Below are 116,368 nucleotides of genomic sequence, written 5' to 3' on the forward strand. Positions count from 1 at the left end.
CTGGGAAATGGTCCCAGTGTTTCAGATTGTACATCTGATCATAAATATTTATATTAAACGATCATAAGGACTTCGCTGCTTTGGGGAAAAGAACTGTGAGAAAGAATAAGTAAAAAGCACACAGCAAAACTTCAGTTAGTTATAGACAAATGTTTTTACATTTAGAAATTTAGATTTTAATCCTATAGTATTCCAGACAGTCACACCTCCCTTAACCCACTGCAGCATGTTCAAAGAGTGTCAGTGCTGGAACAGATTTATCAGTTGGTACTGAATACTGGAGAACGTACTAGTTAAATAGACTACTGTGTTAAGCCTGTTTTCCATTTAGTATCTGAACAATGAATGAATGAAAGAGTGAAGACAGCATGGATAAATGAAGATATTTATTTCTCAGCTCTTTACACATTCGTACATATTACATCTTTGTTTTTATACAGCTCGTTCTCTACAAAAGTTAAGCATGATCAGACACCAATTGCTCTTTACATCTACAAATATAAATAATTTTACAGTTAGTACTGTACATTACTCACCAAAAACTGGTATATAACTGACTGATCTCAGAGAAACCTCTTGTAAACATTAGCCGTTTCAAGTTAAACCCTTAGAGCCGACCTGCCCTGGCTGCAAAATCAAAATGGAACAAAATATAGAGATAATTAGCTGTACATTATATTACTCTGAATTTCATCCTCTGTGTTTTCTACATGCTTAGAATAAGGCTTTTTAAATCTGAGCAGTCTGCAGCATCACCACAAGTACTTTCCCTCAAGAGTCCACTACTGAAAGATTTCACAAGGAAATGCAAATGACCCCAGCGATTGCAAGTGTTTCTTATGAAGTGTCAGAGTGGCGGCTTATTTTCGAGCAGGCTGAGCTCGTGTTATAGGCATCGCCTTTAATGCGTAAGATGGACGGATCCTCCAACATCCGATTTGATCATACAAAATCCGCTTGTGGTGTCAGATCACTCATCTCACGTAGTCTGTGGCTAAATATACTTTGTAAGCCCTTTTGTGTAAGTTGTATAGTAATCTATTACCACAGAATCTTCTCCTCTGACCACACCACTCACAGAAAGGCAGCTGAGCGTTAATGCGATGCTGCAGTGGCCACTGCCAGGCACACTAAACTGTTTTAGGCTCAGTAAATACCTGCAGCTGTGACTGGTTTTGGAAAATGATCTGCTTTTTGGCAGTTTGGCACAACTAAAGCCAAGGGGCTCGAGAACAGACAGACCAAAAAAGGATTAGTTTCCAGCAAATACAAAAACAGATCACATTCAGTTTGGAATTTCAGGAAGAACGAAATGAACTGTATGTCCGTTCATCAAGACGAAGATCGAAGAGAAACTAAAACTAAAAATGTCCTCAAATCACTTGATTTTGTCTCGTCTGTGCCAAATCACTTTACTGTAGGGAGACGTTCATAAGGCCTACAAAAGCTCATCATGACATCTGACATAAACCTACATAACCTTTTTTATAAACGCAGGTTGCCTCCTAGTGGCTTCCTCTATCATAAAGTCTGCTTTTGAGAACTTTTATGAAAGCTGACAGAACACTTTTGTCAGGTGACATTGTTTTCTGACATGACATAGCACATCATAACAACACAAGACAACTCACAATGACAAAATCCTGATGCTGTCTTAGCTTAAATCTTACAAGTGGTAAAATAAACCAAGCTTTACCTAAATGCTCACTTTTTCCCACCAGCCTGACTTTGCAAGCTTATTTTCAGCATTATATCACGGTGACAAAGTCTATATCATTTCACCTCAGAAAGTGTCATGGCAACCTAATCTCAGAAAAAAAATTACTCACATATTCTCTCAACTTGACATCAAAACAACCTTCATGACAAATGACACCTACTGGAAAAAAGCCTTTATAAATGTTTATGTCAGTTGTCATAGAAGACTTACGTAGGTGCCATGTAGCCTTGTGAACATTGACCAACAGTAAGGCATTACTGGATTAAATAATCAAATTTTCAAATATTTGAATACTGGTGTGTCTGCCTTTCCCTTAAACCTTCCCTGCTTTAGTAGTCCCAAGGATGTCAGAAATAAAAACAAGCAACAGACCACTGACATTAACTCATGAATGCAGTGGGCTCAGCCGCTTAGAGTTTTCATTAAACAACTAATATTGCTTTGCACCATCCTCTTATGATCATCAATGCATTTTTGTCTAAACTCATTTTAGGTTGGATCTTTTCTTGATAAAAAGAAAAAAAAAAGTAAAAGTTCCCAGGCTCATTTAAATTGATTTAAGCGCCAAGTATTTACAGATGCAGCCAACAGCACGACAACAACTGACTGATCTAAATTATTAATGGAAAAGAACATAGTGTTTGCATATTTCAATCATTGGTCACATATCACTAAATTGTTTCTGGTCACTTGACCCTTTACAAACCAGCATGTTTAATGTGGTTGTGAATTTTCTCCAAGCCTGCTACTGAATAGTGATCTTATTTTTACCTTAATATCAGGCCAATGTTGAAATTCTGCTCATTTATCTATTAAATAGGCCTCTGAAGTGGCTCCCTACTGATGCCACAGTCATGATAATTAGCCTTTGCCCTCTCAGAAATCAGCAATGACTAACATTGGGGAGAAAACTGGGTTAAACAAAATCCATATAATACTCTACGCTCATTCAGTTGTGCCTAAGCAGATATCCCTGACATTGGTCATACATGTAGTGGACTACATTTATGGATTTATAAAATAAAAATAAAAAACAAGAGGTATATAGAAAGCCATTGCTTATGCGTGCGCACAATTTTACAGACATACCAGCAGTGTGGGGTGGGCAAGAAGCAACATTTGCTTACAAATAGCAGGAGAGAAGTAAAAAGTCCTGCTTCCTTTTACTCCCTACCTTAAATCGCTGGCATCACACTCTAAAATCTCACTCACAAACATTTAGCCTAGCTTAATGCAAACAAAGAATTAAGCGTCTGAAAACAGCATCTATCATGACATCAGAATTATCTGAATGCTTTCATCTGTGCTTCTGCATAGATCATTGGCTCTGAGCAGACTTCACTGAAGAGTGTGCAAGCTTGTGTCCATTACTATTAAAAATCGTGTCAGCAGTGGGCATAACAGTGCCCACCACAAAGAAACCTTTTCCCCAACTTGCACCAAAAAATAGATCAGCTGAAACACAGTGACTGAATAACCAGTCCTAACCAGGAGCACTTAAAAAGCTGTGTGTCCACTGTTCATTAATATGCCTTAAGACCAAGGCAGACACTGTGCCTTGAGTCCTTCATTCCTTTTGCTTGTCCTTGTTTTTGTCCAGAATCCACGTCCTCACCGCCGCCTGTGGGTGTGTGTACCTCATAGAGGTCAACTTCAGTGATCCCCATTACTAATAGCAACCGCCTCAGGGGTGGCTGTAGCGGCTGGGATCCGGGGCATCTTCTTTACTGGGCTGGGTATATGCTGCAGGACGAGAGAAACGCAAAAAAAAAAAAAAAAACTGGTAACTCGGGGATTCACACATGCAGTTGTATGCAAAAAATTATATATATATATATATATATATATATATATATATATATATATATATATATATATATATATATATATATATATATAATCACCTTTTGTTGAAATTCTAAGTGAAAATAAGCCAACACAGGATGCTGCTAAATATGAACTTTTTTTTCCTAAGTATTTATATGCAATTTAAATATTTTTAAAATAGATTAAAAAGAATAAAAAAAAATTTTTAATAAATTTTGCACAGGATACATTGTAGGTTTTTCCACTAACATGTTCAATTCAGTAAATAAACAGAAACTATGCATTAAAACATGTAAAAGTTAGTCCCCTGTAGAGGATGTGACACTTATTTCCCTTAGAAAATCGTTGTACAGTAATGGCTGGGGGACATGGTAAAAAATCTATATATTTTAAACTGATCCAATATAAATTATTTTTGATATTTAGTATATACATATATACACACACACATACATTTCCTTATGCTCAATTTGAACAGTAAAAAAAAAAGACCAGACATAGTAAACTAATTAGTATTTTTTTTTTTAATTATTTGACAAATAAGATAAATCTGTAAGAAAACAATTACTTTCCTTGTTCCTTTCCTGTTAAATTAGCATAGATTATTTAATAATTTCATCAACAAATGTGGATTGTGTATTACTGTCATCAAAAAAGTCTGAGTTCTATAATTATGGTTTTCTATTACACAGTACATTGCTTTTGATTGTCATACTTCAGCTGTGGTGACAGAATCAACCAGTCCTGCCTCCAGCTGGCTGTCCTCGTCCATGGAACGCCTGGCATAGTACCTACGATGTTTCTCATCCACACGAGTTAAATACCATGTTCCTGGAAAGAGCTCGTCCACTGGACCCTGGGGGATGTAACTTGCTGTCGGAGTGAAAGAAATGTATACATATGTATATGTCATAAAGTGTCATGTATATGTCATTATGGGTAGAAATCAGCAGCTTCAAACTACATTTCTAGCTTGGTGCCTGTAAAACAGTATAAAGTACTATTTTGGTTAATTTTACTTGGAAAGGTGGGGTCATTTCATTTTACCACAAGACATCTGTAATGTTCATGACCGATTCAGATGGTAAAGGAAATCACATTATAAATTATTGAGCTGGGAGTAGCTGCTCGATTTACATATGGCCATCACACTAAAAATGTTACAAACATAAAATGTTTGGCTGCTCTTAAGTATAAAAGTCCAGACATTTAATTTAATCAGAATTATTTGCCATAAGCATCAATTTAACTGTCTTAAGTGAATGCAGTGTCAGTGTTTAATCTGGGACACCTGAAATACAAGTAAGTGCTTCTTCTAGTACCTCTTAAAAAAAGTAGAACAGTTTATGATAAAAATATTTACTAACAAGGCATTTTGCACAAGTTTACCAAAATCTGGAATTAATTTTATAGAAGGTTAAAAATGCTAGAATCTTTATTGATGTCAAATTACTGACATGGCAGATTCAGATGTGAATAAAATCACTGGATAACAGTTGCCCATGTAAAACTATGCCCTTCCCAATATACCTTCTTGAAAAAGCACGTATCTCAGAAACGGTAACTGTAAGAGGAAAAGAATAAGTTCTCAACCTCTCTCTTTGTGCAATTCAAAAACGTCAAAGGTTTGCTTTGCAGAATGTGTACTGCTATAAAATGTGCAGAGTGTGAATAACTAAATAGGCTAAAAATGTTATAAACTTTTCCAGTAACAGAGACAAAATCCAAAGTCTAATGCAGAGAGTTCAGTGAGACATACCCAAGTGATGGGTCTCTTCTCTCAGCTTCATGTTGTCAGCAAAGATAGCAGGTGGAACCTTCTTTCTGGAGTCCAGCCGAGCCTGCAGATCTGACAGACTGGAAACGAGTTTATCCAGTACAGAGCCTAAAAACACACAAAATGTGCAGCTAAAATAATGTACATCACTTTAACCAAGAGGTAAAGTAATGAGTGCTGCATATGCATATGAACGCTCACCAGGTGTAGCATCCTGAGTAATTCTGATAGAATAGAGTGTCGCAGCAAAGCCCGAGCCGTATGAGAACACTCCGATTCTCTGTCCAGCCAGCTGCTGAGGGGTATGTCTGTAAAAACACGGTGATAAGAAACACTGAAAATCATGTTAAAAACCTATGAAATCGTTAAATTATAAATTACACAGTTTTCAGGAAAGAAGCAGAGACCACAACACATACTGTGCTAGAACCGATGCCAGACAGCCATACACAGACGGGGTGTACATGTTGCCGTTCTGGTTGGAAATGAGAAGGGAAGCCTTGGTTTTCTGCTCAAACATCTCTGCACTGGCTTTCATGAAGGCCTTCTCCACATCCCGATCAAAATAGGTATCCTCAATTTTTACGTCCCTGAAAAAAAAGTACACAAAATTATTAACAAACGATCAAACAGGAAAAAAATAAATGACGTGAAAAGACATACTATGGCACAGTGGGTAACAATTCACTTGATCCTTGTTACATAACCGTGCCGTAAACTTGTCATGGCAGTGTCCTATGCTGTCTTGAGTTGTCATGACAGATTTTATCCAGCAAAATAAAACTATCATGTCGCCTTGTCATGTTAAGTTAATTGTCATGACAGATAACGATAATAAGCTAATAAGTCTTGACAGCAAACATTACAGCGTATATTATGACAATTACCTGTTATAGTAATATGACAGGTTTCTATCTTATCAATGTTAAGTACAATAAATGTGGTATTAATTTAGGACATCACAACACACAACATGTGTAAAAGTTCTGTTACACTAATTTGTGGGAATACTTGTTTCTTGCTATGGTAATCATTAAATAAACATCCCTTTTTAAACTACTGGTAAATGATTATTTATTGTCAATGTAGGATGTGACCATAGTAACAGTTACCCATTATGAGCCTTAACTTACATCCATCACGTGAGCTCACTGTATCATGCCGGACTCACTATCTAATGATGTGAGGGCAAAAACTGTGATTTACAGAAAAAGATTTCCCCCAGTACTGTATAAAAGTTGATGCATGATGCTGTATATTTGTTATAAACTTGCCAAACAGCAAAAGAGTCTCCTAATTCTTCAGTAATAAGTTATCCTTGTTAACAGATAGATACTGACCTAAATGCTTCCAGACCACTGAATGGACTACTTTCTGTGTTGGGGTTGGGATGAGACAAGAAATCGTTGAGCAGGAGACGAGCCAGAGACTTCTGGACCAGTTTACAGTAGGGAGAGTGGAAGACCATGTAGCCAAATTCATGCAGACCGAAACGTCTCTCAAGGCCCTCTGAAATAAAATACAGATAAAAAAATACAAAAATACTTAACAGATCACTGCACAAGCTGCATTCCCTTCCGTTCAAGTGCTCCTCTAGTAGCCATAAAATGAACTATTACACATTAGGAAGACCCCCAGGGTGTGCAGGAACAGGCCTAAGCCCACTTTATGTACATAATAGAGTTGGTCAGGACATTAAATGTCATAATACAGCATCGTGAGGGCTTCAGTGTGCTCAAAATGCAAGGAAAACTGTCAAACTGCTCCATTAGTGAATCAACATGCTGGTATGACTACGCACCTCTTTGCCATTGCGCTTGAAGTTTGTTGCGGTAGACTGAGTAGCATCTGTCTAAAGCACTGAGGTAGCACTGGATGGAAAGCTTGCCATCCACCACAGGGTACTCAGACACCATGTCAGGCTTATAAAAGTCATAGGCATGCTGCATATGGGTGCCTCGGAGACCTACAACAGAAAAACAGGCATAATTACAAATTACAGAAAAAAAAACGTTCCTAACATTAAACAGTCAGATAGACTTAAAAAGTGTATCACCATGTCAAGTCAAAGTGAAATATCTGAGGTTCAGATAATCTCTCTCTATGGCTATGCAACATCATATATCACTAAAACCATAAAACATCTGGTTATTAAGTAAGAATATGTGCAGTTTTAGTGTGAATATTATGTAATACAAATAAATATGCATCTATGCAGGGACAAATGTATAAGAATAGAGATAACATTGTTGTGCAAGGAGAGAATTTCTTGAATAACAGTGGATGACACTTTAAATGCCCTTGATTTTGCGCAACAGTCCAAGTGAAAAATACTCCGTATGAGCTCAGGCAGTTCAGACAACGCAAATATAAGTAAATCCAGTTCAAACTGCTTTGTTTGCAGATCTACACTTCAGCTTAGTGCAGTTTTCTAAACAAATCTGAGTTTTGAGACACCTTCAGGTTTAAGCGCTCGCAGTGGTATGTTATCAGTGTTTAGGAGAAAACAAAGTAGTAAGTCACAGCAATGTGCTGACTTTGACTTTAGTTATTTTGTAAGCTCAGTAGTTGTGCAAGTGTGTCAAAGTTCATGACAACTGTTTGTAAGGTCACATACCTCGATCAAATGCCAGAGGGGCATTGGGCCCTACTAACATGGCCACTGCTCCGGCCCCACCAGTAGGCCTGGCACTGCCTGTGGCATACACAGCGATGTCTCCAGCCACGACCAGAGCATAGCGACCTGCAGCAGACAACCAATAACAGACATGCTTAGAATAAACACCATAAATACATCAAATACCGAGAAAAGGTCACAGGATTGTTCAACGATGCAAACAGCATTGGATGTGAAGCGAAACACAGAACTAAGCGACTAAGTGACTCTGCAAGTGCCCCCTCAGTGTAAAATGGTAATCAATTTCATCCAGTTATACCTGCCAGCCCTGCTTTTATAAATTAATCATATCGAGCTGCACCAATCACGCTTGTGTTTATGGATGATTCCGATTTTTTTTTCCTTTTTCTTTTAAAGCTACAAAGACAACAAAAAATGTCTTTGGTGTCGTTCCTGTTTAGACATCTTTTTCCATTAGACTTGCAATTACTGATCCTAAACAGCTAACATGCTGTAAAGGTACAGGAACAGAATTCAAATACAATTCTCATGTACTCATCTGACTACTTACATAATAAAATCACACCACAATATAAAGTAAACATGGGACAGTTCATCTTAACAAAGCGAGTGAATAATGTTTGACAAGTTAAAGCATTTGAGGAACATCGTGGAACGTTTTCAATGAACTGATCGGGCTTAAATAATAGATTGTCTGCTATAACGAGGTCAGATGTTTCATGTGGAAAAGGTAAAAAAAATGGTTTCTGATGACCTTGTACCTACTTGCACACCACCACATCCAATAATAATCAATTTCATCCAGTTAAATTTGCTTTTATAAATTAATCATACTGAGCTGCACCGATCAAGTTTATGGATAATTCAGGTTTCTTTTTCTTTTATACAAAAAGCTAACAAGACAACAAACATCATTATTTTTTGGTAAAATCGATACTTCCTGCTTGAATAACTTATTCAATGAAGATGTTACATTATTTACAATTACTGTCCCCAAACATCTAAAACCTTTGGAAATATACAACAACATAATAAAATCACACCACAAGATAAAAAAGTAAACATGGGAAAGTTCATCTTGACAATGTGAACGAATGTTTGACAAGTTAAAGAATCTGAAGAACAACATGAATGGTTTTCAAAAAAATGAATTGTGCTTAGACTGACTGATGATTATCTGCTACAATGAGATTAGATGGTTAAAAGGTCAAAAAGCTGGTTTCTGATTAACTTTTACTTACTTGTACACCACCACATCAGTCCATCTAATAATAATTTTTATATTTTTATACCTTTTATTAATGAATCATATTAAGCTGCACCAACTGAAAAAAATGACAAATCTTTGGTGAAATTGAAAGTTTCTGCTTGAACCACTTTTCCCACTGCAGACGTTATATTACAATTACTGTTCCAAAGAGCTGAGATTTTTTTGAAAAGGTACAGCAACAGAATTTAAATGCAATTCACACGTACTTGTCTAGATCACATTATTTTCATGATAAAATCACACCAAAAGATAAAAAATAGAAATGGGAAAGTTCATCTTGACAAAGCCAGTGAATAATGTTTCACAAGTTTCTGTGAAATTTGCAGAACAATGTGGACAGTTTTCGATTAATTAATTGGGTTTAGATAGAAATTCAAGAAAGTTGCTATGGGGTTGCTATGGTATCCCAGCTTGTTGTTAGGGCATTGCTTTGTGTTTACTAAGTTTTTGCTAAATTGTTGATAGGGTTCTGCTATAATATCCCAGGAACAATAAGCTTTTTCAAGTCTTAATAAACCTGCCAATATTCAACCACAAGCCAGGAGCAAGTACTAGTGAACTCTCATCTTGGTCAATTCCAGTCTTGACTAAAATCACTTACCATCCCAGGAGCTGGACTCCACCCAGTTGACGGCATTGAAAAGGGCAGCAGTGCCTCCATAACACGCATTAGTTGTGTCGATACCCTCCACGTCTGTATTTCCTGACTCCTCAAAGAGCTGCATTAGTACCGTCTTCACAGACTTCGACTTGTCAATGATGGTTTCTGTGCCCACCTCTAGTCTCCCGACACTGTCATATGACAGGCAGTTTCTCTCCATAAGTCGCTGTACCACGGTCAGGCAGAGAGAATTAATGTCCTCACGGTCTGAGCAAAAGCCCATTCGTGCCTGGCCAAGCCCGATGGTGTATTTTCCAATCCCGACGCCATCAAACTCCTCCAGTTCTGCCTGGTCTACATACTGAGAGGGAAAGTAGACCTCCATAGCGATGATGCCCACGTCTTTGGGCCAAGTGGCCACATAGCTTGCAGGAAGAGACCCAGGCATTGTGAATGGACTGTGGAACAAAAATAAACACTGATTAATTATTCCTGCTTAAAAGTTACAACATGACATGACATCAGTAGCAGCAAAGGCAAAAACATCCACAAGTGGCAAAACCTGTCCCAAAAGACTTCAATCAGAACGGCGGAGCTGTACTTGAATTTCCGAACACTCTGTGAGGGAAGACACATGCCCAGGCCTGCAGTACTCTTGTCTGCTATAATGAGATTAGATGTTTAATGGGCTAAAGGTCAAAAAGCTGTTCTCTGATGACCTTTTACCTACTTGCACACCACCACATTAATCCATCCGAAACTTGGACAGAGCCGGATCAATTTTAGTGAAAATTAAACAATGAAAAAATAGAGAAAGAAAACTTACCAAGCATCTAGCACCTACCTTGTCAACAGCAAATAACATAATGTTTAAACCCCTAAAAAGCAGCAACACTAGTTTACTTGTCTACCAGTTACAAAATAACAAGACGTTACTTAAACCTAACATGAATTAGTAACTAATTTGTAATGGATAAAATTTAACTGAGGAAAAAAATCATCACAAAACATAACTGGTGTTATTTAAAAGTGCCATATCAAATGTTTACTCGAGAATATGGAACCAAATAAATGGAACCAGACATTTCAGAACAAGTTTAAAAGATCATCTATTTCCTAAAAACTTACAAAATCCTTTGCATCAGCAGTTTCACCTCTACTTTCACCAAAGCAGCTGTGTGGTCTGTATGTGTCGCTGGCTTACTGCGAGTTTGTCCCGGTTAGGGTCATTAGCTGACCTTCCCGAGCTGTGTGACCGACCATCCCCTCCCCTAATTGGCTTACAGTAACCTGGCTAAGCTAACGGACTCTTATAGCCTCACTAATGAACACAGTGAAAAGCCCATTTCAAGCTTAATAATGTAATCCATATTTGTTAGCTTGTCGGGAATTGACCATTTAAGCGATGCACATTATGATATTTAAACACTCGTTGTCGTAATCCTATAAGCCAGCGTCTAACGTGAACTTTCCGTTCCACCTTAAATAATGCTGCAGTTACATTCTAGTGCTGGAGTCGCCACAGTGTGTCCGCTGCACCATTTAAGGTGGAACGGAATGTTCGAACAAGCCACCAACTACAGCTTGGTCGTGAACCTGATGTAGCTCTGCGTTGATACGATCTCATTAAGTACTAATAACATTTACTTAACTACGATTTAAAAGTGTCTATTGTTATTTATTAATAACGCTACGCTTTAGCGACCAGTTCACGCACAAATTCCCGTCTTATCTCATTAGCTTTTAGCTAGCTAGCTAGCTTAACATAGCTGTTTACTTCATTATGCTTGCGAAACATCCCAGAAAACAAAAAATCTGAATGTGTCAGAGCAGGACTCGTGCCAATTTAGTGATTTTCCTCCTCTGTTGATTTTTCACTCAAATTTCTGAGCGGTTTGTTAATGTTTATGAAAAAACACAGATAAGCTTCACATCAGCATTCCCACATACCAAACCGTTAAACTGTTCATAATATCATGTCTTAAACGGTTACGAGCTTTAGGTTGACCTATTAATCGCTAGCTGCTCAATGTTTTCCGTTCCACCTTACCTAGTACACCAGTTTGAACGTAAACGCTGCACCATGTAAGGTGGAACGGGGAAATTCGAAAAAGAAGCTGGCGAATAAGCAGCCGCCTTCGGCTTGGTTAAACGGTTTAGCTACACCGCAGCTACTTACATTTGTGGCTTACGATACACTGCCCAAAATCTGGGAAAGCGAAGTGAGAGGAGCCGGTCTGTCAGAGATCCGGAGCTTTACCAGCTCGTTAGCCTCAGCACGAGGGCTAGGAATGCTAGGAGAGCAGGACTAACGGGCGGACCAGAATTCCCTCCGCTTCACTATTCCACCCCTGCGTTTTCTGTCCAAAACCGAGCACAGCCGATCGTATCTCCACCCTTACCTTACAATCATATAGCAGAAGATTACTCCGGGAGTGAGGAGAGAAGCCGCTGCCCCTTCCCGCAAATCATAAGGTCAGACAGTCAGAGCGCGGTCGGAGCACAATGCTGACGGACTCACTTCCGTAGAGCACTTAGGTTCAACGCGTTTCTCTCAAAGGAGATGCGCTCTAGCGCGTCAGGATATGGTATAACAGCAACTGTGGCTTCCTTTGAACACTTTGAACAGTTACTTTTCTCTTTTGTTTTTTTTTTACTCTTTTCGTGCTGATGTGTTTCTAGACTTGAAAAGCAAGACTGTTAAAGAAGTTCAGGTAGCTGGACTGTCAGCTAGGTTATTTCTCTCTCTCTCTCTCTCTCTCTCTCTCTCTCTCTCTCTCTCTCTCTCTCTCTCTCTCTCTCTCTCTCTCTCTCTCTCTCTCTCAGCCAATATTTGGGTTAATGGTGTGAACCTGAGTTATTTTCCTTGCCCAGTGGTCGGGTCATTGCTCCTCTCACCACTAACTTCATTTAACTAGTTAGTTAGCTTCACCTTTTTGTGCAGACGTAAGTTTAAATTTCTAACATTAGCAGCAAAGGACAAAACGGAAACTTGGAAGTGTCACAGATTTAATGCGTGTTTCTCATTGATTTTGATGAATTATTGTTGGGGAACATGCTGTCTGATAATACTAACGCTGTTTGGTTTAACTGCCGCCGGTTTTCAGTCGCCTTCAGTGAATCAGGGTCTGTGCTTGTGCACCATCAGCAAGCGGTAAGTTAGCTAAACTAAGCTGGTTAGCTAACGTTACAGTAAACCTAGGCTTTGTCCTAATGTCCTACAGCCTGGCCCAATTCGTAGTTAGTATAGAAAGCCGCCTGTTTTAACTCTTACTGTCGTCCTGCTTGGCCCGAGCGTCCAGCTAGCAAAGCTGTCAAATTCATGTTCAGCTGCTGTCTAGAAACTAAGCTAACTAAGCTAAGCTAACACTCTCGATCACTTACTGTAGGAATGGTTATTCACAATAAAAGAAAAAAAAACGTCATTTTAAAACATTTTACAACATTAAAACTAATTTGATTAGATGTCATTTAAAAAGTTTTATTTACACTGTAGATGTTTTGTTTTGTGAGGAATCAGTGGTCCCATGTGCTCCAAATGCCACATTCAGCTAGAAATTGAATGATATACATTATATATATATATATATATATATATATATATATATATATATATATATATATATATATATATATATTAGCCATTGATTTGATATGATATTCATATCTATGTACAAATGGGTTAATGGGTTGACTGCTAACAACGGTAGCTATGCATATATAATGTGGAGCTGACCCTTCCTGTGCACTTTTCTTAGCCTGTCTGGACTACGAAGCCTGTTGAGCAGCTTTATATAATTACTCAGTCATTATTGTGCTGCCATTTCTTCACTGCTTCTAAAACATTGTGCACTCAAAGTTAGGTCAATATTTGTAATTTTAGGACTAGTCTGTAGCTCAGTTTAATTGACAATGCTAATAAATGCATGAAACAGATGTTAAGATGTCTTATAAAGAAGCCACACCAGCCAATTTTTATTGCAACTGCAATATTTAGGAGCCTAAAAGTTTATTTTGCTAGCACTTGATACTACAGCATAGTGAAAATGAACTGTTTGATGCCATGGGCTGCTAATATTTATTCTTCTTGGGTGTTGTCTTATTGTTCTTTATATTCAAATTTGTTTTTCTCTAAACATTGTGTCTGCTGTTACAGACTAATATTTTAACACTACAGCAAATGAAATACTTAGTAACAGTACTGTAATCTATGAATTATTAGTAAGTATAATACATTTAATTGCTTGTGCCTGTGGCAAAAACTAGTGCTTACTAGTTTGACAACTTAAAAGTACTGCCTGTTCATAAACAATAATTTGTTAAGCAGATATGATTAAATAAATATCACTCACCTGTGCAGAAAGTATAACACGTAATCACTGGGCTTACTGTAACCTAATGACACCGTTGCTGGCGTGGAAAGAGTGCAGGTGAAACGCATTGCTTACTCTATGCTTATATACAGCGCGTTGGATGTACCTGAGGGATCTACAGTAGCTTCACTGAACGCCTTTTCAGCGTCCAATCAGCGCATAGGAGCGGGTTCTGAAGTTTCTGTGTGCCCCGCCCCCTCCGAATCCCTGGCCAATCAGAAAGCGAGCTGCCGAGCCGTGCTGCCAGTGGTTCAATGGTGTGAGTGAATGACGGCGTATGGGGAGAGAGCGCCGACCAATCAGCGAGGACGTCTGACGGCTGGCCATGTTGTGCGAATCCGCGAGGAAGCGCAGGGCCGTCACCATGACAACGTGAGGCTGGCTGTCCAAACGCAGCAAAGTAAGATGCAGCAAATACATCTAAAAAAATACTAAAATCCAAATACTAAAAATGCAAAAACTCGATCAGAAATACCGCCTGTCTCAGAACAGAGCTGAGGTGCTATACAGCCAAGTTTAACTCTTAAATAGGCACGAATCGATTGGTTTTTAAATAGATTATTTGGTCTTAAATAACACAAATGAATAGAAACAGAACTACATATCTTAATTTCTCAGGATATATTAAAAGTACAGCATTTAAAAACAATATTTTCTGCGGTGAAGCAAAATCTTGATTCGTTTTTTTGCTTTTTTAATTTCAAAACATGTTGGATGCAGTTATCGGTCTTTTGAAATCAAAATTTAGACAAAGTCAATGTAACCTTTATTAATTACACCCCATCAGGTTCAGATGAATCATTAATATCATTAGTGCCCTATCCTGCCTCGTTGCTGAGTTAAAACTGCAGTTGGGTTCTTTAATCCTTTATTAAAGTTGGCGGATGAATTGATTGTACCATCCTGTATAATGACATAGCCTGTCCGGGGTGTTTCTTGCCCTAACCCCAGATGACCGCTGGGATAGGCTCCAGTACCCCCCCGCGACCCTGAGGGAGAACCAAAAAGAAACTCTCTCACACTCACACATTTACTCTGAATCACTCCTTATTATGTGCCATTGCTTTATGCTAATCACATAACCTTCAAGCAACTAGTTACATGTTGCGAGTTGCCTTCAACTTCCTTTTTAGCTGCCCAATGAACCATCCTGATCTGATGGAGTCAATCATTTAAAAGTAGGTAATTTGAGAAAAGATTCCAGAAAACGTAATTTGACTGGGACCTTTTGCATTAAACTGAAAATGTTGTCATTTTCAGTCTTGGATTCTGCTTTGTTTGTGTCCATAAAACAGGCCTCACAGGTCTAATCTGGCACATGTACCCATGTAAAATGTAGATGTATTTTTACTGAAAAAGAGTTGATCCTTGGATTCCAGGCATTTTGGCATGATCAGTTGACTCCAGAGCTTTGAACAAGTTTCACACAATGACTTGTGCATATAAGGCTTGTCCCAAATGGCACCCTAACAGGCCCGGACACTTTCTGATACCTATAGTTAGTTGCTCTTTTGTCTTTTGTTTCCGACAAATCTTAGCAATGTATGAGTATTACTACAATACCAGCAGAGGGCAAATACACTTGCTGGCCACTTTATTAGGTACACTAGTTGCTAGTAAAAGGTTGGGTCCTCTTTTGCCTTCAGAACTGCCTTAATTCTTTATGGCATACTTTCAACAAGGTGTTGGAAACATTCCTCAGAGATTTTGGTTGGTTATTTGAGTTACTGTTGCCTTTCTATCATCTTGAACCAGCCTGTCCATTCTCCTCTGACCTCTCACATCAACAAGTCATTTTCATCCACACAACTGTTGCTCACTGGATATTTTCTCTTTTTCGGACCGTTCTCTGTAAACCCTAGAGATGGTTGTGCGTTAAAATACCAGTAGTTCAGCAGTTTCTGAAATACTCAGACCAGCCTGTCTGGCACCAACAACCACGCCATGTTCAAAGTCACTTAAATCACCTTTCTTCCCCGTTCTGATGCTTGGTCTGCACTTCAGCAAGTTGTCTTGACCACCTCTACATGCCTAAATGCATTGAGTTGTGGCCATGTGATTGGCTGATCAGCTATGCTGTGTATGTGTACCTAATAAAGTGGCCGGTGAGTGTATAACAAACAGGATTGTTAAATAAAAATAATCTATAAATTACATACATGAATTTGTGTATATGTCACAGAAATTATTAGGCTTCTTGGAAGGGTTGAAAGGCCTGAGGGCTCCCTTCTACTACAGAGCACCATATAAAACCTTTATAACAATAGTGAAGCAATTTTTGCTTTACTATCATAGAAAAAAATCTGTGCTTATGCACCGAACAGCAGTTCAGAGTACCCAGCCTTCTTAGAGTCCTTGGGAAGGATACTTGAAAGTGCTCCTCCTGGAGACTCTGTTGTCCTACTGGGGGACTTCAACGCTTACCTGGGCAATGACAGTGTGACCTGGAGGGGTGTAATTGGGAGGAATGGCCTCTCTGATCTGAACCCGAGTGGTGTTCAGTTTTTGGACTTCTGTGCAAACCACAGTTTGTTCATCACGAACACCATGTCTGAACACAAGGATATCCATAAGTGCACATGGCACCAGGACACCCTAGGCCGCAGTTCAATGATTGACTTTGTAGTCGTGTCATCGGACTTGCGGCCATGTGTTTTGGACACTCAGGTAAAGAGAGGAGCTGAGCTGTCAACTGATCACCACCTGGTGGTGAGTTGGATCAGGTGGTGGGGAAGATGCCAGTCAGACTGGGCAAACCCAAACGTATAGTGAGGGTTTGCTGGGAACGTCTGGCAGAAGAACCTGTCAGATTGATCTTCAACTCACACCTCCGTCAGAACTTTGACCAGATATCGGGGGAGGTGGGGGACATTGACTCAGAATGGGCCATGTTCTGCTCCTCCATTGTTGAAGCGGCTGACTGTAGCTGTGGCCGCAAGGTAGTTGGTGCCTGTTGGGGCGGTAACCCTCGAACCCGGTGGTGGACACCCCAGGTGAGAGATGCCGTCAAGCTGAAGAAGGAGTCCTACCAGGCATGGTTGGCCTGTGGGACACCAGAGGCAGCTGGCAGGTATCGACAGGCCAAGCGATCTGCGGCTTCAGTCGTCGCCAAGGCAAAAACTCGGGTGGGGGAGGAGTTTGGTGAGGCCTTGGAAAGTGACTTTAAGTCGGCTCCGAAAAGATTCTGGCAAACCGTCAGGCGACTCAGAAGGGGAAAGCAGTGTGCCACTAGCACTGTATATAGTGGTGATGGTGTGCTGCTGACTTCGACTGAAGACGTCATTGGGCAGTGGAAGGAATACTTTGAGGACCTTCTCAATCCCACCAACACATTCTCCAGTGAGGAGACAGAGTCTGGAGACACAGGAATAGGCTCATCCATTACTGAGGCCGAAGTCATTAAGGTAGTTAAAAAGCTCCTTGGTGGCAGGGCTCCAGGGGTGGATGAGAACCGTCCCGAGTTCCTCAAGGCTCTGGATGTTGTGGGGCTGTCTTGGCTGACACGCCTTTTCAACATTGCGTGGACATCGGGGGTGGTGCCACTGGATTGGCAGACTGGGGTGGTGGTGCCTCTTTTTAAAAAAGGGGACCGGAGGGTGTGTTCCATCTATATGGGAATCACACTCCTCAGCCTCCCTGGTAAGGTCTATGCAGGGGTACTGGAGAAGAGAGTCTGGCTTATAGTCGAACCTCGGATTCAGGAGGAGCAGTGCGGGTTCCACCCTGGTCGTGGAACACTGGACCAACTCCTCACCCTCTCCAGGATTCTGGAGGGTTCATGGGAGTTTGCCCAACCAGTCCACATGTGCTTTGTGGATCTGGAGAAGGCATTCGACTGTGTTCCCCGGGGTATTCTGTGGGAGGTGCTTCGGGAGTACGGGGGACATGGCTCTTTGCTATGTCCGGTTTGGTGACCTCAAGGTCACATCGCTGCTGTTTGCAGATGATGTGGTCCTATTGGGGACATCAGGCCATGAACCTCAGCTTTCGCTGGATCGGTTTGCAGCCGAGTGTGAAGCGGCCGGGATGAGAATCAGTACCTCTAAATCCGAGACCATGGTTCTCAGGCGGAAAAGGGTGGAGAGCCCTCTTTGGGTCAGGGATGAGCTCTTGCCTCAAGTGTAGGAGTTTAAGTATCGGGCTCTTGTTCATGAGTGATGGTACAAGGGAGCGGGAGACTGACAGGTGGATTGGTGCTGGGTCAGCAGTGATGCGGGCTCTTTACCGGTCTGTTGTGGTAAAGAAAGAGCTGAGCCACAAGGCAAAGCTCTCGATTTACCAGTCGATCTACGTTCCTACCCTCATCTATGGTCATGAGCTATGGGTAATGACCGAAAGAATAAGATCGCGAATACAAGCGGCCGAAATGAGTTTCCTCCGCAGGGTGTCTGGACTCTCCCTTAGAGATAGGCTGAGAAGTTCGGTTATCCGGGAGGGACTCGGAGTAGAGCCGCTGCTTCTTCATGTCGAGAGGAGCCAGTTGAGGTGGTTCGGGAATCTGGTTAGGATGCCTCCTGGACGCCTCCCTCGTGAGGTGTCATAGGCAAGTCCACCAGGGAGGAGACCCCGGGGAAGACCCAGGACATGCTGGCGTGACTATATTGCCCAGCTTGCAGAAGTGGCTGGGGAAAGGGAGGTCTGGGCCTCATTGCTTAAGGTGCTGCCCCCGTGACCCGAACCCCGGAGAAGCGGATGATGGATGGATGGATATCATAGAAAAATGGATTTTTAAGCTAAAAGGTGAGCCACAGACTTATGGATCAAAGGACTGATAGTCCAGACATAGGTTATGTAGTAATCTAAAATGGCTCTTTATTTAATGAATGGATGGAACTGAATGGAGAGCTGTCCTCCCTGATTGTCCTCCCATGCCTGAGCAGGTCACTTCCAGTGGCACACTTTTTTTTTTTTTTTTTTTTAATAGTGGAATTTTTACCTTTTTTATTTGCATTATTTGGTTCCGTCCTTACACTTTACTTGGGCCCATTTTTGATACAGGACTAAATTAAATTTTTTTTGTATTACACTATAGTGCAATTTTTCCTCTACTTTTTCCTGATCTTCCAGCTTAACATGTTATGAAGAAGGGAGCCTTCTGAACTGAGCTAATAACTGGAGCTATCTTTGTTTTAGTTATTATAATCCTGATAAAAATGGCCTTTTCGCCGCTGTAGGTTAATCAGTGCAGTGCTTAAACAACCCTATCTCCAGATTTCCAGCTGCACCCAGAGTTTTGAAAGAGACATTAACTCAGTTAGTGTAGATTGTCTGACTTTTGCACTTGTAAGCGTATAGGATTTGCCCTTGATCAGGAGTTTAGTGTCCACAAGAGAGTGCTGTACAGCATTTTTCAAAAGCTTTCTGAAAGTAGAAGCACAGCAAGCTCTGGCACCAGTTTTTTAACTTCTTGTATAATTAATTTGTCCAGATATAGACTGTAATTTTGTCATTTAGAGTGGTTTGCTGTGAAATGGTTAATTATAGAGAGGTTTAAAGACTTTTTCCTTACTAAGAGGTCATTAGATTTCTTTACAGTGGCACTGACTAAAACCAGGGGCAGCAGAGTCTTCAATGCATTTATAGCCATTTTATTCATTCAAAGAACCTGCACAATGCTGAAAATGCTAAGATACTGGTAAACCTGCACAAACATAGAAACAAATACATTTTTCTTTGGGTGATTTTTACCTTCTAACACCCTACATATAGATTTTTAAAGTACATTTTAGACCAAAAACTCTTTAAAAAGATCAAGAAGTTTGGTTCCCATCACCAAGTGGGAATAGTTCACAGTGGCGGCAAGTCTTCTAGGACGATGCATTTCAAACCAAACAACTCTCAAGGACTTTTACATCAAACATTTATGCAGAAATGGTGATAAATCAGCCGATTTCCCCTCAACTCCGCTGTTGATTGCTTTGTCAGCGAGTTAAGATACTGTACATAAACTGTAGTAGAAATGCACAACAACCTGCCGAAGGGATAAGACTATGAAATAACGTGAGAATACAAGAGGAGTGAGACCATTTTCCCGTTTTTTATTTACTAAAGACGAACACCAAAATAAGTCAAATTTGTTATAAAATGCTTCAATTGGGGTAAAAACTTTAATAATTAAAACATTTCAATATACTTAAGATTAAAAGAAACAGCTTAAGCCAATTTTTTCATTTTTTTCTTAACCCAGAGATTTCATGAGTTTATTTGCACAATAAAAAGGTGCTAATATAAGTTAGCCCTTAAGCCCTGGAAATCTTTGAAAAAGAGAGATAAAAAAAAAAAAAAAAAAAACAAAAAAAACAAATAAACAATCAAAAAGAATATATATTTATATATATATATATAATTATATATTGAGAAAGTGAACTTTGGTAGAGGAAACTCTATAGGACACCTGAGGTAGTAGAGACTGGAATAAAACAGCAATAGACTTATTTAACCAAAGAAAAAAAAAACAATACAAAAACAAGGAGGAGGCAGAGGAGGAGAAGGAGGAACAATAGTAAGAGAGGGGGAGGTTGGATTGGAGAGTACCAAGTTACAAGAAACAGCATTATTTCACACACTTTCAGTCCAGCTCTGATCCAAAAAAGGGCATACAAATACAATGAAAAGCATAAAATAAAATATAGAACAGGAAGAAAACTGAAGTTTCGAAGTTCGAATTACAGGCATGACATTTAAGTAATACTGATTAGCCTTTATGAATTTGACAAACTGATTTTTTCCAGTATATAAAAAAAGACAAAGAGTGCATAACTTTAAAGCTTTTATAAAGACATTGAAAAGAAAGATAAAAGTCAAATCCAAAGCAGGAACAAAAATATGTATTTGTGGGAAAAAAAAAGTGTGGTATAAAAATACAGGAGTCAAGTAAAATAAATTTAGCTACCAAAAAAATTCATATATATTTACATCTCAACTCTTCAAGCTTGATCAGCTTGTATTCCACACGAAAATATGACTCGCATTAAATAAAAATTTCATTTCTTTCTTAAAAATAATCTTTAAATTGTCACAAATTTTTGACGTCACTTCACTCGAACTGAGTCAAGGGAGTTCTGACATTAGCACTGTAATGCATATTTTGCAAATGTTTTGGATTTTTAAAAATGATCATCCTTTGACTACAACTAGAACACCAACACTTGAAGAGTTATAGATCATACGATTAACATGCTCAACATTTCTACTCAAAAAGAAAGGAGCAGATTTACTTACAAATAACAACATTTATGAGAAGGAAAGGCATAAGCTCAGTAATATCCCTCCACCAAAATGTTCAACAGCTTTCAAATTCATTACAAAGAAAAAGAACACCATGAGATGGAACCAGAAATGTTCAGGTGGACATTGATCCTTTCAAAACACGTACTGAAGATTTTCTTTAAGAACAACTGAATTAAATAAAACCAAAAACATAATCAGATAATTAGCATGATGACTGAACAAGCACCAAGAACACAGCTGATGAGGAAAAAAATAGACATTTCTTAATAATATGACAGCTTTAGCTGAAGGCTCATACTGATAATGTCCAACAGAAAAGGCAAAAGAAAACAAACTGCAAAACAACTTTTCTTTAAAGTAACGTCACGAGTTAAGAGATCAGTGAGGATGTTCAACTGGGACGTCGTTTTGAAACTTTCCTTTAAAGCCTTTATGACCGCTTTAAGAGAGAGCCCAAAACTGAGTCGAAGTTAAACGCAGAAAGCTAATGAATGTATCCTTAACTCTTCAATATGTAAAAATTATACATTTATACATGGGATTTCCATTGAGATTTGGAGAAAATAAAAACACTTAGACAAATACCGGCATTAAAAGCATTCACATTCAGCATCATGCTAGCTGAACTAGCCAAGTTTCAAAATTACCTTTCCCTGAAACCCGTTCATGGTGTTGTACATTGTATGGAAAAACATGATGGCCCAACAGTAAAATGCACAAATACGAAGTCACTTAAATGTGAAAGAAAAAAAACAAAACAAAAAAACAAACATCAGTTAATAACAGACAACATTACTTTGAACCTTTACTTTAAACTCTTGTTCTCATACATCTGGAATCTTAAACCAACTGAAATGACTCTGCTTATAAAAAGTTTGACCCTAAAAGCTCTTCAGCACCTTTTTATGATGGAAATGATCAACATAAAAGTGCAAGAAGAGGAGTTCATCGCCTAGCACAGGGACTCGCCTCGACAGAAACAGAATATAATGAACATGGCATTGTCGTATTGGGACATGGCACTGTCGTAAAGGCACTCGCAGGGAAGAGGAGGCTTACGGTGGGCTGTTCTTGCATTATGTGCTGAGGTTACAGCAGTAAGGACCCCACTGTGAGAGGGGATGTGTGTGGCTGAGCTAGTGCTAGTGCTGAGGAGATAACAGCAGTGAGGGGGTACAGGCCACACAGGCCCTTCAGTAGTAATAGTAATAATAGTAGTATTACGTTGGGGTGGTTGCTCAGGGCTACCAGTTGAGGCGGAAGATGGGGTGTTTGAGCAGCTCCCTGGATGGGGGCCGGTCAGCAGGCTGTAGTTCCAGGCAGCGCAGGGTGACGTCCCTCAGGCCTGGGGACAGCTGCGGGGGAATGGTGGGTGCTGTGGTGGCACTGGCAATCTGAGGGTGAGCATAATATCTATGTTACTACATAGGCAATTTGACAGGGAATAACCCTAGTAATACCAAAAGAAAGTTTCATTCAAGAAAATCATTTCTCTCTCATAGCTCGGTGAACCAAGCGGAGAAATTCTGTCTGACATTGCAGACTGTAACTTGTAAGTAAAAGAGAAAATATTTTATGATTTGAATTTGATGTTTTGGTTGTACATCCAGATCTATCAATGTAACAAATATAGACAGGAACCGTAAACACAGTTCAAATCAAATGCAAATATAATTCATTACATAATTGTGATTTTTACTTTTACGTTAAAATAGTAAAGCAAAATGACTGCAGTAGACTGTTAAAAAGTTTTGAGAATTATTATATTGTAGGAATAAACATACTTTGTTTTAGAAAACTTTTCAGGTTTCCTTATCTTCACAACACATTGAAAGCTTATCATGGTTCCTGCTCATTTTAAGATATCATTTCCCAAGACATTTATAGGACAAAATCCATCACTTAAGTTATATGCAAAAGTCTTAACACCCCAAGTGAAGTCATTTCACTTGGGGTGTTAAGACTTTTGCATATAACTTAAGTGATGGATTTTGTCCTATAAATGTCTTGTTGGTTTTGTTGATAAAAGTTGACACACCCATTTAAATGCAACATTTTTCTGCTGACTAATGTTTCAGTCACATTGAGTGCAATGTACTAAGATTAATGCCATATTGAGGTAGTTCCAGGTATTTCCATGACTGAAAAACTAGTCTGTCATTTTCCAGGTTCCCCAGGATGTGCAGGAACCCTCTTTATATTTGTCAGAGCCTCACAATACCCTCCGTTGTGATGGAGCATAAAATCCAAGATGTAGAAAGGAAGCATAATGTACAAATATGTGTGTCTGCCATGTTACTGACCTTGAAGATGAGGGCCAGGTGGTTGGAGTGTTTTTCAGCATTCCAAGGGGGCTTTGCACAAGACATCTCAATGATGGCACAGCCCACACTCCAAACGTCACAGCTACGGCCATACTGCTGCCCTCTCAGCACCTGCAGGCGCACAACACTCCGTTACCATGCAGCCTACACCATCAGCAAAGATCCACTAATTCATAATCTTGGCATTGAGTGGGATATTGAAATTTGGAAAATGTTGTTACTGCCCAACTTCAAGGAACTTTTTTTTTTTTTTGCCTTCTCTGTTGAAAGCAAAATGGTAGCTTCAAAATCACCACAGCCTCAGCCTCACAGGCCACTGCAATTAGAGTCTTTTCATTCATCTCCTTCAAGAACTTCCAAAGATCAAACTTCTAAGAATGTGTTTATTATTTAGCGCTTGCACAGAGAAGAAAAGGAGAAAAGGGGGGCTGTTCAGCATGAAGAGGCTTCAGTAATGAAGCTCAGTGCCAGGGAGGAGGCAAGTCTTGCTGAACTGCCTCCTAATTAAACAAGGTTTGGGCCCACAATGATAACAAGGCATTAAGGGGCCAGCCCATTGTGACTGCCTCAAAAGGATTACAATTTTCTTTCATTTGGAGTTAGTGAGAGATCCAAATCCACTTTGGCCAGTTTCTCTGGCGACCCACGTGACTCTGAATGCCACACAGAGTGGTCACTGGACTTGGCCACAGCTTTGTTGGAGGCCATTGACATTTAAATGCCCGGAGTTAAAAGGCAAGGCAAGGACTGCACCTCTGTGGGCACTCTCTTCACAAAAGCAAATTAACCAAGACGAAATAACATTGTATACAGAGGTTTGGTCTGAATTGAGATAAGCGAGTTAATTTGTAGAAGGCAGGGGTTTTGAGTTGGTGGCCTTGCATTAATGAAGCATGCTGGTGCTTCGATATGCCCGTTTTGTCACTTGGTCTTACTTCGGGGGCCATGAAGGCGATGGTTCCCAGGAGCTGGCCCTGGAACTCGCCTGCACCCGTGCCCTTGGAGGCTAGCCTGGCCGCTGCGCCAAAGTCAGCTATCCGCAGCCTCTGGCCTGTGCTGTCAATCAACAGGTTGGCACCTAATTAAAGAGAGAAAAAGCCATCAAAATATATAAAAAAAAAAAGCCACTGGAAGTGTGTACTAGGAAGGATTAACAAGCTACCATTTAAGTACTACCCAAAAAGGTTACTGAATTAATAAGTTCCATGAAATTGTATTTTATTCTTTAGCAGATGCTTTAATCTAAAGCAATGCTTTTTTATTTGTATTTTTTTGCAGCTAAGCTACAAGAGCTTCAATGCAGAAAGAGGATTATTAATTTCACAAAGCAAGATCTCAATCAATTTGTAAAAAGGGTAATTTAAGCCTAACATTAAGATGATAGAATGATTAGGAGATATTTGGCTCACTGAGAAATCATGTCCCCCAGAATTGAGGTATAACCCCAAGGGTTATGCACAGATGCAAACAGTATATGCAAAGGAAGACTGAAAGAAAAGTTGTACCATCTATACTTCTTTTTCACATCTTTATAACACCTCCTTCTAAACTACAGACAGAGGACCAGGATTGAAAAGTAAGGAAGGTTTGGGGGATTCTTGCTATGTCTAATCCTCTGTCTTAGAAGGTGTTGTAGAAATGTTTGTACATTAAAAGGGAAATTCCAGAAATGTTTAAGAATTACTACATATATTGTTAAGCTGAGCTATTCAGAGTGGTTGTGTGTGAAAAGTTTTTGTAAACTGGAGCATAAGAGCCAGAATTGTTCATAGTGGTGGTGATAGAAATAAAGACGTCCATAAGCTTTTAATACCTTAAAAGGTCTGCTCACAGAAAGCTGTTATATGAAGTGGTTACATACACGCTGCCAGATATCTGAACTAAAAACAATGTGTGGAGTTCTCCTTTAACAGAGCTTTCATGCGGAAGTGTGTGGTTCACCTTTGATGTCACGATGGATGATCTGGTTCTCATGGAGGTAGGCCAGGCCTCTGAGTAGCTGCTCTGTGTAGTTGATAATCACGCCTTCCTTGAAGGCCCCATACTTGTTCAGGAGATGAGATACGGAGCCACCTGGGAGGAAACAGAGGAAGGTGATTGTTTTAGACCGTGATGGAAGGTTCCAGAGCTGGCACAGAAGAGATTCCATAATAAAAACATCAAAGAATTTCAAGAAAACTGTGAGGGCTGCCAGGCTCTGCCAAAGAGGAAACTGAGGGAAAAAAAATTGATCTTTTACTTAACAAAATGTGTTTTACCTGCCATCCACTCCACAAACAGGTTGTAATTGTTCTTCTCGCACGTTGCACCCAGCATGCGGATGATGTTGGGGTGGTTGAGATGACCCATCATCCGGATCTCCTCCCGCAAAGCTTCCACCACCTCCTCCTGCTCTGAGGAGGTATTCCGCACATATGTCACCTAGGAGGCCACAACACAGGAAGTCAATGCAAGAGCCTATATATTCTTCTGCTGAGCAAAATTCCTAAGCTGGACATGAGGAGAGTTTACATGTGACAACCTGAATGTTGCGTTTCAACTGCATTAATTTTGGAATGTTTTTTTTCCTAATGGTAAAACATTATTACTGTCCATATTGCACTACTGTGCAAGTACTTGCATCATAGTCTAGGCAATGGTGAATTTGGGCTTAGGGGTTGGTAATGAAATACTGTAACACAATAAATAAATGACACTATGCTTTTCTGAGCATGGTGTACATTGTCAGTACTTGACAACTTCATCTTTCATTCCAAAGACGGCATGCTTTATTAGCTGACCTGTTTAATTAGATTTATTGTAGCACAGAACATAAAGCAAAAATAATTGTACTTCTAGTTTTTGGTAGAATTTTTTTTTTTAAATTGTGGCACATTTCTTAAGGAAGTATCAGCCAAAACAGATATGACTGTGCCATCATTGTGCATCTGTAATAGAGTTGCCCCTTGCCCCATTTCTTGAGCCACTTCCTTGTATCACATCTAAGGATGAGCTCCAAATTCAATTGAAAAAAAGAAATTCCTTTTAACAAAGCCAATACAGTGTGAAATAAATACCCAACATCTATATAGTACCAGGCAAGTGTTTTAGGCATTTATGCAAATTGTTCACATTCATCATCTCATTTGTAAGGTGTTTTTGCGAATATAACTTTAGAAAAAACATAAATACAGTAATAATTAACAAAAATAATTTTTTTTCAAAAGAATAGTTGAGCTGGTATAGAATAGAGATGTGAGCTGGTGTGAAAATGAGGTTCCAGATTTTTCCATGATGCCCTTTGCAGTCACACAGATTTGGCCAAATGCACCACTAGCACACGATTTAATTTAAAGAAGGACTGATTTGTCAAACTAGGTATTGGATGGTAACTACAAATAATACTGGACTTTCTTGAGAAAAGGTTTGAAAATGGTTACACACACAGACACAATCCCCACCCACCCACCCTCTCTAAAATACATTAAAACCACTACTTACTGTATTGACACTATTTGAATTTATTTTAATTTTAGTGTTTTGAAAACAGTTAAACAGCTTTGTTAGTATTATATTCTCAGGTACCTAAAGGTATTGTAAATATTATTTAACTTGCATTTTCCCTGTCATTCTGCTAAAGGTGAATGGTCTCATCACCTTTTTCAATCATGGTATTTACATATCTCTCATCACGAGCATTTACCCACACACCTGTTTGACAGCCATCAGTGTTCCAGTGCCAACATCCTGTGCCTGGTAGCAGGAGGAGAATGCTCCCAGGCCGATTTGCTGACCTTTTAGCCACTCCAGACCCTCACGGTAGGGTTGTTTCGCTTTGGTATGACCAGGTAGTGTCTCCGGGGTCTAAGAGGATGGATAGGTAATGTTAACGATGATCCGGAAGCACATGTATCTCTACCTAAAACAGAATACAGCTCTAAACTTGCATTCAAACTTTCTACCAACTGTAGTCACAGAATCAAACTACGTCATTCTACAATGATGTAAGGATAAATTAGAAATATCCTCTGTGCACTCACATCCACCTGAATAATGATGACGTCTTCTCCCTTGTCCACCTGCAGCTGTGGTATGATGGGTAGAGCATCTTGAGACTCAGACATTGCCATGACTACGGCCAGTGCCTCCTCCTCCTCAGCTTCCATCTTCTCCTTGCACTTCTGGTTCTGAGTCATGTCTTCATTGTAGGTGTCATCACTGGAGCCAGCCTGCTCAGGAGACAGCACAGCCACCTCTGACTGGAAGGTCACGGTGCTGTCCGCTGCTGGCATGGAAGCTTCCAGAAGATCCTCCATGCTGGAGTTGAGCTCGGCTGAGGCGTCTAGGCCGCGGAACTTCTCTTCCACGGGTGTGAAGACTGCATCATCACTGGGGATGAACACCGAAGCAGGACTGTCTGCTGACTGGTGGTCCTGAAGCTCAAGCTTCATATTGCTCTTGGCTCCAAAGCACGGTGCTTTAGTGCCGTCAGAAGAGGTGGAAGGAGAGGGTCTAGAGGGTCTGGGGCGGTGGATCTGAGTGGATGGCAGTGGCCTGGCTTGGGGGAACACGGGTGAAGGTAACTTTTCTAGGTCTTTACTGGATCCACTAGCTCCCTTTTGTATAGGGAACTTGCGCTGGGCACCAGGGGAAGATTGTGTGAACTTGCTAAGAATGAAACTTTGTGGCCGGGCTTTGGGGTTGTCTGGTGGAAAAGCTGGGGCGTGGGACGTGGAAGGAGAGGGCAAGGTGGGTGCTTGACTGGAGGAGGGTGAATTAAGACACTGGCTCATGGGTCTAGAGCGGAGCTGGACTGGTGGCTTTGGTTGGTCAGCATGGCTGGTGGTAGTAGCCATAGCTGCTAGCCTCTCTGCGATTTCATCTGCAGGTTTGGCACTGGCCACACCTACTCGCCCCATCTTACCAGGCTGCTGCAGCCCAAATGTGGGCGAGTTCCTTTCTGTGGAAATGGGGGAGTTGTGAGGCGCTGAAGGTTCCAGAAAGGCCTCGCAGTGCTGGTGCTGGCTAGAAGCCATATGCACATCCTCCAGGCCTAGGTGGATAGCTTCCAGAATGTCCATCTCCTCTGCAATGGCCAGCAGACGACGACGCATACGGGCATAGTGGGTGGAGCTGGTGACACTCAGCATGTCTAGCAATTTGACAAAGATGTGAGGCACACGGGCTACCATTCTGGCAGCGCTTAGGAACACACGACGAGAGAGCTTCCCCACCATGGAGTGAGAGTTATCGATGGACTGCAGCGCAAAGCTCAGCAGAGGCAGCAGCTTCTGGTACCTGGAATATATATATGAAATCTTAAGCAGGGTGACATCATATGGGTCAGCAAGCATTAAAAACAACTGCAAGTAAAACTTCAAGTAAACAGTAAAATTCAATATCACCAATGGTACTGGTTTCTGGAGTACCTCTATATTTTTCTGTTTTCCCTGCTCTAACATCAGCTAATTACCTAGCCTTTCCATAGTGGAAGTCAGTATGTCACAACAAGAAAAACACTTTAGTGTGCAATTCAGCAGGACCAGGCCTAAAAAGCAATCCAATCCAATGCCCAAAATCACATAGTGCAAACAAGTTTTGAACCTACATTACATAAGAGCAAAATTTCTGTGAAACACTAAATTCCACAACCAAAAAAGGAAAACAAACAAACAAACAAACAAACAAACAAACAAACAACAACAAACTAAAAGTGACCTGTGCAAAAGCACCAGCTCATTAATATTTTAGGGTTATTTTTTTTATTTAATTTTTTAAACAATATATCAAACTTAGCAAATAAATGTGAAAATGCTATAAATTAGTTCCTTGGAGAGGATGTGTTTACTTATTTTCACTTAGAAAATCAACAGAATCTGTCATTTGACCAGGAATGTTGTTTAACAAGACTTCAATCTTCTGCAATCAGTTCACTTCTATTTTTTTAGTAGGTTTTCATAACACGCAGAGGCCCCAGCAATAACAGATTTCTTTGTGATTTGTGCTCACATTGTAACAGGGCACCTTACTGCTGTATCCATCACAACAGACAGATGTTGATATTTAGATGGGGAAGTCCTGTACCTCTCCACCTGATTGTGGGGCTGTCCACAGTCTGATGCTGAGACAATATGAGGGTAGAATTCGGCTGGGAACTCCAGCAGCAGTCTGTCGATTAGACAGAGGCGGCCCAGCAGAGCCTGCCAGTTATTGGCCTCTGTCTGTGAGCCCAGGATACAATTCAGCACATAGTCCACCCCACCTATACCAATGGATCCTGAACAAACACAGAGGAAAAAAAAAATTAAATAATGACTCGCCATTAAATTCTTAGAACAAAACATGGGGGGGGGGGTCGGGGGAGATCAAAATGAGCAAAGATTGCGTACACAATAGGACTAAGCACCTTAATATAGCTCATAGAAACTGCAATTTTATGTATGTTAGTCAACATTTTAGTTTACTAACCATCATAACTACATAAATCACACATTTGGGAACCATAAAACCAATACATTATAGAAATTACTATATAAAATGTCTGCAGCATTTAAAAGGTAGTATGTATTTGTATGTTGTAAGGACATAAGTAATATGTGTTGTGCAAAGCATAACCCACTCTAGAATTATGTAATTACAGAAATCAGTTCATTAGTTATTGAGGACATATTTTAATACCTGCTTTAAGAATCTCTCTGCCAACAGCCAGCTCTCCTATCTGCCCTTTACAGAGCTCCAGTAGCGTGGACACAGATAGCTGGCTGGTGCGACTGTAAACATATAAAGAATCTTTATTTAGTTTCATCATGCAAAACTGAGAAGATTGTTTACATTTATGAACACATGGTGAATATAATTCTTTTAAATACATGCCAATGAATTTCAGTGAGCAATTGCAAAGACTTGCCACTAGGTGGCAGGAGTTTACTTTTAGTGAAGCCTGCAAATGCTCTAAACCGGGGAAGGACCACTGTGTCTGCAGGTTTTTGTTGCAACAAAGCACTTGATCAGGTGTTAAAACGCTGAGATTGACTGATTAAACAAGAGAAATCAGGTGTGAGCTGTTTGTTTGGAATGAAGACCTGCAGCCACATTGGCCCTTCGCATACAAGATTAGACACCCTGCTCTAAATTGACACAGCTTTCATTGAGGGTGCACCACCTGTTGGCATCAGCACATTTGACCAAGATGGTCTCCACAACAGGCCGGAGCAGCTGCTGCAGGCGACTGCGCTCCGACAGAGAGTGGCATGGCGTGTAGACAAGCATGGCCCGCAGGGTTTTCTGTACAGATACACAGAATAAGAAAATGCTTCACTATACACAAAAATCTGTTCTTAATATGTTTTACAATCAAGACTGACATGTGAAACTATGACATGGACATTAAACAAGCCCATGCTTTTATATACACTGAAATTAGTAAAGGAGCTGCTGGTGAAATAGTGATTGTTGCCATATGTAGTTAGTTATATAGAAACAGTTTGGTCAAAAAAAGCTAGTGTTACAAACAATGAAAAGCATCATGCAAACAGGGGCATGCTAATTGGTGGCCATTAGCCTCCATTTGTTTTTAGCCAAGGTAGCATGTTTGGTCGCACTATTCCTTTTACCTGGAGTTGACAGTCACATAAAGAACTATTAAATAAGCCTAGTTGTGTCTGTTTGAATGATGTATGTATGTAATGCAGGGTCACAGGACCAAACAGACAGCCATGAACTTTTGACCTTGCTTGACTATTCTTGTGACAACAAAGATGCAGGGATATGCAGCAAGAACTCAACACGTTAACAGAGTAATATAGTCTATGTGAGTGTGAGAAACAGTTCACCCTGACCCTAACTCCCAGAGAAAACTGGGGAGTGGTGACTGATAGTGCATTGCACTGGAACGCTGCCCAGCACTGATAGGCTCTGATTCTCCTTCTCACTCCAACTCCACAAACACACTTTGCCGCCTACACCTTCCCCAGGCTATGAAAGATGAAGAAAAAAAGAGGAAAAAAAAAAAAGGACGGACGAACACTCACTGCTCAGCAAAAAAACTAAGTAGATATCCAAACACAGTTAACAGCCTAACAATACTTTCCAGTACGTTAAGTCCGCAGACAGTGTTTTCACCCAATACAAACACGACCATTACAAAGAAAAATGGTCTTCATGGAATGATAAAGCTTCCCTAAAGCACAGATTTGACACAAATGCTGCTGGCCTTCCCTTGAACACAAGTGCAAATGGTATTTTTAGTCTACAGACTCGATTCTCCTCTTTGTCAGAAGAACACGGCAAAATCTGACTGCGCTAAATATGCTGGAAAACCCCCAAGAGGACAGAACTTTTCTTGTTTTCATAAAATGCTGCTTGCTGGAGCAAAGAGCCTCAGGGAAATGTCAAACTCCCAGAAGTCTGCCATGAAAACAGCCACCAAGAGCTATTGTTCCTTACAAGAAGCAGAAATAGGTTAAGAGTGGTAAAAAGAAACCTTTTCTTTCAGCCCCAGCCTGAAGATCCCTGCAGCTTTTCAGACTTCCTGATTTGAAGTGAACTTTAAAACTAGCCGACGTGGTTTGTTGTCCTATCGAACTTTGGCACGGCTCTGATAACCTCAATGAAAGCCAACGAAAGGAAAACCAAACTATAAATGTTATACTCAAGGAGCTCCCAAAAAATTCTGCGATTAGCAAAAATAAACTCTAAGCCCTAGTGCGCCATCAAAGAAAAATCTAAGAAAACCATGAACCTCAAGAGGATATTTTGGGTGTTTATTTTTCAATAAAATCACAGTATTGCTTTTGTTTGTCTGGGAAGCATTAGATGAAAGAGAAAATAATAAAAAAATAATAATAAGTAAGCAAGGAAGCAAGCAAATATATAAAACAAGTGAATAAGTAGCAAGTAGCCTAAAGTAAGTAAGTAGCCTAAAAGTAGCAATCACTCACTGATGCTACACAAAAGCTTTATAATCTAAGTCATCCTAACCTGACCTGGACTTCTCAGACATCCCATAACATTCGAGCATATGAGCTGGCCTGGAGTTGTGCAACTTCCTGCTATTGTTGTATTTATGGTCACGAGAATAAATAAGCTGCCATACTTGTGACCAATTCATGTGATGATGCAGTGGTGAAATGCATGTGATGCAGGGTAGTGATCGTGTGAAGGCTTCACATGCATCTGAAAAAGGGGCTGAATGAGCGCTCTAAGCTAATGGTATAAAGTCCAAGAAAGCACTGAAAGTGAGCAAAATATAAAAGGTAAGGCAAAGACTGATCCGCTTAGATGAACGACTGTAATAAACCTGTAATATCATACTTTAAATTACTTTTATAATACATGATACACATCATAAAACCTTCAATGGCTTCACCCTTAAGGACCCACTGTTGAATCTCTTTAATTAAAATGTGCAATAGGTCAATTACTGATAATATCCACTGAGAAAAGCTTTTTGTGATGCAGTTTACCATGATGACAACACAATTTCATCATGTTTTCCACTCCTACTAAGTGTCAAGCCAAGTTGTTATTGTCACTACTTGTTCAGCGCTAGCAATGCTACTGTGCACCTGATGTAGTACTGACCAAGACCAAGTACTGGTCTCTGACACCTGACTGTAGATTATTAGAATATGCGCTGTGTACCTTGTTGAAATACTCAATTACTGCTCTTATTTATTTTTCCTGACTTGAAAGCATGTGGCATTAGAAAATGACTCATCAAGATTGTCTCTTGTATGGACCATAATGGGGTATAATTAGAAATACTCGGGACGGTGTCTTACCAATGCAGCCACGTAGACTTTGTAGACAGGGTCTGCACAGACCATGGAGAGCACACTGCAGCAGGATTCGACCACAACATCCCCTGAAATCTCACTTCCTGCTGCTCCAAGTCCCACCCCTGCTCCAGCACCTCCGCTTGCCATTGAGCGCTCGCCATTGGCCAGCAGCAGAGCGCCACTCACATCATGTGATAGCCGTCTCAAGGCCATCTCTCTGATATTCCAGTTACGGGAGAAGAGACACCCCACCAGCTCCATACCAAACACCTGAGTAGGGAGGTTGTTATACAAACATGAATTTTACCATGACCACTTTTACCAGAGGAGGTTCTATTACTGAGGGAACCTCTGGGTTAGTCAATTACAGAAGTTCATTGGACTAGAATTACAGATCTTGAGTAATCACTTCAATTATATGAGTTCCACAGGTAAAATCAATCCAGCTTGAATAGATAAAGTGAAATTGAGAAAATGTATTAAAAAAAGAACAAAAATAAAAGAAGCAAACAATGGTTGTACATGCTACAATAGTGTAAATTCTCAATGTGAGGACCGTTCTTGACAGAGACATGCTAAAATACCCATCACACCAAGATAAAACTGTTATTCACCATAATAATGGGAATAACTGAAATTATATGTCAGCATCACAAATGTAAAAACCAAATGCCTTTTAAAGCTACGTTATTCTCTTAAATGCCTCTTAGATCTCCTAAGGTGAATCAATTCTCAACTCTCAGCTCACCTTGATCCAAGGCTCAGCCAGCTCTTTGTATGACTGAGGGATCTGCTGCACTCCATAGTGGGGCAGGGAGAAATCTCCCTCCTGGGCCATTCTCTGGCTTTCAGCATGGGGGGATGAGGAAGCGGTGGATGAAGTTATCTGGCTTTGGGAGCGACTTGTGGAGCTCTCCACTGTAGATGCTGGTTCATGACTGGATATAAAGACATAAAAGTTTTACTGCACACTGTGATTGGTTTAAAACAGGAATTTTTCAGTTGCAAAACTGAAAAAATGTTAAAATAGGCTATCACAGTACGCATAGTACATCAAGCAAGAAAAACAACAGTTTCTAGGTGGTGTAGATTCTACAGGACGTAGAGAAAGGGAAAAAAAAAAAAAAAAAAAAAAAAAAAATCTAACACTACAGCTAGTATAACAGTTCTCTTACTTCACCTATTAAATACATGAAGGAAACAGGAATAAAAATTTTGTTCTGAAAATGGATCCTGCTCACGCTATCAAAATCTCTAATCATTGACTAGAACATCATTGGAAAAATATATTTTAATAGATTGGGACAGTTTCTTAAATAAACTATAAAGCCAAATGATGCCAAGTACCATGATGTTTAATATATCAAAAACTGTAACTGGTCAAAAGAACTACTAACTAACCAAAAGCACTCATGGATGTAGGATCAGTATAACAGCACCTGTTGAGTTTCACCTATATCTTTATAGCTGAACATGCTAGAAGTGAAAATATGACTTACAAACAAAGACTGGACAAATGTTGCTACAAGGTCATTCAATCAAGAAGGTTTGAAATTAACATTTAGTAATATACTGTACAAAGAAACTGCTGCTGTTAAATTATCAAATACTCCACAAATATTACCCAGGCAACCCAACCTGCCTGAGCATGCTATTAAGAGATGAAAAGTGCCATCTGGAGATTAAATTTATTCAGCAAAATTAGACTAATTGCTGTTTCCAGGAGAAAAACAACAGGGTTTGGTTTCAGGCCTTTTTGTGTGGGGAGAATCCCACATCGGAGGGGTATTCATGTCTTGGGGGGTAGAAATCACTGTGAACCCAGCTAGCTCCTAGCATTTCAGGCCTGGACAGACACACAAAACACAGGGGGTGCCAGCCTGTCTAGCTCACCTAACCACTGAGAGAAGATCTAGCACACTGAATTCCAACTTGATGGCCCAACACACAGCATCTAAACATCTCCCACATTCTCCAAACTCATCACCCTCTTACAAATCAAAGCAAATCCAAAAGTATTCTTTAAAATAAAAAAAAAATTAAATTTGGAAATTGTTTTGGTGGTTTTTTTTTTTGGTCCTCCTCCCACCACATATATTTCACTATGGACCCCCAAGACAACCCTGATTTGACCCCTTAAACCACAAGGATCTGTATTTGGATCGACACTTGAATGAACTGTTCTTAGAAGTACCCTGAAAATAAAGACGCAATGCCTCATTTACGTGAATGACATGTGCAAGATGCATCCAATCAGGAACCTTTATTTTCAAGTGTACATAACTCAAATTAGTATAATAAGAGCTACCAAATAATTTAGATGTTACTGAATAACAAGTTTGTAGTTCAAGGCATTCAGAGTTGATGCCTCCTTTGATTCTCAAAGACAAATCAAATCAAATCAAATCAATTTACCATCTGATCCTTCGTAGTGGTATATTATTTACTGAACACAGGGCACATTCACATTTCAACGAAGGTTTTAGTGCCACTTCTGCCTGCCGGCTGAATTAAGCTAGTGTTAGTGGTCTAGAGGTCTAATTTGGGCCTGTTGACAGTAGCATTCTTGAGCTCCCACTGTGGTCTGGGCTGTTGGGTCATATTAGGCCTGATGTGAACGGCCTGGCACAATGCTCCAGCCCACAGTGGCAGAGGGGGCTATCAAAGCCTTCCGTTTGCTTGTTTTTCCACAGGCCCCTTTTTCTTCCTGTGTCTACGCTTAGCTGTCTGCTGCAGCTCTGAAGGCATAGGAGGCTTCTGCCTCGTTTCCTGAACCACATCTGATTGTCTTATCTCTGAGCTTCACCTCGTACTGCGCAAGCCCTTTCACCCCAGCCATGTGCAGGTGCTTCCTCCAGCACAGATTGGAAACACTGCAGTCCGTGACAGCACCACAAACTGAACAATAGCTTGTATTCCTGGTACACCCTTTCGAAGAGGTTATATTATTAGGAAATTACCCATAATCCACAACTGTTATTGTTCAGGGGAATCTATGGCACCCAGTAAGAATCGTCTCCCTTGAAAACAAATTAATTTGCAGGACAGCTTAAACAAAGGCTTACACTTTTAAAGAAAAAAAAAAAAAACACAACAAAAAAAACAACACCACATGTTGAGTGTTTTTACCTATAAAAGTCATGGGACTTCCACTTCGCCCTACACAGAGGACAGATTAAGGGTTCATGGTTTCTTCGACATTCTTCTGCCCCTGAAAAAAGGAAAGGAAAAAAAAAAAAAAAAAAAAAGAGATGGGCTTAATTATACATCAGTCGTCCAGGAGGAGATGACTCCTGAGAGGCTGTCAGTGGACATCCAGCCTGGGAATAGAACAACCATTTAGACAGCCTTTTAAAAATAAGGCCAAGCCTTGGCTAAACCGATCTAGTTTTTGATGAGCTGTGCCTACTGTAGTGAAGTTGTCTGGAATGAGATGACAAGAGGGACAGACTCCGTTAACTGTGAGGAGTCAGGGATGGATACAAGAAGTCTTTAAAACATTAGAATTTTCTAGAAATACATAAATAAAAATAATAAATCATTAAGCTCTTATTAATCGTGGTTTGATGTAAAATGCTCCATTTCTCTACAATGAAGCATTTAAGATCAAACCACCCCAAATGACTATTTACATATCAACTACTGAATTAATTGATTTTCCCAAAATTGTGTATATCTTTTCAAACCTCACGATTTAAGAGAATGAGAAGTCACATATGAGAAGTCGTTGCAGAAATATCAGATGATTCTAGACTTTAGCCATTTAATATCATAAATGTTGTTTAAGATCATTTACAAAAGATGCATATAATTGTAATGCTCTCTGTAATGTTCCATTTTCTTTAATTCAACAGACAAGTTCTCATGTCATTTATGATTTGTCATACAGTTTTGTTTCCATACACTAAAGCATTTTGACATAAAGTATTATAACGTATTATTATTATTGTTATTATTATTAATAATAATAATATTATTACAAATGAATGATTATGTATTACAGTAGTAGCAGCATTTGTTCTTGTACAAACTACACCAATCAGACATATTTACTTGCACCTTTGCATCACTTTGCCTGCAGATTGTATTTAGTCTAGTGGTGTCAAAGTTATACATTCTAACTAACACATGCTTCAAATCATCAGCTAATTATCATATCCCCCTTAAATAGAATCAGAAGGGGTGAAGCAAGGCTGATATGGAACTGAACATTATGCATCTTCATGATTAGTGTTGGTGAACCGCAGTTAAGTCATAGTGGGCATTCTGCATGGGTTTACATCTGCTGGTACTCACATATGGACATGCAGTGATGGTGCAGCTTATTCCTGCATCCTTCCTCACACACAGTTAGACTCTCCTCATCCAGCATGTCCAGCAGACAGATTGGACACATCTGCTCTTCCTCATCCTTCATACTGCACATGGGATATACACACACACAGAGCAGTACTTTAAGACACTAGGCTTTTTCTTCTAAAAGTGTATCTCAGACTGCTGGCTGTGATTTGGCCTAGATGCTTATCGGGATGATTGAGAGAATTTCACTACAACGGAAAGTGTGTTGTGCCAGGCTACAGGGGATGTCTATAGCCACTAAACTGAAAAGCCTCCAGTTCAGTTTCCAATTTTTGAGACAATGCACATATTATTCCCCTAGACCTTCAGCTACACAGAGAAGGCCTGCACATTGCTGTAAGCTCAACAGAGACCCGAAGTCTACATTAAACAGATATCATAAGAAGACCTCAACAAAAACTGCCAATAAATTAAGACTTGATGTGTCACATATAGCCAGTATTTCCACATGAATGCATGGCTATGATAATTACACTTCCTTTAAACATCACAAAAGATCACACATTTTGTTAGATTCCTTTCTATCTAATTAGACCAAATCTAGGCAATAAATGGCATGTATGGTATGAAAAGAGAGAACTTCTGAAACTTTCTATAGTAATAACACAACAGAAAAAGAAAAAAAGTTGCATGTCTCAGAACATTCAGCACCTGCCAAAGAACATTAAACTCAGGAAATGCATCTCCACCCATCATCACTGCTCTGCGCTGGCAAGCCCGAGTACTGACCTGCTCTCGTTGCTGGATGGTGAGGAGCTGGAGGTGCAATTAGTGTGGGAGTTGGACATGCGGGAAACAAACTTCTGGATGGTGTTGCGAGAGGGGGCTTTGATCCGTGAGCTTCGCCGATTGTGGTACTTCTGAAACAAGCTCTCCACCTGAAAATGGACATCAAGGTGTAAACTCAACTACTACTGTGAGACGGCCTTGTTTTTTTGGTAACTTTAAATGTGGGCATTTGGCTTGATATAACAGTATTATACATTTTACCTCAAAGTTTTTGAGGGTCTTTCTCCAGAGCAGTGGGTCTGAGGACTCCAGCTGGAAGACCCTCAACATGACGAAAAGAACATGGATGCAGAAGGCCCCTCGACCACAGCTGCAGGTCTGACAAGCAAAAGCACACAGTTAAACTTTATCCACTTTTCAGTCCATGTAGACCCTTCTGATAATTTTGGAACAGACAAAAAGTAGAAATATTGACCTAGGCTACGTTTTACATAGCAGGTAAAAGTGGCCCAAATCTGATTCTCACCAAATCCAATTTCTTTCTTTGTTTTTTTACACCATCTTTTAAATGTGATCTGTATGCGACATCAGTCTGAACAGATCACGCTCTCAAACTGACCCGCAGGCACAAAAGAACAATATTTTTTGTGGCTCATCCAGAGGTAAACATGAACACTAGTCACTCCCAGTTTCTTCTCCACAGGACCGATTATGAAGTTCCAGTCGTTGACAGCTGGACTCATCACCCACAGTGTGTTCAAGTTCACCATAAAAAGGGGACGTTATTCAGCCACTTCTTTGGTTCGTGTCCTCGGATTCTTTAAACTGTTCTCTGAGCTGCAGCCTCGGGCTCCTCCAGCCGCGCTTGGCCGTTTCATCCGAAACCTCTTCAAACACGGAGCAGCTCTGATGAGTCTCCTCTCATTTTTTTCAGTACAGAAACATCAGACTAAATATTTAATAGTCTCAGCAGCGCAAAATGATGACGAATGCCGAGTTGCACTGACGTAAAAGTCGCATGAATTCCGATCTGGCTGTCCAAGTTGCATTGCCGCAGATCGGATATGGATCGGATTTCAGTACAACATATGAAAGTGTCTCAAATCGGACTTGAAAATGTCAGATTCAATGCAGTTTTTGCTGCTCCCACAGCTAGACAGATGACACATCTGTGTCACATATCGGATTTGTACCACTTTTACCTGCTGTGTAAATGTAACAATATATTAGTATTATCCTGTTTTTGTTCGGACTCAAATTCCAGTGCTGAGGTACGGAAGGTCGAATTGCCTGGTTAAGGGCCTAGATTTTCACACTCCCTCTCAGCTCAACTGTTTTTTTTTTTTTTTTTTTTTTTTTTTTTTTAAAAACGTTATCTAAAAAAGGACAGAGGGGTGTTACACAGTTAAAACATAGGTAAAATAATGGCTATACTGAAACCTAAATTTTAGTATGTACTTCTGTCCAATTTTAAAAGATAACCGTATGTTACATAAGGCCAGAAACCAAACAAGCAAGTCTATTTGTGATTACTTCGAAACAAAACATGGTTTGAGACAAGTATGTAATTACTTAGGCATGCAGTTTGCACAATGCTATTAGCAGCTATAAGCCAGGGGTCTCAAACGCAACTGATGAAGTGAATCATGGGTGTTTAAGCAGGAAAATCAAAGTGTGTTGAAATCTGGCCCTCCAGGATTAGAGTTTGAGACACCTATTATAGGCCAAGATTAATTGGTAGCTGCATTACCATCATAGCTTCAGTGCAAAACTAGTGAGGCAAACTTTGAAAATGTCTAGGCTGACTTACTAAATTTGACTACATAAACGGGGAAAAATGGGCAAGTCTGATTTTTGCCCAGACAACACTTTAAGCTTAAGCTTTTCACTATTCATATGCTGAAGCTTACCTGAGGACCAATAAACACACGATATTTGTTGTCAGGACTATCCCCTCCAATCAAGAAAGAATTGGGTCCTATTTGCTGGAGCAGGTATAGACGGGCCCTCATGACTTTATTGACCCTGCGATTTGTCTCTTCTGGGCTGTAAGGTGAAAAGCCATCTGGTGATGGAGCTCGACGAGGGGGTGTTACCCTGCCGCTCTGGAACTACAAAAGCCAAAAAGCATCTGCGTAAGCAACAAGCCATCATAACACATTCATTGACCACTTTTGAAAGTGTTTTTTGTTTGTTTCCATTTAATTCCTCTGAAATACTTCCAAGATGCGAATTCACTGCATAACCCTTAGGGGTCATGACTGAGATCTTCCATGTTCTGACCAAACACATATTTATTAGTGGATTTGTTCTTCATTCTGTAACTGATGAGTGTGTGTCTGTGTTTACACAGATTTATATAAAGAGAATTCTTCGGTAGAAATTCTTGTTTTCATACCACAAAAGACATAAAAAAAGTCTAGACAACATTGTTTTTTGTTTATTGTCTTAGACCGTTTGAAAATGCCTGCTGCTCTATGCACAGCATTAACATTTCACAATGCATGGAACACATTTTTATTTATCATGAGGTTTTCGTATGACAGGTGAAATACAAAAAAACAGTAGTCATCTGAGCAGTCAAGTTTTTTGTAAAAAAAAAAAAAAAAAAAAGGTAACAGTGTGGAAGTGAAGCTCACAGGGACTGGGGATGCCCTCTTCCTGCGGACACCCGGAGACTCTGGTTTGCTGCCCATTTTGGCAGATGAGGAGGTGGAGGAGGCAGAGGACGAGGAGGGTCCAGGGGAAGGACTGCGGCGGCCCCTGCTCAGAGAGGAAGAGGAGCTCATGATGTCGCTGCCAGCTTCAACACCCTGCCGACCAGCCTCACTTCCATCCGGCCGAAGGGGGATGGGCTTTACCACCTTACAGAAGACACACACACACACACACACACACACACACACACACACACACACACACACACACACACACACACACACACACACAAGTTCTAATCTTGGGACTTCTACTTTGCTTCTAACTTGTTTTTTAATGATGACAGCAAAGCCAGAGCAATCATTATTTGATATGTCTTATCAAATGGCAATTAACCTGGAATGATTTGGGTCTGATACTGGGTCTGAATCAGCCTTTCACATACACTCTTAAGATAGCTGCATGACCCAACCTGCTTGGTACTGCTTTTGATTCAAAACATGATCTCAAAATGTCTTAAAGTTACAGCCACATATACACAAAACGATCAACACAGAAATTAAAAAGTGAATCTGATCTGGGCTGGCATGATTTGGTGCTTTGTTGTGGTACCCTAGGTAGTCTAGAGGGGTATTTTTTTATTATATAATTAATATTTTACCTGCCATGGACATTTTACCATATCCACAATCACCAAGTGATGGGAAAACTAAGGTCTCATGTTTCAGAGAACCATTGAGTGGCCTATTCATTTATTGTAGTGAAGTTTAAAGGTGTGGAAGTAGTATGACACATGAGCTGAATAAACTCACATGAAATCAAGTTGCATTTTTTTTTTTACTGTTCAGTACACTGTCCAACTAACTGAACTTTATTTATGCCAGAGGTCTTCAAATCCAAAATCCCTCGAATCCAATTTCCAGTCCAGGATTTTGTAATCAAAAAGACAGGTATAAACACTAGATGGCCAATGAGTTACACCAACAAATCAGTTGACTTCATGATACAGGACTAGACTAACAGTGACTTCATGATACAGGACTAGAAACTGGATTTAAAGTCTGTATTTTAAGATCTGCTGCATGTTACGTAATCAGAATGCTTGGTGGCTTAGTGATTTAATTATCTAATCAACTGCAAAGATCATTGTTAAGTGACAATGTCCCCCACCACCCTCACCGTCAGCAGCTCCACCCCTTTCTAAATGCCAAATTTAACTCCTAATAGTGACATTACGAGTGCATGAGTGAGTGCGATTGCTCACCACAGGGCCTCTCCTGTTCCTCCTCTCCAGCCACTCGTGTTTCCAGGTGGGCATACAGGTGGCCTTGAGCTTCTCGCGGATCATTCTCTCCTCTGGCCGATCCTCCATTTTCTGCAGTCCACGCAGCGTCTCCTTACTTTCCATGTCACGACTAGATCCAGAAAAACATAGCAGATATTTTTACCACACAAATAAAGATGAAAGCTGCTTTTTCATCATATACTGAAGACTTATCAAATCTCTCTTTAGAGACTACAGAATATTAGCTCACTCATTCAAACTTACAATGCATCGAAATTGCATTCAAAATGAAAACCAGCACTCTGAGGATACGGAGGATTCAAACATATTCACTTCATCTTGAATTTGAGTGATTTTCATTCAAAAGCTGAACTGTGCCGAAGATCGCATCACCATGAGAGACTGGTGAGGAGCCGAGTAAGCGAAGGGAGCTCTCTCTTCCCCGTCAGGGTCTAAGGCAGTTGGAAAGCTTCAGAACAAACAGTCCGCCTCGTAGCAGAGGATGTTATGATAAGGAGCCCCAACAGTCTGAGCCCCGAACGTTTACAGTACATCATCCAAACGCGCCCTGACAGCACAGTCCCCCCACCACACACACACACGCCGTGCGACAGCTTTGTGAATGAACCCTTTTAGGAACCAACACTCAGAGTGCTTTTAAAAAGACAACAGACCAAAAAAAATGCCCCAGAAACCCCTAACACTCTGGCCAGTCCAGCAGTGAAAGTGCCGAAGCCAGGGCGGCTTTTTCCACTGGCTCAAACCGGGTAAGGACAGATCTGTGGGACAGTGCGGTTAGTGTTTCTGCAACTTTGGCTAGCCAAACTTCACACATCCCTCGACGCTTGTCCTAAAACAGAAAGTGCTGTATCACTTTCAAACGCAAGCATGGGGGAAAAAAAAAAACCTATATCAATGGTTTTAGAAAAAGCATTAAGGGTTCATGCTGGATGATCCTGCAGATCACTTCTGAATGGTAGAAAATCATCTAAGAAACCACTGGGGAAAGTAATGCACGACCCATTAGCATTTAAAATAACATTTATGTGGAAACTACATGACCTGTTCGGGGGAACTGATGATAAAAATCAAAATTGCAGGTTTTAACTCTCATTAAATCAATTATGTCTGAGTTGCTGGTGGTGGGAAAACCCCTGGCCAGCCCGCCATATCTGAAAGAGCAGAGGCATAATATGAGAAAGACAGGGAGACACAGAAAATAAAGAAAGAGACATCACTACCCATTTGGCTCCAACTGCCCATGTGTTCGGGCATACAGGGGAAGACCAGCCATGGCTATCATCTATTCTTAATTAAGCACAGAATTAATTATGTGCACACCTCTGGGTGATTTCAGTTATTCAAATAAAGTGGTGCGCAAGAGTAACAAACCAAAGAACAGGAAAAGCCATACTTCCTCCACTCAGCCCAGCCACGTTTGAAGTGAAGTTGAGAAGCATCGAGTAGGAAGTGAGCTGAAGTTTAGATAACTGCAAAAACATCTAGCATTTTGCAGAAACCAGATTTTCTCTTTTATTTATTTGTTTGTTTGCTTTCAATTTTTAACGGCTCACCCAACAGCCATTACTCAAAGTTAGGTGCCGCACACAGCTGTTCACTGACTTAATCTCCCAATATGTGAACTCACGCAAAAACAAACTTAAGTTTTCCCTGGAAATTAATCTTTACTTGAATAAATACTTGAAAAGCACTTGTCCCTTTCATCAGTCTGTCTGATTGGTCTGTAGAAGGCACCTCATACTTAAACACAGTGTGGAACTGTTTTCAGGGACTATGAGAGATTTCAAACTGCCCCAAATAGCACCTTTCACTTGCAGTGTGTGGAGTTAACCGCAGTACATGCAAGTGGAAGCAAACACAGTGGAGAAGCACAGAACACTCTCGCTCCCACACGTTCCCCAGAGTCCGACTCAGGTACAATGAAACCCGATAGCAGGAGTTTACCATCTTTACTCTGAAAGAAAAAGTCGGTGGTGACCAGCCCTTGCCTCTCGGATAACAGCTATCTCACAGTGCCATGGGCCAGGAACAAAGGGGCATTGTGAGAATGCAGGTGGGACGTGGAAGGGCCGGCGGCTGGGAATCCATTTCAAACCTCCAAGTAAGCAGAGACTGCAGCACGCACACACACACACACACATGCACACACCCCAACACATACATGCGCGCTTTAACGGCCTATACTATCGCAAGCACACACACACACACACACACACACACACACAAGCTATTTATTTTTCAGAAGATAGGACAATCTACTTGCCTAAGAAAGAGGAAAAATGAAAAAAAAAAATTAATCTGACAAAAAAATACTTAAAGCTTCTTCATCTTTTTGCAAGAGTAAAGAAAATCTCTACTCTTTTCAGATTTGTAAAAAATACACAGATCTTTCTACCCATCTGTCCACTGTGAGAAGACAACTCAACTCAATGTGTCTGAAAAGATGCGGTCAAGCTTATTATTGAGAAAAGAAAACAGGGGAAAACTGCAAATCAACCAAAGGAGCTGCTGGTGTTCTTAGAACAATGAACAGACCACCCCAGAGTCCAGACCTCCAAACTGCTGAATGTGTCATGAGAAGTGACCGATAACATATAGCCCTAACCTTAATGTAAGTAACCAAATATAAATGATTTTACTCTTTTTTTAAAACTCAGTTAAACAACTGTACAAAAACAAGCGTGCGCACACACACACACACACACACACACACACACACACACACACACACACACACACACACAGCCTGTTGGCTGCATACACCCTTTCTCATGGCCCACACCGCTCCCAGCGCTCAGGTTACGGTTCACACAATCAGAGTCTCTCTGCTGGAGGGGACAGTGGAGTCACTCCATTCTTAGAAAGACTTAACAGTCCCACATATTATACCCTCAGCCCTTTAAAAAAAGATCCGAAACCTAGACAAAAACACTCAAAGGCAAAATGAAAACTAAAAAATAACATACAAAAATACATCAACAAACAAACAAACAAACAAACAAACAAACAAACAAACAAACAAACAGGCCACTGTGAAAAGCACAGCCCCCTATTGAAAAAGCCACAGGCACATAAGCAACTCGCCAAGACAAGAAATTGGGCAAGATGAAGACAATAGGTGTGTTGTGACATCTTAGCCAACACCAATTTACGTCAATGAAAGATCTTTCTTACTATGAGGAAGCCTACTAGGATTATAAATTCTAATTGGTAAACATGCACTTGGCCTGCTTTGATTAGGGAAACACTGCATGTAGCTGTCTATGCTAAAGAGAAAAGTTAGCACATGCATGCAAAGTCTACACACATTTCAAGATATTCTCAATAAGATACAACAGGTGACAGTTGGTAGACATTGAGGTCCTGGATATTTATCAGTATCGCCACTGATATCCTGGGCTCTAGGGATGGCATTACAAGTTTTACCTTTTCTAATAGCAACAATGATAAAGATATTAAAATCTGTAGTGGCAGATACTGATGCAACAGATGCCTCATGTCAGGAATCATTTTTGTGAATATGATGGTTTTACATTGGTAAGACCAATTTCCAAACTAACAGTTGAGAGCGGACAGTCATATCACTGTTTAACTAAAACTACTGACCACATTACACTGTAACTGACTGATGAAAATGGTTATCTAGAATTTTATTTCCCTGAAATCAATACTGTTACCGTGTTCACAGTCGTCAAAGCCTAATGCTCAATTAGTTGATCATCAATTTGTCTTAATAATCTGACATTTATTCCTACCCAACCTTTTAATACATATGCCAGGATACAAACTCTGGCCTGTAAATAGTCATTTAATAATAATAATTAAAAAAAACAAACTTAACCTAAAAAATGGTTTCATGAATTTAATAGCTGTGTAGCCATGTCGAGAAACATGGAGCACTTTTAAAACATTTACTTTAGCACCCTATAAAAGTTGAAGTCTGGTACTATATAAAATAACACTAACAAGTTATACTACTGTTATTAACTAAATAACCAATTAAGAATTGACCACAAACCACTAAAATAAATAAATAAAGGAAGAAGGCAGTAAATGAAAATGATCTAAAAACAGCTCTTAAAATTAAGCCTGCAATATTTGCTTTTGCATAAATAGGGCCTTTAGTAATGCCTCATCTGAACGTAGCAACAGTTCAGTCTGCACCACAAAAGAGCAATCAGGTGAGGGACCAGAACCGCTGAACCAACAGAGCCATGGGCAAGCAACTCTGCGGCGGATGTCAGAGTCACCCCAAGCCTAATAAGCCTCTCAGAGACATAAAGGCCTCCTTTCAGTTCCCCAGCCGCCTCCAAGAGATGAGGTTGACACAGCAAAATTGAGTCTATTTGGCTTATGCAACGAAGACCAGGGGCCTATCAAATGCTCAGAACAAATGCCCTGCATAAACCACTGGACGTCACAAGTTGTGGCATGACAGGGCTCTTAATCTAGAAAGAAGGGCTCCAATCAAGAAAATATATGCTGCTGACATTTCTAACTTTGGTGTGCAGGGTAGAAAAAAAATTGATTATGGGCCATTAGAGTTATTAGACCGTGCAGACAGGGTTAGCAAATCATTCAGACGCCATGTACAAGCCCCTTGAAACTTGCAAGATTAGCACTGGTGAGCTGCAGTTGATTAAAACCAATGATAAAATATCTAGAAACATGTACATCACACTTATTATATAATTACATGAACAGTTATTAAAAGCTCACTGCAATTTCTTCCCACGGTTGTCAGCTCTCACAGTCATATGTTTACATTGCAACAAGTAGGCAAGTGCACGTAAATAAAAGAAAGTTGGAAATGTGTCTCAATAAACATGATGGGTCTTATAAAAACAAAAAAAGTATCAAACTTCTGCAAAACCTTCTAGAGGGCAGCAGACAAATGTGCAATTTCTGATGAAATTTGAATATTTTGGACAAAATAAATCATACGGAAGCATTTTCCAACAACCTTTGATGCCTTGGAGTGAATATTAAGTGAATTCATGAACGGTCAAAAAACGGACACCAAGGTAAGACTATAGCCTTACGTTTTTTGGCCAATTTGGCTCAATATCAAATGTGCAATGCTGTTAGTTGGTAGCTACCAGGTAGTTATAGCTAAAAAGCAAGATAGGTCAGCAAATTGGTCATTTCACACTAAGTTGCACATAATGAACAAAAAAGAGAAATAAATGGTTAATTAATGGTTGCATATGTATGGCAATCAACTAAAATCTCATGATCTTGAAAAGCTTATTTATGCATATGGAGAAAATATAGACAAAACTCCGGCTTCAAATATGACTGCTACTACCATTTCGAACTATGCAGTATACTTTTGTCCTTTAATATTATGCCATCCAAAACCTCAAAAGTCAGATTGACTTTACTTGCCATGATTTGAGGCATGTGATTTATGCATGCCGTCTGCATGATGCTATAAAGTGGCTACATTTGTCCATTTCTTGTTATTTACATAAGCCTCTCAACTTCAGTTCAAACTTCAGTTGCAAAACATGTCTCACCAAACTACATTTGATGTAAGGGAAAAACTAAATTTGATTTCTGGTCTTTAATGTATTGTGGCTCATATGCAATAAGTATTAAAATGGAGGGAGTCAGTACTGCAGAAGGGCTGATGTGGAAGCGGAATTCTTCTGGACTCTGTGATGTTATCTGCCGTATCAAGCACCCCCCTCCACACATTTCTCCCTCCCTGCAAGGGTGGATCTTGTGAGAAGGGGAATTTACTCCTCTAAAACACAAGCCAGGCCTTATCAAGAAAGCACCAACCTTTTTAAAATGGCTGGAAAAGTCAACAAAAACAGGGTCAGAGAGCGAGAGGAGCAGAACGAGCTTCTTTTGGGTCCAAAAAGTGGATTAAGAAAAATGAACTCTTAATTCCTGCTATAATATAAATTCAAAACATCAGTAAGGGTTTGGCTGTTCAGAGGTCAGGGTGTGCACAATGTGCACTTCCTCACCCCACCCCCTACTAAGAAAGTTTTGGGGAACTGAGAGAGGCACTTGACATCCTGCAGCATGCATGTGCATATCACACTCTGTGCACTGTCCAAAACAACAAAAGGAGTGGTTTTCGTCTTCCGCTGGCCATTGCTAAATGGCAGCGCGAGCTGGGGCTCTTCCAGCTAGTTTTGAAAGACGCATGTTTGTCAGTTGCCGGTTTTTGAAACCGTACACCACTTGCCCTGCCAATGGGTATAAAAGGCACGGTAAAATAAGTAGGACAAGCATGGTTGAGGGCTTCAGTATAAATGTCCACTGAAACAGTTAAGTAAATCAAGTTTCTTTGCCTTTTAGCACTGTGGTGGCATTGGAGACTGGAAATGCTTCACGCCACTCCATTAGATTACAATCAAAAGGGAAACTAGGTGTAATGAGAACTAACACGCACAAAAGACCACTACTGGCACAGGCGCTTCCATATGACCCCATAATGTGAACCTAATTTAAGGTCAACAAGCCCCCCCTACCCATAACCCATAAGTCAAATATGCAGGTGCAGGAGCAGTTTTAGAACATGCTTAGGATTGCACAACTTAGGTTACTGTACACCTGAGTGCTCTCTTGGATTGAAATAAACAGAATTAAAACTACCAGGCGAGGCCTATATAATTAGCAAGCTACGTTTCAAAACTATAATCAAGAAAGTACTTCGATCCCAAGTAACATATTGAAAGAGAACATTTAATTCCATTAACATAATTATTTTAAGTTGTACAGCACTTACCAGCACACAAAAACAGGGAGGCTTGTACAGACTTCTTCTGCCATTTGTGCGAGTCACCATGTGATGTGCGCTTAAAGCGATGGCAACAGCTTCTCAGAAGCATCAAAGCCTAACAGCTGTATATGCCTTATGAAGTGATAGCAGGATACCAAGAAAATGTGACTTGTGTGCCTAAGGAAAATGACCTTTTTACAGACCTTATTTTTAACCGTGCTCATGCACTTTCCATCCAGCTCTCACTATACTCTACGCCATGTCTACACAATAATAATAATAATAATAATAATAATAATAATAATAATAATCTTTATTTGTATAGCACCTTTCATACATACATGCAACTCAAAGTGCTTTACAGAATAAATAAAAAGAAAACAAAGATAAGCAAAACACATTAAAAGAAATAAAGATAGAAGGAAACAAAATAAAATAATGAAATAAACTGAAAAAGAAAATGAAAGAGATAGAACAGACAAAAGTTTCTTAACTAAAAGCAGATGGACAAAGTACCATAGTGATGCATGTTGTGACTGCAAAATGCTCTGCGATATATTAAAACACTGATGTAATGAGGTGAAAAGATTGGCCTGCAGAATTTTGACCAAAATTATTTACAGTTGGATAATGTGAACTCTGATTCATCAAAATTCATCCTGGACGTCTGGTGTTCAGGATGTGAGACGTATAAAAAGAGCTCATCTGCATACTAAGCTCCTGTGATAATATTGGTCAATCATGGACAATTGCCATAACGCTCTAACAATAATTAATGCAGCCCTATAGCAATATAGGAGTTACTACAGGAGTTCTACACTGTGTGCACAATTATTAGGCAAGTGAGTATTTTGACCATATTATATATCATTTTTAGGCATATTTTCTAACTCCAAGCTGGATAAACTTGAATGCTTAATGGATTTAAGCATAGCAGGTGATGTGTATCTGTGTAATTAGGGAGGGTGTGGCCTAAGGAGGTTAACACCCTATATCAAGGTGTGCATAATTATTAGGCAGCTTTTTTCTTTAGGCAAAATGGGCCAAAAAGAGAGATTGAACTGACTCTGAAAAGTTAAAAATGACCAAAAGTCTCTCTGAGGGATGCAGAACTCTTGAAATTGCTAAGATATTGGGGCGTGATCACAGAACCATCAAACGTTTTGTTGCAAATAGTCAACAGGGTTGCAAGAAACATGCTGAGAAAAAAAAAAAAAAAAAAAAAAAACGCAAAATAACTGCCAAGGATTTGAGAAGATTCAAGCATTAAGCTACCAGGAACCCATTATCTTCCAGTTCTGTCATATTCCAGAACTGCAACCTACCTGGAGTACCAAGAGGTACAAGATGTTCAGCGCTCAGAGACATGGCCAAGGTAAGGAAAGCTGAAACCCGACCACCACTGAACAAAACACATAAGCTGAAGTGTCTAGACTGGTCCAAGAAGAATCTGAAGACAGATTTTTCAAAGGTTTTATGGACTGATGAAATGAGAGTGACTCTTGACGGACCAGATGAATGGGCCTGTGGCTGGATCAGTAACGGGACAGAGCTCCACTTCGAGTCAGATGCCAGCAAGGTGGAGGTGGGGTACTGGTGTGAGCTGGTATTATTAAAGATGAGCTGGTTGGACCTTTTAGGGTTGAAGATGGGCTCAAAATCAACTCCCAAGCCTACTGCCAGTTTTCAGAAGACACTTTCTTTAAGCAGTGGTACAGGAAGAATCTGCATCTTTCCAAAAGAATGATTTTTATGCAGGACAATGCTCCATCACATGCATCCAAGTACTCCTCTGCATGGCCAGCCAGTAAAGGCATTAAAGATGAAAAACTTATGACATGGCCCCTTCCTCACCTGACCTGAACCCAACTGAGAACTTGTGGGCAATTCTTAAACGGGAGATTTACGGTGAAGGAAAACAGGACACCTCTCTGAACAGTGTCTGGGAGGCTGTGGTTGCTGCTGCACAAAAAGTTGATCGTCAACAGATCAAGAAACTGACAGACTCCATGAATGGAAGGCTTATCACTGTTATTGAAAAGAAGGATGGCTATATTGGTCACTAATTTTTTTTTTTTATTTCTCAGAAATATTCATTGGACAGCTTTGAGTCGTTTGTTTATAATTCTCACTTGAACAGATGAAAATAAAGTGAGATGGGAAAATGTGCGTTTTTCATTTAGCTGCGTAATAATTCTGCACCATTATAGTTGCCCAATAAATGTGCACATATAGATATTTTCCTAAGAAAGCTAATGCTTCACTTTATTTTTCTTAAACATTCATGTTTGAGGTTTATTAACATTTTGGATTAACTGAGAGCACTGTAGTTATTAATAAGTCATTAATAAAAATAATCCTCAAAAATAAGACTTGCCTAATAGTTGTGCACAGAGTGTAGTTACTGTAACATTATTCAATAGTGTTTATACCAGCAACTCCTTTCAAAAGGTAGAGCCAAACAGAATGCTTCCCTGGGTTACTGTCTAAACAGCGTGAACTCTTTTGCACATTTTGATTAAATTAAATTTGTTAGTGCAAATTTAAAAATATTTCAGGTCACAATTTTCTACAGTAACTTACTCCTTATAGTTAGCATACACAGGGCAGGCTAGGCTGTGGTTTTAGGCGACCTTGTGGCTCAAATCACATTTATAAGATTAAAAAAAAAAGTTTTCACTGTGATCGGTCTGTTTTGGTAAGTCAGATAACAAGGCCTACCCACAGCCAAGCATGGGTACTCTGTATACAAGCCCATCCCTGGTCTGCATGTTCCAACTCATACAACCCACCCCTACCTCAACCTTTAAAAAAAAAAAAAAAAAAAAAAAAAGACAAACTCAAACCAGAGTCCAAGACACATTAACACTGATGTTATTCTAACTCTGTTTTAATTACTCAACCTCGTGCCAGCAGGGTTAGATTAATTGCTCCAGTGAAGGTACACTTTTGGATGGACCCTGACTCTGAGCTTTAAAAAGGCCTGCACATGATCATAGTACACTCCAAATGGCTTTTATTTTTGGCTTTTATATTTGGAGGTAATCCGAATCACCTCTCTTATTATAAATTATGTCTCTATTTAGACATGGCAAAGGCCAAAAAACTGCTCACTGCATGCTTTTGTTCAAAGAGAACCAGTCACATGTGCAGAACATGTCTGGACAACTGTTTTTCCCAAAAACGATATACATGCAATTTAAGCAAAATCGAAGCAAGAGCACCGAGGTTCCCTAGGACAGGGTAGTCTAGTTTGGTCCTAGAGGTGGGTCACTAGGCTTGCACAAAACACTGTTAAATAGGCACTACAGCTAAAATAAAAACTTTTAATAAATACTTTATCATTACTACATCAGTCATAAACATGCCTACTAGGATTTATTGAATGCTGTGAGTATCCTGACCAATCACAGTTCCATACGAGTTTCTGTGGGTGTTCGAATAAATCCTGGCAATCACATGACCCAAGAAACACATTTTGGTTATAAATACTGCAGATCTTTAACCCTACCAGGGAGTATGCATGGTATATTGCCAATCGTCGCAATTGCAATATGACATTGTCAATATACAGTGGAGTTTAACTAAAACACCCCTGCTCTAGGTTCTCGCTCTCTATTCATCAGGCATTTCATTCCAAGCAGGAAAATAACCAACTAATAAAATTGCTTTACCTCCCTTAATAAGTTGCATACAATACATGTTATTCTTTATTGTGATATTGGCCGTTGCAACACTGACATTGTAGAATTGTACAATACACAAGTGAGACCTCTAAACGATAAAGAGGCTGTTTATATCTTGCATCAACATGTTTTGAAGTTCCAATTTTATCTGACTGCATGAAAAAAACAGGTGTAAACACACTCTGGATGCAGGGTTATCCAATTACAATCGGATCAATCTAACCACATTTCAAGTGGTCAAGAGACATTTTTACCACACGTAAATGGAACGCATTTTCTTCATTCACATACAACTAGGTCTCAACTTCTCTACAATGTCTAAAACGTCTTCTGGACAGCTGTAGTACTGACCACTGCAGTCACAGCAGCTGCAAGACAAAGCCTTCTCCTCCACCAATGCAGATGATTTATTGCTCGTTTGAAGTTATGCTTTCAGGCAGGCTGTAACACACAGGCAATACCAGGTGAGAAAGCATGCTTACAAGGGATGTAACCATTTACAACATTCATTGGTAATTTGATTTGATATGATCCAGTGGTGTCTTCAATACGTTTTGATACTGCAAAAAGTAAAGAGTGGCTGAAAATGTGCCTTAAAGCAATACACTAGGGCTTCTATTAATTTCTTAGTTTAGTTTATTAGATCAATCAATATTATAAATGAGGCTGAAAGATTAATTATTTCAATAACAAAACCACAATTTGAAAGAGTGTTGTAATTTTTATTTTGCATTATTAACAATTTCATTAACATTTCAGTTTTAAGAGTAACTATTTAGCCTATGAAAAGTTCAAACAAGTGCATCACTTCATCTGATTCTTAAGCACAAATGTACAAATATATTTTGTGTGGTGAATGTTTGATACCATGCAGACCACCAATACAGGCTTAGGGCCTATTTTGTACATGTACAAATCATATTAGATATTAATCATTCACCTAAATCATTCAGCCACAATTATAAAAGTACATTATGAAATGTGAAACAAAAGTTGTGCTTTATAGTGGCCTGATCTCTAGCCACATGCTAATATGTTATCCCCAAGCTAACATCCTACCCACAAGCTAACCTGATAGTCATAAAAATGACCATACTATACGATGCACGGTAATCCAATGTAATATATTGTAGTGTTACATCCCTAATGTTTACAGCAGGTTACTGGAAGACAGCATGTGTGTCAATGTGTTTCACTTAAAAGCAAAATCAGTTCTCATCTGATCACACTGGTGACACATTTTAGTGAAAAATGTAAGTGGATTCTGGCCAAAGGTAATCCAGACCCAGACATGAAAATAGTAAAATAAAATCTAAACAGCCTCTAAATGCTGTAGTATGTGCTGCAAGACCCCAACTAACTATGAATGTGAGGCCTAATTAGTGTTGGGATGTACCCAACAAATTCAGATAATCCAAGAAAGCATAAATGCAGACCCATTTTTAACCAGGTCTCATTGAGGATTTATTAAATTATTTCCAACATATTGGAAGTTGTATCGTGATTACAATTAGTAGCAATATAATCTTAATACAGGCTTTTGTCCATGGCCAAGAGTCATAAATCACAAAGTTTCCAAAAGCAAGTTTCCCACCAATTCGGACTTTCAGCAGCTGGCCCGTCATTGTAAGTCTGTATGTGTTGATGGCATGTGCAGGTGTATGGAGTGAGAATGGGAGCTGGGCATGCATGCTGCACTGCCCACTGCTCCAGTTCTGGTATGTGGCTGGAATGCGGAGAAATTCCTTCTGCCCGCCCGGCCGCTGTTCATAGCACACAGACCCCCAACAGGCCAGCACGACCCCCACTATCTCCACACCGGCCCCTCGCTCAGCAGGGGCAGCTCCACTAACCTCTCTTCCAGAAGCCCTCACAACCCAACACACACTTTCCACTCTTCCCCACACAATTGAATAATACCTTTAAACAAACCACTGCTGTCAAGAACTGCACATTTGTCTTTTCTGTCCTAATGCTTATGGTTCTGTACTTACTGCCTGCTGTACTTGCATGTGCTTTATAGTTTTTAAATGTACTTATTGACTTTTGCACTGATTTCCGAGTATCGATAAGCCCTTACAAGGCCAAGGCCCACCGGCAGTTTTATTACACACTTCTTTAACCTAAGAATAGCACTATCAGTTTGGATTAAAGTCCCTATATAGTTACCCAAAAATAAAGCCAGAGATTTTAAGTGGTTAAAAAAAAAAAAAAAAAAAAAAAAAAAAAAAAAAAAAAAAAAAAAAAACACGTATCTATACCAATACCCTTTCGAAATTTTTTCAATATCTTCTTTGTAATTACCAAACAAAAATAAACCAGAAATGAGTGTGAAGTGCTGAAATAGGTACATTTACAGCATATTTACCGTCTGTAATAAAAAGCAGCCTGAAGAAATGCTGACATTAATAACAGGCTTACAGGACACTACTTACCCAGCCAATCAGCTGTCTAGATTTTAGGTGGGACAGGCATGCTTATTAGCTCACAGATGCCAAGATGGTCTACTTAGGTATTAAAATTCATTACAGAATGACAAATGTATAGTGTATTGGCAACTACTATACTGGCTACGATAAGTTGTTCAGTTATTTGCATAAAATGTTACTCAACAGCAGGATGGGAAATCTGGTAAGTGACTTTAGTACTATTGCTTTACCCACTTGCCTACAGTGAACGCTGAATGTAGTACCATGTTTTGAAGAAACTGTATTTCCTTCCTCTCTCAATACATGCTTATTCTCTCAAAGGACTCATTACAACACTGATGAGAAGGAATGGAAAATGTTTGGCCTGACTTGACAGAGCCAACTATCACCGCAAAACAAAATGAAAAGTATGGTTACAGACTGAAGTATATACCTAGAGTAGTGCTCCTGACTGTTCCCTTATACTCCACCCAGAGTGCTACTCTACCTCCCCCTACAACGCATACACTCTCTCACACACACACACACACACACACACACACACACACACACACACACACACACACACACACACACACACACACACAGCTCCAGTGTCAGGGCAATTGAGCCGACAGAGCTGATGAGCAGGCAGTCCATTAATGGCCCGCTAGCCAGAGCATTGGAAGTGGAGCATGGCCTCTGAAGGGGGTTTTGGGGGGAGCATGGCAGGCATACTGAGCTTTAGGAAGAAGGGGGGAGGGGAGCACATGTACACATGCACAGAAAAGCAACAATATCCAAATCCTCGGACATGCATCAAAGGCCGTTTAATCATAGACTGCACAGATAATCTAAAGATTAACTAGATTTTGGTTGCCTGAAAGTGCGGAACTGCTTACTGTACCAAAGAGCCATGGAATGCAACGTACAAGACCAGGTCTATGGTTTCTTTCCAGATGCCAGCATGTTTAAACAAAAACCAACCTGGACTAAAAGAACTTAATTACAACAAACTCAAGCTACAGGCACATTCTAGATATATATTCATTTGAATCCTGTAGAGGAACCCACTGATGAACATCATCTATAGCTTCCAATACTTTTGCCTTTGCTCTGACTACTGGGGTAAAGACCTTGAGCAAGGCAGTTAACCCCAGGATGCTTCAAGGTTGCTGACACATGGCATCCATGGCCCTTAAGGTCAGCATAGAGGTCTTAAAAAAGAATAAGTCTGTTTAATGAGTCTACCATGAGTAGATAAGAAGGGAGGCCTGTGCTGGTAACAGATTTCTCTTATTTGAGTAACTGTGAGGAAAATAACCCTGATAAATGGTTAAACCAGGTTGGTGGGGGTGGTGGGGGACTTAATTCGTGTTGGTTTCTTGTCTGGTAATTTTGCAACTGTCCCTTCCACTGAAGCAGACACAGGAGCAAGCATGGTGATAGTGTGTGACTGAAATAACAGGACATAACACCACAGTTCAGTAAAAGTTTTGGTTGTAGTATTAAGTCATCTTTGGCCACAAATCTGGTCCTGGACAGTTTGTGGCTGTTCATTTAGCCTGAAACCATCTCCTCTGTAGCCACTTTGCCGGAGACAATTTCAAACAGCTAAATTCACATGACGTAGAAAGCTGACTGGGGTCAGCATTAAGGTAAAATATTGCTATCTAACTAGTACAGCTGGGACCAAACAGCCTCTTTTTAGTGTGCTCACTGTCTCGCTTTAAGAAAACAAGCCTTAACACACATCAAGGTCATAAAAAGACACGACTTCCTTTTCCATGATACCTGAGCTACTGACATCAAATCAAAGAAGACCAATAACACATGACCTGTTAACCATTCACTTTACCCAGAATTAGGTGTACAGTCAAGTCCTTAAATGGAAATCTAACAGAGATCATGAAGTACCAGCTTAATAAATACTCTGCTCATAAAAACACTAGTTAAACTGTACAAGATGGTCAAAAAACATCAGCAGTAACAGACATGGATGAAAAGCCACAAGGGCAAGCTGCTCATGGTTAACATCCTAGCCACAACTCCCAAAGGCCCAGCGCTTCTGAGAACCATACTGAGCAGTCTGTGTGCTTTCTTGCTAATTGGTGTTGACATATGTTCACACTACCACACCACTCAGGAAACGGTGTGTTTAAGTCAAAAACAACAGCAATAATTACTTAAGCTCCAGGTAACGTTTCAGCTGGCAGAACAAAGTGGAGCCTTAGTGAAATATGTTGGTCTGAATGATGCTAATAATGGGTTGTGGTGGAAGTGGTTTGGGAACATATGAGGGAGAATTTATAGGCTGTGGTGAATGAGCATGCTTTGTGTCTCAAATAGAGCACTTCTGCAGCATACTAACCACTTTAAGTGTATGTAGTATGTTCACACTAGGAACTGCAGCCACATGTAACATACTTCTAACCCCCACACGATAAAGGGGAGCATTTAACAGCTTCAAACTGTCAATTTCAAATTAATCATGTGCCTTTAGCTTTTGACAACCATTTGTACTTCTTAGTGCCAGATAGTTTGAAATGTGCATCTAAGGATTTCTGAAGGCAACAATGATAACTGGATATTTCATGCTCTAGCCTAATTAATTGCTAGCCCAGGCACAATTTAACATTTACAGCAAAACAGTGTTTGATTTGAGACAATGCCATCATAAAACTATTTAGAAGTACATTGTATAACGTGTAGAGAAGGACTAAGTGCACAATGTCATATCTGAGACAGACTGGTGGTCTTTCTCTGGTTTTAACATCAGTATTTTCACTGTGTTTTGAGCTGACTCGTAAGCCAAACATACCACCTCAATTCCTCAAAAAAAAAAGAGTAAATAAAGTTCATCTGCTGATTCTTAGCATATTGTTGACATCAGTACAGTAGGATTTAGTACAGGGCAGTGTGTCAAATGTTGAATAAAACCATTACATTTATAATTTTTACTGGCATTTCTTTTAAATGTGATGCCATTTGTTCTGGGTTTTTATTTTTTGGTTCCAACTCATCAAACCCACCCATAACAATATGGGTTATCAAACCCATCCATCACCCACCCATACAAATATGTAGACAATATATCAGCCAGCACTTTTTACCTCAGAAAAAGAAAGAGTCAGCGATAGAGAAACAGAAAGAAAGAGATAGAGATAGAGATATAAAGAGAGAGACTCATGAGAGAATCTGGGCCAACTCTGCAGAGAATCACATGCATGGCCTCCCACAGAATCCAAGGGAAAGCAGCGATACATAGATAGAGAAAGAAAGACACTGAGAAAGAGAAACAGTACAAATGTAGTTAACAGCCAAGTGACCCCCTCCCTAGATTTAAAAGACAAACTTAGATGTTCAGACATACACCAGATAAATTTGGCTATGGCTTAGATATTTTTACTGGTACCACTTTTGTACTCAAAGCAGTGCTCAGAAAGCCTCTCTGCAAGATACTGAAGAGAAAACTGCTACAAGACAAAATATTTTAGGCCCCCCCCTCCCCTCAGGAAGTCATCTGAAGTAAAAATACACTAGCTTGCACAGCAAATATAGTGCTGCAACTGAAAAACCTACATGCACTGGAACAATGTCCAGTAGATGTGAAAATGTTACACAGATTGTTGTTTAGGGTTAAATTCCACTTGGTTTTCCTTGTTTTGCATACAATAACATTCCTCTGTGCGATGCAAGGACTGCTTTGCTAACCAATAAATACTAATGAAGAAGAGTTATTGTCTTAATGATAGCAAGAGAAACAGTGGGATAAACAAGAGGGCAAAGAAGAACACTGGAAAGATCATATGGAGAACAACAAAACAGCAAGGCTGCTGGACAGCAGATAAAGCCAAAGCGTACACACTGAGGTTAACGTCTAAAAGCCTTGGCCTACAGCTGAAGTATATTTGGTTCTTTTTTTACTTGGCACAGAGGACACATGCACACTACTGAAAGGAATGAAGCCAAAAGCCCTGAAAGACATCACAGAAACACAGATAAGTCTCCTTGCCAATCCATCTCATTCAGAGAGGCACTAGGTGCTCATCCTGATCAACTGTTGCATCACAAAATTCAAGAGAGAAGAAAGGTTCATTAAGTCTTAAAATGGTGCTTTCAAGCAGACAGTGCCAATGACTCAAAAAAGAAAAATTCAATTTAGACCAAACTTGACCTCCAAGATGGAGGTCAAAAAGGAAAACAACTGCAGGACACTGTCCAGGGGGAAGCACAGAGCCAGGCCAAAGCAGCTGCCCAGATGAACACTCTGAGGCAGAAAAGGCGTGGCTAAGTAAACATTTCCAAATCTTTTCCAAAAACAGATTGGACTGCAGCTAATGGGCAGCGGGAAGAAGCTTGAGGAGCTGCAGGGCAGCCGAGGAATTCTTGGCCATTTTCTTTGCTGGGTCTCTCTGAGCTGGGGCCCAATATTTTTGACCTCCTCATTATGACAGCAGCACTCCAGCTTTACAACAGGAGGCCTTGTGCTGCAGTCATCTGCTCTTAAAGTGGCAGTCTACGTGCTACAAAAAGGGTAGGTGATGTGACCTGATGATCCGATTCATTATAATGATAATGTATGCCACAATAAGGCTTTTGGAGCGTACTGTAGACATCATTAGAATGCTTAACAACTCCATGCATCATTAAAGGGCCCACATCATTGAAAGCCACCTTTTTTACACTTTTTCTTAAATAAAGGAGTTGGGTGGAATATGCACACATTGTTAACAACTTCAAAACATACTCCGCTGAGCTAATATATGAAAGCAAAGGCGCAACAGCTTACATTAATTCACCTACTCAGCCTACTGCAGTTTAGGTCCATCCATTAAAACTAAAGTTATGAGGAGTTTAGGGATAGACTGTTTTTCCTTTTTGTTTTTTTTTTTTATATAAATGTAGCACAATACAGGGCAGCCCACCAGAGCAGAGGTCAATTACATTAAAATAAGTTTTATCTAGTGCATCAACAAAAAACAGCTAAGATCTAAGATCTACGAGATCTATGAGATATATAACTATATTCTAATCCTGATGATGCAGAGGGTCCAAGACAACATAATGAACACACTTTAACTGAATAAACTTCGTGAAATGTTTAATTCATTATGATTTTTTTAAAAGATGTGCCACTGCATTACTCAAGAAAACTCAGAAAAAAGTATCCTGATATGTATTGCAATAGTAGATTTTTATTATAATGCTCACTCTTAAGCTACAAGTACAACGTGCATGTGCTAATCAATCGGCAATCATTTCCAATCTACAAGCCTGCTTCTCCATAGAGAATTCACATTACCCATGGACCATCCCTGGAGCTGCAGATGACAGAAGATCAATGCTGATTTCTCATGCTGTTACAACTTACAGTTTGTCAACTGCTCTCAGACAATGCTGTGAGGGGAAATTTGGGAGAACTATTGATCTCGTTTTTAATAGGGTAGATTCGCTCAAATCACCCCTCAGGGGTTGAACAGTAACCACAAAAACATGTTTGGCACAGAGAAGCCTATGATGGTGTTTTTTTCCTGTCACGTGAGGCCAGCACACGAGAAAACATCTTGTTATTAAGTGACTTGTTCTGTTTTGTCTAAATACCACATTAGTTCCACTTCTTAAAAGTATTACATTGGACACGCTTTCACTCTGATGAACACTGGGCTTGTCCAAGTTCGGTTCATAGTACTCAAGAAATAAAATGTCTTTCATGTGAACTGCCTTCCCACTTTACATAATACACTGCTAGAGTTGTAAATAAATCTATGAATGTATGTGTATGTAGGAGTTTAATTATAAGCCAGTTTATGCACCCCACTGTGTAATAACAATGGTGCTCTATTTGGGCCATCTTGGTTTGGTCTGTTGCCTACAGTATAGCAACAGCAGTCAAATCACCCAATTTCTACATGTCTCATTGGAGAAGGAGGCTAAAAAAAGTAGAATAAAAGTCAGTTAAACATTGGTCTGTCTAAACTAGAGACAATGAACTCCTTGAATAGAACTTGAAGTCCTGGACTTTCTCTAGAAATGCCTAACTAGGAACTTTGGGCTGATAATTGATATGCTTTATTTAGGTACCAGCTGTTGCATGTCACATATTAACATTTATAAAAACTAGACTTTGATACCTAGATCCACCTGTATTACAAAGAAACAACATTTATTTCTTACATGCACCAATATGGGAATTGCGTGCTGGTACCGATATTCAACATTTTTCATGGACATATCTGCCGATGCCGATACTGACACAGATACAAGAACATTTATGAAATGTAAAACTTGAGATTAGATCCACCAGGAGTAGCATTACAGAGAAATACAAAATATGTCCTTTAGAGTTGCAGAAGCATCTTTTAGAATAGTAGCCCAGTGTCCAATTTTCACAGTACAATAAATATTATCAATTATCAGATTGAAATTTGTCAAACCTAAACTTCTGTCTGATCCAAATATCTCCCGATATGATACTGATATAACTGTGCATTCTTAATTAACAGTTCAATTAAACTACAAGCAATTACAAAATCCACACCGTTAACCAGATCCAGAATCAAAACCCTTCTCTGATCTCTAATCATCAACTCTGAAACAAAATCCTCCTTCACACCCTGCAGAGCCAGAAGCTGCTTTGTATCTTCTGAAAACAACTTTTCATGCACTGACTTTAACCAGTCTCTTATCTTCAGACATCAGTGAAGCATGCAGTTTCTGATGTGGCTTATTTTCAGAACAGGGCCAGTCTTCAATGTGCACGGCCATGTCATGTGTATGTGCTGAGGGCATCTAGCAAAGGCCCCTCCACAAGACATGTTGTTTTAACTAGTAATCTGGGTCTGATTAGTCAGGGACCCGTGTGTTTACATTTCACATGTAATCTCTAGCTTGCCTCGTCCTGCTGCTAACTAAACAGAAACTGGGAGGAGGGGGGACCCCTGTGCCTGCCGACAAGGCCTAATGGGTATGGAAATATCCGGGCTTTTGTTGCTACCGTCCAGGCATGAGCGTTCAGCTAACCCCAGGCTTTAAACAGGCAGTTTCTGGTGACCGTGAAGAGGCCTCGACTGGTTAGACAAAACAGGACGGCTCTCAGGAGCCCCGAACACTCTGCAGAGTGAGGACAAATATCTTTTCACACCAACACCAGATACGTTTACAGGGCTAGACAGCTAGACTGAGATGGAGTACTAAGCTGAGAAACCTGCTCATTTGATAAAGTTGAGGAAAGCAACAACCTAAACCATTTTATTCATCTATTACTCCAACCATGAGTATCTGTTGCCAATTAGAGGAAGAAAAAGACCAAAAGGATTGCCAAGCAAGCATAACCAAAATGCATAATCAATTCATTGTTTCTCTGAGACATTGTGTTAGTCATGAGTCTTAGTCAAAGTTCAAACAGTGATATGACAAAAAAACTCTTGTGCCATAAAATTTTGCATGAAGCAGCTTTAGCTGAGAGTTTTATCTGGCCTTAAAAGGACAGAGATTGCAAAAAAAAGTCAATAAAGGAAACTAAAAACTAAGCTACAAAAACAACTGAATAGACTAGAATGTCTTGTGTGGTCACAAACAGCAACACAGTCTGCCTATTCAGTCCACAGCAGTTTAGCTCCGCCCATCCATACTGACCTTATAAGCAGTGTTTCAGCTCTGAGTGCCTCTTGAATGAGACAACATACAGCAACCAGTCAGAAAGGAACTCAGTTATAATTCAACTTAAACATAAGAAAACAACAAAAAACAAGTTTCATTCAAAAGGATGACAATGAGGTTGGAAACGATCAATCATGTAAAAAATTATATGAATTTCAAAATTATAAGTGGACCTACAATGAAATACCGACCCTGAATCACACACCAATTACCGCAAACAGTATCAGGCTTTACATAACAAGATGGAGAGAGATAAAGGGCGGCTTTTGACCCCCATGCGAAGGATTCAAATTTCAGGGCATTCTTGTCCTTGCCTGCCTAGCAACAGAATACTTCAGACACCAGCAACCCCAAACACCAGCTCATGATAAACATTAGCCTGTATATGGAACTTTGACTTTGCATGGAAGGTGAGTGGACATACTGAAAGACAGAAGCAAGATGTCCATCATATCAAAACCATATTAAAAATAGTTTGAAAATACAAGCAGCCATTACATTGGAAGCATTTCACACAGACTGGACCAACAGAAATGGGACATGCAATGTCCTTTTTAAATGGAAAATACTTTTTTGAAAAAAACTACTTTAAATAAGTATATAATTATAGTATATAAACAAATATATAATTAAATATATAAGCATTAGCATTATCCCAACATAAAAGTTCACTGAGAGGTAACAGGAACCTTTGGCAAATAGCTAAAACTTTGCCTCCACCAAATTACTGTTTTATTTCTAAGAGCCAAAGTGTCACATGTCACACCAAAATGTCACTGCCTCACTCTACACTAGACACAAGCCTCCAAACACATTTAAGAGACGTCTGGTGTGCGCATGTTCTCTCCTTATTTTATCTTCTGCCAGGGCGTATCTGTCATGACGGCTTCCAATAAAACCCCTGAGACTTCATAAAGCTCTCTGACATTCTTCTTACCGTATCGGTTTCTGAAGGGGAGGTTTCCCATGGGAACAGGAGCAACCTACAGCACATTTGAGTGCCAAGTGTAAGGCAGGCAGCCTGCATCCTCCTTTTTCGTACCTCAGCACTGAAGTCATTCTGACTCCAGATGTGGGGCCGCAGCTAATTTGAGGGCAACTCCAAGAAGGTCAGTTTTATGAAGTCAAGCCTGTCAAAAACTCTTTTACAGGCATGGTGGTGGTGAGTCATATGTAGCGCTCTCATCATGTGCAAAGACACAACAGACAGGTTCCAAAGGCTTTACCGAAACTAAGATCTGAGTGAATTAAGCTATTTGCCAAGACCACAGTCCAGACCACACACACAGTACATTTCAACATATAGCTGAATAAAATAAGCCAAACAAAGAGTGTGACCAAACATGCTAATGTTGTTAAGAATGAATAGAGGCTAGCAGAGGGTAAACAAGTACCATGTGCTTTTATCCCCCTTGGTGGCTCTACAACTTCTGGGAGCTGTGCAATCCACATCAATTACCACAGACCTAGCAAACAACTGACAATTTTTGAAGTTTAATTAACACATCTTGACCCAAACTGACAATTTTTTTTCCATTTATTCTATTCAAGCAAACAGCCTACATTTGTTTTCACACTACAGGGCAATAATAGAGTATTCACGTTGACTAGATGAAAGACCAGTGATATTTTCTTTTCCAGGGTAGGTATCTTACCCTGCATCTGACCGTCTACCAAATCAGATTGTCAGAACTCATGCCACATCCGCTGGAAATGCAAACAAATTAATTACGTTTCTGTGGGCTGGGAACACCCAGCGGAGCCACACCAACTCAATCCACTTTAAAAGGAAACTTTAGGCCTGCTGCTAGCTCTGCAGCTGTTTCACAACTTGTAGGCCTTCCATTGCTAAATAATCAGCTGATAGTGGTTAGGAAATTCAGCCACATATGAAAACACAGCAACTGACTTGCTTTGCAATGATCTAGGAACTCAGCATAAAGTATGGACATAGCTTTGGAAATGTTTTCTTACAGCACCAACCACAATGTCTGAACTCAAGGGCCCATGTCATGCACCAATCCATTAGCAGTGCTCTAATAAGGAACTGATAAACAGCAATGAATACAGAAATATACAGTAGAGTCTAATGATGCATAAAAGAGACAGTCAGATACCAACAGTCTTTTAAAGAATGTGCAAATTTGTTCAATTATACAGTTCTAGAAAACTGTATAGTCCATAAATACGACCAAGACATATCGATGGACCAATATGGGAATTATGGACTGATACTCAGATATCCAATATTTTGCCAAAAAATACAGTCGAAACGCTTGCAAATGTTTGGGCATCCCAGTCATAATTACATGTTTTGTCGATTTTCTAAGTAAAATTAAGTCAACGTGAGTTAATTTTAATATTTCATCATAATTACTGCTTATTTTTTGAATTTAACATACTGGAAACAAAAAACATTAAAATGTAACCTATGCAAAAACTACAGCACAGTTAATCAATTATGCTTTCTGATATTTTAAACAACTAAATTAAAAAAAAATTGAAATTGTGCACTAATAATATAATGTTAACTCATTTTACATAGAAAATCAACAAAAAGTAATCTGCTCAGATAAGTTTCGCATACAACTGTACAACCATATCTGTTGAAGTCAAAGCTAAAGCAGACACAGATAATTGTAGAAATGAAACAGATTAACATTAAGGTGAAATGTGGCACTTGTTAAGCTCTTAAATGTAGACATTCTATCATGTTGGCCCAGAATTGCCGACACGGTCTGCTCTTCCAGAGTACAAAAAGTGTTTCATAAAATATCAGTCAGATCTAATGATCAGTCCCATGATGAACAATTATCAGCAGACACTGACATAAGTCCAACACAATCAGGCATCCCTACCAAGAAACAGTACCACATGTCCATTTAACAAGGTTAGTACCAGCGCCATTACCAATCCTGCATATCGGATCAGTGCATCACTTCAACAAACTGAGGTGAGTCCCCCTTTTGTGTCCATTTTCAAACTGCTGTACTTTGAAATCACCAGTCAAGAGGTGTTTCGACTAAACTGTCGCAGACGTTTCCTGCCAACTTTGTTTAAGTGAAATTCGCCCTGCGTGGCCAAATGACCCCTGTCCCTCCACAAGAAAAGTCCCTACAGTGATCAAGGGGGAAGCCTTCAAAGGGAAACAAAAGCGATCCAGACCTCTGAATAATTTAGGCTCTTTAAAACTGTGGCAACCCGATGAGGCGTTTGAAAGGCCGACTTCTTTTGATCTCTCCTCAAGTAGACACCAGCAATGGTGTTCGGGCAGATGAGCTCGCTCGCATTACGAATGCAGGAGAACATCTGTTCCTGGAAGCTTTTCAACACCTGTCTAGAAGAAAGCTTGTACCGGTGACATGTGTTGAGGAGAGGTTGAGGGGGATAGATGGCCATGTACAGACACAAAAGAGCCTGATGCGCCTCTTCTCACCTGAGGGGACGCGACAGTAAGTGAATCAAGGCTCTGACGCAAAAAGAAGTGCTCTGACTCAGGTTCCCTTTACTGCTCTAACATGCAAGTGTGAGTAAACAGAACAGGGCTAAGAAAACAATTTGCCTGCTTAAATGACACAAATGCTCATACCTAGCAGAACAGCCATCGTCTGAGTAAGAGCGTGGCAGAAAATGACTGATGACATGCAGTTCCTAAAGTCTTTTTAACAGATACTTGATTTTGCACATCCTTATTTGACTCTCTTGGGTGAAGTAAACCACAGAAACAGAGGCACTGTGGTATTAGAAATTCACAAAAGTAGGCAGGATGAGCTCCTGCTGGAATTCTACCTAGACTCAGAGGTGCCTTACCTTAACCTACTTTCCTGGACAAATGAGTCCTAGAGACTGAGCTTTCCTCAGTAATTGTTTAATGTGTTGTACTGAATATGAGGCTAACAGCAAAACCATGCAACTCACACTACAGCAAACTCGCAGCTCACAAGCCACACTACCCAAAAATAAAAAGGCAAGTGTCATGCACCCCAGCCGATACCATCTTTCTCTCATGACTTTACTTACAGATCTCTGCACTCCACTTCAACAATGTTTAACATGGGCTTATCCTTTTAAGGAAAAGCTAGTGGGGGGTCATAATTTAGACAACCTGGAGTAAACAAGTTCCTAAGAGTGAAAATAAGGTGCCTGTCTCTTGTTTCCTGTTGCACTGAAGTGGATAACTAACCGTGTCATACTTCAGCATAACTAACTCCAAAGCTTCTCTAGAAGAAATGACAGATGTACATAAACGAGACGGAAAGTTCCAGCAATGCACTTTCTAACTGTCGTTAAGTTAACACTGTCATGTAATCATGTTTAGAAACTAAATACACACAAAAACAAAAGGAAGACAGATTAATCTCACACTCACAGTGGTGAAAATAAATGAAAAAAGCTGCATTTTTAAAAACACTTCGACTTAAAAGGACCACATCAGGCAAGGTGTACAACAGCCAGTTACTCTAGTATATTTCAATACTGCACTGCCTGCCAAATCATTGCTTATACAAAATCAAAGCTGCATAATATATTCAATTACAGCTTATTAACATGCAAAAGACGGATCCACCAATGCTTGGAAGATCCTGTCTTAATATTAGGAAAGAAATATTAGAAATATTTAAGCATTTACTCCAGTTGCACACTCATTAATGATGATTTGCTGTCGTGAAAGCAAATAAATAATAATAAATAAATTAAAAAAAAAAAAACAAACCTATAACACAGGTTTCCTTTAACTCAGCACTTCTCAAAGAGATCCAAAACCTGTAGACATGGTGATGCCCCTGAGAACACAATATACTTCTGATGAAGAGATCAAACAAGACTGAAAATAAAAAGGAGAGAAAACGGCAAATGTGCGGCGAACCTCAGGGCTCAATGCTGAAGCCACGCAGGCTTTCAACACGTACAGCCGTCTCACTTCCTTCAGAGTCTCAAATCGCAACAAAAGCATTTTAATGACACCAACTATAAAACTGAACTTTCACAAGAAGTGAGAAGCTGATACTCAGAAAAACGCAGCGGACTGGCCATCCCTGCCCATGTGGGCTATGGAGCACTCGCTCACAAGCTTCCTGCTGCTAATGGCCAGCACACATGACAGACACCTTCAAACGGCTCTTCCGTTTCATTCAATAAGGACCATCAACGTTTAACCAGGAGCGAAAAACGAGGTTACAAAGCACTAGAAACAAGCTATGAATTCAATATAACTCATAAACAAAGTTTCTAAAAGTATCAAAGTGCAATGCAAGTCCTCCAAATAAGTTAATCCCTGCAACGGAGACCAGAGAAACGACTGTGATGGTGAAAAACGACCCTAATTAAGAGCGAACCTTACCTATGCTGGCTAGCATTCACTTCCATTGAAGTTCCGGTAACCCCATTATCAGCGCTGAGTTGGTCGCTGCCGCTTTTAAACGAACTTTTCAACAATTCCTGAGCAGCAATGGCCAAACTACTGCTCGCCTTGTCAGTGAGAGGGTGTTCAGTCAGTGAGCTGCTGTGCTGGACGCGGTGACTCTGCTGCAGTAAAGCAGCCTGGACCGCTCCGGGAGAGGAAACGGAGGAGAAGTGGAGTTGCGCCGCCGCGGGGGCTGCCCCGGTCTCGGGTGCCAGCAGCAGCGACTCGGCTACGTCCAGATCCACACTCCTCACTTTCCGCAGCTCTCTACGTCTCCATTGCGAACTCTCCGCCGCATTTCGCTTCGCCTTGCCGGGACCGCTCGGCAGACCGGGCACGCTGGAGCTTCCCCGCAGTGCGTCTCCCCCGTCTGCGCCGCCGTTTGAGTCCAACGGTCCTGACGACGAGGTCCGGCTCCCCGCCGTCGCCATTTTCTGTGCTGAATTCTGCCACTTAATAGGTTTGTGTGGAAGAGGGAGTGGAGGGAGGGGGGCAGGAAGGGAAGAGGGGAGGAGCGAAGGCACCCCGCTCTGTTTACATAGTGACGGGATGTTCGATTCAGCTTCACGAACCGATTCGTCCGGATTGTCCGTTTCAGTAAGTCGAACTTCGTTCAAGTTTTCGGAAGCTCGATTCAGTTTACCGAACCGATTCTCTCGAGTCGCGCGATTTTGTGAATCAAACGTTGGCCTAGTGTTGGAAAGTTCACTTAACACTGATACTATCAAACTGTTTCGGTAAATCAAGCGATATTCTTGCGATGTGGAGTTAGATTGGATTTAGACATCAGATTATACCGAACTGTGCGTTTTATATAATAGAACATCTGATTCAGCCGTTTCCTGTTCGAAACCGAATGAGTTTCACTGTACATAAATCATTTTACGGTTAATATTACGGGCATTAGAAATTGAAAGAAGCAATGAACAGTAGTGAAAAGAACACAAAAGCGTGCAAATGTGCAAATACAAATGTGAATGCTATGCTTCCATAAAAAAGTTCTTAATTCAGTTTGATTGAATCGGTTCGACTGATTTAGTGAAAAGATTCGGTTAAAAAAAAGATTCATTTGTGGTCAGACCTCGCCGTGCGAACACGTGGAGCGTTCAGCCGTTCACTGAGTCGAGTGGTCAGCAGTAGCCTACTGCCTAAATTAACTAAATTCTTCTGCTACGATTGTTGCTGTTTAGGTCTATATACGCCACAAATTTAGGTTGTTACTGTGAACTCAAACATTTAGGCATTTCCATGAGTATTTTCACGCTTCCATAATTTATTCTTACAATACTGATTTTTTACGTATGGTTACCGTGGCTGCTTGAGAGTCCAAAACAGCATAGAAGAAATGCTTTTAAACTTTGTTCAGTTGGCCGAAATGCAAGAGAGCCATTCTGTAAAACAAATGGAAGTAAAACCTTCAAAGATCTGCTAAAATGACTCTGATGTAATTCAAAGGGGAATGCCACCAAATTTCTGCATAAGTCAGTAACTGAGCTAAAGCCAAAGTCATTTAACTTGTTGAGTAAAAATCGTTCACAATGGTGGCAGTGCATCTGAATGTATATGAAAGCTACTGCAGGAAAAAAATATGAATTTAAAAAAAAATCTTGTTGGCCTTATCAGACACAAAACACTCTCAGAGATAATATATTCATTTCTGTAATATATAGTCATAATAAGATAATACAGTCATTTCTGAGAGGCAGCTTTTAGAGACAATGAACTTATCTAGACGCCTGGTTCCTCTCACCATCATTGTAAGTAATTCTGATTCTGTAAATCTAGAACAGTACATTTAACAGAAATTTTGAAAAATTCTGTTAATCTCTTTCATCATTAATTCTCCCCCCTTTTTTCCTGTGACCTTTGGTTTTTGTAAAAGTGGCTGGGGATCATTCGTAAATGCAGAGTAGGCTATTAAAAATTAAAAACGACCATTTCTTCTGTGTTGGAAATTACAGAAGAACAACACTGTAATAACTAATGCTTTCAAATCTAAATAACAACATCAGAGTTCATTTCCTTTTCCCCTAATACTGTGTGTGCCGGTAGTGGACGTGTGTCAACGCACGGTTCAGTGTGTACCCTTTTTCTGGAACAGCCGTTGGCCTGGGCAGAGTGTCAGCTTTGTGAACCTGCAAATTATGTGTTCTTCTGAATAAATCTGTCTTTTGTGTTGTATCTGTCTTCCACGTTGCATAATGTCCTGTAATGCCCCATAAACAAATGAGAAAATGGTCTTTTTCATTGCCTCTGAAACTAAAACACATTATACAAAAGAAAGTAAAAGAGAAGGACAGTTTCAGTTTATCATTCTCAACTGTTATTGAAGGGAAAAATCTTGATATCACACAATAATAATTATGTTTGCAAAATTATGTGTTTATATTTCCACCAATGTCACCAAAGGCGCTTAGAGGGGTTTGATGTGAAATGCTGTATTCTAAAGAAATCTACTGAGCCACAGTTGTTCACAGTAGTGGTGATAGGAACCAGACGTCAAGCAAAGTTGTACCTCCAAAAACATTTTTAAAGATTTACATTATATAAAAATGTAAACCCAAAGGTTCACTGACTGTTTTGCATAGTAAATAAAATGGTTCTACTGCTGGCAAAGTTCGAAAGAGCTGCATTGAAGCTTTAGGTAGAGGGTGGCCAGCAAAACAATTTCCTGTCAACGTGGATCCAATCTATCACTGAGCACTATTCTTAGCCAGTAGGGCTTCCTCTGCAGCTCCTGCATTTCCTGCTCACGTGGAACTCTCCACAAACTATTTGCGCTCTCTCTTCTGTCATTTCAGCTCTGCTCAGCAGAGTTCACTTCAGAGTCCAGATATTTTCTGAAAAGAAAAGGCAGAAAAAACTTAAATTTGAGCAGTAAAGTGCATTCAAATAGGATATTCAGCACAATTTGCTGATGTGTTTTGTGGATGGAAAAACCTAGTCTGATATATTCACTACAAATGCTTAGATGATTTGTTGTACAGTGTATGCATCACTGTTACAGTCTTTCAGCTTTAAACTGTACTGTGTTTTAAGTTCTGCTTGCACATGTACTCATCTTTTTCTGCAGCACATAGATAGATAGACAGAAATAGCACTCTGTTGGAAGTGAAACTGCAGACTTTGTGGACTTTCTGTAGCAGAGGTGCAGAGGTGGGCAGTAACTAGTTCCATTTACTCAGTTGCATATACTTAAGTACCAATTTAGGACGCGTTGGTGCTTTTCTGAGCATTTTTCAAGTGATGCCTTTACTTATGCTCAAGTAGGCCTGTGTTTATGTGAGAATGACTCTGCTTTTTATTTAGTTGCAATTTAGTCATTTACGTTTAGTTTTTCATTTTATTCATTTAAAGCTGAGCAGACCTGGGCCTCTGTGCTGACCTATCACTTTGGAGCTTTAGCATTTTATTTTGGACCAAAGAGATTCCAAAAAGATGCTGGATGTATTAAGAACGTCCATGTCTTCAGTGTCTTCTGAGGTTTCATATGTAAAAATGATGATGGTAAAATAGCGGTACATCTATCTTCTATGGGGACTGTTTTTCCTTACAGTTCCTTGCGCATACCCCTCAACCATGAACATATTTTTAAAAAATTACATTTTAGGCTCAAAACTATCATAAAAGTGTTTCAGACATCAGGCAGCTTATTTGTAACCATTTTGTGTACTGAATTTCTGTGAGGTAGCAGTGAGAGGCATTCAGTTCTTTGGATGTCTGGTTCCCATCACCATATGATTATGCAGAAATGTTTAAAATGGGTGAAATTCCCCTTTAAGTTTGTTTTAGTAGCTACTTTTGTTTCTTCTTGAGTTATTACTTCATTGAAGGAACTGCATGGTACTTGAGAACGGTCTTAGCTCTACCCACCTCTGTTCCACAATAACAAATGACTGAGCCTCAAACAAAGGCCTATGCTTGGCTGCCATGGTGACCTTTAGTGTTGATCACTCTTAATATAGAAAAGAGCCTCCTGGAGAGCTGCAGGTACCAAAGCAGCTTATGTTCACGTCCGTCTCCTTTCTTTGTGTAAGAGATGTTCAAAGCTGTATCGTCTTACAGTAACTGTAGCACTTGCGTCTTACACGTTTGGAAATGACCAATGATCAGTTCTTGTGAAATCAAGTGTTTCAAAGAACGAACAGTAAAATCTAGATGACCGTCTCTGAAAGTGGAAGCCTATAATTACAACATACAAGAAGCATGGCTGGGAACCTGCAGTTTGAATTCTCTAACCATATTAAGTCTGTTTACTGTTACACATATAGCTCAGAACGATGTTTGGTGTGGACAGAGCATGGAGCTGAAGTCATTTTTACTTAGTTTACATTTAATTAGCCTCATTAGCTTCTTAGTGAAGCAGATAATGGCCTGAAACTGCTTTGTATTGCAACATCTGGACAGACGCTAGACACTATTTTATTCACAGACATTGTTATAATTGAACAGCCATAGGCCACATTTAGATGACCCCACGAGATGAACTGTTTTTGTTACTGGGCCCTTAAGACTGATATATGTAAATGACCCCTGCTCTGATTGGGTGCCCTGAATTGTGCTTTGTTCAAAATGCATTCCAGGCTGAAATACACCTAATTACTTCAGCATAATTGAGAGGGGCTAAACTGCTGTAAGCTGAATAGAGGGATCAGGGATGTATGTAAATGTGTTGTTTTTTTTGTGACATCACAGAAACAAAGAACCATTTTTGGCAACTTAACCCTCAAATAAGGACCATATAGACTGTGAATTATACGGTATGTTTCAAAATATAAACAGTGTTGAAATACTACATGAAAAGATTTAAGATTATTTTAAAACCTATGAAGCCTACGCACCTGATCAAGCCATGTCCTGATTTATGCGTAGTAGTAGGATTATATTTCAATTCAAGCTCTTGTTGTTTTTTTAACACAATAAGCTGCAGCATTATTCTGTAATTAGTGAACCAGATAATAATGAACTGCAACTACTTTCTATTACAACAACTGGACAAATGTTTTACTTTATTCACAGTTTGTTGCAAATCGGTTTAACATTTTTACCAATTTCCTATAAAATAGGAGATACATTTTTTGTTTTGTTATTTTTTTTGTATAGCTGTTCAATTTTCATTTGATTAGTCTAATTGTGATGTTATTGAAATCGTAGATAATTAACTGAACTGCTTTGTACTACAACATCTGGACAAATATCTTTATTCCTATTACTGCTTTCACATGTTTGCATGCGTTCTATTTTCAACACATGTTGTTGTAACACAGTTAATTTTTAAAACTATTGATTTTATTTTTTCATTACACAAATCTTCCATTGTCTTCCTCTGTGTCTTACAAGGGACTGACCCTTTTGTTTTCTTTCTATCAGCAATATGAAGCTCCTGTCAGCTTTCTAAATCCGTCCCACAACTGTTGCTGAACTTTTGCATAGAGCTCCTGCAGATCATGCCACTCATTCCATTTGATTTGACATTGATTTCACACTGCTGAAGTGTCTGGCAGGCCCACGAATGCCTTTAACCCCTGCATGTCACACGCTTCATTTGCATCATGGACTCGTGATGATTTGTCCATGACAGAGCTCCGCTCTGCCCTGATTCCCTCAGGATTTCCAGCCCCACGCTGCAGCCCGAGAGGCAGCTCCCGCTGGGCTGATTAAGCCTTTGCATGCAGCCCCAGCATCCGTCCACGGGGCTGCTGTAGCTGGGACTGCGGCCCAGAATGTGTCACAGGCAGGAGGGGGTGCAGCTTTTGTTCCGGGAGCCTCCCCAACACCACCACCACCCCCTAAGGAGACTACTAGGTGCATACCTTCAGAAGTGGCATTCCAGAGCTCAAGGGTTCGTGCGGAGTAGATTTCACATCCACAGCATGCACAACCAACCCCAGCCATGCAGGCTTACATACAGTCATGCATAAGAACGCTCCTGGTCAGATTCCATCTTATGTCGATTTTTCTACATGAGAATAAGTGAACACAACTTCCACAGAAAACACACTTCTGCACATTTTCATGCATAATTATTTGCTAAATTTGACATTTTGGAAAAAAATCTTTAACATACAATAAAAATAAAACATAACATGTAACATGTAGCTTGTGTGAAAGTTGTGTTAAACTCAGCAAAAAAGTAGGCGTTGTCCTCTGTACAGGATGTGTAATTATTTTTACTTAGAAAAACAACAAAGTTTGACCAGTGGTGTTCAAACTTTTGCATACATCAATCCGCACATGCTCACCTGGCATGATCTATTAATTTGGTTGACAATATTTTATCATTATCCTGATAAATGACTTCTTTAAACACTTTTCTGAGTAGATCATGCACTGAAAAAAGTTGTTTAAAGGTTGCTTTATACAGGTGACTGCTCTAGGGGTGCTTTACAGAGAGGTGACAAAGATTAAGAGTAATAGAAGAAATCAAATACAACAACGTGAGGGTGAACAAATGTATAAATAAATGAAAGTTCTGAGTATTCATTTATTTAACATGAAGCAATAACAGAAATCAAATAAAAATGAAGTACAAAATGAGAGGTAGAATTTTAATCAAACACTAAAGGTGTTTCTTAAAGGAGCTCTGAGCTTGACTCAATAACAGATGTATTGAGTTACACAGTGTAGAAGCAGAATAGCAGAGTGAGTCTTTCCATGTTCTCTGGATTTTATTGAAGGTATTTGCAGAAGACCAGTAAATGCAGATCTAAGATCACATGCTGGAGCATAAACAGCCAGACATTCTGTGAGGTATGCATTTGCTTTAGGGCAGGTAGAGTTTTAAAAATAGTTAAAGAACTTTAAAACATGTCCTAAAGATACAGTCAGCCAGTGAAGTTCCTTCAAAGGGGGAGTAATATGAGCTGTTTTGTTTTTGTTTTGGATTGTAAAGGATGTATTGTTTTCTTAGAAAACTCAGTAAAAAGACCATAATGCTAATTAACTCTGTTTGTAACTAATACATGTACAGGTTTCTCTGCATTGCTCTGAGATAGAAAAAGGCCAAACTTTACTTCTCACTTTCACATAACATCACTCTGCCACTGTGATGACAAATGATGCCCCACAACTTTTGTTTAAACAAGAAATTTAATTAAAATAACATTTAAACAATATTTGTATATTGTTTTCTACATACAATGTGAGAAAATGATTCTATATTTTAGAAAATCACAGATTTTAGTAACTTTGTCAGCGGTGTTAAAGTCAGTGGTGTTACAGCTTTATAGATGTTGTTCAATGTAACAGACTGTTTTACACTTGAAGTACACATCAACACTGTATGTGGTATAATGATCCACAAGAAAATGATGTTTTCACCAGCTACTGAGGCCTTTCTTTGGAAATAACAGCAAAACTAATGTGATTTCTTTTTTACTTTGGTAATATGTATCATAATCTAATGCAGAAACTATTATATATATATATATATATATATATATATATATATATATATATATATATAGTTGCACCCCTAGAATCTTCAGTTCTACCACAGTTAACAACTGCATGCATCCCAAAGCAAGCCACAAAGTGTTATTGGTGAGTAGTGCTCTATGAAGCACCACAAGCTCCTTGAGTGCAGAGTGGTCAGGTTCAGCCTAAAATATGCTTAAAACCTGCCTACCAGAAGCCCAATATATCTGAGGTCCAATTGCAAAGGAACAGGCTGCTTTAAGTTGCACTTTTCTGTGTTAAATAACCCATGTATTATGGGAAAACTGTATTATGAGAAAACTGTGATCTTGGCAGCTCTGCCAGTGTGCCAACATTTCCGCCTTGTGGAGAATCTACAGCCTGCTAAATGTGAGTGAGTGAGTGAGTGAGTGAGTGAGTGAGTGAGTGAGTGAGTGAGTGAGTGAGTGAGTGAGTGAGTGAGTGAATAAGCTAGAAAGTTAGTTAGTTGGTTACTTAGTTAATTAGTTACAGACCAGGTCCACCAGGTGAGTTCGATCCCCGATGATGCTACAGCAATCCATGGCCAAGAGTCCAAGAGAGCACAAATGGCCTCACTATTTTTTAGTTAGGAAGAATGCTTAAACCCTTCAATCATTGTACCTGTAGTTTGTCAGGATTTTTAAATGTGGCACTGCTGTGCAATTCACCTAAAAGCCATCTAAATAGCATGATGTTCAATGTGTATCATGAAAATGGCTTCAGATACCATAATAAGTTATATTTCTCTGTATCACCCACCCTTACTTCAACCCTTTTGCATGACGCATGTGGTCACAGTCATCATTTAGTTGTCAGTTTTGCACATGGTGTCAGATTAGTCTTTAAACCGCTGCATTTTTATGCCCAGCTTTTAAAGCACTTTTGTGGGCACTCTTTTTCATTTTGAAAGCTGCTGATGAGGAGAAACCAAAAACCAAGATGCCAAACTTATCATTCCACAGTGCATTGGTATGTCGGTTTTGAAAGGAGATTAACTCATGTAAATTGCACTGAAGTCATTTTAGAATTATAAGGGAGCAAAACAGTTTAGAGAACAATGTTGTTGGCTGTTTCCCCTGGGCTCAAATGTACTCTGCACTGTAGCACTTCATTTAACGCGGCTTTGATTTTACTGTGTGATTTTACTGCCCCACTCCCCTATATAGGTCTGGGCCAAAGTCCTGTGGAGACATGGCAGTGGGAGCATATTATCAAGTTTCATCTACTATTTTTAGTGTCCTCGTATTAAAAAAGTCCAATGCTGAGCTCACTGTATTAGTACAGAGGGTGGATAATTAGATATAGTTAATGGTGCTGGGACTCCTCTGATCCTTGTCTGGTGTTGTATTTGAGGGGGGGGGGGGGGGGGGGGGGGTGGATTGTTTTGAGTTCTCTCCAGGAACTTAGATCATGTAAAACATGTACAGCTATACAGCTCTGCAGCCAGCCAAAGCACTGACTCTGCTGTCCTGCCACAGGTCCTTTAATAGTTCAATTTATCATAATCCCTCAGATTTAAAGGGTCCATATCATGGAAAAATGATGTTCCCTTTTTTTACAAAGAGTTTAATGTAATTTATAAATATTGTTTAAGTTTTAAACCATCCATATATGAAAATTAAACTGTGAAAACAGCTCATTTTGAATTGCCTTTGGGGTTATAAGGAGTGTTTCAGCCTGGATATAAGTGATACATTATATTGAGCAGCCATTCAGAGCAGAGATTGTTCACATATGGTGGCAAAATTTCTGTTACTATTTCTGTGAATAGTTAAGCCAGTAAAAGATTAAAGCTAAATATGATACATTTCTTAGTATTTAAGCATGATTGCTTTTTATTTCCATTTACTTTCATTTCCATCTATTACAGTTTCATAACAGCAAAAAGTAAAAGGGCCCAAAGCAAAAGTTTGGGCGAATACCCATTATCACCTCACCTTTCTATCTAACCTATTGGTAACTAGGAAAGATGCCTTCTCTAGATAGACAAAGCACTTCTTGTAAGTCGCGCTGGATAAATCATCTGGTAAATGCTGAAAATGAATGTAGACCACTGTGGATTTTGAGGTATGTTTAGGATCATTATCCTGCTACAGAAGCCATTCTCTTTTTATTCTCTTTTCATTTTCATGTTCACTGGCTGCAACACAAGCCCAAAGCATGATCGATTCAGCCATGTGCTTACCAGGGAGGCGAGGTGTTCTTTTCATGAAATTCTACACCCTTTTTTCTCCAACATACCTTTGCTTGTTGCAGCCAGAAAGTTCTATTTTCAACTTCATCAGTCCACAGTACCTGTTTCCAAAATGCATCAGGCTTGTTTAGATGTTTCTTTGCAAATTGAATTTTGTGGTAAGGATGCAGGATGCAGGAAAGGTTTTCTTTTGATGACTCTTCCATAATGGTCATATTTATGCTGGCGCTGCCGCAAAGTAGAGCAGTGCACCACCATTCCAGAGTCTGCTCTATCTCTCTGAAGGTCTTTAGCAGGGAAAGAGGAGTTTAGATTTGCGTTTTAGCCATCCTATAAGCAATTCTTTTTAAAAAAGTATTTTAAACCTCAACTTCACCTTCACTGTTCCTGTTAACTCCCATTTCTTAATTGCGTTTTAAAAAACAGCTACCTGAAAACACTTTCTCATAGCCTTCTTCTGCTCTGTGAGCAGCATTTTTTGATATCCAATTGCTAGGCAGTTTAGAGGAACCCCAAACTACAGCCCTAAAAAGCGAATTCAAATCTGAGACCTCGGTAAAAGTTATCTGAGAGCTCAAATTTTTGCATGATGCTCCAAAACTGTACAAAACAAAAACAATAAACTAATCTGGCTTAAAATGTTGCAAAAAAGTTTAGTTCATTTTCTGAACTATTCACAATAGCAGAAATTTTGACTAGGGTACCCAAACTTTTGCATGCCACTGTTTATCAGTCTGAAAGGTACAGTGATGAAAGCAGCCTGTTTCATTCTAAGGGATACAGAGAGGTTGGAAATGGTCATGTAAAAATGAATGATGACTGTTTGGTACATAAACCCACACAAACATCTTAACCTCAGATGAAAAAGTGCTGTGCAGAAAGTCAGAGACCACCCTTTCATTTATTTAATTTCCTCTTCCTCTCCATGCAACCTTGACAGTTACACAAAGCAATTCAGAAACAAGAAAAGCTGCCTGCAGCATTCAAGTACTGCACTAGATGTTATTAGCAGCTCATATTAATCATTAAGTATCTTGTCTTTGTACTGTTTTTAAAAACATGTATAAAATTCTGACCCAAAAGGATTTGCAAGTTACTGCTTTCTTATTTTATTTCCATTTAACCTACGGACCAAACTTTTTTGTAATTGTGTTTATTTACAGCAATTTTATCATCTTTGTATCTGTTTTTTTCTGTCTACATATCTGTCATTTATTACCTGGGGTTCTTCACTATATATTAGATTTTTGTTCTGTTTAAGCACAAGCAGCCTTTCAAAATGAATATTTAAGTAGTCACTATGGTTGTAGTCTGCATGCCTTGCTCCTTCTGTCCTAATAGTACTGCAAGGTTATCAAGGAATCTCAGTCAGCTCTCCAGTAATAAGTTTCATTCATTGGATCCCAGAGGAATCTGAGCTCTGTAGTAAAATTAGGGGACATCAAGAGAGGAGAAACTAACTCTAGCCATGTAAATCACAATTGCCGCAGACTATGAAAGAACACTGATATAAGCAACTGTTAAAACAGCTGATAACATTAGCTGGCTATTCAATGCAGCTGGTTACAGAAACTTCATCATTTAGGGAACTAACAAGATGAAAAAGTTCCATTAGTCTGTTAGGATATGAGGCATAGGGGGGGTGTCGCCTTTATACCTGCCCAGTAAACCATCTTTTGTCATACTTTCTTGTCTACTGACATGGATATAGCTCGTTCGAAAGTCTGTGATGTGTTTTCATTGTCTGTTTCATGCAGGTTGCTTCTCAAAATTGTAATTATTGCAGCTAAGTGTCAAGTGAGTTGCAATCCAGGATGCTTTGCATTTGCTTTGCGGTTTAATTGCATGTACATTTCAAGTTGTCCAGTCTTGCAGCTGTTTCTACACTAAAGAACACATCTATGGATGGAGCATAGATAGGTCACTTGAAAATGGACTGAAATACCTGTCAAGATAAGGAATTTTTGTGGTTTTGCTTATGTCTTATTACAGTTAATTACAGTTATTACAGTGTTTTGCATGTATGAATATAATAAGAACAGGTGAGTGCAGGCTCAGCAACTGAGCTATATTGCAAATATGCCGCCACCACTAGCTATAACGTGGCCCGAAGCCTCCACAAAAATACCATTCCTATAGACTGACTTGGCTTGATGTTGCATTCCCTGATTTTTGTGCACTGTATCTAACAGCCTGTAACATTGTGACAGATACATTTCATGGGTATGTAGAGTTGAAAGGTCTAGGCTTTCCCACCAACGCGGTTCAGAGTGTACCATTGTAAGACTGTTTGTATTTGAGAGGAGAGGAGGAGAGACTGAGAGACAGACAAAGTGAATGGGGAAGAGTTAAAATTTACAGCAGGCTGAGGATCTTATTTAACCCCTAAAACCTGATTTACCTTTAACCTCTTAAATGTCCAGGACCCTCCGGAGGGTCCAGGCTTTTAATCCTCAGGCCCATAACTTAAGTATAACTCAACCAGTTTGCTTTGTTTTCCATGGTATTTCTGAATAATAGGCCTTAGGATGTAATAAGCTTGATATTTAAGGCATTAAGCATTGACATAATTATTAATGGGAGGAGATCTAATGTGAGGCTCCAAAGAGACAGATAGCTAAAGAAACTTAAAGGAATGGTTTGGCAAGAAATCAAATTTACACAATAATCCACTTAAACTCAGACACGCTTGGTGTCCAAATTTTGCTGTAGCACTGGAGCTCAAGGCTAATGTTGCTAACAAACCCAAGAAGTCAACAGTCACCCAAATCTTTTCAGTAAATGCATCCACAAAAAGTTCAACTCGGTCGAAACCACATCCAGCTCTTCAATAAGGTCAAAGACTTGTCAAAATGAGCAAATGTTAGATAGATAGATAGATAGATAGATAGATAGATAGATAGATAGATAGATAGATAGATAGATAACAGTATGTTATACACTTTTAAACCAATGAAGAACAAATGAAGAAAGTAAACACATGAAGATGAAGAGAAAAAATCTCAATCTTGACCTTCAGGCATGGAGCTATTCTAAACGTCGAGGCTTCTTCTTATAAGCAGACGAAACCTAGCTTTCGAGATGGATGGAGTCTAAACCCCTAACCAAGTAAACATTTAGTTACTTCATTGAAATAATGACTCAAGTGGTAATAAATTTATCCTAGCAAACAACAACTTGAGTGGGAGTTAAAATACACACAGCCAAAAACTTCTCAAGTGCTGTTTCCCTACAGAACTGCAGGAGAACAGCATCTGTCAGCATAGGAACTGAAGTTTGTTCTTCACTGTTTGGACCCTTTTGGTCTAAAATAAAATAGTAAAGCTCAATAGTGAGTGACATGAGCAGTTGCAGCCCAGGTGCTTAACCAACACAACAGCAATGAATTCAACCCAAAAAAGTATTTTGGTGATTTCCAGTGAAGTTACTCTTACAAATGTTCATGTACAGTAAAGATAAAAGGCATCTCAAGCACAGGTAAAGTGTCCTTCACAACAATCTATGAGCATGTTTCAGATAAATTACTAGGAGAAAACCTATATATAACACTTTTGGCTGACCCAACCCACTTGAACTGCATTGTACCTCAAAATATAATCATTAAAATATTTCAAAAATCGGATTATTTTTACATTAATTTGGAAATTTATTTCACACCACATGCCTGCAACATCTTTTTTTCATCAGTCATCCTTTACAGGTAATGAAAAATGTATGCTTTATCTCACTCTGTTACACATTCACCCCTCTGGAATGTCTGAAAGTCACATATTTAGCAGGCTTTCAGTAATTTTCTATGATACTGTGATTATCATTGACTAATGAGGTCACTTTGGAAGTAACTATGTTACCCAAATATAATGTACCATGTAACTTACTTATTTATCTATTTATTTTTATTTAGTTGTCTGTTTATTTACTTATTTTATTTGTTTTTTCTCTCTTTTTTTTTATTATTATTATTTTTTTTTCTATTTATTTATTTACTTAATTATCATTATTATGATTTATAATTATTATTATTTTTTTTTTTTTTTTCTCTCTCCTCCCTTCTTCTCTTTCTTTCCTGTCCTCTTTTTTATTGCCTGTCAGGCCTGGCCAAACAAATAAAATAAAAACTTTAACAAGAATAGGCTTTAGTAACCTATAGAGCTTTTTCTTGTGAAAACAAATATGTTTGGTACATCAGTACATTCGGATTACCATTCCGATTGCAAAAATGGCCAGACATGACAGGTTTAAAAAAAAAAAAATATATATATATATATATATATATATATATATATATATAATGTACCATAAATTCTACATTATAAAATACATTTTAAGCAATTTAACAGAATATCTTCATATTGTTAGCACATTTTCATATTATTATCTTCTTATGTGACTAACTAAAACCTAGTGAAAAAACAAATATTGTTTCTAAGACAGCTTGACACATTTGTTGAATGGATAAATGATGTATTCTTAGATTTAATGTTGCAACATAATGAAAAAATAAGGCTTAATTTTATAATAATATAATATTAAAGTTATAAGAGCTAAATGGCACCACAGTTATGGAATCACCCATTTACTAACTGAATATTAATGACTTAAATGGATAGATTGGAGTGAAAGACAGATTCCTTTCCTCACAAATATACTGGAGAAGGCACTCAGATCCCTCAAAATTTGACTCAGAAATAGTTTGACTAAGGCAGAGTCTGGTTCATTATACAGGACCTAAACATATCTCTGAGGCAAGAGTGTGTCTCAAAGAGCAGTAGCTAGTAGTAGAGCAGGGTGGGGTTGACTATTCACTGACATATCATCACATCTCCAGCTTGTCTTTTAGAAAGTTTTAAAATGGAGCATGAACGCTGTGTGTTATCTCAATTGCCTCTCCACACTGAACAATGTATTAAATGTTTATGTTTTATGTTTGTGAATAATTAAAACTACCAACTATGAGGGCTTTGTGTAGCACAACAGGTACTAGTTTTCCACTAACTGAAATCTTAGCTAACCAGTTGCATTAGTCTCTCATTTAACTTCTATGCTTCAGTGTTATTATTTGCCACCATAACTACCTACTACCTACAAAATAGTATATAACACTCCATACAAATGTATGAACTTCAGTCAAACTTATAATTATGTTCATTCAGACAGAGTTGCAGACTTTTTAAAGTTGAAATCTTGAACAGGTCAATAAATAGTACATAAATATTTCCTGTCTATTCAGTGATTGATTTCCTTTGTTTTAGCTGCAGCTGCCATGAACTGCTAAAGTGAACTGTGGTTAACTTGTTGCGAACAATGCTAATGGAAATTAGCGCCATAAAGGCTTAATTGCGTTAAACATTGCTATGTCTGACTGACACATGGCTTACCTGTGTTCAGAGACCTAAACAGTGCCCGAATTCATATTCACTACTGATTCACTACATATGGAACCAGTGAGTGAATCGAGACACAGCCCAAGTCTCCAGCCTGCTTATGTAGACGTCCTTCTCTTTAAAGCAGTCTGTATTGTCTAGTCGCAGCCCTTGGCAAGCAGATAAAAGTCAAAGAACTGTAGGTTTCTCTAAAATGGGTTTGTCATAATCGGAGACTGCAGGTTTTCATTTTCTATAACATTCATAAAGTCAAATATTTATATCAAAACAAACTGTAACTCTGCTGTGGAAAGGAATGCACTGCCAAGCTTTTGTCATGAGAGATTTTGTGCTGAATCAGGGAAAACGACCCACTGAAACATAGTCAAACACACAGTCTCAGCAATATTTACCCAGAGAGCTTTATCACATTTCCTTCAGGAAAACAAACTGCCCCAGCCTATTTTCATGTTTAGCTTTCAGGGGGAAAAAAAAGGTTTTTTTGAATCTTTTTTTTTGTGTGTGTGTGAACTCATGAGAGACTTCAGACATAACTGTACACATTTCTAGTTCTCCATGCATATTGAGATTCTAAAGTATGATGTGGTAATCCTGCGAAATTTCCGGGAGTTAGAGCAAGCAGTAAAGTTTATTTAATTTTCTGTAACATCTTAGATGATAGGTTTAGATTTTAAGTTCATATTTACATTAACTTTATGTTTAGTTCACATTAATGTTCCTTCTTATCTAACATAATGAAATCAAAGGTCATACGATGTCTGGCTTTAAATGCATCGTCCTTCACATAGACTGTCCAGTTGTGGGCGCGACTCCAGCCCTTTTGCGGACCTTCAGGAGCACAGCACCACCCTTTTCTCCCACACACAGATTCAATCACATTCCCTCACGTCACACTTTTCCTTTCATTGATTGGGAACAATAAAATCTCTCCACAAAGCTGTTTCCTGTCTCTGTCCAAACATGGAAAACTGGCCCTTTCTCTCCCAATACACATGGAAGGACTTTATTATTTTCCTTAAATAATAATAGGCCTCCATATTGGTGAAGAATATGTTTCTTTGAATATTTCCTGTTGACACAAGAATACCTGCTGTATGTCAGAACACAAGAGAATGATTGAAATGTTGTGAAATCAACAACAGAATGTTAATGAGATGAAATGTATCCCAGGTGGATAATGGAAAACAAGTAAAGGTGGAATTCCACAGATTTTTCAACATTTCAGCATAACTCAATAATAGAAAGAAATATTTTTTCCTCAAAGACTCAAACTTCTTTGGTTTTATTTAAAGTGTTCTTTAGGGGTGCCAATAATTTTGCTCCACAAGAATACACCAAATAATAAACAACATCCTTGTATAAATGATGTCTATTAGATTCATGATAAGCAATTTCTCCAAAGGTTTACGTGGAATATTAGAATCATTCTATGTATTGTTTTTTTTGTATGATTTAAGTTTTTTGCCCAGTTTCTTGAGGGGTGCTAACAACTCTGGAGCTCTGGTTCCTATCACCACCACTGTGAACAATTCTGACTTGGTACATTTCTCTAGAACCCAGCATTTCCCTCATGCAAACATTTTGAAAAATGGATGGAATTACGTTTTGATGGAAAACAGAACCTGGTATATGGTACTTGGTACTACCACAAACTATCTGATATGACGCCTACGAGTGGAACCTCTACAGTTAGTGACCTTGGAGACTTTCTTAAATGTAACAGTGAGTTCAGAGGAAAATACTGTTTAACATTTATGGATTTGAACAGTAGGGGCAATAAGTACTCATCAGTGCATGGAATGTCATCATCGACTCTGAAGCCACTTGATTTCGTCCTGTATTTGTTCCTCAACAAAATTCTTTGATAGAAAGTTTATAAAAAACCCTTCACAATAAAAATGGTTACTCGTTCTGCATCCAGAAAACTGTCTGGCAGGGAGGACATGCAGAGTTTGTTGATGGAAAAAGACAGAGAATCTCTCTTTCTCTCTCTTTCTCTCTCTCTGTCTCTCTCTGAGTATCTATCTGTCTCACTCTAGACAGACAGTATCCTCTTCAGCCAGGTCAAACATAACAATGGGGCAGAGAAGAGTCAAATCAGCACAAAAGCAAACATGGAAAAAAAAAACTTCTGCTGATGTGACACACATGGAGCAGCATGTCAAAACATGGAAAAACTGTCCTTTAAACATAAACCTGACTTTCCCCAGTCTACTCAGGCACAGTGCTGTTAGAGACCACCTTTGAGTACAAGTTTTTCAGGAGATGTTTCTGAGGAGATTACATTTAAGATAATCCACTTGCATAAGGAGAAAGAAAGTCGGGAAAAGAAGAGAAAAAAACTGGAGTTTACAAAACTGGAGTACAAAAATGATTAAAAGGCAAAGAGAAAATGCAACTCTGAACAGCCATCCAAGACCTGGTAGACCACCAACACTGCCCCCATCAGATAAACAGTACTTAAAGCTTTCATCTTTGAGAGGAGAAAACTAAGTTCCACTCTTGCTTCAGATCTGAAATCAATTCACAGGTGTTTCTGTATATATTTCTACTGTGAGAAGATGTGTGAAAAGGATGCATAACTGTCAAGAAGACCTTACTAAGAAAAGGAAATATGTAAATCAAACAAAGAAGCTGAGAAGAAGAGAGAAGCAGAAAACGTGACCAACTTCTAAAACTGAACTTTAGAGGTTTGAAGAAATATCTATTATAATAAATTACAATACATTTCTTTGAAAAACTGAAAGCAAATCTCCCGAACAAAATGAAAGCTGTAATAAAGTCACATTTAGTTAAGCTTGTACATAATATTTTCTCTTTTTTTGCTTGTACTCAATGGCCATTTTGACTGGAAATAAAATAAATGAACTGTGTAAAATAAATAAAATAAATATAGCCCTCAAACTTGCAGAGCACTGTTCATCAGCTGCACTACAGGTGAGGGCATAAATGAACCTGCACTACAGGTGACTGCACTATAAATGAATGCATGATAAAAAAATCATTTTATGATGTAAAATCCATTTTATTAACATATAAGACACTGAAGCTTCAGTTGACATATTTTTCCTCTCCTAAATGAAGCACACGAGAGTCGAATAAACGTCCTGTTTTCAACACTGTACAGACCAGTCCTATTTCAACGTTTCTCCCTCCTTGACCTTGGCCTTCAAGCTGTGGCTTGTCTGAAATTTTCCAGCACACCTACACGCTAAATGAAGTTTAAAAGGCATGCATTTCAAAACAAAACCAGCCCTGCTTATCAAGATGCTAAAAAAACCACAGCACAGCTGCACTCAGAGGTGCACTCACGCCCATCAGCAAACACTAATGCAACTAAACAGGACTGAGGAAACAGATGAAGAACTGAGAATTCATTTATATGCATAATTGTTGGCCACTAAAAGCTATGCTAATATTTATCTTGATTGTTTTGGTTTAAATGTCACTATTAAAAATGGAAATGACAAAATTAAGATTTCAGATTGACAGTTCACAAGAATATGTTTAAAAATGAAAAATAATGTGCATTTTTTATGTCTTCAAGAATTTATTCAATGTATTGTGTTGATATGTATTTCATACCTTCAATAAATGTGGTATAAATTAAAATAGAATATAGAATAATTCATTTTCCACCATGAAAATGTCATGTGGTGCGACCACCTATTAATTGTATGTTTATTGTACACAGTATTGTGGTTAAAAGTTGTTCACCACTACTGGAAAAGCTTATAATCTAGTCTTTTTACGTCGACACCAATATCAACCTTTGCACACACCTTTTTCAATTAAAATGAATATTTTTGTAATAATAAGCAGACACTATATTCCCAAACGCATTCACTCACCCATCCAAATCATTGAATTCAAGTGTTGCCACAGGTGTATTAAGTCAAGCACCTAGGCCTGCAGACTGCTTCAACAAACATTTGTGAAAGAATGGGTCACTCTCAGGAGCTCAGTGAATTCCAGTGTGGTACCGTGATCGGACGCCACCTGTACAACAAGCCCAGTCGTAAAATTTCCTCACTACTAAATATTCCACTGGCCCTGCAATGGACTGGCGACCTGTCCAGGGTGTATCCTGCCTTCCGCCCGAAGACTGCTGGGATAGGCTCCGGCACCGCCCCCCCCCCGACCCTGATGGAGAAGCGGCTAAGAAAATGGATGGATGGATGAATGGATAAATATTCCACTGTCAGTGGTATTATAACAAAGTGGGAATGCCAGCAAAGTGGGAACGACAGCAACTCAGCCAGGAAGTGGACGGCCATGTAAAATGATAGAGCAGGGTCAGCATACGCTGAGGGGCATAGTGCGCAGAGGTCACCAACTTTCTGCAGAGCCAATCACTACAGACCTCCAAACTTCATGTGGCCTTCAGATTAGCTCAAGAACAGTTCAGAGGGCTTTATGGAATGGGTTTCCATGGCCGAGCAACTGCATCCAAGCCTTACATCACCAAGTGCAATACAAAGCGTCAAATGCAGTGCTGTAAAGCACCGCCACTGGACTCTAGAGCAGTGGAGACTCAGTGTTCTCTGGAGTGACGAATCACGCTTCTCCATCTGACAATCCGACAGACGAGTCTGGTTTTGGCGGTTGCCAGGAGAACGGTACTTGTCTGACTGCATTGTGCCAAGTGTAAAGTTTGGTGGAGGGGGGATTATGGTATGGGGTTGTTTTTCAGGAGTTGGGCTCGGCCCCTTAGTTCCAGTGAAAGGTACTCTTAATGCTTCAGCAGACCAAGAGATTTTGGATGATTTCATACTCCCAACTTTGTGGGAGCAGTATGGGGATGGATCCTTCCTCTTCCAACATGACTACGCTCCAGTGCACAAAACAAGGTCCATAAAGATATGGATGAGCGAGTTTGGTGTAGAAGAACTTGAGTGGGCTGCACAGAGTCCTGACCTCAACCAGATAGAACACCTTTGGGATAAATTAGAGCAGAGACTGCAAGCCAGGCCTTCTCGATCAACATCAGTGTCTGACCTCACAAATGTGCTTCTGGAAGAATGGTCAAAAATTCCCATAAACACACTCCTAAACCTTGTGGAAAGCCTTCCGAGAAGAGTTGAAGCTGTTATAGCTGCAAAGGGTGGGCCGACATCATATTAAAACCTATGGATTAAGAATGGGATCTCACTCAATTTAATATGCGTGTGAAGACAGACAAGCGAATACTTTTGGAAATATAGTGTATTTTTATATCTTCCTGGGGTCACACTGCCTGACCTAGTACACTGAACCAACCCAACCACACCTCAAACATTTTTCAAAACTTTTTCAATATTTGCAACCTTGGCTTTGCACCATGAAGACTTGAAGTGACAATACTTTGGACACTCTTTCTTAAAAGAATTTCAGAATAAAAGTCCTTTGTTGTTTGCTTGTGTGACATTTGCGGAAGTCCGAATGTACAGACAAAAGTGTTTCAATTCAGAGCTCAGTTTGTTTAAAAAAGCTCTATATTTTGGCATGTTGGGATTTAAAAGGTTTTAAACATAAAATAATGCAAAACTATTAAAAATGATGTCAAAAAACAGACTAATTTCTTTGTAATATTTTCTTGTTCCGTATACATGGTTGGGCAGACATTCTCAGACTTTATGAGCCATAAGTGTGCTAAATTAACTTTATTTTTCAATTTTATTTATTCACTTTGTAGAACAATGTAATATGTGTCTTGAATTGATTGATGTTATTCATTATTTATTTGATAGGACAAAAATGTATAAAACAATGCAAACCATTTTCACAAATCACTCCAGTAACTTAATACTAATTCATGTTGAACTGTCTTCCATCATAAGCCTTAAGATGTGGGTTAACATATTAGCAAAAATGAGCAAAAAGAGCAAATGTTTTTTGTCCCGTATTCCAGTGTTTTTACAACCCCAATTCCAATGAAGTTGGGACGTTGTGTAAAACATAAATAAAAACAGAATACAATGATTTGCAAATCCTTTTCAACCTATATTCAATTGAATACACTACAAAGACAAGATATTTAATGTTCAAACGGATAAACTTTATTGTACTTTTGCAAATATTTTAATATGGTGCCTGCAACCCGTTCTAAAGAAGTTGGGACAGGGGTATGAAAAAACTGGGAAAGTTCAGGAATGCTCAAAAAACACCTGTTTGGAACATTCCACAGGTGAACAGGTTAATTGGAAACTGGCTAATTGGTGAGTGTCATGATTGGGTATAAAGGGAGCATCCCTGAAAGGCTCAGGCGTTCACAAGCAGGGATGGGGTGAGGTTCACCACTTTGTGAACAACTGCGTGAGCAAACAGTCCAACAGTTTAAGAACAACGTTTCAATGTGTTCAATTGCAAGGAATTTAAGGATTTCATCATCTACAGTCCATAATATCAAAAAATTCAGAGAATCTGGAGAAATCTCTGCAAGTAAGCAGCAAGGCAGAAAACCATCATTGAATGCCCGTGACCTTCGATCCCTCAGGTGGCACTGCATTAAAAACCGACATCATTCTGTAACGGATATTACCACATGGGCTCAGGAACACTTCAGAAAACCACTGTCAGTGACCAAGGTTCGTCACTCCATCTACAAGTGCAAGTTAAAACTCTGCCATGCCAAGCAAAAGCCATATATCAACAATAGCCAGAAACACCACTGGCTTCTCTGGGCCCGAGCTCATTTGAGATGGACTCAAGCAAAGTGTAAAAGTGTCCTGTGGTCTAACGAGTCTTCAAGCAATGTCTTTTTCAGGGACATCCCTGCTTATTTCAGCAAGACAATGCCAAGCCACATTCTGCACGTGTTACAACAGCGTGGCTTCGTAGTAAAAGAGTGCGGGTACTGGACTGGCCTGCCTGCAGTCCAGACCTGTCTCCCACTGAAAATGTGTGGTGCATTATGAAGCACAAAATATGACAACGGAGACCCCGGACTGTTGAGCAACTGAAGTTGTACATCAAGCAATGATTAGTGTCCTCAGTTCCCAAACGCTTATTATTATATAAAAGGAAAGGTGATGTAACACAGTGGTAAACATGCCCCTGTCCCAACTTATTTGGAACGTGTTGCAGGCATTAAATTCAAAATGAGTGAATATTTGCAAAAAACAATAAAGTTTATCCATTTGAACATTAAATATCTTGTCTTTGTAGTGTATTCAACTGAATATGTCCCAACTTCATCGGAATTGGGGTTGTAGAAGGTTTCCATTAGTGAACTTTTAAACTGTAATGCAATATGCTCAACATTTCAGACAACAACATAAATTGCAAGAAGGCTTAAAGAAACGTTCTTTTTTCTTAGGTGCACGAATGAAGACAAAGGATTGTATTTTCTCTTGGTTTTCAGCAAGGTGTATGGGCTTTGGAATAAGGCCATGCTGAAAGATGAGAGAAGTGCAGGGTCGTCTCAAAGGATCAGTCTTGTTTGTGTGTGCGTGTCGGTTCCTCAGCTCCTCATCTCTCATCCCTGCAAGCGTGTGCGGCTGCCAAGAGATGAAAAACAATCTTCCTTTTTGATCCCCTTCCAAGGACAATAACTGGAAAGTATAAGATGCAATTAGCAGGACAATAATCAGGTTAGTGCATGTATATTTGGGCCATTTTGGTCAATGATTAGCATTGTCATTGCTTGATGTTGCATTGAGGCTAATATTTCAAAAGATTAACTGAGTCATGCTTTATTATTGCCTATTCCAGAAGTTGATTGGGCTTAGAACTAATTGGCAGTCAAAGCCTATTACAGGCCTACAAGTAATATACTGTTATAGTCAGTATATAAAGCATCTCAGGCTAGGCAGGCTGATGTAGGATCAGGTTTTGTAACTAACCTCGCCATTAAAAGGGAAATGCCACCAATTTTTTGTTTAATTTATGTATAATTCAGTGAGGTATAAACAAAATCATTTAGAGTGGTTTGTTGTGAAATAAAGCATGGTACAGGAACCATGGGCTGCAATGTCTACAACACATATATAGCTAATTGATGCTATCCAGAATCCCCAGTGAGCCTACACATGTTCTCAGTTTTTTAAATAAAGATGATGATGGTAAAGTGGACTATTTTGCCTTACAACACCTTGCATGTATCTCTCTGCCATGATACTAGAGTGCACATATCTGGACACATTAGCGGTCCATTGTATTCTCAGTGTGTGAATTTGACCAATAGGCAAACACAGCTGGACCCAGAACAAAGCATAATGACTACAACCAGGAAAGTTTAATAATGAAGACTAAGTAGTGAGAGATAGAGAAAAATTCCAAAAAGCATAAGGGAAGGGGGGTTGTATGATAAAAACACAACAGAAAGTTACTTAAGCAAGATGCAAAGAAATGAAGAAATGAAAGTAAATTGTGATGGGAAAGAGGTCACAGTAACTGTAGAGGACTGGTCTTGACAAACATGCAAGGCTGAATTTAGTTTCCAGTCTAGCCCTGCTGTTGTTGGTTGATGGTTGGTAAAGTGTAGTGGATAACACCTTTGCCCTCCATGCTGCAGACTGGGGTTCAATCCTCTGCCTGGCAAAGCAATATATACCAATAAGAGTATCTGGGAAGGGCTCCTTATGCTACTACCTTCACCTATCTGAGAAAATGTAAAGTACAAGTCACTCTGGATAATACTGCCTGGCAAGATACCATAATTGTAGAACATTATAGGTTAAATCAAAGCAACCTAGGGAACTGTTTAGTCCTCTAACTCACTGTTAAAACCTCAGATTTCTCCTGAAGTTTCTGCATTCACTTTCATAAGTTTCTGACAGTTAGGAATTTTCCTGTTTGCGTGTCATTAAATGCTTTGCATGGGACAAGCTACTTCAAAATCTGCTTGATGGTGTGCTGATGTAACTAAGCTGCGACATATATATATTTTCTAGGGTATCTTGGGAAATGATAGAAGGGGAGGAGGTGATAGCAAAATACATCAGCATATGATGAAATGTGATCCACTATTATATGTCCGATCAAACACCCCCTTTTCAGTATACCCCATTATACCCTGCACTGACTGCAAAAAAAATATACAAACCAAACAAACAACACAAAAAAATACTAATAGGTACTACATAACGGTGCTTTGTATCAATGACAGTTTGTGTCCTTGTTATGAGTGAAGCACAATGTTTTCTGGCACTGTTTTGTTTTGTGACAATTTGACCTTTAAGGGAAAATCAGGCCTTAGGGTCTTAAAGAGCACACAGAGCTTGTTGACATAAAAAGACGCTGAATCTCTCTGTCTCTCGTCAAGTTTGTTGGCCAAGACGTGTAGTAAAGTGTTGATCTCTGAGAGTAAATGTGGAATGGGTTAATGAAAGAGCACTGGTTCACATCCCCTCCCACCTGGGTCAGGCTGAAACACTGTGCCTGGTACAGCATAGTGCCTTCATCCTTCAAAACAATGACTAATCTACACCCCCCGGGACGGCCCGACACACACTGCCTCCAAGGAGGGCCCCGTTGCCAAAACAGCTAGGCTGAGCATACATGTCTGACTGTGTTTTCAAGGACTTTTGATTGGTACATACAGTAGAACACCTCATTACTCCATTTCACTTGACACTGTTAGAGAAGAGAGAATTTGAGGAGTAAGTAATCCCATTTTTATTGAGGTGATCAGTATTCTTCAGACTGGCAGTCATATAAAGGCTATAAAGTTGCCCAGTTCACAGATATGTGATGGGTCATGACAGACAGTTTTTCAAGTTAACTGCCAGATAGATTTGACCAATTAAATGTTTTCATTCAGAAAAGTAGCTGAACTTTAAGCACTAACATAAAAATAGGATTAGCTATAAAAGGATTAATTTCGTCAAGGGCCGGCTTGGATTGCTCAGCAGAAAGTAGGGTTTTCATCATACAACTGAAGGTTTTTCAGGGGCACAGCCAGAACGAACGGCAATTCTTGCTTGGACAATTAATAGGATTTAATCACAGCAGTAGGGTAGAGGCTAAGGCCTCAGACACATGCTTCCAGACAGAAACTATGTTCTTCTGGTCCGACTGATTAGTCTACCAACTAATCTTATCCTACTGGTGCACAAAGCTTTTTTTTTTCTCCCACCAACAATGGCTGAACGTTAGTAGGATTTCAGATCCACTGCCGTCTTGGCCATGACATCATTGTTTATGCAATGAAAGGTGCTCAAAATGCAACTGTAGGAAATCCAGGAAATGCTATAGCAAATACTGCTAATGTGAAGAAGCTGATATGACCCAGATCAGGTGGAGCTGGTCAAATAGTACAGTTTCCCCACTCACCACAAATGTACTCAATCAGTCTGGACATGTTTAGTGTCCAATGTTTGCTTTTTCAACTTTGTACTGGAGCTAATTAGGTGTTATTAAAAAGAGACAATCCATTGTTTAGTTAAAAACCAGAAAGGAAGGGCCTCTCAGGGCCTTCTAGGCCTTTACACAAGGCATAATGATTTCTGGGAACTAACAAATACATGTCTGTCATTTTTAGTTCATTTTTATTTAATAGAATCATGCTTGTATTGAAACTCTGCAATGATTACAGTACTACTCTTCCACTGTTAAGTTCTGGATGGGAACAAAAGGATAACATTCTTCAATACTGAACAGAAAATTGGACATTCAAGAATTATATTGAGGTAGACGTAGCTAGGCATGCTCTCCTATTGATTAGGACATCAAGATCTGAAGCGAAGTCTCAGTGGGACCGATTTCATAAGGAAACAGGTCACTCTGGGCCTGTGAGTACCAGCAGCGGCTTAGCAACAACAAATTATTAGAAATTAGCATTATAGCAGATGTGAGTTTTTAGCTAATGTTTTGACCTGGTTTTGACATTCATGGCTCAAATTAAAGGCCTAGTTCTAACGGTCATAGGTCACCACAACTAAAATCAGTAGTAGCCACTTAATGCTATATTGTGTCTATAGTTTTACCCCATTTCCTTTGCTGTTTAGTTACATTAGCCTTTTAGCTCCACTCATTTATGGAAATGTTATCAGCTTCAGAAAACAAATATATATTGGCTGATCAGCTAGACCCATTTTTTATACATGATGTTACACTTGAATAATAGTGCTGCCAGATTCATCTTCATTGATCTCAGGACACAAATGTATGTTTGTGTATTAAATAATTACCAACAGCATGTTTCTGTATAATTTTTCCACAGATAAAGGTGAAAGGCTATAGCAGTGGAATGTGGGAACATGGAATTTCTGCAGGCTATAAAAACCTTGGGCATGTTTCTGATAACAGAGAACACTCAATAGTGAGTTTTCCAGATTTTTAATAAATTCCTTTTGTGTATCATTCTTTGCATTTTCCTAGAGCCAAGGGTAACACAGAGAATCTAAATGGCCTTTGGGTAATGACCATTATTTAAATTTACGCTGTAATTGAAAAGTTTTCGATAACAAACAAATGTTGTCACAGATACATGAATAAAATGAATCTAACATGATGCTTATATTCTGTAGGAGGATAGAAGTTACAATGTTTTTACATGAGAGTCACAATATATTTTAATGCAAATCTCTCTCTCTCTCTCTCTCTCTCTCTCTCTCTCTCTCTCACCTTTTGCTCAAATGTTGGTTTTTTCTTTCTTTTTACAATGTCAGTTTTTTCTGGCCAAGTATTATGTTTTATGAGATCATCCATCATTTATTCTCAAAAGCAGCCTTTTCTTACTATGTATGCATTTAGCAAACAATAAGCCTTCAGTATGACTCTCAGGGTTATAATATCTGTCAAACCACAGAATGTCAGCTGGCTAATAATCTTGTTATTGATCACTGGTGATGACACTTTAATCCATGCACTGCTTTTCTGGTGGAACCTTTTTACTCAGCTCTTTTCTTCCTTCATAAACAAGAATGCATCTTTACCTCATCCTCTTTCATGCTGAATGTTTTTCAGCAATGCATTCTGGGTTTGCTTTTTGTCCAGGCATGTGTATGTCTCGGTGCATTTTGAGATAAAACATGTGCGTGACTGGGTGTTGTTGCTTTTGTTAAGTGGCACTAGAGTGATCTTAGGATACCCACATTCGCCTTAAGCCATTCCTCTCCACTAAAATCCTCACAGTGAGTGAGTCGCAACAGCTCTTTTTACATCTATAGAGTTACTGCAGACAGAAAGGACAAGAAGGGGACACCAGACTGCAGTGATGAGTGTTTGATGAATGCTGGTCGTCTTGTAGGATCCTCCTCACTCAAAAGAAGATTATCCATCGCTATCTGCAGTGCGACATATGGTGAATGTGCAACGTGTCTTCACAAATGTGCTTCGAACTGCGGAAGACCCTCATTTCCTGCAGAGTGCAGAGCAAAGTCATATCATTTCCTGAGAAAGCAGAGCAAACATTGATCTGATTGTTTACAGTTAAAAGTCTCTTTTTCCCTTTTGTACTGTTATTCAGCACGACATGATGCAACACGACGCACAAGTCTCCATAAAAAGTAATATGATCATCTCTGGGAAGCTGCCAAGGATGGCACCAATATTTAAAGTGATGGTTCAGTTAAAAATCTAATTTGCGCAATTTTCCCCTTCAGTCTAGACATGTTTGGTAGATGAAGTTTGCATCTTTACGCTGTGAATTAGTGCCAGGATCTCAAAATATTTAACACCAATCTTTTACAGTAAAACACTCTATTCAGAATTTTATTGTGAAATCAAATCTGTAATATCCCCTATATATCACCTATCACCTGTAACTATAACCCATCCGTGAAGTGAAACACCACATACACACTAGTGAATAGACACACACACACTAGGGGGCAGTGAGCACACTTGCCCGGAGCGGTGGGCAGCCCTATGCACAGCGCCTGCGGAGCAATTGGGGGTTAGGTGGGGGTCAGTCATGTGCTGTCGGCCCTGGGGATTGAACCGGCAACCTTCCGGTCACAGGGCCAGTTACCTAACCTCCAGCCCATGACTGCCCCCCAGTTTTTTTTACAGTTGTTATGTAAAAATACAGGAGATTACTGTATTTTATACATACACATACACATATCTTCTAAGCCGCTTATCCCTCCAGGTCATTTGGGGTGCTGGAGCCTATCCCAGCTGTCATTGGGCTAAAGACAAGATTCACCCTGGACAGGTCGCCAGTCCATCGCAGGGCAGACAGACAGACAGACAGACATACTCACTCACACATTCACACCTAGGGGCAATTTAACATGTCCAATTGGCCTAACTGCATGTCTTTAGACTGTGAGAGGAAACCGGAGACCTGCACACACACATGGAGAACATGAAGACTCCTATTGTATTTCAGTTTCAGCTAATTACTGTAGGTGTACAGCAGAATATAACTATAACAGTAATCTCATGATCCAGGGGAAGTCAAAGTGCAAACATGCCACTTTACTGTTATTTACTGTTGATATGGTACAAAAACAAGGGCATTTTAAACTGATCGTAGGCTCTGGGGTTGCAGGTGCTCGTGGGTCCTATGGGCCTAGTTAAAATTCATAAAATCCACAAGTGAGCAAGTGTAGTGGTAGCCATAAGTCAGCTTCCTTTATGTTTCAGCTACATTAGCCTTGCAGCAATAGTGCAAAGCCAAAGAAGAAAACACACTGACCATATCTTAGCTGGTCAACAAACATCGTAATAAAGGGTAAAACTGTATACATTTGATCTTTGGCCAGTTCATCACTCTGAGATTACCACAGACACATTACTGCCATGATCATATGATCCAATCAGCATGAAGGCTTTACACTCACAGCTCTTTATGCGCAACCAGCTAGACAAAACAGGAACTGAGATGCAGCACACACAAAGATGGTCTCGTACTTCCCCCCTGCTTGTTCAGGCCCTTCTTCATATGGAAGGAAGTTTAAAGTCTTATCTAAAGCTGTGTGCGGCGTGTGGCCACTGTAGATGTCTGGCAACAGCAGCAAAGGCCCAGTGCTTCTCCAGGGGGAATAAATCAGTGACGCATTGCTCTTCCTGAATATTAGAGGAAGGGACAGCAATTAGCTCCATGGTTCCATTCTGTGTCCGTTAGCCAGCGTCTCTTAGGATAGACAGTGAATGGATCAGATTTAATTTAGCTACGGCCCTCAGCTTTACATGAGAGCCTAGTGACACTGAGAGGACACCATCGTATCATCTTCCTCGAGCCTGAATCGATGATCAGGTGGCAACAGCTGTAGCTTCACACATTAGATGGTGCTTATTCGTCCACTCAGATCGATGGCTTGTGGGAAAATGAGAGAGATGGGTAAAATATTGCATGTAATTGGATTAACACCCAGATGGGTTTTCAGTGTGGTGTTCTACGGTATGCTGAGAGTTTTGGCAGCCATCAGTAAATGGGAGAATGTTCTGTTTGGTAATCAGAGAACAGATGGAGAAGGCATGCCACACACAGTCTGGTAATGAACAACAGCCCCCCTACCTAACCTTCATGCCCATAATGGAGAAAAAAAAAACTAGAGTTAAACTGATAGCTCATTTCCAAAATGAATACATTATTAACAGGCCTAAAATGTGTTATTAAACATGTTTGCTTCTTTTCACAGCCATTGTTTGAGTGTGGAACGAAATACAGTTCTCTCCAGAACACAGTAGTGCAGTATACACGAAAAAGAAGCAGACGGATGTCTGTGGGTAAAATAATTGTATGCGGATTTTAAGTAATAATTTGACTATATCTTTTCCTTCCCCCGAATCACACAGTGATACCAACCTAGGAGGGTAAAAGTTAGCATGTGCTTCCTCCAGTGTTGGCTAGCATTGCACTGAATAATGGGGGGAGAAGGAGGGCTATTGAATGTAAATCATATCTATATTTTAATCCATATGTGGAGCTTTATTTTATTTTGGAGCAGGAAGTGAGAAGGTGTCCCTGTTCCTTATGACCACATGGTGAGCAGTTAGGGTCCCATTGTTTTAAAGTAAATGTGTCCCAAGCCTAAAAATCAGTGTGTGACCTTAAGAACTGTCACTACTAAAACTCATTGTCTGTAATTAAGTAACCTTTTTTGCATCTTAATGGAAAATATTATGATTTTATGTTTGTACAACTGTACAAAATCTGTGTTTGCTAGTCATGTACTGGCTAGCATTTGAGTTCTCAGACTGGAGGTCTGTCACTACAGGAACAGTCACTACTGAAACATTTGGTAAAGCTAGTGTTATGACTGTTTTGTTAGTGACAACAAAATGTTGAATCATTGATTTAAGACAGAGAAAATATATAATCAGCATAACCAAGACCAAAAAAAGCTACCATCTCAGTCCTAATTAAATGGTTGTATGATCTGTGACCTGCGTCAGGTCTTTACAAGAAGCAGATCTTCAGAATGTAATGTGTATGAAAGCAGTACAGGATTCATCCATTGGTTTTCTGATCACTAAAAATGACATCAGAATGAAGGAATGTCTCAACCTGGCATGAAAGAAAATATTAACTGGAAACGATTGTGTTCTCTGTTTAGAGCCTCTGTCTCTTATTACACTTGAAACAAGTTTGGCCATTATATCATCTGCAATACATCATTGTGGGTTTCTGCTAAATACTTTCTAAGATTAAAGTTGCTTTAACATGTTCACTCTCAGGTAGTGTTTGACAACAGATTCATGATTTTCTTAAATACTTTCTGGTATGACAGAGGATACATTAAAACATGCTCATAGACTTTTTATGTTTTGATGGTTTCCAATTGAGGAAAAACATTCTTTTGTGGGATATTTTCTTGTGGACTTAATAGAGGAATAGAGCTTGTTATTGTCAGATGTTTGTTACACACACCCACCCTGATGGCGTGGAGAGCTGTGTGCGCTGTAGAACGTGATACATTGCATGCATTGAAAACATGTGAGAAAGACAGTGATATTTTAGGTCTTAGGTGTCATAGCGTGCAAATGACTGCCTATATCATTACAGTCTCCTCATATTAGTGTACACAAACAGGAGCAACGTCAGTTTATTTCTTTACGAAAACACATTCCAGGACAGCCTTTGATATTCATGACTGAGAAATAGAATTCTGGCCACAGGTATGGCATTGTTCAGTGGAGCAAAAATATAATAGAACAAGTAAACAACCAGCACTATGTGCTTCAGTGTATATATTTCTTTGTGGGAAGCATGACTATTTCACTGCTGTGAAGACATTTGGGTGCGCCCATTAATACTACTATTACTACTACTACTAATAATAATAATAATAGCCTAATAATAGTAAAGTTTAATTTTCATAGTACCCCCCTCAAACCCAGCAATGTGATACAATTAAAGTAACATACAAATAAAAAACTGTATTACTGTATTAATAATACCATACGTATTATTAATGCTCATTCTGAAATTGATGCCTACAATACATTCTTAAAGTTGGGACAGGGCATCTACAGACTAGGAATGTTTGAAAAACTAGCATTTAAAACTAATGTGTTTCTGTGATGGAAATCACCACATGGGCTCAGGAATACTATTGTCAATAAACACTGTATATTTCTACATCTACAAATGCAAGTTGAGAGTGTACCATGCACAGTGGAAGCCATATATTACCATCCAGAAATGCCACCGACTTTTCTGGGCTTGAGCTCTTAAATGGGCACAGTGGGACCATGTGTTGCCTTCTGATGTGTCAACCTTTCAGATTGTTAATGGAAATAACGGACATGGCGTTCTTTGAGCTGAAGTTGAAAAGGACTATCCAGACTATTACTAGTATAAAGTTCAAAAGCCAGGATCTATCATCACATTAGACATATACACAACTTAGAGCAACACATCCTGCCTTCTAGATGATGTCTTTTTCATGGATATCCATGCCTATTATTAACATGACAACATCACATCACACTCTGCAGCAACTAACCATGGCTTAATAATGAAAGTGTGGGTGCTAGATTGCCCTTGCCGCAACTCAGACCTGTTTCCCTTTGAAAACTCATCCTTTTCTCCCATATCCAACACTTTAGGAGAGAAGGAACTGTTCGGACCATCTGATATATCCCAGAGCTTGACATGCACCACTGAGATAATCAACTTTACTCGCTTAATCTGTCAGTGGTCTTAATCTTAATCTTTTAATTGAGGTTATGTATGCATGTCGTACAGAAGGCAATGGAAATACCTCACAATGATAGGAATACAAACTTGTATGACTCTGTGTGTGTGTGTGTGTGTGTGTGTGTGTGTGTGTGTTGGTAAAAGTCAGCCACAGGGGTTCACAGATTTCACAGGAAATGATCTACTGCCAAAATATCACTGTGCCATGTTTCCACAAAAGGACGAGTTGCCCTTCATAGCAGCAACACAAACCAGGAAAATCCCAGCATGAACCACTCATGCTAACATACTTTTAATCTCCAGTATATTTAGCCATGGAACACACTGTCATCAGTTTATCATAATCATAACCTTGTATTATGTATTATTATCATAAATTGGGGTACTCCATCAGCACGGTGTGGGCACTGTGTATGCACAGCTACAATAAACACAAACACACAAGGACGACTGATAAGTCCAGCTACATTAACCTGGTCAAGGTCACTTTTACATGCTCAGAGTTAGCAATGTCTCCTTCGTACTGGACGTCCAGACTACAGTAAATATTCTTCTGTGGTGCTTTGCTTGGGCCTATAGAGATGGTTTACATTATGTTGAGCTTTTTTAAACTTTAAAAGGTCCTTTACAGGCATACATCTCATAAAGTAGTCAGAATTATTTACATATATGAGTGACTGTAACCAAAACAGCTTGTTTAATTCAATTTCATTAATAGAGAATAGCAAACGGACAGATAAATATTAACTGCTATTGTTTACTGTTACAATCTATTTTTGGTGCATAACACCACACAAATGTCATGAATGAATCACAGGGAGAAAAAAATAATATTCATACAAAAAAAAAATAAAAATAGAGCCCTTTAAGACTAACAGCGACCCTCTCAGCCTTTCCATGATCTACTTTTTTTGTGTGCTTCTCATCCAGTTATGCTGTCCTGCACTAACAGTAATCCCTAAGAATCCTATGGCCCCATCATAATGAGAAGGACTCTTAAAGGCTGTTATCACCTATTCATTCTGTTATCAAGTCGAGGGCCCAGGCCTGCATGTAATAAGCAGCAGCATTGGCTGAGCCAGATTGACGTGTTTGCTCAAGCTCAGCTTTTACGGCGGAACGCGAGCCCTGCCGTTGCCCTTCAGCCTGAAACCCAACACCTGCGCCGCTTTTATGGGATGTTGATGAATAGCTGGAAAACGCGGGGTTCCCACCGACACACAAAACCGCTTTTATTTGTCCAGCTGTGAAACAAGTCTCCACTACAGAGGGATATTGTGGGGAGAAAAAAAAAGACAAGAACCTGTGGAGAAGGCGGCGGGGGAAGGAGGAAAAAAAAGAAAAAGTTTCATATTTTTGGTCTCTGGTTTCATAGTAAAAGTAGGTTAAGAGAGAATCTCCAAGTGAAAGGTCAAAACCTTGGAATGTTAGGTAATTAAATTCGGCATTAGTCTGCGCTGAGGAGGAGAGCAGCAAAGTGAGTAAAAGATTTCAGGCAGGAGCGATAAAACAAGTTTAATATGAAAACACTATCACTCAGTACTCCCTCATCACCGTTAAAGGGCCCGTATTCTAAAACTGAGGGCCAGTTTTTATATTTGTGTAGGATCGTGTACCAAAAGCAGCTGTCATTCTTTTTCCATAACTATTATCCAACCGCTCTTTATTTCAGACCTTTAGGACATAAATATGTTAATGACCTCTGTTCTGATTAGCTTTCCTTTCATGTGCAAAAGACTGTGCTGACAGAAACACTCCTTGAAATGTTAACATAAATTTAAACAGGCAGAGCTCAATTGCTTTCCTAAAAGCAAATTAGCAGATTAGCAGTTTAGCAAATCGTTTATATTTAATTACTCTACCTGATATTAAAGTGGTCTTTCTACAGTTCAAAGGCTGCCAGAACCTGCAGACCTCTAATAATGATTTGGCTTTATTTGGTGCAGCAATTTAAAAAGCAACTAGTTCCAACACGACAATCTGATTGGTTTAAAAACCATTCTGCTTGTGTTGTTTAATCTGATAACGAAACGTTTCTTTCACTCCACTAACCACCCAACACCAGCTACAGAGTCGCAACAGTGTTTTACTCAAGACGTGGAGAATAGAGAGTTGGAGTCCTGCACAGCTTGGTGATTTCTCTGCTACAATGGTGCATTTACATGTTCCCACTACAGAAAAAATGTTGTCATATCCATCAAAGTGGTATGCCCCTGATGGCAGTGTGCAGCCACTGAAACACTGCCATGGTGACAGCATCATCAGCAATGTCTGTTCATTTAAGGTGGAAAAGGCAGAAAAATGTTTTCATTTTTTTGTATAATTCTGCTGAGACGTTCAGCATCCATGGTGCCCAAAAAATCTCCATTCAGTTGTTTGACAATGATTCCTCTCTACAAACAAAGATCAGAATTGTCCAGGCCATGGTTTGGCCAGATTTTATGGATGTGAAATGTGGACAATAAACAAGAACTTTGAACTTTGGTGTTGGTGAAGTAAATTGGACAGCAAAGAAAAAAAAAAAATTCTAATAGAAACAATTTATAGGAAAAACAGATAAAATGACCAGGATACAATCAGAGGAATCATGACCCAGCAAAAACACTTTCCAGATGGTCGCCACAAGTCGTACAGGGCTTGATGACATGGAGTTCTGCACCCCTGCTTGACTCTGAGCTGGAATTACTTTCTTAAAGGAAGAAACTGCTAATATTAAAAATGTATACAATCATTTGCAAAAGTTTGAACACTCTTGTTTAAAGCAATAATTTCTTGATTTTCTAAGTGAAAATAAGACAATACAACCTCCATGGGGAACAAACCTAAGGTATAAAATCTTTGCAATGGCCACATTTTATGATTTATTTTAGTTTTTCAGTATGTTAAATTCAGTAAGTGAACAGTGATTAACAGTGAACAATGCATTAAATGTGCAGAAGTGTGTTCTCTGGACATAATAACTTATTTTTACTTAGCAAATCAATAAAACCTGTCATCTGTTCATACCTTTACATAAAACTGTGCCTGACACAATGTTTGGGGCTTGTTCACAGGGGCCCCGGGGATTTTTTGTGGACTTTTCGTCTGTAATTGGCTTGAAGTCTCTTGAAGTCGTGTGCACTTGTTTTTCACAATGATGCCCTCCCTCTTATGCTCTATTGCTTCATTGAACCTGGCACACTGAATTGAGACCCGTACTGCAGGCTAATCATTTTTGCCAGACCACACAGAACCAAGAGGAAAAAGACAGAAGTCAAAAACATGTTTTCGTGTTAATATGGATCCTTGCAGAACCACAAAAGACCCACTCAAAACCCATTAAGTGTTCTTCGTTGAAGAGTCTCGTCTGCATGTCAAAATGAATAAAGTTATCCACACTGGAGCTATTAGCATTGTGGTCATTCAGGAATTACATCACTTCACCCTCTATACTGACCCAACAGCACACTACACCTCACATGCATTGCTATAGGATATGCTCTGGAGTTAATCTAGTGAAGGACATAAGGGGCACCGGTTGATGATATTTGAGGCATGCAGCGCAAAACAGGGTCAGAATGTTTCCCAGGTTAACACCAAGAGTCAAGCATCTAAACAACGCCAGAGCCCGAAGGACCTGCTATTGAAATGAATGTTGTGATCATGTAGGCCACTGCAGCACTTGTAAGCACAAATGGCAAATTTAAGCCGACTCCCTCCCCTCTTCCTTTGTCACTGATGGTATTTCCTTTCTGTATGCAACCTGGGGGGTTTTTGTCTTGCGAAAATAAACACACTAAACTATTTTTACCACACCCCAAGTGATGCTGCTTAACATTCGGAAGAGAGTGTATGCATGTAAAATCACACAACAGGAAATAAGGAGCAAAGCTATCACAGAATGAATTCACATACTCACTGAATTGGGGAATTTCACCTATTATTTCACCAATCACTGAGCAGTAGGCCTGAATAAGGTGTTTTGGTGTAACTTGGTTCAGTGTAGGTGAGCTTGCAGACTCAAACTTTATAACACTGGTGGTAAAATAATCTGAAAATAATGTACTTTTCTTTGGCTGCTACTTATAACTACACGTGTCTCTCTGTCATGCTTGCATTAAACACAATTTAGAACAAAATCCTATTGCCAAGCCATAATAAATGTCTGCATAATCAGGCAGCATATTCGTAAGCATTTCATGTAATAAAATCTCTTAAATGTATCTTTTAGAAATTCTAAATGCTTCAAATGTCTGGTTCCTTTCAGCACTGTAAATAATATTGATACAATTATTCATTATTATTTGATCAAACCAATTTGACTTTGTTTACATGTGAATGACAATTATGCAAAAATTGTGGTAGTAGTCCATTACATTACCATGATCCCCAGTGGTGTCACTGAGTATAAAGAATTGACATTGGTTACATAGAAAACTCTACACTATAAAACTCCAAATCTTATTGATCAGCCAATGTATACTTGGGGTCTGAATTTGCTTCTTTAGTTTTACACTGGAGCTGTAAGCCTAATGTAGCTGAAACATATTGAAAGCTCATGGCTTGCAAATTAGCATAATGCACAGTGCATGCCTAAATCAATTACATACTTGCCTCCATTGAGCTGTTATGTAATCTCAAATAGATTTAATTGCATAGTTTCTGATACTGTATGGTCAGATAAACTCAGTCTTCAAGATTACTGCTGTGGCAGTTTTAGCTATACAACATCATCTTCTAAGCTACTTCTCCTTCCGGGTCATGGGGGGAGCTAAAGCCTTTCCCAGCTGTCAACAGGCGAAAGGCAGGATACATCCTGTTCAGGTCGCCAGTCCATCGCAGGACTGCATTTCAGGTAAGGGGAAAATGAATTAAATCAAATGTTTTGCTGAATTATCCCTTAATTTTTTATATATATGCAGTCTATAGGATTATGACTGTGGATCACTGCATCTGTACATCTCATCAAATGTAAAGCTGTGTTGGCCAACTGTAACACGGGGCCCCTCCTCTTCCACTGGACACTGAGATGCCCTCTATTGCAGAGCTCTGTTCTTCACTGCATGGCCTTTGTCTGGCCTCTCTGATGACTGTAAATCATCTCGTGGCCAACCAAGTTTACTGCCGGGAGAAATGGGCCCCTTTTCAAAGCCCCCTTTTGTATTTCTCATTCTTTCTCCTCCACGCCCAGCCCACACTCCCCCCATCTCCTCTTTTTTTTCTTCTGCCTTGCTCCGGCCCACAAATCACAAAAAAATTGGCAGTTTCAGGTCAGGTCATGTAAAACGAGCGTACATCAGTTTCTTCTTTGTCTTGGCACAGAATATGGAAGGGCCAGGCTATGGCTGCGTTCAGGAGATAATTGGCCTTGAAATTGCGAGAGGGTGCTGGTTTTGGGAATTGAAAACTGGTGCAGTCAAATGTAGTTCTATTCAAGCTTTCAGCACAGACAGACCTTTTACCATAAAGATATACTTCAGAAAGCCGAATGGTGCTCTGCTTTGATTTGCAGGCAATTTACCCATTGCTGCCTGGACATGTTACAAAATAAGTCAAGAATCACCTCATTCTGGGAGAAGAAAAACAGGTTTCAAAGCAGGCATCAGCCATTGTCATATGGCAGATAAAATTGTGCTAGATGCGAAACCCAAAAGCAGACATAATTCAAATTGGGTCTAAATAGTGTGTTGAGTAGTGCGTTGCTGTGCTGTAATTTGGTGTTCTGAGCTATCTTATTTACTATCAATACTGTACACTTACAACTAGAGGTGCCAAAATGGGTTCTTTAAAAAGATGCTATAAAAATGAGTGTCCAAACTTTTCGTCCCAGGGAAAAAGCGTTTGTGGTGGGCTGAGGGTCAAAAATACTAAACAATATGCAAACAAAAAATGTGTGGCGTTATGCTAGACATTGCTATTAAAATACTTGAAAAATACAATTTTTAAAGTGAGAATAAACATTTAATACATCATATCTTGTATGAAAATATGTTTTCTCATCAGGTAGAGTCACTGATTGGGGAGCTAAATCAAACATCCACAAAGAACTTCTTGGCCCATGGGCAGTCTATAAAAGAACCACTTATTTTTTCTCTATAGATTATTTCAGTGGATGATTCTTTAAAGATGGACTTTTGTAAGTGTTATTGTTTGTGTAAGTGCAAAGAACTTGTTAAAGTTTAAGGAACTACTAAATAATGTAAATGTTTTATTCTGATTAAGGTTTTCATGGAACCCTACATTTGAGTGCCAAGAGATGTTTAAAAATCTTTGTTATTTGTATTATGTGGTCCTGCAAACACTAGCCAATCTTGCACTGAGGCCCTGAAGGACCATAATATTGATGTACCGTATGATAGAGATGAAGTTCTCACTGTTGCATAAAGTTCTTTTTTGTTAACATAGCATTTCTGTGTCTGGAGAGAAAATGTGCTAAAGATGTCTGTGTGCTGTGTCTGTGTGCTGCTGCGAGTCACCCTGTAAAGCCTGAATGAATAATCAGATATAGTCAGAGATGTTGGGTTGGATTTCGCGGGAGCTTTTCGAGCCACGTCACGCATCTGTTTGAGTTAACGTCACTTGCACAGACTCAGAAAGAATGTCCAGCTTGATATTTAGGTCTCATATGTGAAAGCAATACTATACGCATGAAGATATGATAACAATAGTAATAATAATTCACATACATCACATGTATCAGGCTCTAGTGCTCACAGGCCAAAATACTCTATATCTTAAATACAATGCACCTCATTAATCACACCAGATTCAGCTGAGCAGCCAATTGGCAATGCCTTTATGAACAGAATTCAGAGCGTTAGATGAAGCTAAGCATTAATCTCTGCAACACTTTGACCCGGAAGGTCCCCAGTTTGACATGCCTGACTTACTTCCTCAGAAGACATGTCCTTCACTAAGTTTTGACTTGAGTTCTTTTTGAATCCTGTTTCAATGTGCTCGGAATCTGACATACCATTGACACTACACCCGGCCATGTAGATGTCATAAAAAAGGAACAGATTACGTTTTGCATTGTGATTTTGCTGCGCATCTGATTTCAGAACAGAAGATACAGTCCAGATATTTCACAGCCAATTTGTAAAGCACAAAGCCTGCTAATCTTATTGCTGAAGTAGTTTCCATAAAAATGGATGCACAGAGGTCACATGGTGAACCTTTGTCAAATTCCATAAAACACATATTGTCATGCATATTTTTAAACAAGTGTGTGTTAACAAGCCTATAAACAAGCAGAGTTAGCATCTCACAATTGCACACAAAAGAACCACGGCTCATCAATTAAGGCTTGACTCAATCAGTCAAGCCCTTGAAAAGGCAACAAGGGCCCAGGTGAGCAGGTCGAACGAGGAGGGGGGGATGGGGGCTTTGGTGGGAGCGCGGTGTACAAAAGAAAATAAGAATCTTTCCCTTGATTTGTTCGCCAAGTGGAGCAGTTGGGTTCAGCCAAATCCTCAGTAATTCCATTAACTTGAACCCCACCGTGTCTCCAACTGAATTAACAAAGTGGAAGAAAAGGAAAGGCTGGCAGAAACACAGGCACTTAGGGGAGGGCTGAGATAACGCTGAAAAGCAAGAGCCTCTTCGCTCTTTCAGTCAAGAAATCTACTTCTAATGAGTAATGAGCTATCAAAGATTGGCAAGGAAAGTCCGCAAATCTACAAATGTGAACATTTGTCAGACGTCTGGTGGAATGGGACCGTTCCAACTCTTGATAAAGTCGAGCAGCAATATTTCCTTAAAGCAGTACTGATTAATGAGGTTAATTCTGAACTGAGAAACCGGATTTGCCATGTGTGTATAAGCTGTGAGCACTCAAGCTGTGGAAAGTTCACCTCAGATTAGTCATTCGGACTGGATGGCTAACTGCTATGTGGGTTATGAAGAGTTGCGATTACACTTTAACTTTTAAAGCATGTTAAAAACTTGTCCAATTTTGGAAGTGATCAGTGATTGGTTCATTTTAAATACTTCAGTCACATGTTCTCTTACTCTTTTTGGACCAGGAAAATAATGATTTCGTAAGTTATCTAAGCTTATAGACAGCTAGCATTATGCTAAATCCTTTTAGCAAAGTTCCTCTTGCTTTAGGGTTAAAAACTGTTACAAGTGGTTTGTGTGGCTTGAGGTCAACTGGTTCACTGTAGAGAAACTTACCGACTCTGGTTCCTTTACAGTGGTGGTGATGGGAGTCAGGAGTCACAGTAGTCACATCACAAATAGGCATTTTGATTGATTGAATCACCAGTAAACCTACATGTGTCTTCTGAGTTTTTATTTGCTGATTATGATGATATGGTGGAAAATCTGGAAAAATAAGCTTTTATTGGGGACTATTTTGTCTTACAATGACCTCAATGCACCTGAATGGATTTAAAAATGAATTTTAAAAACCTTCAAAACCCTTTTCAAAAGTATTATAAAAAATGTCTGCAGCATGTGTAAAAACACAGACCCAGTTGACCTTAGAGAAGATGACTTTGAAAGGGGGTTCATAATTGGGGAGCAGATGGCAGGAGCTCAGCTGCCTACTGTTTCAGGAGTGACTACAGTGACATTGCATTTAGATCTGTGGCAAAGACATCAGTAAATAGGATTGGATATGGTTGGAAGTGCACATTTAATGCGTGGTATGCTTGTGCATTAGTGTGAAATGTAAGGAAAGATAAAAGAGTAATTATTTCCCAGGTGACTGAGAGGAATTAGGTCAGAATGCTTGATCCATACAGAGATGGGGAACAGTGACTGGCATGGTTTGGGTGTGCTCATGCTATAAGCAGGAATGATTTCTGAAAGTCAATGCAAAGTTATTCTGACTTATCTACAGTACCACATGATGAAACATTTCTGTCCTGATGGGAGTGGTCTCTTTCAGGAAGGCAATACGTCCATCCACAGGACATGTGGGGTCAATGAGTGGTTTGATGAACATAAAAATGATGTAAAACATATGCTGTGGCCTTCACTGACATCAAATCTCAACCCAGTTGAACAGCTGTGGGAGATTTTGATTGACATGTCAGGCACGGCTCTCCACCACCATCAGTATCTTTTGGAAGAATGCTGTTCCATCCCTCCAGAACTGTTCCAGAGACTTGTAAATTCTACACCAAGGCGCACCTGTCTGTTTATGTCATTCATGGGGAACTGATGTACACTGTTGAATCAAGTAAACCGAATGCATCAATTTTTTTTCAGTGTATTTGACTGAAAGTAATAGCACCATCTTGGAAGTCACACTGACCTCACTATAAGGACAGGACCTTTGTTTTTAGAAATTCCCTCATCATTAAAGACAAATGGGCAGAAAAGCACATTGTCCCCATAAAGATTTATGATGATTATCATGTTTTGCACAGGCTGTTGTAACTCCCATGTCAAGGCCTTGTTTAACTTAATCAAAACGCAAACGGGGCCTTGATCTCGCCCTCTGCAATAATATGTCCCTGTGCAGATAAGAGAGAGGTGTGGAAGGATGGGTTAATGTCCATCCAGCGGGGTCAGAGAGGAGGATGCATGCTGCCCCGTCCAGCCAGATTCTCCAACAGCAGGACTTCCTGTCTGAGCGCTTCCTGCTCGGGAGCTTGCCCCAGTCCACTTGGCAGTCATTTTGGAACCGTTTCTTGTGATGGGCTTCCAAAATCACCCCAGCAGTGCTGGCATGCTAACATTCTGTTTCAAGGGAAGCTTAGAGTGGGAATATTTGAATAATTTGTTGAAACAGCCTTGTCACTCGCAAAGCTTTGGAACAGTTGTGGGTTTCCCATAGTTAATTTCCATGGGAAACAGCTCATGTACAAAACACTGGAGATGCGTTTTTGTTTACAAAAAGAAATTTTGAGATCATCAGACAAAAACATAGCACATGCAAAAGTAAAGACACCTGTGGTCAAATAACTTTTTTTGATTTTCTAAGTGAAAATAATATGTTAATATACATTTACTGAATAGAAGTTTGTTTGCTGAATGAAAAAAAAAACAAACAATAAAATTTGGCGCATGTAAAGGTTATGGCACATTTTAAATGCAGGCATGGGAATGAGATAATTAGGTCCACCACTTAGTAAGACGTGGGACCTTACTAAGTGGTGGCCACGACTTGATTATCTCATCCACGCGCCTTACTAAGTTGTGGCTGCAAATTAAGATCTCATTCCCCCATGTTAATATGCATTATTTTCATTTATACAGGGTGTCATCAGTGGGGGCTCTGTAAATACGCTTATTCGGTACTTCACACCTAAGTTGGATAGGAAGCTATAAAACCTCCAAAATATTTGCATTTGGAGAGATAAACTGATCTGTGGATGCTTCTGAGAAAGTTTTATTGCACCAAGAATGTAGTTATAATAAGATTTAAATCTGGAATTATTTTTAAAAGTATTGATCAAATCTCAACACAGTGATTTGAAAAAGAATGAATGCAAATACACGGCTCAAAAAAAATAATGGGAACTCAAATAACACATCCTAGATCTGAATGAAATATTCTCATTGAATACTTTGTTCTGTACAAAGTTGAATGTGCTGACAACAAAATCACACAAAAATCATCCATGGAAATCAAAGGTATTAACCAATGGAGGCCTGGATTTGGAGTCACACACAAAATTAAAGTGGAAAAACACACGACAGGCTGATCCAACTTTGATAATGTCCTTAAAACAAGTCAAAATGAGGCTCAGTATTGTGTGTGGCCTCCACGTGCCTGTATGACCTCCCTACAACGCCTGGGCATGCTCCTGATGAGGTGGCGGATGGTCTCCTGAGGGATCTCCTCCCAGACCTGGACTAAGGCATCCACCAACTCCTGGACAGTCTGTGATGTCCCAGATGTGCTCAATCGGATTCAGGTCTGGGGAACGGGCGGGTCAGTCCATAGCTTCAATGCCTTCATCTTGCAGGAACTGCTGACACACTCCAGCCACATGAGGTCTAGCATTGTCCTGCATTAGGAGGAACCAAGGGCCAACCGCACCAGCATATGGTCTCACAAGGGGTCTGAGGATCTCATCTCGGTACCTAATGGCAGTCAGGCTACCTCTGGCGAGCACATGGAGGGCTGTGCGGTCCTCCAAAGAAATGCCACCCCACACTATTACTGACCCACTGCCAAACCAGTCATGCTGAAGGATGTTGCAGGCAGCAGATCGCTCTCCACGGCGTCTCCAGACTCTGTCACGTCTGTCACATGTGCTCAGTGTGAACATGCTTTCATCTGTGAAGAGCACAGGGCGCCAGTGGTGAATTTGCCAATCCTGGTGTTCTCTGGCAAATGCCAAGCATCCTGCACGGTGTTGGGCTGTGAGCACAACCCCCATCTGTGGACGTCGGGCCCTCATACCATCCTCATGGAGTCGGTTTGTGCAGACACATGCACATTTGTGGCCTGCTGGAGGTCATTTTGCAGGGCTGTGGCAGTGCTCCTCCTGTTCCTCCTTATACAAAGGTGGAGGTAGCGGTCCTGCTGCAGGGTTGTTGCCCTCCTACGGCCTCCTCCACGTCTCCTGGTGTACTGGCCTGTCTTCTGGTAGCGCCTCCAGCCTCTGGACACTACACTGACAGACACAGCAAACCTTCTTGCCACAGCTCACATTGATGTGCCATCCTGGACAAGCTGCACTACCCGAGTCACTTGTGTGGGTTGTAGAGTCCGTCTCATGCTACCACGAGTGTGAAAGCACCACCAACATTCAAAAGTGACCGAAACATCAGCCAGAAAGCAGAAAGGTACTGAGAAGTGGTCTGTGGTCCCCACCTGCAGAACCACTCCTTTATTGAGTGTGTCTTGCTAATCGCCAATAATTTCCACCTGTTGTTTATTCCATTTGCACAACAGCTGTGAAATTGATTGTCAATCAGTGTTGCTTCCTAAGTGGACAGTTTGATTTCACAGATGTTTGATTTACTTGGAGTTATATTGTGTTGTTTAAGTGTTCCCTTTATTTTTTTGAGCAGTGTATATAAATACAGTTGATTATTAATCATTTAACAATAAAATGTGGGAAAAAATTTTAAAAATGACTTTTTTATTCTTATGCTAGGTAATGATATTTAACTCAGCAATATGTAGGTTATTATTGTATGTAAAATAGCCACAATTATTCATACATATTAATATGAAACTAAGTGATTCCAGACTTTGGAATGGCACTTTACGGGAGTGCCTGTGTGCCCTTGTATGTGTCTGCATGCATTAACATCTCTGCAGGTTCCGTCCTCCAAAAACACCCACCCTGCCCCGTCTGGACGGAGGCAGACGACTCCCACACTACTGACTTTCTTATTTCAAATTCCAAGGAACAAAAGAGGCTGCCCAAGGGCCTGTACAGACAAACAGTCGGCCTACAGTGCTCCAGTGGACACAGGCTGCTTGGCAGAAAGCCACTCACTGTAAAAGAAAAAGAAATCGTTCTGTTTTTGCTTTTCTCAACCAAAAAGAGGAGGGGGGAGTGTGGCCAGACCACCTCCTCAATGGAATGTGTTCATAATTCACTTCATACAAATGAAAAGGCCTTTGATTTTAAAAATCAAAGGTCTCTCACAACATGATATTGGCCTGTTTAACATAAATGGAGGCGGCTAGCCTGGCTAGCCTACGTTCACCTCTACAAGTTAGCATATGTATTTATTCAGGCCATAGTGGACAGTGTGAGGAAGGCCTGATATTTTCCTAAGGTCATCCACTGAAAACCGCAACATCAGTTCTAAGAACTATATATGGTACTAAAAGGTGACCATCAGCTGATGCCCATAAAGAGCCAAGAAGACACGCCTTTTTATTGATGCACAGTCACTGTTTCAAAAAAAAAAAAGAGTCCTTGTGGGTTTTTTCTTACTTTTTCATTAGCTTCTCTTTTGGAAACTTCACATTTTATAGTTTATTTGATGGTAGATATATCAAAACAGCCATTCAAGAACAAGTTACTCATATTTCTTAGATTAGATATTAAATAGTTCACTTGCATAAGGAGTAGGAGAGTCAGATCTTCATTCAGATCTGAAAAAAATCCACAGGTGTTTCTGTCCATCTTTCCACTGTGAGAAGACAGCTCAATTCTATGGGTCACTGTTGTCGGGGGAAAACCTTGCATCTCCAAAATGATAATTTTACAGAAGAAGGAAAAAACATGCTTTACTTTTAATGTAAGTCAATGGAACCAGACGTTTGTCAAAGTCATTTTGGGGCATTTCTTCTGGTCCTTTCTGCATAGAATTCACACACAATGTAAAGAGCAATGGCCGTTTTCAAAATATGTCAAAAACTGAAAAACAGAAAAATGGAGATGTTTTCTTCCAACAGCAGCAATACGTAGCGGTCAAGAAGCCCTTACTGAGAAAAGAAAATTAAACAAATTTAACAAAGAAGCTGCTGGTGTTCTCAGAACAACAGACTGTCTACCAACAGACTGTCCAGACCTCACTATTGCAGCAGAAAAGCAAACAACTTCTTAGGAGGTGTGAAAAAACTGAAAGCAACTCTCCTAAAAAGACTGGAATCTGAAATTATATTTATATAAGATTCTGTTCATTTGTTAAATATAAGTTTTCTGATTTTACTTCTAACACGGAAATATTAATAACTAGTTGTTTTGACTGGAAATGAAAGGTCTCTGACTTTTGCACAGTACTGTATATTTGAACTGGCAAGAAAATTGCAGTTTTGTTTACCATCTCCTTTAAGATGACCATGTAAAAGTAATAGGATCAAACTCTCTTGAACAGAGCTATACAGAGCGAACAATATGATTTTTAAAACACAGCTTTTCACCAAAACTTGAGTACAATCAGACAATTTATATGAGCAAATTGTAAGTGAAGCTATATGCTAATACATGACAAATATAATACAATTCATATCTTTTTTGTTACAGTATTTGATGGAATTTGTTCCTTTTTTCCTCCAATATCAATTCCAGCATTTTTGCTTACATCAGCCTGACACTGTAAAGAGAATCTAATATTATACTGACAAACGATTATGAATTCATAACTACTCCACAGCCTATTTTCCACTTTCACTGTTTACTTGTGGTTGTCATCTCTACATAAACATCTGTCTGATTACTCTTCCTTACTCTCAGCCTTTCCTTTGTTAGCTGCCCATTACAGCTACATTAATTAACAGCTGCTGGTCTGGGAAGCTAAAATTTCATCACTGTGCTGTAGAACTGACCTAATAGGCTCACCGCCATTTACACTATCACTATTACAGTGAACGTAATGTGTATATCCCATTACAGGTCTGACTTCCTGTCCTCTCATTTTTGTCCATTCTCTTCTTAAGCTTCTTCTGCTGAGTCACAACCTGGAGGAATTTAACATGACTTACTTAGATCTAAAGGTCTGTTAATACACAACCAAAGAGCAAATATTTTCCAGAGTTTTCTCAGTAAATCATTTCAACATCTTCAAACTGCGACAGTGCCAGCGAGGGTCACTCACTACACGCCAGGCCTTCATGGTGCTAATGACGCCGCTGCTCATTTACCGTAGAAGCAGAAATGTCTAAACCTTTATTTACTGTAAATCTATCGAAGGCCTTTCACCTAGCACTCACTTTTGCGTGGGTCAGCATTTTTTGGAGTTGCCGATTGCCCAAGGATTTCCTATGTTTATGGATGGTGCTGTTTCTCTTGTCTGTTTGCCTGAAGCATGTTTATCCCTCATAATTACCCAAAATCCCCGGCTGTCTAGACTGGGTCAGTCTTCTTGTGCTCAGAGGAGGAGTTCGTAGAAGACGATAGCATTTCCTCTGCTCTGAAAATGGTGGGCAGTGGGCAAAGGCAAAAGGAGTCGAGAAGCGATTGGGTTGCTATGTTGAATATCAAATTCTTCAACTAACTTACAGTTACTTTACGGTTAGCCTCTAAGAAAGCTTTGAAAGTTATTTAACCACCTGACAGATGATATTGTACCACATGTCATTGTTTGAGTTCTGTATAAACAATATATATATATATATATATATATATATATATATATATATATATATATATATATATATTTTTTTTTTTTTAGTTTATCACAATATACATAAGAATAAATATAGCTTTTTAACTACATATAATACTGGGCTTCCTCCTGGGAGGAAGGGGAATACTGGGAGAGATTTGAAATTGTTAAACAAACACAAAAACATCCAGAACTTTTTTACTATTAATACTATTATATATACATTTATATATCATTATTAATTAATATTCTATCCATTTTGTTCATTCAAATATTAACACCTTTCTCAGCAAATAAACACATACTACACAAATAAATAGATTTTGAAAATGTGTCTTGGGTGCCTAAGACATTAGCGCAGTATTGTGTGTGTGTGTGTGTGTGTGTGTGTGTGTGTATATATATATATATATATATATATATATATATCTCAACATAAAGTGTCTTTGAGAGCCTTTCAATCACAACAAAAACGTCTTTCATTTTACTGGGCCTTGGACTCCTTTAGCTTGTGGCTCACCTGCATCATTGAGAGAGGATCGACACCTGCTGGACACAGACCGTCATTGCAGTTGAGTATGTTGGACTTCTCTCTACTAAAGGACCCAATCAGAGTTTTTTCTTGTATTTTCTCCTCCCACACCCGTCACACCACTGAGGTTAGTGTATGACATTTCTGTGGATTTATGTGCCAACAACAGGCAGAGTTCATTATTACATGACCATTTTCCAGTCTGTGTTTATCCCTAAGAAGAAACAAGCTGTTATTGTTATGGTACCTTTCAGGCTGATATGTAAATAAGCTCTGTTCTGATTGGTTGCACATTTTTGAAAATGTGTGAACAAATAAAACATTCACATGTTGCATTACACTTTGTTGCACATTGTTGTATAGTTTGCTTGTTAGTTTTATTC

The 116,368-nt window shown here is 39.5% G+C and overlaps 2 protein-coding genes across 8 annotated transcripts; both read right to left on the reverse strand.

The window, feature by feature from the left end:
- Positions 1-368: 368 nt before the first annotated feature.
- hmgcs1 (3-hydroxy-3-methylglutaryl-CoA synthase 1 (soluble)) lies at positions 369-14,317 on the reverse strand. Of its 4 annotated transcripts, none has more exons than XM_017697300.2 (10): positions 14,186-14,317; positions 9,834-10,291; positions 7,942-8,067; positions 7,126-7,290; positions 6,665-6,833; positions 5,744-5,914; positions 5,526-5,632; positions 5,307-5,432; positions 4,263-4,420; positions 369-3,463 (listed from the first exon to the last, which is right to left on the reverse strand). In XM_017697300.2, the coding sequence occupies exons 1-10, from the start codon at positions 14,272-14,274 to the stop codon at positions 3,374-3,376; spliced, it is 1,659 nt and encodes a 552-aa protein (XP_017552789.2). In that variant the 5' UTR covers positions 14,275-14,317; the 3' UTR covers positions 369-3,373. The 4 variants fall into 4 exon arrangements, with proteins under 4 accessions (XP_017552789.2, XP_017552788.1, XP_017552790.1 ...); XM_017697299.2 differs by lacking the exon at positions 14,186-14,317 and adding an exon at positions 12,236-12,370; XM_017697301.2 differs by lacking the exon at positions 14,186-14,317 and adding an exon at positions 12,013-12,162.
- A 5,456-nt stretch (positions 14,318-19,773) lies between these two features.
- map3k1 (mitogen-activated protein kinase kinase kinase 1, E3 ubiquitin protein ligase) lies at positions 19,774-68,935 on the reverse strand. 4 transcript variants are annotated; one of them, XM_037547497.1, is made up of 20 exons: positions 68,407-68,935; positions 42,529-42,679; positions 41,246-41,470; positions 40,517-40,717; positions 38,868-38,984; positions 38,607-38,755; positions 37,815-37,936; positions 36,648-36,729; positions 34,267-34,456; positions 33,522-33,788; positions 30,902-31,023; positions 30,418-30,509; positions 29,749-30,016; positions 27,786-29,037; positions 27,451-27,603; positions 26,019-26,181; positions 25,702-25,833; positions 24,696-24,838; positions 23,740-23,871; positions 19,774-22,830 (listed from the first exon to the last, which is right to left on the reverse strand). In XM_037547497.1, the coding sequence occupies exons 1-20, from the start codon at positions 68,898-68,900 to the stop codon at positions 22,681-22,683; spliced, it is 4,605 nt and encodes a 1,534-aa protein (XP_037403394.1). In that variant the 5' UTR covers positions 68,901-68,935; the 3' UTR covers positions 19,774-22,680. The 4 variants fall into 4 exon arrangements, with proteins under 4 accessions (XP_037403394.1, XP_017552784.2, XP_037403393.1 ...); XM_017697295.2 differs by having other exon boundaries at positions 27,780-29,037; positions 29,824-30,016; positions 68,407-68,934; XM_037547496.1 differs by having other exon boundaries at positions 27,780-29,037; positions 68,407-68,934.
- Between the last annotated feature and the right edge of the window lie 47,433 nt (positions 68,936-116,368).

The sequence above is a fragment of the Pygocentrus nattereri genome, chromosome 18 (genome assembly GCF_015220715.1).
Source record: "Pygocentrus nattereri isolate fPygNat1 chromosome 18, fPygNat1.pri, whole genome shotgun sequence".
Classification (NCBI taxonomy): domain Eukaryota; kingdom Metazoa; phylum Chordata; class Actinopteri; order Characiformes; family Serrasalmidae; genus Pygocentrus; species Pygocentrus nattereri.

Coding starts and splice junctions, on each gene's coding strand:
- hmgcs1 (XM_017697300.2), bottom strand. CDS start 14,274: ATGCGTTTCACCTGCACTCTTTCCACGCCAGCAACGGTGTCATTAGGT. Junction 7,291..7,941: donor CCCTCTGGCATTTGATCGAG/GTATGTGACCTT, acceptor TTTCTGTTGTAG/GTCTCCGAGGCACCCATATG. Junction 5,433..5,525: donor TACTCAGGATGCTACACCTG/GTGAGCGTTCAT, acceptor GTGTGTTTTTAG/GCTCTGTACTGGATAAACTC.
- map3k1 (XM_037547496.1), bottom strand. CDS start 68,900: ATGGCGACGGCGGGGAGCCGGACCTCGTCGTCAGGACCGTTGGACTCA. Junction 31,024..33,521: donor AAGTCTACGTGGCTGCATTG/GTAAGACACCGT, acceptor GTATCTGTACAG/AAAACCCTGCGGGCCATGCT. Junction 29,038..29,748: donor GTAAGGTGCCCTGTTACAAT/GTGAGCACAAAT, acceptor TATATATTCCAG/GTACCAGAAGCTGCTGCCTC.